At 43.1% G+C, this 144,179-nt stretch overlaps 1 protein-coding gene across 1 annotated transcript; it reads left to right on the top strand.

Moving 5' to 3' along the window:
- The first annotated feature begins 52,693 nt into the window (after window positions 1–52,693).
- mchr2b (melanin concentrating hormone receptor 2b) lies at window positions 52,694–97,371 on the top strand. Its single transcript, XM_060911243.1, has 2 exons — window positions 52,694–53,239; window positions 95,788–97,371. Exons 1-2 carry the CDS (start codon window positions 52,836–52,838, stop codon window positions 96,419–96,421), a joined length of 1,038 nt encoding a protein of 345 aa, XP_060767226.1. The 5' UTR covers window positions 52,694–52,835; the 3' UTR covers window positions 96,422–97,371.
- Window positions 97,372–144,179: the final 46,808 nt, after the last annotated feature.

The following is a 144,179-nucleotide window of genomic DNA, read 5'->3' as shown; positions in this document are numbered from 1 at the left end:
TACAATTCGTTTAATATGTGCAAAACAAAAAATACGAAATACAGGTATGAAAAATAGAAAACATTTTAGTTTGAAACATACCAAAATGGGGCGGCACGGTGGTGTAGTGGTTAGCGCTGTCGCCTCACAGCAAGAAGGTCCTGGGTTCGAGCCCCGGGGCCGGCGAGGGCCTTTCTGTGCGGAGTTTGCATGTTCTCCCCGTGTCTGCGTGGGTTTCCTCCGGGTGCTCTGGTTTCCCCCACAGTCCAAAGACATGCAGGTTAGGTTAACTGGTGACTCTAAATTGACCGTAGGTGTGAATGTGAGTGTGAATGGTTGTCTGTGTCTATGTGTTAGCCCTGTGATGACCTGGTGACTTGTCCAGGGTGTACCCCGCCTTTCGCCCGTAGTCAGCTGGGATAGGCTCCAGCTTGCCTGCGACCCTGTAGAAGGATAAAGCGGCTAGAGATAATGAATGAATGAATGAATGACATACCAAAATACAAATGTAAAACATAGCAAAATACAAAATTTAGTGACCGCTGACATCACTGGTGCTTGGCTGTGGGTCGTCTATGTCATCATCAGCTGTTGCAGCGCTCGGGCTGGCGGGAGCATTTGCTTGTTTCATAAACCAGGAGCTGGGGCAGAAACTGTATGATGGAGTGCGCAAGAGCGTGAGAGAGAGACTGCGCATGTGCCTGGAGCTGGGGCGGAAACTGTTGTACGCAGCGAAAGGTGCTGCCGGGAGCTGGGGTGGAAACTGTCGTACGCTCAGCTGGGAAACACTTGCCAGTCATAACCAGATGGTCGTAAAGTCAATCGGTCGTAAGTCGCATAGGTTGTAAGTCGATGACTACCTGTATAGTGGTGCTTGAAAGTTTGTGAACTCTTTAGAATTTTCTATATTTCTGCATAAATATGACTTAAAACATCATCAGATTTTCACACAAGTCCTAAAAGTAGATAAAGAGAACCCAGTTAAACAAATGAGACAAAAATATTATACTTGGTCACTTATTTATTGAGGAAAATGATCCAATATTACATATCTGTGAGTGGCAAAAGTATGTGAACCTTTGCTTTCAGTATCTGGTGTGACCCCCTTGTGCAGCAATAACTGCAACTAAATGTTTCCGATAACTGTTGATCAGTCCTGCACACCGGCTTGGAGGAATTTTAGCCCATTCCTCCGTACAGAACAGCTTCAACTCTGGGATGTTGGTGGGTTTCCTCACATGAACTGCTCGCTTCAGGTCCTTCCACAACATTTCGATTGGATTAAGGTCAGGACTTTGACTTGGCCATTCCAAAACATTAACTTTATTCTTCTTTAACCATTCTTTGGTAGAACGACTTGTGTGCTTAGGGTTGTTGTCTTGCTGCATGACCCAGCTTCTCTTGAGATTCAGTTCATGGACAGATGTCCTGACATTTTCCTTTAGAATTCACTGGTATAATTCAGAATTCATTATTCACTGATGGCAAGCCGTCCTGGCCCAGATGCAGCAAAACAGGCCCAAACCATGATACTACCACCACCATGTTTCACAGATGGGATAAGGTTCTTATGCTGGAATGCAGTGTTTTCCTTTCTCCAAACATAACACTTCTCATTTAAACCAAAAAGTTGTATTTTGGTCTCATCCGTCCACAAAACATTTTTCCAATAGCCTTCTAGCTTGTCCACGTGATCTTTAGCAAACTGCAGATGAGCAGCAATGTTCTTTTTGGAGAGCAGTGGCTTTCTCCTTGCAACCCTGCCATGCACACCACTGTTGTTCAGTGTTCTCCTGATGGTGGACTCATGAACATTAGCATTAGCCAATATGAGAGAGGCCTTCAGTTGCTTAGAAGTTACCCTGGGGTCCTTTGTGACCTCACCGACTATTACATGCCTTGCTCTTAGAGTGATCTTTGTTGGTCGGCCACTCCTGGGGAGGGTAACAATGGTCTTGAATTTCCTCCATTTGTACACAATCTGTCTGACTGTGGATTGGTGGAGTCCAAACTCTTTAGAGATGGTTTTGTAACCTTTTCCAGCCTGGTGAGCATCAACAACGCTTTTTCTGAGGTTCTCAGAAATCTCCTTTGTTGGTGCCATGATACACTTCCATAAACATGTGTTGTGAAGATCAGACTTTGATAGATCCCTGTTCTTTAAATAAAACAGGGTGCCCACTCACACCTGATTGTCGTCCCATTGATTGAAAACACCTGACTCTAATTTCACCTTCAGATTAACTGCTAATCCTAAAGGTTCACATACTTTGTCCACTCACAGATATGTAATATTGGATCATTTTCCTCAATCAATAAATGACCAAGTATTTTATTTTTGTCTCATTTGTTTAACTGGGTTCTCTTTATCTACTTTTAGGACTTGTGTGAAAATCTGATGATGTTTTAGGTCATATTTATGCAGAAATATAGAAAATTCTAAAGGGTTCACAAATTTTCAAGCACCACTGTAAAGTACAGACACTTAGTATATTTTACTTCTGTGATTTTTAAATTGTTCATTTTTAGATTACGCTTCATTTCTGTGGCTACTGCCTCATTGAGTAAATATATATGCTACATTTACTGTATGGACATGGGATCAGAAAAAATTTTATTTATAAGCAGTCGCCACATGGACCCATAGGGTACCTATTTTTTTTCTGCAATATCTTCGTCATAGGCGGCACGGTGGTGTAGTGGTTAGCGCTGTCGCCTCACAGCAAGAAGGTCCAGGTTCGAGCCCGGCGAGGGCCTTTCTGTGCGGAGTTTGCATGTTCTCCCCGTGTCCGCGTGGGTTTCCTCCGGGTGCTCCGGTTTCCCCCACAGTCCAAAGACATGCAGGTTAGGTTAACTGGTGACTCTAAATTGACTGTAGGTGTGAATGTGAGTGTGAATGGTTGTCTGTGTCTATGTGTCAGCCCTGTGATGACCTGGCGACTTGTCCAAGGTGTACCCTGCCTTTCGCCCGTAGTCAGCTGGGATAGGCTCCAGCTTGCCTGCGACCCTGTAGAACAGGATAAAGTGGCTACAGATAATGAGAATGAGATCTTCAAATGCTACTGGGTGAGGTCTGTTTTGCCTAGCAACACTTGTTGTTGTTATTATTATTATTAGAAGTACAGAAACGACACTAAATATATAAACTTACAGCAACTTACACTTTCATAATTAAAGCCACATCCACTTCTGGTTTGTAGATAAACAAACAAACAAATAAACAAACAAATCACACAGAAGGTAAAAATTGCAGCAAGTCTGAAGTCCCTCATGTTAAGGTTGCTGTAAAAGCATGAGCCTGCATTTCTCCCAGTGGCTGCAGCTTCAATAGCGCATAAAATTACTGATGTGAGATAGGACTGTGAAGCTCAGCAAGAGGAACAGGCTGATAATGGAGTTGTCTCTCTTTCTTTCCCTCTTGAGGCTGTAACAGCTGCTTTCAGTGAAGCACTAAAATAAAACTAAACTAGTTATATGCTGACAAATTCCTTCACTAACAGGGCCAGCTGGTTTAATGGGTGAGCAGGGCTAAGGCTTCCCTCACTTTAAAGGGAAAAAAAAATACTAAAACAAGACAAAATTTTTGGTATCTTATTTGCTCTTAGAAAATGCCTTAGATAGGAACTGAAGTCATTTTTAAACTTGCTTTATTTCTTAATTAACGTGTTATTCAATTACGTTTTCGGTTTTATTAACCTTATATCGTGACTCGTATTGGCATATTATATTACACTTATCGGCCTTTTCGGTTTTTAGCTGTGTTGAATGTAGTTCATATGGTAGGGTGACCAGACGTCCAGGTTTTACCGGGACAGTCCCGATTTGGGGTTGTGTGTCCCGAGTCCCGACAAAAGTCTGTCGGGACACGGATATGTCCCGGTTTTCGCCACTCGCGACGTTTGCGACTGAGCAGCGTGGGAATCATTAGCGGAGAAATGTCTGCATTTACTATTTTGATGAATTGACAGGAATCGCAAACTTTCCTGGTTACTGCCCCCTGGCCCTGTGGCATAGGTGCTTATTTAGCCACATTATTCCAGACAACAGAACGGGTTGCCATGCAACAATAAAATAAACATTAACTGGTGCGAATGTTCTTTGTCTAGCAGCTAGCAGCAGTAATGCCGCAGCAATTATGCCGAAAAGAAAATGTACCTTTTCCAGAGATTTACAGGGCACCTACCCCTTCCTCCGAGAGGTGCAGAACAACGCGCACGAAGCCTACTGCACACACTGCAAGTGCTTTGTTCTTGCACTGAGTTGGGTAGCCTATGCTGCAAATGCTGTGCGCTCCTGTGGGGGCTTTCCTCGGGCTGTCGCCCCTCTCCTCCTTTACTGCTGAAGCCGCGAGAGGCCCTTCATATAATCTTTTTTTATTCACCTTGTTATCCCGAGATAACGACATAATTAATTCAGGATCTCGAGAAAACAACACAACTAATTCGAGATCTCGAGAAAACAAAACCGTTATTCCGTGATCTCGAGAAAACAAAACAATTATTTCATGATCTCAGCTGGATCACTGTATCTCCGTCGGTAGAGACGAAGCCGGGCCAGTCTTCTGCGGAGGTGCCGTGGACTAATTTTGAAATTATCCCTTATTAAAAGACTTAATGCAATCTCTCCCTGTGTCAACCCCTGATCAAAATATTGCCTTATTAGGTGATCGATTATTCCAGACATTCTAATGACCAAAGTTGCGTCTATACAGAATGAGAAATAGCCCCAAAGTCAGCATATCACAAGTCTCTTGGCGCACCTGAATGAACCATTTCTCAGCTGTTTACTCGAGATCATGAAATAATTGTTTTGTTTTCTCGAGATCTCGGAATAACGGTTTTGTTTTCTCGAGATCTCGAATTAGTTGTGTTGTTTTCTCGAGATCCTGAATTAATTTTGTCGTTATCTCGGGATAACAAGGTGAATAAAAACAAAGGATTATATGAAGGGCCTCTCTCGGCTTCCATAGTATATATTCTCAAATCACTTGTCTCTTTTTTGTTTCTGTTTAACATACCATTCTGACAGTTTGGCCATATTGCTGTGTTGAACAGCTTGTTGCACCTTCCATTAAAGTGTTCACTTTTGTCCACATCTTCTTGCTTTATTCATTCAGTTGTGGGGAATGGTTAGTAAGGTTGATTCTGACCTAGGCTATGTTGAGGTCACATATCTACTTTTTAAGTTCATGCTATAGTGCATACAATTTTAGAGATATAGCCTACATGTGCATATGCATTCTTCTTGGTGTTCTCACAAACAGGTGGAATAAATCAGTGTAAATTTGGCCTATGGACATAGCCTGGCCTATTCTCAGCCATTACAAAATCTGTTGTCTGACCATAATTTAACTGATCTGTATACCACTATGCTACTAGATAACAAAATGCCTGTTTGTTTTATTTCATGTGAGATGTTGATAAATGTGAGCTTCAACAAAATGATAAGAGCACCTCTCTGAGTGTCACGTTTACGTAAAAAAAGGTGTGCGTGCACGAGCATGGTCGCGCGCAAAAGTGTCCCGGTTTCAGACTAGGGAAATCTGGTCACCCTATCGTATGGTCCACGGTAGGCATTGCTTATCCACGCGATCTTCATGAGACTTGTAGGTGCAATTAGTAATTAAGTGATCAATCTCATTAAATCAGTCTCATTAAGTCATTAAATCAGTCTCATTAAATAATATCATTAATTTTGGTGCTTAATAATAAATTACCAAACAGCTAAATTATGGTATATTCCAAATTATTATGATCACTTACCGTATTACACAACTCATATGCACCTTGGAATTCTTTGAGGTTGGGTACTTCAAAAATATTGGTACAACAATAAACACACAGTTTCAACAATAATTGAATTTATTATAACAAAGATAAAAATGAATAATGTCAGTTGAAATATATACAAACATGATATATACTTGATGAGCGCGTGTGTGTGTGTGTGTGTGTGTGTGTGTGTGTGTGTGTGTGCGCGTGTGTGTGTTTTATGTGGTGTAGGCCTTGTGACCTAAGCAAAAGGTTAGCCTAGCTTGCTAACGAGACAAAAGAATGCTAGCTAAGGTGTATTTGTGAGTGAGTGTGAGTCCACGTGGTAGAGGCCTTGTGGCCTAGGCAAAGACAAGCGTTGTGTTGCTAGCTAAGCTAGCTTATAACACTACTAAATCCACTGAAATCTTGATGAGGTCAAAATATGTGTAATAATGAAATTAAAGTGTTAGAAAGGAAAAGAGAAAGAGAGCATGCAAAACCTTATCTATTAAACAACGACTGAGAGAACATAGAGCAATTATGGAACACAAAATCAGTGTGCACATTTAAACAGTTCCTGAGTTTAAATTCACACTACTTCATAAGCTAATTCCTAAGACTAGTCTTTTTGCCCAAAAATTGCCAGTCTTACTTCAGTATCTTGCTTATAGCAAGATTATGGAGATATGTTCCGAGACTTTTGGAGCTTCACCATTGTGAAGGCCTCCGTGAGGCGCAGAGAATTTCTTGGTCCGACGCATGGTCGCTCGTGATGAAAAGAAAGTCTTTGATCAGACAATGTGCACAATGCTTTAATTAGAAGGATCTGGTCGCTTCTAATATTCAAATTAAACTGCTTGGGTGGCAGTTCGTAACGTTACTATAATACGAATAAAAAAACCGGTTGTAACTCAATCTGAGTTTAAAATTGCGCGATTCTGGAGTCTACCGTGGCCAAGGGTAAACAAAAAGGAAAACGCGCTGAAACTTTCTTCTTGCAAGAAAAAAAGTCGTGGTTTCTGATGGTCCGATGATAGAGTGCCTCTTTTTATGTCTGTTCCCGCGTGGTTACAGAAGCCCAAAGAGAAAGTATGGCAGATTTCCAGGTCCCTTATGGAGTCGTGGAGGAAGTGACATAGGTGATCCCGCCCACGCGTGACGTAGGTCAACACAGAAGTTGGCTGATGGGAAATGTAGTTCTTAAAGGGACTGTACCTACAGACTTGTGCGAGACTTCAAATGTAAAGTGTCAGTGCCGCCATTTTGAAAACTGTTTACACAGCGGCCAGATCGCCATATCATTCCAATTTAGATTAATTTTGAGATTTGCCAGCTTCTTCAGTGATGGAGTGTCAGTCCTGCACGCTGTAGGCACCTGAAGGCTCACCGAGTGGACTCCAGCACGCGCGCCGTGAACAAGGTGCACCTGAGCTCAATTAAGGAACTGTGCGTTTGCGTATGTAAGGACTGTGCTGATGCATTTGCATCACGAAGTATTATGATACGCATTACTGAGCCTTTCTACCTGTTGTCTTGATTTCCTGTTTCACGATCCTTGTGCCTATTTCTCATTCTTGTCTTCGTTTAGCCTTTGATGTACTATTTGTGCCTCGACTGACCCTTTTGCCTGTATTCTCGTTTTTGATCTAGCCTGCTGTTTTGGATTGTTTCACTGTATGTGTATTCTGCACTTTATTAAACTGTATACTTCTGCACATACATCCGCCTCCCTTGCGTACATGACATGGAGATTATTCCATACGACTTCGAACCAATGTGGAGTAGAGAAGAGTTGGAAAGACGACAGGATAAGGACGAGTCCGTCGCGCTGGTATTTACATCATTACTGTCGCACAGTTAAAACGTGCCAGATCAGGCGGCTGGTGGGTTTTCAAAATAATAAATACATGCGTTTTTGTGATAAATCCATATTATACTGAGCGCATTTCCCACATAATGCTCACTAAGGCTTCGGACAGCACTACAAAATGGCGTTCACACTATATAGTGAGTGATTTTGGACACAGGAAAAACTTCCGGCTTGATTACGTCAGCATTCGAAAGAGGGCGCGCGCGTCTTTGGACAACATTGGCAGATGTTGGTCACTTTGATTTCCGCTGTACGTTTTACTTCCGTCCTACGATGTCTCGCACAGGTCTCGACGAATCTCGTTTACGGCCATTGCTTTGACATATGGACTGATATATTACAGAGCATATTTCAAACACTCATAACTTGCTATAGCAGTGACAAAATAGCGATCAAAAATGCATTCCGATATTTAATAAAATGAGAAATCGAATTTTGATAATAAAAAAATTTGCCTTCAGTTCTACTTTAAAAAGAATTATTCTGGACTTTTGTGCAAACAAGCTCAAAAGCACCATCAACGGTGTGAGAAAATACACAGAAGAGTATGAAGAAGCAACTTTACTAGGGCTGATTTCTTTCTAGCTCAGATTGTAGATTCGTGCTGCCTTTCACAGTCAGTCTTGACAAAACATTAATTCGCTGTCTGTCATTTAATTTTGCAGCATTTTTATGAGACTTAAACATCACTGAAGCATTTCTTTGAGAAAGCCATGGCCTGGAGGTTAGAGAAGCTGTTTTAGGACCACAAGGTTGCTGGTTTAATTCCCTGAACCAGCAGGAATGGCTGAAATGCCCTTGAGCAAGGTACTGAACCCCCAGTGGCCAGCTGCCCACTACTCTCTTGTTGTATGCCACTCTGGTTAAGTGTCTACTAAATGTCTGCAAAGTAATGGGTGATTAATAATTACCAGTGGCCTAATAGTCGGCATATCAGGTGAAAATTCAATCCAGACTGCTTGAAACTACTTTCACTGAATTCAGAATTGAGTGCAGAACAACATACTTTTTACCAGCTAGTGGCCTGGTGGTAGCGTGTCCGCCTCTCAATCGGGAGATTGTGAGTTCTAGTCACGGTCGGGCCATAAATGGTGCCTACTACCATCTGGCAAGGCACGCTGCAGTACAGATGTGAGTGGGGAGTTAAACTCTCGTGGTTACCAGAGGACTAGCCCCCCACTGTAACCCTAGCTATGTAATGGCCGAGGGCTGCGGAAACGGAGATCGGCGCCACACAGCACCGGAAGGACTTTAACAACATACTTTTTACAGAATTAAAATATGTTTATCCATATAGCTTATGTCTTGAGATATTATAAATCAAAGACTGAAAAAATGGCTTAATTTTTTAGAAAACTGCCGTAATATTCTGAATGAGGATCACATGGTCCAAAATGGGACTCATTAACCAATGAGACCAAATGTTTTTTCTTAATAACTTTTTTTTATTTTTCAAGATATTTATATGGAAATTGGCAGCACATAGATGGTTGGATACTAAATACAAAGTTTGAAAAATTAGTAAAAAAAATATTCAAATTAGTATTTAATTAGTATTAATTATGCTGATTAGGTAAAAATGTTAAATCGGTACACTCTCTTCAAAGTTTCACCAAATGGCTTTATTTGTGCAATATAAAGCTGATCTTAACTTTGACAAAGAAGTAGAAATCAGTGTTGATTATAAAATATGCATCAATAAGCATTGAATGTCATTCACATCTATCATTCTGTATTAAAATAAAAAAAAGTCATACAAGATTATTTCTAATCCCCTCTATGTGCTCTGTAGGGCTTTGCATGTCTCAAAAGTAGGGCTTACTAGTGTTTAGACTGTTTGAAAGAATATAAATTATTATTTCAACTAATATTCAGAGCTTTCAAGGCGAACCTCAAAAAAACTGTGAGCCACATCCAATAAACAATTCACATTAACTGACCTGAAATTGACAGTCACGTTTCTGACTTTGGTTTATGAAAATATCATTCCGACCACTAAGATCTCAATATTTTTCATCAAAACAACTCCAGTTATATTCTAAAATAGTTATTTATTTACAGGAATCAGTTTGAGTTGAAAAAATAAGTGGGTAAAGCTATGAAAACTCACTTCAAAGTCTCCCGTGAATCATAACATCAAAACTAGCAGACGGAAAATTTTGCTGAATACTTCATCAGAAACAGTGAGAGCGAGAGAACATCCCTGTTCAAAAAAGTTATCTGATTGATATTCACAAGTAATCCAGTGGGAAACCAATCAGAAGAGAGAGCGAGAGCCTGAGCGCTTTCCCGTGACTCAAAAAGAAACGCACCATCAGTTTCCTGACGTCCCGCGAGCAGAGTTTTTACTCTGTTGTACCGACTCCAACCTGCCGTTCCTCCCAAAGTACTGAACAGATCTTAACCAGACACATTTCTTTGGACAGCAGAGATTATAAACTTTTTAATGATAGAATTCAAGAGTTAAGCAATGACAAGTTTGGAAACTTAGATGAGCGCCTCATCTCATCTCATTATGTGTAGCCGCTTTATCCTGTTCTACAGGGTCGCAGGCAAGCTGGAGCCTATCCCAGCTGACTACGGGTGAAAGGCGGGGTACACCCTGGACAAGTCGCCAGGTCATCGCAGGGCTGACACATAGACACAGACAACCATTCACACTCACATTCACACCTACAGTCAATTTAGAGTCACCAGTTAACCTAACCTGCATGTCTTTGGACTGTGGGGGAAACCGGAGCACCCGGAGGAAACCCACGCGGACACGGGGAGAACATGCAAACTCCACACAGAAAGGCCCTCGCCGGCCACGGGGCTCGAACCCGGACCTTCTTGCTGTGAGGCAACAGCGCTAACCACTACACCACCGTGCCACCCATCTCATCTCATCTCATTATCTCTAGCCGCTTTATCCTTCTACAGGGTCGCAGGCAAGCTGGAGCCTATCCCAGCTGACTACGGGCGAAAGGCGGGGTACACCCTGGACAAGTCGCCAGGTCATCACAGGGCTGACACAGACACAGACAACCATTCACACTCACATTCACACCTACGGTCAATTTAGAGTCACCAGTTAACCTAACCTGCATGTCTTTGGACTGTGGGGGAAACCGGAGCACCCGGAGGAAACCCACGCGGACATGGGGAGAACATGCAAACTCCGCACAGAAAGGCCCTCGCCGGCCACGGGGCTCGAACCCGGACCTTCTTGCTGTGAGGCAACAGCGCTAACCACTACACCACCGTGCCGCCCATGAGCGTCTGATATACCTACTAATAGGTAAAGCAGCTAATGTAGATACAACAAAGCAGATGTCAAAGACTAGCAACATTATACTGGGCCGAGAGCTTTGAAGCGTGTGCTGGGAAGGAAAGGAACTTTCAGGTGAAGCTCTGATGCCTGTGTTGTTATTTTTCCTGTAATAATGTAGATTGATGATCGATGAAGCCTCCTTTTGGGTTTGTTTTAAGAATGAAGAACATAACCCAACTATTAAAATATTAGACTCGTCATTTAAATATGTACAAAATGCTGTAGCTATTTATTAGCGCCTTAGATATTTTTATTCCTGAAATTTCAGCTAAACAAAACACATTAGGTCCAAGTTGACGTTATTTGTACTTTTTCGCCTGTTTGCTTTTGAGTTATTCAGGTTTTGGATGTGAAGATTGTCAAATAGGCTAATGAATAAATAAATACAGTAACTTATAATAATTATAATGATAGTCGTGGGTTGTGACTGCCAGCACACTACAAAGTAAGAAAAAAAAGACCACCTGACTATGCTTTACGGGCCCCACTTTGAGAGCCACTGTTATAATTAAATCTTATAAACATACAACAATATCCTAAAAAACAACACAATGTACGTATAGTACATGCCATAACTAATAGCATCAACAACAACATAATATGCTTTCAAGACACAGCATACATCAGCCATTTTCACATGAGACAAGGGCCTAAATTCTTTTGACCACTAGAGGCCTCTAGTGAGCACCTTCAAAAATTGGACCACTTCAGTATGGTTAAATGGAAAGTGTCAAAGCTATTTCCATACACTACCGTTCAAAAGTTTGGGGTCACGTTGAAATGTCCTTATTTTTGAAAGAAAAGCACTGTTCTTTTCAATGAAGATCACTTTAAACTAATCAGAAATCCACTCTATACATTGCTAATGTGCTAAATGACTATTCTAGCTGCAAATGTCTGGTTTTTGGTGCAATATCTCCATAGGTGTATAGAGGCCCATTTCCAGCAACTATCACTCCAGTGTTCTAATGGTACAATGTGTTTGCTCATTGCCTCAGAAGGCTAATGGATGATTAGAAAACCCTTGTACAATCATGTTAGCACAGCTGAAAACAGTTGAGCTCTTTAGAGAAGCTATAAAACTGACCTTCCTTTGAGCAGATTGAGTTTCTGGAGCATCACATTTGTGGGGTCGATTAAATGCTCAAAATGGCCAGAAAAATGTCTTGACTATATTTTCTATTCATTTTACAACTTATGGTGGTAAATAAAAGTGTGACTTTTCATGGAAAACACAAAATTGTCTGGGTGACCCCAAACTTTTGAACGGTAGTGTATTGCCGTCGCTATCAAAGACAAAAGCAAGGATCAAAACCAAATGAACAATACTGAGAATACTGGCTCTGTAATGCAGGATTGGCAAGCCTTTGCAAGGAGACGTGAACTTGAAAGCAGATGGCTGAAAGTGTGGAGGAGGTGAAGATCTGCAGAGCTTAAAAGACCAACAAAATGGTTTGAAATCCACAATTTGATTCTATAGGAATTTGATTTGACAGGAAGTCAGGAAGGTAGTGTGTCAAAGGGTTTTACTGATTATATTTCCACAACAGCCACCAGTGTTTGAGATATATCACTGTCATTATAGTATTACATAAAATATAAAGACCACACAATAATTTCCAATGCTAAAAAAAATGTACTGTGTGCTCGGTGTGTTTTTCTTTCTCTTTTCCTTTGTATACAAAGTACACTTAATTGCTCTGAAGTGCATCAGTTAATGATGTTTTCTTGTGATTCTTTGTGTTTTACATTTAGTCTCATTGAACATGAGACCGGATGCTGACGACCAAACGTGTAGACTGTTTATATCAGATTGTAACAATGCAGCATCTTCCAGAGACTTGATCTTCTTGTAGATCTTCGTGTAATTGGTGAACATGGCAACATCGCTTGACTCAACTGCATCTGGGAAGCCGTTTACAAACAGCAGGAACAAGGCTAGTCCCAAAATCGAGCCTTGGGGAACTCTGGAACCAACAGACAGAGGGTCTGACGTAGCACCAGCCACAGTTACACATTAGCGGCAATCCGTTAGGTACGAGCTGAACCACTGTAGGAGAGTACCACCATAATCAAACTCCTGCAGCTTGTCGTTGGCTGATTGTCAAAACATCATAATTACGACAGTTTTTTGGTGAAGTTACGACCTTTTGACAATTCGTCGACGTTGTGTAACAAACGACTGTGACTGATCTTGTCAAAGGCTTTTGACATGTCCATGTAAATCACGTCAATCTGTTCACCATTGTCTAGTAATGATCCCATGTGGTCCAAGACTTTTAGGAGGTTGGAGGTCCAGGATTTTCCACTGAGGAATCCATGCTGACATTAGATGAATTAGAGCAGAGCTGTGACAATGTTAGTCATGATGGACAATCAGTTGCATGTTACCACAGAGAATACCGTAGGTGTGATTTTAGATTTGGAGGCCATGATCAAGGTAGAATTGATATTTTTAAAAGAAATCTGTATTTTTTGGTCTGGATTAAATGGTCTATATGGCCGGTTTGTCTATATGGCACATTTACCGATGCTGTGCGTTGAAAAACTATCATGACTATTTGACTGGGATTCATTTTTCATTGATAGGTGGGGGAAATCTTATTATTAGCAAAATATCTTTATGATTTCAGTCTTATCTTGTCTTTGTTCAGGTTATGTGTTCATGTGTATGGAAAAAAAGCCATTATAAAACAACCATTGGTAGTCCTCTATTATATCAATATGTATTATATTCCAGTCAATTCTACACCATCATCAGTATTATTATTAGCTTATCCGGCCAACAGATGATGACCTTATGCCATCTTGTGTTGTGTTGTCCGTCACCTGTCCGGCGTCGTCCACATTTCACGAAAATCGCTTCTTCTCTCTCAGTTCTTCACTGATTTTTATTCTTTTTGGCAGGAAGGTAGGTCTGCCTGGAGTGCATATAGCTTCTACCTAGATTTGCATAATTGCAATTAATAATGAAGATATGGAGTAATTAATCAATCCCTAACGAGCAGTTTCCACACAAATCGCTTCTTCTCCCTCAATTCTTCACCGATTTTGATTCTTTCTGGCATGAAGGTAGGGGTACCTAGGGTACATATAACTTCAACCCAGTTTTGCTTAATAACAATTATTGATGAATTTATGGACTAATTAAGCCTTATTGAACAGTTCAACAAAAATTGCTTCTTCTCAGTCAATTCCTCGCCATTTTGGATTCTTTCTGGCAAATAGGTTGGTATTCCTAGGGTGTATATTGCTTCTATATACAGCTTGCAACATTTATTGCACAAGGTGGTCTACTTTAGATTGTTCCTTCTGAACTACACTTGGCTGGAGTGAGCTACGCCATCATCGACAATCTCGTTATTATTATTATCATTGGCATTACCCATTGTTGTCATTATTACAATGAATTGGCAGTTTGTTAGTTGCTGGATCAATAATCTGGGATTAATATATCTCTACATTTAGCTGTTATCAGCTTCATTTCATTTTCTACACCGCTTATCCATTGTGGTTTGCAGGAAAGCTGGATCCCACACCCTGGACGAGCCACCAATCGATCACAGGGCTAACACAGAGAGACACACAGCCATTCAGGCTCACATGCACACCTATGGGCAATTTAGAGTAGCCAGTTGAACTAACTGGCGCATTGTTGGACTGTGGGGGAAACTAGAGCACCTAGAGGAAACCCACACAGGCACAAGGAAGACAGGCAAACTCCACACAGAAGGTCCCTAGTCAGCCATGGGGCTTGAACCCAGAACCTTGTTGTTGTGAGACAACAAGAGTGCTAACCACTGCACCACAATGTCTTCAGCTTCACTATGCCAATTGTCATAATATTACCAAGAGCAGAGTGTAACAATCAAACAATCACTGGTTTTGTTTCTGATTGTAATTAAAGCACTGATTGCTGATTTTTATACTTTGCTGTTATAAAATCACTCGGATAAACTGGCATCCTATTCAGAGTGTAGTCCATCCTATACAGGGTGTATAATCTCATTTGAAGAGTCCCATTATTTCCTGCAGGAAACCATTTTTTGTGAAATCCAGGAAGCGTTCATTCATACTGTCTCCCAAAAACCAAGTACTGGCCAGGTTTCATACAGTAATATGAACATTGTTCATAAGACATCCATCAGTGATTGGTGATTATATGCAGTGAGACTAAAACCACTCCCTCTTTTCACAACAATGTCATTATGTTGTTGTTCTTGTTTTTTTTCCAAAAGTATTTGTGTCATTCTTGTTTTTTTTTTCTTCAGTTCAATATCTTTGGTTCATTTAATTAGGATTTTTTCTTTCAAAAACATAAATATTAAATTTGCTGGTGGCATGGTGGTGCAAGTGGTTATCACTGTCGCCTCCCAGCAAGAAGGTTCTGGGTTCAAGCCCAGTGGCTGACGGGGGCTTTTCTGTGTGAAGTTTGCATGTTGTCTGTGTAGGTTTCCTCTGGGTGTTCTGGTTTCCCCCACAATCCAAAGACATGTGGTTAGGCTAATTGGTGGCTCTAACTTGTCAGTAGGTGTGAGTGTGAATGGCTGAGAGGAGAAAACCTCTATAATAATCCAGTAGAAGGCAATGGGAAACCATGACTGTAATGTTCTCTAGACACTTTGATGGTGTGTAAATGGGCGCTGTGTGAGACGGCTGCCTCTCCAGTAGCTCTGTAGTTTTTAGCTCTTTAAACCTCTTTTTTCCACCTTTTTTACTTTTCTGCTCTTCTTACGAAGACATTGTGTGTTTTACTATATAACATGGATATATTTAACTTGAATGTGCAACCAGGAGCCAGTTTTCTCACTTATTCGAGAGAGGAGCTGCTGGCCCTGAAAACAATGGGACAAGCCGGGATACGACACCCCATCCCGGCCGAGCTGAGGAGGAAACCTAGGGGCTGCAAAGCTGGAGCTAAGCTAAAGGCTAGGCTAGCGGACAACTGGCAGTGCTACAAACCATCCATTCCCTCCGTTATCATGGGGAATGTGAACTCGCTGCTGAATAAAGTCGACGAGCTTTCCGCTCTGAACAACCAGTGGATTTACCGGGAGAGCAGCTTATTTATCTTTACAGAGACATGGCTAACACACCTTGTACCGGATGCTAACGTGGACCTGCGGGGATTCACTGCTGTGAGAGCTGACAGAGACACTAACACATGCGGGAAAAGCAAAGGTGGGGGACTCATCATTTATGTTAACAACCGCTGGTGTAACCCGGGATATATCTCCGTAAAGACAGTTTTATGTTGCCCGGACTTGGAGCTGCTAGCCGTTAGCCTGCGGCCATATTATCTGCCGAGGGAGTTCAGTCACGTGATCACCATCTGTGTTTACATCCCTCCGAGGGCAGACGCAGCCGCTGCATGTGAGAGGATTCACTCTGTCACAGCAAGGCTGCAGACACAGCACCCTGAGGCATTTAGGATCATTTCTGGGGACTTTAATCACGCTACTTTGGACTCTGCTTTGGCTGCTTTTTACCAGGCTGTGGATTGTCCAACAAGGAACAACAGGACAATTGACTTGCTGTATGCTAATGTGAGGGATGCATACAGTCACACACCTCCCCCCACTGGGGAAGTCTGACCACAACCTGGTTCGTCTACAGCCGAAATACAACCCCGATTCCAAAAAAGTTGGGACAAAGTACAAATTGGAAATAAAAACAATGCAATAATTTACAAATCTCAAAAACTGATATTGTATTCACAATAGAACATAGGCAACATATCAAATGTCAAAAGTGAGGCATTTTGAAATTTCATGCCAAATATTGGCTCATTTGAAATTTCATGACAGCAATACATCTCAAAAAAGTTGGGACAGGGGCAATAAGAGGCTGGAAAAGTTAAAGGTACAAAAAAGGAACAGCTGGAGGACCAAATTGCAACTCATTAGGTCAATTGGCAATAGGTCATTAACATGACTGGGTATAAAAAGAGCATCTTGGAGTGGCAGCGGCTCTCAGAAGTAAAGATGGGAAGAGGATCACCAATCCCCCTAATTCTGCGCCGACAAATAGTGGAGCAATATCAGAAAGGAGTTCAACAGTGTAAAATTTCAAAGAGTTTGAACATATCATCATCTACAGTGCATAATATCATCAAAAGATTCAGAGAATCTGGAAGAATCTCTGTGCGTAAGGGTCAAGGCCAGAAAACCATACTGGGTGCCCATGATCTTCGGGCCCTTAGACGGCACTGCATCACATACAGGCATGCTTCTGTATTGGAAATCACAAAATGGGCTCAGGAATATTTCCAGAGAACATTATCTGTGAACACAATTCACCGTGCCATCCGCTGTTGCCAGCTAAAACTCTATAGTTCAAAGAAGAAGCTGTATCTAAACACGATCCAGAAGCGCAGACGTCTTCTCTGGGCCAAGGCTCATTTAAAATGGACTGTGGCAAAGTGGAAAACTGTTCTGTGGTCAGACAAATCAAAATTTGAAGTTCTTTATGGAAATCAGGGACGCCGTGTCATTCGGACTAAAGAGGACAAGGACGACCCAAGTTGTTATCAGCGCTCAGTTCAGAAGCCTGCATCTCTGATGGTATGGGGTTGCATTAATGCGTGTGGCATGGGCAGCTTACACATCTGGAAAGACACCATCAATGCTGAAAGGTATATCCTGGTTCAAAGGCAGCCTGCAACAACTAGCTCCATCAGTAGGTGGTCCCCTGAAATGGAAGATGCCCTCAGGGACTGTTATGACATCACGGACTGGGATGTGCTGCTTAGCCCACACTGTCAGGACATAGAGGGGCTGACACACTGTCTGACGGATTACCTTAACTTCTGTGCAGATGTGGTCTCCCCTGCTAAAACTGTACGGTGTTACCCTAATAACAAGCCATGGATAACACAGGAAGTCAAAGCTGTCCTTAACAGGAAGAAGGCTGCCTTCAGGAGCAGGGATAGGGAGGCGATGAAAGCAGCACAGCAGGAGGTAAAACGCTGCATGAGGGAAGCTAAGGACAGCTACAGGAGGAAGGTGGAGCAGAAGCTGAAGGAGAACAGCATGAGGGAGGTCTGGGAAGGTGTGAAAACCATCACAGGCCACAATACAAAGACCAGAGTCGTTGAGGGGACAGTGGAGAGGGCGAATGAGTTGAATGACTTTTTCAATCAGTTCAACCAGCCCACGTCCCCCCCACCCTCTCCCTCACTGCAGCCATCTCTCCTTCTTCCCTCAACACACCTCCCCCCAGTCATCACAGCAGCCCCCTCCTCCCCCACCTCAATACAGACTCCTCCATGCATTACTGCAGATCAGGTCAGAGGTCAACTGAGGAAGCTTCACCCCAGGAAAGCAGCAGGCCAGGACAAGGTGTGTCCCCGACTACTGAAGACCTGTGCTGCTGAACTGGGTGAACCACTCCAACGCATCTTCAACCTTAGCCTGCAGCTGGGGAGAGTGCCCACCCTCTGGAAGACATCATGTATCGTTCCAGTTCCCAAAAAGAATCGGCCCAGCGAGCTGAACGACTTCTGACCAGTGGCACTCACTTCATATCTGATGAAGACGTTGGAGCGGCTCTTCCTCAGCCTCCTCAGACCCCAGGTACAACATGCCCAGGACTGTCTGCAGTTTGCGTACCGGGGAGGTGTCGGTGTGGAAGACGCCATCCTCTACCTGCTACACTGAGCCCACTCACATCTGGATAAGGGAAATGGCACAGTGAGGATCCTCTTCTTGGACTTCTCGAGTGCCTTCAACACCATCCAGCACCTATTGCTTCAGGACAAACTGAACTGGATGCGAGTGGAACCCTGCCTGGTCACCTGGATCTCCAGCTACCTCACTAACAGGTCGCAGTACGTCAGGCTGAAGGACATCACGTCTGACACTGTGATTAGCAGCACCGGAGCACCCCAGGGCATGGTGCTGGCCCCTCTTCTCTTCACCCTGTACACCGTGGACTTCTGCTACAACTCGGAGCTGTGTCACATTCAGAAGTTTGCCGATGACACAGCCATCGTTGGGTGTATCAGTGATGGCAGAGAGGAGGAGTATAGGAGCCTGGTGAGGGACTTTGCTGTGTGGTGCAACAGGAACCATCTGCAGCTCAACATCTTGAAGTCCAAGGAGCTGGTCATTGACTTTGGGAGGTCCAGACCAAGGTCACGACCAGTTCTGATCGAGGGAGTCTAGGTGGAGGCTGTGGATTCCAACAAGTACCTCAGGCTGTGACTGGACAGCAAGCTGGACTGGACTTGCAACACCAAACACTTATACAGGAAGGGACAGAGCAGACTATACTTCCTTAGGACGCTGCAGTCCTTTAACATCTGCAGGAAACTCCTGTGGATGTTCTATCAGTCTGTGGTCGCCAGTGTCCTGTTTTACACCGTGGTGTGCTGGGGGGCCAGCATATCCAAGAAGGACACATCCAGGCTGGACAAACTGATCAGGCGGGCCGGCTCTGTGGTCAGCATGAAGCTGGACTCTCTGGTGATGGTGTCAGAGAAGAGGTCTATGGACAAACTATTGAACATCATGGACGATGCCAGTCACCCTCTGCAGACCGTCATCAGCAACCAGAGGAGCCTGTTCAGTGACAGAATCTCCTTCCCAAGTGCAGGATGAACAGACTCAAAAACTCCTTTGTCCCTAACGCCATCAGACTGTACAACTCCTCTCTGGGGGGGAGGAGGGGTAACAGGAGGACAGAGGATGGGAAGGAGCAGTAGCCTAGCCTAACAATAAGCTATACCAGACAATGTGCAATATAAAGTGCAATATCTCTCCTACCGCCTCCCCCCTTTTCTCCCTACCCTTTCCCCCTCCTCTCTTCCCCATGTCTTTCTTTTTATATTTATATATGTAAATACTTAATTTATTTTAATTTATCTAGAAGTTTTCTCTATTTCTTTGTTTATCTGTAATGATGCTGCTGGAATCTCAATTTCCCTGAGGGAACCCGCCTAAAGGGATCAATAAAGTTTTATCTAATCTAATCTCATCTAATGTCTCTGTAGTGATATGCCAAAATGGGTGGATTAAATTTGCTAAGAAATGATAAGAGTAATAGGTATGGACTAATTGCTGCTCTTAGGACTCTAGCAGTTTGTAGGCTTTTCCAGCATTCAGAGTAATATATTCCAGCTCAGTTTAATTGTTTGAGAATTCATTAAAAAAATCTAACCCTTGGTTGAAACTCCAAATGCTGTACAAATAATTGACAGGGGCACTCCAGAATCAGAGCTGGAAAGCTGTGGAGTATGGTGTAAGTGGTTTGAAATGCCCTGCAATTGAAAGAATCATGAGTGATTGGTGGAATGTACACCAATGCAAAGTTGAGAATGTAATGCGTGTGGGTGTGGGAGTGAGAGAGAGAGAGACACTTAATGATGCCACTTTATCTACTTTGACAAATGGAGTGTGGTTAGATGTCAGGATTACAGTACCATTTTAATGTTCCTTCTACAGTACCAACCAGACAAGAGCTCGCAAGCAGACTGTCCGGTCCATAACAGGACACCAGGTACCCCCTACATCCACCAAAGATACAGATAGTAAGGCCAAGCAAAAGCATCTTGAAAGCCAAATCTCATAAAATCATGTATTCTCAATGGACTCCATTGGTATTTCCATTCACGACCCAGTGCTAGCATGAGAAAAGGGTGACCCTGCTAAAGCTTCCTATACACAAACTGGACCATGGCACATTGCTGGATCTGATCATTATCACTGGATATTATGCATCTGCCCCTTTGTACCTTGAACAGAAGTTAAGGATTAGCAGCACAAAAACTAAAAGGAACAATGCGCGAAAGCATATGGCTATAATTAGAGAGTTTCTCTTTGTGCTCCATTTTAAGATTCAGAGACCATTCTTTTCATTCCACTACAGTTCTCATGTAATTTGTTTATGTTTCACTTAAAAGGATCACTGTTTGTCATGCTGTCATGAACAACATGTCCACGACTCATCTTTAAAGCAGATAGCCCATTGCTAAAGACTCCTTAAGTGAAACCAGGTAAAAACTAGAAGGGCATGCATATCTTCGCCAAGCCACATATTATCAACATCAAAATCAACTCGAACTTGGGATAATACTAAAGCTGTCCACCAAATTTCATCCAAATCTGTTCACTATGTTTTGATTTATTTTGGGAACATACAAGAAAATCCTGGATCCACATACATATCTGGATCCTGGATCTGTATACATATCTGGATTTGCATCAAAATCTGAGTAATTATTCTTTGGACCATGATCCACCTTTCCACCAAATTTCATAAAAATCCATTCACTACTTTTTGAGTTACATTGGGAAAAGGCAAATGAACAAACAAACGTTGGCGAAAACATTACCTCCAACAAAATTGGCTTAGGTAACAATACAATCAGCATGCTGCAGAATACTCTCCTTCAAGAATTTTATTAAATTTGTGTCATAAATAATTTTCTTTCTCTTCATAACTTCAGTCGTATATTTGCTTTATAGCTACAGGACAGGTCAGCCTGTCTGCATACAGTTGTACCTCGTGATTACAAAAAAGTGATTCTGATATCAGATTAGGGGAGCTTAGGGGAAGTATTTTGGGAACCAAAAGATTGCCAGTTTGATTCCCTAGATCAGCAGGAATGGCTGAAGTGGCCTTGAGCCAGTACAACATACTCTCTCATTATCTCTAGCTGCTTTATCCTGTTCTACAGGGTTGCAGGAGCCTATCTCAGCTGACTACAGACGAAAGGCAGGGTACACCCTGGACAAGTTGCCAGGTCATCACAGGGCCGACACATAGACACAGACAACCATTCACACCTACGGTCAATTTAGAGTCACCAATTAACCTAACCTGCATGTCTTTGGGGGAAACCGAAGCACCTGGAGGAAACCCACGCAGACAACATGCAAACTCCGCACAGAAAGGCCCTCACCGGCCACGGGGCTCGAACCCAGACCTTCTTGCTGTGAGGTGACAGCGCTAACCACTACACCACCGTGCCACCCCTACAACATACTCGTCCATCCATTATACATAACCGCTTATCCTGTGCAAGGTCACAGGCAAGCTGGAGCCTATCCCAGCTGACTATGGGAGAGAGGCAGGGTACACCCTGGACAAGTCACCAGGTCATCGCAGTGCTGACACATAGAGACAAACAACCATTCACACTCATGATCAATTTAGAGCCACCAATTAGCCTAACCTGCATGTCTTTTGACTGTGGGGAAAACCAGAGCACCCAGAGGAAACCCATGCAGACACAGGAAGAACATGCAAACTCCACACAGAAAGGCCCCCATCAGTCACTGGGCTCAAACCAGAACCTTCTTGCTATGAGGCAACAGTGCTAACCACTACACCACCGTGCCACACAACATACCCACCCACTGGGAATTAATCCATGGGAACAGTGATGATCAGTAGCTAGTGACTGGGAACAACGTTGATCAGTGATTAGTCTTTAGGAAGAATGTCGATTGGTCATTGGGAATAACATTAATCAGTCACTGGGAACAGTGATTATAAATGACTGGTCACTGGAACTTGCTGTCATTAGGAACAACAGTGATCAGTGATTGGTCCTTAGGAACCCCCAACTGCTCTGGGTATGTTGTACTTTGCACTGGATAAGAGCGTCTGTTAAATATCATGTACCTTAAATGTAATGTAATAGCAGGCATCAAAATGATGTTAACAAGCCAGTTAGGTCACATGCTGCTAAAAAAAAGGTGCTATATGTTCTGTTAGCTTGTTTGATAAAGAGGGTGTAGGTCAGATGCTTCTCCAACTTTTTAAAGACTCTTCATTCCAAACATCACATAGATTTTAATGGTACTCCTGCATTTCTGTGACATTTCTGTGCACTTGTTGTATTCCACATTGCTCTCTATTAACCTTCAGCTAAACCCAGAGGTGCATCGTCATCATAAGCCCTGATTGTGTTCAGTTCAGTCAGAGCATAATGGAGATTGATTGGCTATGGCCTGGGGGTTTGTAATAGCAGGCCAGGAGAAGAGTATTGATTTAAATAAACATGTTAGACATCGTCTCTTACCTCCTCATCACCCTCATCAGGATTGTGTTAATCCTTTGTTAACCTTGGAAAGTGAGGAGAAACTCCAGAGTGTGCAGGCGAGAAACTCCAGAGTGTGCAGCTTTGTTTTAGTGTATTTATACAGTGTGGTTAAAAACGACAGCAACTTCAGCAAGTGCTTGTTCATGGAATTTATTAATTACTCAGTGAGTGATCTGTTAGTGAGTGTGTTCTTGTGCTTGTCAGGATCGGTGTTGCTAACTCTTTTCAGGGGAAACTAATTTGCATATTCATTGAATCTTTGTGATCATTTGTATATTAAAATGGGAAATATGGACAAACACAATTATTTTGAATTTAAATTGTTCTTATTACTGTATGATTCAACAATTCAAAATTATTCTGATTGTTGAAATTGTTCTTATTACTGTAAATATTGGGAACAATGTTGATCAGTGATTGGTTGTAGAGAGCAATGTTGTTCAGTGATTAGTCCATAGGAACAGTGGTGATCAGCACCTAGTGACTGGGAACAATCTTGATCAGTGATTAGTCTTTGGGAAGAATGTTGATTTGTCTTTGGGAATAACAGTAATCAGTGATTGGTTATTGGCAACAGTGACTATCAGTGACTGGTCATTGGAACTCACTGATGATCAGAGATTGTCATTAGGAGCAATATTGATCAGTGATTTGTCATTGGGAAAGTTGGTGATCACTGATTGGTCATTGGGAAGAGTGATTATACGTGATTGGCCATCAGGAACAACGGTGGTCAGTGATTCATCATTGGGAACAATGCTGATTAGTGATTGGTCATTGGAAACAATGGCAATCATTGTTTGACCATTGGAAACATTGGTGATTGGTCATTGGAACTCATTATTGATCAGTGATTCATCATTGGGAATGATGGTGATCAGTGATTGACCACTGGTAAAAATGCTGATCACTGGTGATCAGTGATTGGTCATTGGGAACAATGGTGATCTGTGATTGGTTATTGGTAACAGTGCTGATCAGTGATAGGTCATTGGGAACAACAGTGATCTGTGATTGGGCATTGGAACTCACTGATGATCAGTGATTGTCCATTGGGAACAATGATGATCAGTGATTGGTGATTGAGAACAATGGTGATCAGGGATTGGTCATTAGGATCTCAAAGGTGATCAGTGATTGGTAATTGGGAACAATGGTGATCAGTGATTGACCACTGGAAACATTGGTGATCAGTGATTGGTCACTGGAACTCATTATTGATCAGTGATTTGTCGTTGGGAACAATGGTGATCAGTGATTGACCATTGGGAATAATGCTGATCAGTGACTGGTCACTGGAACTCACCGGTGATCAGTGATTTGTCATTGGGAACAATAGTGATCAGTGATTCATCATTGGGAAGAACAATAATAAGTGATTGGTCATTGGTAATAATGCTGATCAGTGGCTGGTCACTGGAACTCACTGGTGATTAGTGATTGGTCATTGGGAACAGCGGTGATCAGTGATTGGTCATTGGGAACAGTGCTGATCAGAGATGGGTCATTGGGAACAACAGTGATCAGTAATTGGGCATTGGAACTAACTGGTGATCTGTGATTGGTCATTGGAACTCACTGGTGATCAGTGATGGGTCACTGGGAACACAAAGGTGATTAGTGATTGGTAATGGGAACAATGGTGGTCAATGATTGGTCATTGGAAACTCACTGGAGGTGAGTCAAATGAACTTTCTCTCTCATTTCGTATATACAGCAGCAGGGGTGTACAGTGCCTTGAAAAAGTATTCATACCCCTTGAACTTTTTCACATTTTTCCACCTTACAACTACGAACTTAAAAGTTTTTTATTGAGATTTTATGTAATAAATCAACACAGAGTAGCACATAATTGTGAAGTGAAACAAAAATGATAAATGGTCTTCAAAATTTTAAATAAATAAAAATCTGAAAAATGTGATGTGCATTAGTATTCAGCCCCCCTGCGTTAATACGTTGTAGAGCCACCTTTTGCTGCAATTACAGCTGCAAGTCTTTTGTGGTATGTCTCTACCAGCTTTGCACATCTAGACACTGACATTTTTGCCCATTCTTCTTTGCAAAATAGCTCAAGCTCAGCCAGATTGGATGGAGAGCATCTGTGAACAGCAATTTTCAAGTCTTGCCACAGATGCTCAATGGGATTTAGGTCTGGACTTTGACTGGGCCATTCTAACACATGAATATTCTTTGATCTAAACCATTCCATTGTAGCTCCTGCTGTATGTTTAGGGTCATTGTCTTGCTGGAAGGTGAATCTCCTTACCAGTCTCAAGTCTTTTGCAGCCTCCAACAGGTTTTCTTCCAGGATTGCCCTGTATTTAGCTCCATCCATCTTCCCATCAACTCTGACCAGCTTCCCTGTCCCTGCTGAAGAAAAGCATCCCCATAGCATGATGCTGCCACCAACATGTTTCACAGTGGGGATGGTGTGTGCAGGGTGATGAGCAGTGTTAGTTTTCCACCACACATAGCGCTTTGCATTTAGGCCAAAAAGTTCAACTGTGGTCTCATCTGACCAAAGCACCTTCTTCCACATGTTTGCTGTGTCCTGTACATGGCTTCTGGCAAGCTGCAAATGGGACTTCTTATGCCTGTCTTTCAACAATGGCTTTCTTCTTGCCACTCTTCCAAAAAGGCCAGATTTGTGGAGTGTACGGCTTATAGTTGTCCTGTGCACAGATTCTCCCACCTGAGCTGTGGATTTCTGCAGCTCCTCCAGAGTGATCATGGGCCTCTTGGCTGCTTCTCTGACCAGTGCTCTCCTTGCTTGCTCTGTCAGTTTAGGTGGACGGCCACGTCTTGGTAGGTTTGCAGTTGTGCCATACTTTTTCCATTTTTGAATGATGGATTGAACAGTGCTTCTTGAGATGTTCAGAGCTTGGGATATTTTTTTATAACCTAACCCTGCTTCAAACTTCTCCAGAACTTTATCCCTGACCTGTCTGGTGAGTTCTTTGGTCTTCATGATGCTGTTTGTTCTTCAGTGTTCTCTAACAAACCACTGAGGCCTTCACAGAACAAGTGTACGGTATTTATGCTGAGAGTAAATTACACACAGTAGGACTCTATTAACTAATTAGATGACTTCTGAAGGCAATTAATTGCACTGGATTGTATTTAGAGGTATCAGAGTACAGGGGGCTGAATACTAATGCGCACCGCATTTTTCAGATTTGTATTTGTTTAAAATTTTGAAGACCATTTATCATTTTCGTTTCACTTCACAATTATGTGCTACTCTGTGTTGGTCTATCACATACAATCTCAATAAAAAACGTTTAAGTTCGTGGTTGTAAGGTGGAAAAATGTGAAAAAGTTCAAGGGGTATGAATACTTTTTCAAGGCACTGTAACCTGGAGAGCCGTATTGCAGGCAGGACAGTGGCTAATGTCTGCTCAACAAGCTGCTAGATTTGTCATGAGGCTGATGATGTGTTATAAGTTGACAACAACCAACAATAAACACGTCTATGTATTTAAAACTCCTGGTCATTCAGATTAACTCTTTACCCCTTAAAGCAGTTGCTACAGCTGCCCTTGCATATGTATATACTGTTCACCCTTAGAACATATCTCATCTCTCATCTCATTATCTCTAGCCGCTTTATCCTTCTACAGGGTCACAGGCAAGCTGGAGCCTATCCCAGCTGACTACAGGCGAAAGGCGGGGTACACCCTGGACAAGTCGCCAGGTCATCACAGGGCTGACACATAGACACAGACAACCATTCACACTCACATTCACACCTACGGTCAATTTAGAGTCACCAGTTAACCTAACCTGCATGTCTTTGGGGGAAACCGGAGCACCCGGAGGAAACCCACACGGACACAACATGCAAACTCCACACAGAAAGGCCCTCGCCGGCCCCGGGGCTCGAACCCAGGACCTTCTTGCTGTGAGGCGACAGCGCTAACCACTACATCACCGTGCCGCCCCCCTTAGAACATATTTACAAGAAAAAAAGTCTAAAGACAAGGTTTTAGACAAGGTGTCATATGTCGTCATTATGGGATATACACGGGGTCGTCATATGTCGCCATTAAGGGGTAAAGAGTTAAAGCTTATTTTCACGTTAGGCATCTCTACAATGTAATCTGGTTTAAACTGCATTTTAACAGTGGAGCCTCTAAGAACCTCCTCATGTTTGTGAGATTCTCTTGGTCATGATGTAGCAGTATGTGGATTAGGCTGGAGTGTAAATAACAAACTGGCCTTGTTGCTCCATCATGGTGATGATCAGGTTCACTGTTTTATCGCCACCTGCTGGTGGCTTTATTTGCTTCGCCCCTTATCTGCAGTCTTTAAGGAATCTTTAAATCGGTAAATATTTCTAAATTGTGTATGAGGAATCCAGGAAAGACGAGAGAACAGGTTTTGGATGAAGGATACACAGCTGGCTTCTGATGCAGAAAACAAAACCCTAAAACATACAAAAAAAAGCAACAAAATATGGAATAAAAGTATTTGATGGTAAGAACGTATCTTTTTTTTATTTTTCGAGAATTATTATCATCGCATTTTTCACAAATTGCTCCTGTCATTTCACCGGTTTGTTTACATTCTAAGCCGATTTTGTCGGAGGTTTTGTATAAAATTTGTATTTATCGAATTTGCAAAAAATAAAAATGCTGTTTCTCAAAATCCAGTGAATGTGGATAGAATAAAACAGTTATTCCACTCAATCTCATCGTACATGGATTATAGCCAACTCGGTGCTATGCGCCTCGTCATCTATCAGCTCATGTACGACTCAATTTCGTGGAACAGCTTAAATATCTCATCTCATCTCATTATCTCTAGCCGCTTTATCCTGTTCTACAGGGTCGCAGGCGAGCTGGAGCCTATCCCAGCTGACTACGGGCGAAAGGCGGGGTACACCCTGGACAAGTCGCCAGGTCATCACAGGGCTGACACATACAACCATTCACACCTACGGTCAATTTAGAGTCACCAGTTAACCTAACCTGCATGTCTTTGGACTGTGGGGGAAACCAGAGCACCCGGAGGAAACCCACGCGGACACGGGGAGAACATGCAAACTCTGCACAGAAAGGCCCTCACCGGCCACGGGGCTCGAATCCGGACCTTCTTGCTGTGAGGCGACAGTGCTAACCACTACACCACCGTGCCGCCCCAGCTTAAATATATCAAGTGTTTACATGAGAAAGGTTCAGGACATAGTAATTACACATCACTCACATAACCACATGCGAAATGTATGTGATTTTTTTCATGGAGGTTTATGGAATTAACTAGTTTTTACTTCATCTCATGAACATAAGGAGCACCATCTGTCTGGATTTAGAAAGGACACTTCTTTTTTTAAACTAATTTTGTACTTCAATAATAGACACCAGTTAAACCAGCAGAAGTTAATTAGTTACAAATGAAGCATGGATGATCAGGAACTCACAATTAGGTACTTTGACAAGAAGAAAAATGTAAACACGTGAGATGGACATCAAAGCCAGGAGACTGAACCATTACTCGAACAGAGTTCTCCTTCTTTCTCTGTGCTGATCGGAGTCACATGCTGGATTTACTGCTCAATAATCTGCCATAACATCGATTGTGAGTGACAGGCGGAGGAGATCTGAACCTGATTAACATCTCTGCATCGTCATGTTCCTCTCGGAAAAGGCCAGAAGCTACTGTAATGAGACTGGTGCATGGTTAGTGCAGGATGGGAAAAGATTAGACAGATGATCCAGTGAGCCATTTAAAAAAATCATTTTAGATCATCAGTAGATCAGTGAAAGTACATCCAGCTATTTGGTCAGCTAATAGTTTTTTTTCTTTTGTTTGTTTGTTTTACAAATTTATTTTTACGATCACTAACCAATCCTTTCGCTAAGTGTTTATATGTTTTATTCCATCTGGTGTAATTAATTTTGTAAGTTGTTATTTTTGTAAAGTACCTGTGTTGCATATTATATGAAAAGTGCTATATAAATAAATAGAATGATTAAATTATTTTTAAAAAGAAATACTATTATTAAAGTTTGAAAAATGAAAAAGTGCACATCCCATCACTATACCATGTTCAAAGGACTGAAAGACAAAAGAAACATCATTTATTCATAAATTTTTAACTTTTTTTTGCATAAAATGTCCATTCTGTCTTTTACAAATAAAAAGACATCGATATATCGTTTGATTTTTACCATCCAAATCAGATCCTGTGTCGTTAAGGTGGATTATTTTGGACTTTTATCCTACAGCTGAGCGTGAGTTGGCCTAGTGGTTAGTGTGTCCACCTCTTGACCAGGAGATTGTGAGTTCTACTCGCGGTCAGGTCATACCAAAGACCATCATAAAAATGGTACTTACTATCGTCTGGCAAGACATGCTGCAATACAGATGCGAGTAGGGAAGTCAAACTCTTGTGGTTACTAGAGGACCTGCCCCCCACTGTAACCCTAGCTGTATAGGCGAGAGGCCGAAGGCTACGGAAACGGAGATTGGTGCCGCACCCATATGCCTTAAAGAGTTGGTTAGTTCTAGGACAGGAGACTGCCTGGGAAGACCAGATCCTGGCATGGAAGGGACTTTGTCTTGATCTATCCTACAGCTGTGGAAGAGTGATGACTCAATCACATGAACCCAGAAGATGATGGGTTCCATTTTGAGTCCAGTTCCTCTCAAGGTTTCTTACTTATGTCGTCTCTGGGAGTTTTTCCCTTGCTGCTATGAGATAACTTACTTTTGTGCTTCAACATAATCACCAGGAAATTTGGATGATGCAAAAATGTGAGATGTGAAATATTCCAAACAGATGTGAGCATGTTCAAGTAACAGTCAAGTCAAATCAAGTCAAGTCAATTTATCTGTATAGCACTTTTAACAAAACAGCTTTATAGAAAAATAAAGATTTTAAACATATGAACTAATAAATTTGTCCCTAATGAGCAAGCCTGAGGTGACGGTGGTGAGGAAAAACTCCCTTAGACAATATGAGGAAGAAACCTTGAGAGGAACCAGACTCAAAAGGGAACCCATCCTCGTCTGGGTGATAACAGATAGCGTGATTATAAATAACTCACTTCTATAACTGTGTCCTATATAGTCACGAAGTACAACTGTGTAATCAGTGTAGCGAAGCAAGAGAGCAGTCACCTTGTCCTGCCTTGAACCCATGTCTACAGGGTGCCAAACCTGCATCCTGACCACAGCATCAAAGAGCCAGGCTTGTTGGTATGGTAGTCAGAGCACACACACAACTGTAGTGACAGGCACTCGGTCACACTGCCCTTCCCTTCGGGAGACACACCCATGTGCTTCACATACGGTACACAGGCATCCCTCACACATCCCCCAGCCGTACTTCTCCCATACCAGGGTGCCCCACACACTCATGCTTCACCCATCTTTGGGGTCCCTCACACAGGGGCCACCTCATACAGCTCACACCTTGGCCTCCTGGCAAGCCATCCCACTTCTGACACCATCTGTAGCAAAGCAAGAGAGCAGTCACCTTGTCCTGCCTTGAACCCAGGCAGGACAAGGTGCCAAACCTGCACCCTAACCACAACACCAAAGAGCCAGGCTCATTGATATGGCAGTCAGAGCACATACTCAACTGTAGTGATAGGTACTCCATCACACCAGGAACTTCATTATCATTTGAGCATGAAGTCTATTTTGTTGAAGTTATCACCTGTTCATCAATTGATGGTGACTTGAGTGCAAGTCTGTTCAAGTTATCATGGCGATTGTAGTCCTCAGCCATTTTGACAAAACTGTAAGTGTCCAGAGCCAACTTCTAAATGCGTCTTTCGACTGTCCATATGGGGCCGTCCTCCACAGGATGAGAATCCAGCCAGAAGTAGGGCATCAGGATGGATCAGGCAGGTCCGAAGAGCAGGGCAGGCCAACATCACTGGGGTCTCAGGATCAACAGGTAACTTGACAGAGAAACACAGGTTGTTAGGTCTGCTTGGTATCACCAGATAGTTAAGAACAGTGTATGTTTTGCGCTGAGTGCAAGCAGGGAGTCTGGCAAGACTAACTATGACAGCATAACTAAAAGGGAGAGCCAGAAGGTAACACAGGCATGAGGGAGCCCTGGACATAAAGGAGCATCCACTACACTGTCAACAAACCTGAGTGAACGTGTGAGGGGGGGTGACAGCATCCATACATCATACACCAAAACACTCTATTCCTGAGGACCCTCCAGATCTCCTCCTTTACCTAATAAAAACCTATTGACAAAAAGCTTGACTTAACAAATATATAAATAATAATGGGGTGAGTGAATGTTGTGGAATTAAAATGCACATTTTTCATAACCTGTAATGGGCAACTCATGGGAAAAACAACTATTTCAAGTAGAAGATGCGAAATGGATTCACACGTGTATGCAAAATAATTATATTTGAAGGTAATGTGGAGTTATAGTAATCTGAAACAGGCAAAAATGATGAAATCTGAGATATTCTCATGGAAATGTAATATCAGTGGGACATGACTAGCACCTCCTTTACAGCTGGGGCAATGTACAGAAGCCAACCTGAATACCACCCAACAGCAATGCAGATCAGTGTGTTTTCTGACAGATGTTGAAATGCTTTTGTGAACTCTCAAATCAAATTCAAATGAATTTGTTACAATCATACAGAGTACGACATGCAGTGAAATGGTTATTGCAATCCCTTACAAAAAAGAAGTTTATTCAAGTGTGCTTCTAGTATACTTCTTTTAAACTAAAAATAAGAGTGTATGCTTTCAGTTTACTTTTTATTTACTTATCAGAGATATACTTAATAAAGTTATACATAAGCATACTTGGCTTATACTGAAAAGTACATAGAAAAGTCTAAGTATTAAGCTTATAATTAAACGTTTGATAAAGATGTACTTAAGAAAAGTGTAATAAACTATTAAAATATTTGTGCCTTATGTTTAAGTGTACTTGCCCTGTAGTTGTGCTTCAGCATTGTTGACTCTTAGGTATGTCTGTGGTTCCATATAAGTTTTTTTTTTCTCCTGAGTGGGATAATAATAATAATAATAATAATAATAATAATTATTATTATTATTATTATTATTATTATTATTATTATTATTATTATTATTATTTTAATGTCTTTTTCTTTAGAGCTTGGATGTCAGTTTCAGTTGTCATTGCCATGTTTTTATACTTTGACATTTAATACAATGTTGCTTTAAATTTTTATTTTTAAAGAAATTTAATATGTTCTTAATCTTGAGTATCTGTTGTTATTTTGTGAATTCTTACCTTTATAACTTCATTGTAACTTAAGGTACAAAACACTTAAGTTGTCTCCTGGTAGTGTGCATGAGGTAAGGGTTAGGGCTAGAAAACTAATAGTATACCTAGAAGGGTAATTGCAGTATACTTCAAAACTAAAAAGTGGACTAGATGTATAGATTAGATTAGATTAGATTAGATTAGATTAGATTAGATTAGATTAGATTAGATTAGATTAGATTAGATTAGATAAAACTTTATTGATCCCTTTGGGAGGGTTCCTTCAGGGAAATTAAGATTCCAGCAGCATCATTACAGATAAACAGAGAAAAGAAATGGAGAAAACTTCGAGATAAATTAAAATAAATTAAGTATTTACATATACAAAAAGAATAAGATATGGGGAAGGGGGAGGTAGGGAGAAAAGGGGGCGGCAGGAGAGATATTGCATTTTATATTGCACATTATATTGCACATTCTCTGGTATTGCTTATTGTTAGGCTAGGCTACTGCTCCTTCCCATCCTCTGTCCTCCTGTTACCCCTCCTCCCCCCAGAGAGGAGTTGTACAGTTTGATGGCGTGAGAGACAAAGGAGTTTTTAAGTCTGTTCGTCCTGCACTTGGGAAGGAGCATTCTGTCACTGAACAGGCTCCTCTGGTTGCTGATGACGGTCTGCAGAGGGTGACTGGCATCATCCATGATGTTCAATAGTTTGTCCATAGACCTCTTCTCTGACACCGTCACCAGAGAGTCCAGCTTCATGCCAACCACAGAGCCAGCCCGCCTGATCAGTTTGTCCAGCCTGGATGTGTCCTTCTTGGATGTGCTGGCCCCCCAGCACACCACGGTGTAAAACAGGACACTGGCGACCACAGACTGATAGAACATCCACAGGAGTTTCCTGCAGATGTTAAAGGACCGCAGCCTCCTAAGGAAGTATAGCCTGCTCTGTCCCTTCCTGTATAAGTGTTTGGTGTTGCAAGTCCAGTCCAGCTTGCTGTCCAGCCACAGCCCGAGGTACTTGTAGGAATCCACAGCCTCCACCTTGACTCCCTCGATCAGAACTGGTCGTGACCTTGGTCTGGACCTCCCAAAGTCAATGACCAGCTCCTTGGTCTTTGAGGTGTTGAGCTGCAGATGGTTCCTGTTGCACCACACAGCAAAGTCCCTCACCAGGCTCCTATACTCCTCCTCTCTGTCGTCACTGATACACCCAATGATGGCTGTGTCATTGGCAAACTTCTGAATGTGGCACAACTCTGAGTTGTAGCAGAAGTCCACGGTGTACAGGGTAAAGAGAAGAGGGGCCAGCACCATGCCCTGGGGTGCTCCGGTGCTGCTAATTACAGTGTCAGATGTGATGTCCTTCAGCCTGATGTACTGCGGCCTGTCAGTGAGGTAGCTGGAGATCCAGATGATCAGGCAGGGTTCCACTCGCATCCAGTTCAGTTTGTCCTGAAGCAATAGGTGCTGGATGGTGTTGAAGGCACTCGAGAAGTCCAAGAAGACAGTGTGTCAGCCCCTCTATGTCCTCACAGTGTGGGCTAAGCAGCACATCCCAGTCCGTGATGTCATAACAGTCCCTGAGGGCATCTTCCATTTCAGGGGACCACCTCCTGATGGAGCTAGTTGTTGCAGGCTGCCTTTGAACCAGGGGGGTGTACAACCCCGATACCAAAAAAGTTGGGACAAAGTACAAATTGTAAATAAAAATGGAATGCAATGATGTGGAAGTTTCAAAATTCCATATTTTATTCAGAATAGAACATAGATGACATATCAAATGTTTAAACTGAGAAAATGTATCATTTAAAGAGAAAAATGAGGTGATTTTAAATTTCATGACAACAACACATCTCAAAGTTGGGACAAGGCCATGTTTACCACTGTGAGACAGCCCCTTTTCTCTTTACAACAGTCTGTAAACGTCTGGGGACTGAGGAGACAAGTTGCTCAAGTTTAGGGATAGGAATGTTAACCCATTCTTGTCTAATGTAGGATTCTAGCTGCTCAACTGTCTTAGGTCTTTTTTGTTGTATCTTCTGTTTTATGATGCACCAATTGTTTTCTATGGGTGAAAGATCTGGACTGCAGGCTGGCCAGTTCAGTACCCGGACCCTTCTTCTACGAAGCCATGATGCTGTAATTGATACAGTATGTGGTTTGGCATTGTCATGTTGGAAAATGCAAGGTCTTCTCTGAAAGAGACGTCGTCTGGATGGGAGCATATGTTGCTCTAGAACCTGGATATACCTTTCAGCATTGATGGTGTCTTTCCAGATGTGTAAGCTGCCCATGCCACACACTAATGCCACCCCATACCATCAGAGATGCAGGCTTCTGAACTGAGCGCTGATAACAACTTGGGTCGTCCTTCTCCTCTTTAGTCCGAATGACACAGCGTCCCTGATTTCCATAAAGAACTTCAAATTTTGATTCGTCTGACCACAGAACAGTTTTCCACTTTGCCACAGTCCATTTTAAATGAGCCTTGGCCCAGAGAAGACCTCTGCGCTTCTGGATCATGTTTAGATACGGCTTCTTCTTTGAACTATAGAGTTTTAGCTGACAACGGCGGATGGCATGGTGAATTGTGTTCACAGATAATGTTCTCTGGAAATATTCCTGAGCCCATTTTGTGATTTCCAATACAGAAGCATGCCTGTATGTGATGCAGTGCTGTCTAAGGGCCCGAAGATCACGGACACCCAGTATGGTTTTCCGGCCTTGACCCTTACGCACAGAGATTCTTCCAGATTCTCTGAATCTTTTGATGATATTATGCAATGGCGATGATGATATGTTCAAACTCTTTGCAATTTTACACTGTCGAACTCCTTTCTGATATTGCTCCACTATTTGTCGGCGCAGAATTAGGGGGATTGGTGATCCTCTTCCCATCTTTACTTCTGAGAGCCGCTGCCACTCCAAGATGCTCTTTTTATACCCAGTCATGTTAATGACCTATTGCCAATTGACCTAATGAGTTGCAATTTGGTCCTCCAGCTGTTCCTTTTTTGTACCTTTAACTTTTCCAGCCTCTTATTGCCCCTGTCCCAACTTTTTTGAGATGTGTTGCTGTCATGAAATTTCAAATGAGCCAATATTTGGCATGAAATTTCAAAATGTCTCACTTTTGACATTTGATATGTTGTCTATGTTCTATTGTGAATACAATATCAGTTTTTGAGATTTGTAAATTATTGCATTCTGTTTTTATTTCCAATTTGTACTTTGCCCCAACTTTTTTGGAATCGGGGTTGTACTTCGGCTGTAGAAGAACCAGGTTGTGGTCAGACTTCCCTAGTGGGGGGAGGGATGTGACTCTGTATGCATCCCTCATATTAGCATACAGCACGCCAATTGTCCTGTTGTTCCTTGTTGGACAATCCACAGCCTGGTAAAAAGCAGCCAAAGTAGAGTCCAAAGTAGCGTGATTAAAGTCCCCAGAAATGATCATAAATGCCTCAGGGTGCTGTGTCTGCAGCCTTGCTGTGACAGAGTGAATCCTCTCACATGCAGCGGCTGCGTCTGCCTTCGGAGGGATGTAAACACAGATGATGATCACGTGACTGAACTCCCTCGGCAGATAATATGGCCGCAGGCTAACGGCTAGCAGCTCCAAGTCCGGGCAACATAAAACTGTCTTTACGGAGATATGTCCCGGGTTACACCAGCAGTTGTTAACAAGTGATGAGTCCCCCACCTTTGCTTTTCCCGCATGTGTTAGTGTCTCTGTCAGCTCTCACAGCAGTGAATCTCCGCAGGTCCACATTAGCATCCGGTACAAGGCGTGTTAGCCATGTCTCCGTAAAGATAAATAAGCTGCTCTCCCAGTAAATCCGCTGGTTGTTCAGAGCGGAAAGCTCGTCGACTTTATTCGGCAGCGAGTTCACATTCCCCATGATAACGGAGGGAATGGATGGTTTGTAGCGCCGCCGGTTGTCCGCTAGCCTAGCCTTTAGCTTAGCTCCAGCTTTGCAGCCCCTGGATTTCTTTCTCAGCTCGGCCGGGATGGGGTGTCGTATCCCTGCTCGTCCCATTGTTTTCAGGGCCAGCAGCCCCTCTCTCGAATAAGTGAGAAAACTGGCTCCTGGTTGCACGTTCAAGTTAAATATATCCATGTTATATAGTAAAACACACTATGTCTTCGTAAGAAGAGCAGAAAAGTAAAAAAGGTGGAAAAAAGAGGTTTAAAGAGCTAAAAACTACAGAGCTACTGGAGAGGCAGCCGTCTCACACAGCGCCCATTTTCATATATATAAAACCAGTAACTAATAATATATTTCCAATATGCTATAAAGTGTACTTTTTTAAACTAAAAACTGGACTAGAAGTGTGTAACGAGTAAACCAATAGTATTTTTCCAGTATACTACAAAGTATACTTTAGTAAACTAAAAAGTGGACTAGAAGTATAAAACAAGTAAACTCGTAGTATATTTCCAGTATACTATGAAGTATACTTGCTTTTGTAAACTAAAGAGTGGACAACAGGTATAGAACTAGTAAACTATTAGTATGTAAGTTTACTTGTATTATACTTGCAGTACAAAATAAAAAATACTAGTTGTATACTCAGAGTTTACTTCTCTTAGACTTAAAGTATACTTTTTATAAACTAAAACTGGGCCAATTAATCCCAAGAAGTATTAGATTAGTTTACTTACAAGTATACTGTAAGTACATTGATATCAGTATACCTGGTACACAAAAGTATACTTAAGGAAATATACTTTAACTTTATTTAAGTATACTTAATAAAATGAACTTGAAGTATAATTCTTTTTGATAAGGGTGTTTCTGTAGGTCGTGAAGATAGTTTGGGGGAAGGGGACTAGGAAAAAGGAAAGGGAGTAAAATAGAATGTAATAAATAGAATAAAAAATAAAAATAAAAATGTGATGATGAAGTGCTCTGCAATATACACAATATACACACTCTAGAATATACAATATACAGAATATCTATAATTATTCTATTCACATTCACTGGATATGAGCAATTGTGCACTCTGATTGGCTACTCTACTACTAGACTATCAGCTCATATACCGTGAATAGAGAAAAACAAAATGGTGGAGCGCATCAGATCAGATACATCACTTTGTGATCAAGAAACAGAAATAGCTAAAAGAATATAATAATTTTTTCCTCAAGACACACTCCAGCCCAGTCGGTGGCGGTAATGCACCTTTAAGTTGGTTTGCCAACCACCAAAAAAAAAAAACCTAAAGAAGAAAAGAAAATGGTGGAGCATGTTACTGAACCAATCGAGGACGAAATAAAAATTTCACTCGAAAACAACCCCCCCAAAAATACAAAAAAGCAATAAAATATGTAATGAAAGTATTTGATGGTAAGAACGTGTGTGTGTGTTTTTTTTAATTTTTCAAGAATTATATATTATTGCATTTTTCACAAATTGCACCTGTCATTTCGCAAGTCTGTTTACATTCTAAGCAGGGCTTTGAACCAGAATTTTTTTCCTATTGGTTCGTTCCGAACAGAAACGGAATTTTAACGTTTCCGGTTTTGGGTTCCACCATTAAATAGACGTTCCCGAACCGGTTAGAACAAAAAAATTTCATTCCCAGAACGGTTAATTACGTTCCCTGTCAGCTGTTTAACAAATGGCTATAAAATTATGTCTCTGTCTCATCCAGCTTAAGCCAAATGTAGGCTAATTCTATTACAACCTTCATTAAATAAGACAAGAAATAATTCAAAACTATTATTATTTCAAATGTTGGCGATTTGGATTCTCAGTATGTCTTCCCATCTACACAAACAGAAAAAGTGCCAAAAATGAAAGATAATTCGTTTAGTGTGTTACCAAAGGCTAGTCAGGCCCTATGCATTGATAGGCTAACAGAGGTTAACGTCATTTAATTTAATGTTCGCGAGCCTCTCATTAACGTGGACAAATATATTGATATCGTGTTTGAAATTGACGTTTTTGAATAACGACAGACTGCAATATTTACCTCTTATTTAAGATGTGGAGACGTGATAGTAGTCCACCCTCCCGCTCTCTACATTCAGTCAGCGAACGTCACACAGGAAGTGAACCCCAGCGGGTCATAGAAACTTGCGCAGGAGAAGAATGACTTTTTTATTTGTAGGCTACGGAAACTTTGAGGAACGAAATAAAAACCAGTATTAACCGGTTACCATTATTTTTAATAAGCGTTTCTTTTCCGGAACATAAAAAATAATAAAGTCTCTGGTTTCGTTTCTGTTCCATGTGAAATAGAAAAAGTTCCCGGTTTTCGTTTTCGTTCCTTGAACCGGTTCAAAGCCCTGATTCTATGTGGAATTGATTTTGTCGGAGGTTCTGTATAAAGTTTTTATCAAATTTGCAAAAAAATGAAAATAAAAATGCCCTGTTTCTCAAAACCCAGTGAAGGTGGATAGAATAAAACAGTTATTCCACTCAATCTCATCGTACATGGGTTATAGACAACTCGGTGCTACGTGCCTTGTCAGCTATCAGATCATGTACGACTTGATTTTGTGCAATAACCGCTAATTATATAACAGGTCATCTCTCAAACCAGTAAAAATATGCACTAATTAAAGAGATTTATTGTTTTATCAAAACCAGACAGTTCTGGCGCTCGAACCAATCCATGACAGAGATGTAAGGCATTTCAGATTCAGGAGTGTAATAGACACAGATTATAATCTTTTCATCTTGGAAAGGTAAAAGGCGAAGATTGAATCTCCAACGAGATGAAACACAGAACCAATATCACGAGATCTGATGCTCTGAGGGATGTTCTTGTTATCAAAAGGATCTGATTCGGGTTTTTGCCGACTCATAGGTAACGTTTTAGAAATAATAAGCAGTCCTTGCTCTGTGCAGTTTGAACTTTTCTCTTCGCTGCACAGTATCACTCGATGTACACTACTATAGCAAATTAACTTGAACTGAGAGAACAGAGAGATTAGCAGGCAACAGGCACAGGTGTAAATTGCACGCTAATCCATGGACTGTGAAAACTGTCTGCGAGCTTATCACATTATTAAAGAGTGTGTGAACTGCCTCTGCTAAACTGTGAATTGCCTTTTGCTAAAAGGCCAGCGAGTACTCCGGAATGCTCATTTGAATTTTACAAGGTGGTTTAAAATTCCTTCCGAGCATGCTTTGGGATTTAGGCAGTCCTTTGAGCATGTTCCCACTGGGTTATGGGCTATTTCTCTGAGAACATTTGATGTGGTATCAGGGGGTTCTGACCAACAATTTCTCCTTGCACTGGGACCTCGAGATGTGTCTCAGTGCTGTGGGAATCTGTGGAGAACAGGAAGTGCGTCAAAACCAAACAGAGAGCAATAAACCCATCTAATTTCCTGAGACTCTCATTTCTGTGTTTAATATACTAAATTTATTTTTTCTACACATTATCTCTAGCAGGCGGCACGGTGGTGTAGTGGTTAGCGCTGTCGCCTCACAGCAAGAAGGTTCGAGCCCCGTGGCCGGCGAGGGCCTTTCTGTGCGGAGTTTGCATGTTCTCCCCGTGTCCGCGTGGGTTTCCTCCGGGTGCTCCGGTTTCCCCCACAGTCCAAAGACATGCAGGTTAGGTTAACTGGTGACTCTAAATTGACCGTAGGTGTGAATGTGAGTGTGAATGGTTGTCTGTGTCTATGTGTCGGCCCTGTGATGACCTGGCGACTTGTCCAGGGTGTACCCCGCCTTTCGCCCGTAGTCAGCTGGGATAGGCTCCAGCTTGCCTGCGACCCTGTAGAACAGGATAAAGTGGCTAGAGATAATGAGATGAGATTATCTCTAGCTTATGAATCTCTTTCCTATCACTGTAGGCAGAGCTGCCATCAAAAGGGTACAAACTTGTCATATTTTTAAATGGCTTCAAATGACATGACTACAAATTCTGTTTTCTTAGTATTGCTTTGTCTTTTGTAAATTTCACTGACAGGAAATGCGGACAGAAAGAGGAAGTAAGGAGATATAATAAACGCATGAAGGTGGCGTCCAATGCCATACTCTTGTTCTTTGCCAATGAAGCCACATTTTTATAGGTTATTTCAACTGAACTGAAGGATGTCCAAGAGCTTGAAAACAACACGGCCTTTACAACAGGTTAGAGAAGCAGCTTTGGGATCAAAAGGTTGGTGGTTCAATTCCCTGGACTAGCAGGAATGGCTGAAGTGCCCTTGAGCAAGGCACCTAACCCCCAACTGCTCCCTGGGCTGCATGTCGCCCTGGATAACAGCATCTGCTAAATGCCTGTAATGTAATACTTTTAAGGTAACTGAACAACAGTTGAGGGAAAGTCTGGACTTTTTTTTTTAGAAGAAGCCTTTATTTGTCACATGCACACTCAAATTCATCCTCTGCATTTAACCCATCTGAAGCAGTGAACACACATAAGTGAGCAATGAGCACACACACCCACAGCAGTGGGCAGCCATGCTACAGCACCCAGGGAGCAGTTGGGGGTTAGGTGCCTTACTCAAGGGCACTAGAGCCCAAGGCCATTCCATGTTAACCTAACCACATGTTTTGAACTGTGGGGAAAAACCAACACAGACACTGAGCTCGAACCTAGAATCTTCTTGCTGTGAGGCACCCAAACAGTAGGTTATACGGGTAGGCATTTAACAGACACTCTTATCCAGAGCAACATACAACTTACCCAGAGCAGCCTGGGGCACATTTGGGTGTTGATTGATCTACTTTATTGATCCCAAGCTGGGAAATTGTTTTGTTCCAGCATCTTCAGCCATTCCTGCTGGTCCAGGGAATCAAACCAGCAACTTCTTGGTCACAAAGCTGCTTCTCTATCTGTTAGGCCATGGCTTCCTCCTTTTAAGTTGGAACTTTTAGGTTGGAACAATATTTATCCTGTTTGGGCAGGGCATTATCATGGGCAGCTAGTGTAAATATGCTAGCAGGGCTATGTCCATTCTGTCTTTCAGAAAGAAAAAGAGAGATTGATTGATTGACTTTATTGATCCCAAGCTGGGAAATTGTTTTGTTCCAGCAGAAAGTTATCAGACATGTGAAAAGAAAAAGACAGACTGTACAACATAAAATAGAATTAAATAAAAAAAAGAAAAAGATCCCAAGAACAAGCCGACTATACAATAAACAGATAAAAATGTAATGAAAAAAACACATAGATGTCTATATACGTGCTTTGTACACATGAATATGCATTCTATCTATCCAACCGGCATGTCACTGCAGTGACATGGCCACTCTGACAGCTTCAGCCATCAAAGTCTCTAGGGAAGAATTACAGTAGTGGTTTCCTGTTGCCTTCTACTGGATAATTATAGAGGTTTTCTCCTCTCAATCATTCACTCACTCACACACACACACACCTTTGGGCAATTTAGAGTAGCCAGTTAACCTAACCATAAGTCTTTGGACTGTGGGGGAAACCAGAGCACCCGGAGGAAACCCACGCAGACACGGGGAGAACATACAAACGCCACACAGAAACACCCCTGTTGGCCACTGGGCTCGAACCCAGAACCTCCTTGCTGTGAGGTGCCAGTGCTAATCGCTACACTACCCTGCTGCCAAATGTGCATTAATAGTACTAACAAGAATTGTGATAAATAAAGATAAAAACTGTACAAAGGTGGCAGTATTGAAAGGAAGATAAATAAATAAATAAATAAATAAATTTATTTATTAATTAATGAAAACAAATAAGCTAATGGTGCAAAAAGCATCAATATATCATTTCATGTTTGGCATCCACATCAGATCCTGTGCTGTTGGACTTTTATCCTACAGCTGTGGAAGAGGAATGACTCATGATGATGGGTTTCCTTGAGAGTCTGGTTCCTTTCAAGGTTTCTTCCTTATTTCCTTTGACATTATCATCTCTGGCTCATTCATTCAGAATATAAATCTACACTATATGGCCAAAAGTACATGAACATCTGACCATTACACGGTCCACCATATCTTGTTCTTCTGGTTCAAACTGCTACCACAGAGTTGGAAGCACACAGTTGTATAGCATGTCTTTCCCTTCACTGGAACTAACAGGCCCAAACCTGTTCCAGCATGATAATGCCCCTGTGCACCAAGCAAGCTCCAAGCAAGTTGCATGACATTACAGGCATTTAGCAGACCCTCTTATACAGAGTGATGAGGAGCAGTTGGAGGTTAGATGCCTTGCTCAAGGGCATTTCAGCCATTCCTGCTGGTCCAGGGAATTGAACTAGCGATCTTTTGGACCATTAGACCATGGCATCCCCTGTTATACGGTGTTATGGTTGGATTGGAAGATCTCAAGTGTCCTGCACAGAGCCCTGACTGAACTCAACCCCACTGAACACCTTTGGGATGAACTGGAATACCAACTGTACCCCAGACCTCCTCACTAACATCAGTAATGCCCTTGTAGCTGAATGATCACAAATCCCCACAAACACACTTTAAAGTCTAGAGAAAAGCCTTCCCAGAAGGGTAGAGTTTATTATAACAGTAATGGGTGAATAAATCTGGAAAGGGATGTTCAACAAGGACATAGGGGTGTGATTATGAGGTGTCCACATACTTTTGCATATATAGTGTATATCTGGATTTGTGTCAGTCTATTTTGTGACAATGTTTATTGTTAAAAGCATGATATATCAAACAAATGATTAATAGATGCGAGTAAAGAAGAAAGGCTTGATTAGTAAACAGGTACCAGTCAATGGTTCTTCTTGCCATTAACAAAGAACACTACAAAGCTTCATCATGGAAAGAGTAATAGGGCTGGATCTTACATTAATAATGATTCACTTGGAGGCCATCACTGTTGTTGATAAATCAACTCACTACTCATTAAAGTGTTCATGAGCAGCATGAGTCCTGCATTTGATAATGGATAAAACACATTGACTACGACTCTCCAGCAACCACAGCTTTAAAGATCACTGTCTCTCTAAAGGATTACTGTGTCCTGATGGAGTGAGTCTCCTATTCATCAACTGTGGTGCTGAATACTGATCACAGAAGACCAGGACATAGCCACACTCACCAAAATGCTTTCCACTGACACTTTCCACAAACGACACCAAGTTTTCTTGTATTTCGGTGGAAATTTCTATAAATTTAGCAACAGGATCTTGACATTTGGACCATGTTTTGGGGCAGAATGCCCAACCAAGAATTAGGGCCCGAGCCCTATGGGCGAAGGCCCTATTGTTCTTGTAAGAGTTCACTATTATTATTATTCTTCCGTCTTCTTCTTCTTCTTCTTCTTCTTCCGTCTTCTTCTTCTTCTTCTTCTTCTTTATTTTTCTCCGCTGTTGGGCCATTTTCGGGGCGCTTGCCATGGGCGAAAACGCACGAAATTTGGCACCAGTTCCGAGAATTGCCACCGCTACTCAGAACCAGAAGCCCAAACTTGGCCGGGGCTCAGGGCCTCTATAGCGCCCCCTAAGTCGTTGTTATTTTGGCCTCCCGCATTAAGGTGCCTGGGTGCCATGTAGTTTGTAGTAGTGGCATGCCATTTGGTACGCATATGTCTCTCACTAAGCCGGACAAAAATGTAATGCCAATGCATTAGCCACGCCCAACAGGAAGTGAGGTAATTTCACTTTTGTGCGAAATGCATGGCCACGAAGACGGCGCAACTCCTCCTAGACCGTTCATAGGAATGTCACCAAAATTGATACACATCATCTACAGACATGGCTGACAAAAGTTACTAAATACGTTTCACGTAGGTTTAACCGTTCAGAAGTTATACGTCAATCAATTTTCGATGCAAAATTTTACATGCTTAAAAATTCATAACAAATCTTCTGATTGCTCAAAACTGCTCATACTCCACAGGCAAATCACTCATTGGGCTTCTGACATGTTACCCTCTTTCTGTGATATTTCGCCACTGGGGGCGCTATTTTTGGGCAAAAATTCCAATCTTTCCTCAAATTTGGTCAAACTTCACGGCCACCCTCTTACTACCTCCCATGTCATGTATACCACATTTTGGAAATTTTCGTCCATGGGGGGCGCTGTTTTTGGCCGACGCATTTTCTCCAAAACGGGTTTTTCATAAATAATTCCATAATGCTTTTCCTTCACACCACTACCTTGTGGTAATGTCTCTTGCTGAAGAAGCTGTGGAAGGTATTTCGTGGGGACGCATGCCCCCGCCCCCCTTGGCCGCTGGCGCGAGGGCCCGTCGAGGCCGCTTGCGGCTTTAATTAGGGCCCGAGCCCTATGGGCGAAGGCCCTATTGTTCTTGTAAGAGTTCACTATTATTATTCTTCCGTCTTCTTCTTCTTCTTCTTCTTTATTTTTCTCCGCTGTTGGGCCATTTTCGGGGCGCTTGCCATGGGCGAAAATGCACGAAATTTGGCACCACTTCCGAGAATTGCCACCGCTACTCAGAACCAAAAGCCCACACTTGGCCGGGGCTCAGGGCCTCTATAGCGCCCCCTAAGTCGTTGTTATTTTGGCCTCCCGCATTAAGGTGCCTGGTTGCCATATAGTTTGTAGTACTGGCATGCCATTTGGTACGCATATGTATCTCACTAAGCCGGACAAAAATGTAATGCCAATGCATTAGCCACGCCCAACAGGAAGTGAGGTAATTTCACTTTTGTGCGAAATGCATGGCCACGAAGACGGCGCAACTCCTCCTAGACCGTTCATAGGAATGTCACCAAAATTGATACACATCATCTACAGACATGGCTGAGAAAAGTTACTAAATACGTTTCACGTAGGATAAACCGTTCGGAAGTTATACGTCAATCAATTTTCACTTCAAAATTTTACATGCTAAAAAATTCATAACAAATCTTCTAATTGCTCAAAACTGCTCATACTTCACACGCTAATCTCTCGTTGGGCTTCTGACATGTTACCCAATTTCTGTTGTATTTCGCCACTGGGGGCGCTATTTTTGGGCAAAAAATCCAATCTTTCCTCAAATTTGGTCAAACTTCACGGCCACCCTCTTACTACCTCCCATGTCATGTATACCACATTTTGGGAATTTTCGTCCATGGGGGGCGCTGTTTTTGGCCGACGCAATTTCTCCAAAATGGGTTTTTGGTTAATAATTCCATAATGCTTTTCCTTCACACCACTACCTTGTGACAGTACGTTGCTGTTGTAGACACTTATTTTTCCAACTCATAATCGCTCATGTACAGCATAGCGCCACCTACTGACATGGGAAAAACCAAAAAATGTATTCTTCAAAAATCTATATCTCATCTTCTATTCACTCAATTTTCATCACACTTCATACGTAAACTCTTCATAGCTCACCTGACATATACGCCAAATTTTGTGCACTTTCGCCCCTGGGGGTGCTGGTTATGGCAGAAATGATATTGCAGCTTCTGATTTGTCAACCTTGGCAAGCAAACCCTTTACAAGACCCTTATTGGGGCGCTTGCCATGGTCGACAACGCTCGAAATTTGGCTCCTTTTTCTTAGACTGCCACCGCTACTGAGAACCAGAAGCCCAGATCCAGGCGGGCCTCAGGGCCTCTATAGCGCCCCCTAACGTGTTGTGATTTTTGCCTCTCGCATTAAGGTGCCTGGTTGCCATGTAGTTTGTAGTAGTGGCATGCCCTTTGGTACGCATATGTATCTCACCAAGCCGGACAAAAATGTAATGCCAATGCATTAGCCGCGCCCAACAGGAAGTGAGGTAATTTCACTTTTGTGCGAAATGCATGGCCACGAAGGCGGCGCAACTCCTCCTAGACCGTTCATAGGAACGTCACCAAAATTGATACACATCATCTACAGACATGGCTGACAAAAGTTCCTAAATACGTTTCACATAGCGTAAACCGTTCAGAAGTTATACGTCAATCATTTTTCAATGCAGAATTTTACATGCTTAAAAATTCATAACAAATCTTCTAATTGCTCAACACTGCTCATACTTCACACACAAATCACTCATTGGGCTTCTGACATGTGACCCAATTTCTGTGATGTTTCGCCACTGGGGGCGCTATTTTTGGGCAAAAAATCCAATCTTTCCTCAAATTTGGTCAAACTTCACGGCCACCCTCTTACTACCTCCCATGTCATGTGTACCACATTTTGGGAATTTTCGTCCATGGGGGGTGCTGTTTTTGGCCCACGCAATTGCTCCAAAACGGGTTTTTGGTAAATAATTCCATAATGCTTCTCCTTCACTCCACTACCTTGTGATTGTACGTTGCTGTTGTAGACACTTATTTTTCCAACTCATAATCGCACATGTACAGCATAGCGCCACCTCCTGACATGGGAAAAACCAAAAAATTTATTCTTCAAAAATCTATATCTCATCTTCTATTTACTCAATTGTCATCAAACTTCATACACAAACTCTTCATAGCTCACCTGACATATACGCCAAATTTTGTGCACCTTCGCCCCTGGGGGTGCTGATTATGGCAAAAATGATATTGCAGCTTCTGATTTGTCAAACTTGGCAAGCAAACTCTTTTCAAGACCCTTATTGAGGAGCTTGCCATGGTCGACTACGCACGAAGTGCGAGACCCTATTGTTGCCATGTGTCCAATTCTGTGCTTTGTCGCCATTGTGGGAGTAATGTCTCTTGCCGCAGAAGCTGTGGAAGGTTTTTCGCAGGGACGCATGCCCCCGCCCCCCTTGGCCGCTGGCGCGAGGGCCCGTCGAGGCCGCTTGCGGCTTTAATTGGTTTTGCTCTTGATGGTAACTTTTTACATTACAGGCATTTAGCAGATGCTCTTATCCAAAATGACATACCACATCCCCAGAGCAGCCTGGGTGGAATTAGGTACCTTGCTCAAGGGCACTTCAACCATTCCTGGTGGTTCAGGAAAACAAACTGGCAACCTTTTGGTCCCAAAGCTGCTTCTCTAACCACTAGGATATGGTTCTGTGGTCTGAGGCCGGGACAGGGTCAGGAACAGATCCAGATCGATACAACTGATGCATGTGCACCACTTGGCATCAGTCACAGGGCATTTGTTTACTTTACCACTAACTGGCCACATGGGCTAAAGCTACACTCAACCAACACACCAATGGTTCAGGATCTAACCACCTGCGGTAAGCGGTGATGTTTACCTGACTTAATTACCTGTATTCTCATGATGCTTTGTATAGCGTGACCTGAGACAAAGAATCTAAGTCAAAATAATAAAATGCTCCACAAAGAGGTTGAAATTCAAAATTCACCACGAGTAACGGGCCGAACTGCAGTCATAGCAGGCCACTTATCCGTTAGGGTCATGGGGGAAGCTGGAGCCAATCCCAGCTGGCTTTGGGTGAGAGGCGGGGTTCACCCTGGGCAGGTTGCCAATCTATCACAAGGGTAACACAGAAACGACCAACCATGCTCGCTTCACTCACTCATGACATATTTTTCAACATGAGAAGATAAACTTCATATCTTTGCGCCGCCGTGTAATGTTCTTTATATTATATGGACACATCCACAACCCCCCCCCCCCCCCCCCCCCCCGCAAGTTAATCAAAAGAATTTTAATTTTGAACTGGTTCGCCATTTTGACAACGTGCGTCTAGTCAGCAGGAAAACACTGGACATGGCGTCATCGGAGTGAAATATCGGGAAATATTATACATACAGGTCACTTTTTTTGATGGAATAAAAACATGTGTTCTGATCCCTTCTAGCAGGTTTCATTCATTTGGTTCGATAGCATGCAATATTGTTAGCATATCGCTTATCCTACGTGTATTACGTCACTCTACCCAATGAAGAATGAGCGTTGAATATGGTTTATGATATTGCATGGTTGTCAAGACAACATAACATCACACATCGGAGCTGATGCGAATATCCAATGAGAAAGTTCTCTGTTGTACATGCCCAGAAGCATTTCTTGGTTCACCGAGAAAGAGAAAGATGCGTTGAACACCCGGAAGGCTACCAAAACTTCAGTAGATATTCTTCACGCGTATTTACAAGAGAAAAAGATACCAATGGACATTGAAAAACTGGAAAAGGGACACATCAGAGATGTAAAACTTCTGTGCTAGCGAGTGACTGTGAGGATTTGTAAAAACAAACATGGCTGTGAGGTTTGCTTCGCTAAATACGGATGATTTTGAAAGAATTTTGAAAGAGAAAGACGCGTTGAACACCTGAAAGGAATATTGTATGAATTAATAATAACAATAATAATAATTTTAAAAAATAATAATAATAATATTGGCTGGCTTTTTTTCGTGGTCTATCAGATATATTCCATTCAGCTACTCGTTTTCGACTTGTTCAGTATCATGCTAGGTGAATGGAATATATCTGATATACCACTCAACACAAGCCAATATTATTTAAATATATCACTCAGATCTGCAATGTATTTCAGATGAAAAATGCGAGTTTTTCAACATGAGAAGATAAACTTCATATCTTCAAGCCAACATGTGATTTTCTTTTTATTATATCGACACATTCACAAATTAAAAAGTCCCCAAATTTATCAGAACAATTCATCAATTTCCTCACGAGTGATATATAGAAATTTATGTCACGGTTTTGATTCTCCATGTCCCAGATGGAGGGCGGCACGGTAGTGTAGTGGTTAGCACTGTCGCCTCACAGCAAGAAGGTCCTGGGTTTAAGCCCAGCGGCCGGCGAGGGCCTTTCTGTGTGGAGTTTGCATGTTCTCCCCGTGTCCGTGTGGGTTTCCTCCGGGTGCTCCGGTTTCCCCCACAGTCCAAAGACATGCAGGTTAGGTTAACTGGTGACTCTAAATTGACCGTAGGTGTGAATGTGAGTGTGAATGGTTGTCTGTGTCTATGTGTCAGCCCTGTGATGACCTGGCGACTTGTCCAGGGTGTACCCCGCCTTTTGCCCGTAGTCAGCTGGGATAGGCTCCAGCTTGCCTGCGACCCTGTAGAACAGGATAAAGCGACTAGAGATAATGGATGGATGGATGTCCCAGATGGAGCTCGTATGAAAAATACGAGTGGCGTATTTCCCAGTAAAACACTTAGGTCCATATAATATAATCACATATTAATCACATGTGAAATGTGTTTGCTTTTCCCTTAAGAGCCTTATTTCCACCACTTGAAAAAAAAATAAGCCACATAGCTCATGTCATAAAAATAATGACTTACTATTTCACAACAATGAGAACGTTTTCTCAAAATATATCATCAGATAGTAAGTCATAAGTCATGATTAAAGTATCTCGTTATTATGAGATATTATTAGAACTCAAGTTGTAATTACACTACCATTCAAAAGTTTGGGGTCACTTTGAAATGTCCTTATTTTTGAAAGAAAAGCACTGTTCTTTTCAATGAAGATCACTTTAAACTAATCAGAAATCCACTCTATACATTGCTAATGTGGTAAATGACTATTCAAGCTGCAAATGTGTGGTTTTTGGTGCAATATCTCCATAGGTGTATAGAGGCCCATTTCCAGCAACTATCACTCCCAGGGCCGGAGTGGGCCCTGTTTTCGGTCCGGGAGTTTAATTCACATTCAGGCCACTTTGAAATGGAGGAGGAATTTGAGTACATTAAAAAATATAAAACAAATAACTGTTCTTTCACAATGCTTTTTATTTGGTTTAAATTCAGGTAGTGACAATGTATGTTGTTCGTCGTTCTCTGCATTACTTTAGGGTTAATAAAACTTCCATTACGCAGTAGTTTAATGACCACAAACGTAATGCAGAGACCGACGAACGATTTCATCTAGTATGAGACGGGGCTCCACTTAAAATTGGATGGTGTGTGGCCGCGTGTCTAATCCGCATATACATTTATCTGTGTCACCAACATGTCCCAAAGTTCCTTAGTGAAAATATTTGAAAACACATCCAAAGGACATGCATCTTCAGAAATCGGCATCTTCGGCCCGGGTGTGGGAATGAACTTTTACGTCGGGGGCGAAATCCACCTGACTGCCACTCCAAATAGCAAAGCAGCGAGTATGGCTGATTGTTTCGCGTTATTTAAGACGAATTACACAACACATTTTTAGTCACATAATCTTAAAATAACGAAAGCACCCATCTCGCGTGCATTTGAACCAATGCTTGTGCATTACATGCCGCATACGCCTCGAAAATAATGGCAAATCAACAATGCTGGGTACTCAGCAACCGGCAGATAAAGCGTGAGGGCGCATTAGGCAACTCAAAAATGGTTAAATGAAATGTAGGCTAAAGCAAGTGTTCGATTCTGCTTAGAATATTGGCATACGCATACACCTCTTCTAAGTTATATATTTAACAACAATTATTTAACATCAAATATGACTTCTAGGCCTATGTGTTCATAACCACAATGTGCGCACGCCTGTGGAAATGCATGGTGTGACAGCGAGATGAAATAGGCTGGATGAGGAAATAACGCGCAACAGCACATTTGGGACCTGTTCATCTAAAATTGTTAATAACTGGGATGTAAAGCAATGTCCGGTTCTTCTTAGAATTAAGACATACACCACATCTATACCGTGTAAATTGCGAGATTTCACATGACAATAAAAAAGCTGAATTGACATCGCAAACTATCGACACATTATAGGCCTAGCGTAGACTGATAAAATCGACAAACAGGGTTATCATACTCCATATCTTTCGTAACCTACCAGCTGGTCTTGAGAACATATCTGTCAGTTTGGCACATTTTGCTGCCACCTCCTTCCTTTTTTTAAGCTTCGCCCTTTCGGTTCCACCTGGCCTCTTTCTGCCCTCCATCACTGACGCGCGCTGTTTCGCGCCAATGTTGTTTAAGTTCCCCGCAATACAGAGGAGGAGTCTTGGACCAAACCAACTGCAATAGAGGGGAGGGGAGAATTTCCTTATTTGATAGCGCCTATTTAATCTGCTGCGATGCTGTCGGCGTCTGGGCTGCCATGTGAAAATGCAGAGTGCAGTTGAATTGATGATTAATGCAAGAATAAGATCAGTGACCAAAATTAGTGAAAATTATTTTCCCCATGCTCCAAGCAGGCCACCATTGATTGGTGATGGTTGGGGATGGTCCCGGCTAAATATAGGGCCACCCCGGCATTGATCACTCCAGTGTTCTAATGGTACAATGTGTTTGCTCATTGCCTCAGAAGGCTAATGGATGATTAGAAAACCCTTGTACAATCATGTTAGCACAGCTGAAAACAGTTTAGCTCTTTAGAGAAGCTATAAAACTGACCTTCCTTTGAGCAGATTGAGTTTCTGGAGCATCACATTTGTGGGATCGATTAAATGCTCAAAATGGCCAGAAAAATGTCTTGACTGTATTTTCTATTCATTTTACAACTTATGGTGGTAAATAAAAGTGTGACTTTTCATGGAAAACACAAAATTGTCTGAGTGACCCCAAACTTTTGAACGGTAGTGTATTGCCGTCGCTATCAAAGACAAAAGCAAGGATCAAAACCAAATGAACAATACTGAGAATACTGGCTCTGTAATGCAGGATTGGCAAGCCTTCGCAAGGAGACGTGAACTTGAAAGCAGATGGTTGAAAGTGTGGAGGAGGTGAAGATCTGCAGAGCTTAAAGGACCAACAAAATGGTTTGAAATCCACAATTTGATTCTATAGGAATTTGATTTGACAGGAAGTCAGGAAGGTAGTGTGTCAAAGGGTTTTACTGATTATATTACCACAACAGCCAACAGTGTTTGAGATATATCACTGTCATTATAGTATTACATAAAATATAAAGACCACACAATAATTTCCAATGCTAAAAAAAATGTACTGTGTTTTTCTTTCTCTTTTCCTTTGTATACAAAGTACACTTAATTGCTCTGAAGTGCATCAGTTAATCATGTTTTCTTGTGATTCTTTGCATTTTACATTTAGTCTCATTGAACATGAGACCGGATGCTGACGACCACACGTGTAGACTGTTTATATCAGATTGTAACAATGCAGCATCTTCCAGAGACTTGATCTTCCTGTAGATCTTCATGTAATTGGTGAACATGGCAACATCACTTGACTCATTGCCTCAGAAGGCTAATGGATGATTAGAAAACCCTTGTACAATCATGTTAGCACAGCTGAAAACAGTTGAGCTCTTTAGAGAAGCTATAAAACTGACCTTCCTTTGAGCAGATTGAGTTTCTGGAGCATCACATTTGTGGGGTCGATTAAATGCTCAAAATGGCCAGAAAAAGGTCTGGACTATATTTTCTATTCATTTTACAGCTTATGGTGGGAAATAAAAGTGTGACTTTTCATGGAAAACACAAGATTGTCTGGGTGACCCCAAACTTTTGAACGGTAGTGTATGAAAACTTTCTCACTGGGGCTTCCATCTGAGTGTGAGCTGAGATCAGAGGAAAACGTTTTCACACTGAAAGAGATGCATGGTTGCACAAAGATGGTTCAAGATCACACCCACGAGCACTTTTTAACCAATCAGTGATGTTTCACGGACCAGCCTTGTGCTGCTGGCAGCTCTTAATGGAAAGTCATGCAGGAGGAATAACGCACACACACACACACTTGAGCTGAAACAACAAAAGCCCCAAGCATTTGTGTTTGAAGTTATTTAAACTGGTGCATCAATGAAAGCTTAATGAATGTGTGGTGCTAGCATGCAGAGATAAAGTCGTGCAAGACCTCTCCAAATGTGTCCGGCGCGTGCGTTTGGAGACCTCGGGGCTTTTTCTCCACGTTAACGCGTTTGGTGCAGGTCGTTTCTGGGATCGGGGATTTCTCAGGAGAGATGATGAACTACTCGGCAGCCTCGTGCGAATCCACTGAGCTTTCCAACAGCTCGCTGCCGTGCGCGAACCGCTCGGTGTCCGACAGCGACTCGGCGGACGAGGCGCCCTTTACGCACGCGTTCCCCGCCGTGTACGGGCTCCTGTGCTCGGTCGGAGTCCTCGCCAACGCGCTGGTGATCTACGCCGTGGCCACGTGCAAGAAGAAGATGGTGTCGGATGTGTACGTGCTGAACCTGGCCGTGGCAGACCTGCTCTTTCTGCTCGTCATGCCCTTCAACATCCACCAGCTGGTGTGGGAGCGTCAGTGGGTCTTCGGCGCGTTCATGTGCAAAGCCGTGGTGGTGGTGGACGTGAGCAACCAGTTCACCACTGTGGGCATCGTCACAGTGCTCTGCATCGACAGGTGAGAGGCTCACAGCACATCTGGAAACACTCTGGACGTCCAGTGAGCTCATCTCTCATTAGCAAAGAAAAGCACTTCTTTCCTTTGCCATCACAAGGCAACAGGTTTTGTAACTTTCACTTTAAAAGTAATTCAGGGTAGCACTTTAAAAGCACTTTAAAAGTCGAATCTAATGGCACTACCTGCACCTGCCCAGGGATAAAACACACACACTGAAGGTACAAAACATATCCGCTGCATGGTAACAATCCAACATCAAGGACAAGTTCATACAGGAGTGCCTTTACTTACAGTACGGACCAGAACAGCAAGCAGTGCAGTCTGTTTATTTCTCCTTCAGTTAATCATCTATCTATCTATCTATCTATCTATCTATCTATCTATCTATCTATCTATCTATCTATCTATCTATCTATCTAAAATAGCTATTGATTATCTATCTATCTATCTATCTATCTATCTATCTATCTATCTATCTATCTATCTATCTATCTACAGCTATTGATATCTATCTATCTATCTATCTATCTATCTATCTATCTATCTATCTATCTATCTATCTATCTATCTATCTATCTATCTAAAATAGCTATTGATATCTATCTATCTATCTATCTATCTATCTATCTATCTATCTATCTATCTATCTACAGCTATTGACATCTATCTATCTATCTATCTATCTATCTATCTATCTATCTATCTATCTATCTAAAATAGCTATTGATTATCTATCTATCTATCTATCTATCTATCTATCTATCTATCTATCTATCTATCTATAGCTATTGACATCTATCTATCTATCTATCTATCTATCTATCTATCTATCTATCTATCTATCTATCTATCTATCTATCTACAGCTATTGGCATCTATCTATCTATCTATCTATCTATCTATCTATCTATCTATCTATCTATCTATCTATCTATCTACAGCTATTGGCATCTATCTATCTATCTATCTATCTATCTATCTATCTATCTATCTATCTATCTATCTAGCTATTGATATCTATCTATCTATCTATCTATCTATCTATCTATCTATCTATCTATCTATCTACAGCTATTGACATCTATCTATCTATCTATCTATCTATCTATCTATCTATCTATCTATCTATCTATCTATCTATCTATCTATCTATCTATCTATCTAAAATAGCTATTGATTATCTATCTATCTATCTATCTATCTATCTATCTATCTATCTATCTATCTATCTATCTATCTATCTATCTACAGCTATTGGCATCTATCTATCTATCTATCTATCTATCTATCTATCTATCTATCTATCTATCTATCTATCTATCTATCTAAAATAGCTATTGATATCTATCTATCTATCTATCTATCTATCTATCTATCTATCTATCTATCTATCTATCTATCTATCTATCTACAGCTATTGACATCTATCTATCTATCTATCTATCTATCTATCTATCTATCTATCTATCTATCTATAGTGATTGACATCTATCTATCTATCTATCTATCTATCTATCTATCTATCTATCTATCTATCTATCGCTATTGATATCTATCTATCTATCTATCTATCTATCTATCTATCTATCTATCTATCTACAGCTATTGGCATCTATCTATCTATCTATCTATCTATCTATCTATCTATCTATCTATCTATCTATCTATCTGTCTGTCTGTCTGTCTGTCTGTCTGTCTATCTATCTATCTATCTACAGCTATTGGCATCTATCTATCTATCTATCTATCTATCTATCTATCTATCTATCTATCTATCTATCTATCTATCTATAAATAGCTATTGACATCTATCTATCTATCTATCTATCTATCTATCTATCTATCTATCTATCTATCTATCTACAGTTGTGGTCAGAAGTTTACATACAGTGACATGAACATCATGGCAATATTTGGGTTTACAGTGATTTCTTTGAACTGTTCTTTTCTTGTGGCAGAATGATTGTACAGCATACAGCTTTAATAAAAAAATGCTAGAATTTGGTGCACAAGTTTTAATTTTCTTTGGGTTTTCTGAAATCAACACAGGGTCAAAATTATGCATGCAGGGTCGAAAATTTACATACGCTCACTTAGATTTTTAATTCAGAGGTGCTGAAACTTCCAAAATGTCTCTTCTCTTGCCAAGGCCGAGGTCTCTTAACTTCCTGTTCGTGATCATGATTGACTACAGCTGGTAGCTTCTCTGTGCCTTCATAAAAAGGGTTTGTTTACAGCACTCATTGGATTAAACAACACACAGTAAAATGGGATAGTCCAAGGAGCTCAGTGCAGATCTGAGAAAGAGGATCGCAGTTGTACACAACTCCAGAATGTCTCTTGGAACCATTTCTCAACAACTGCAAATTCCAAGATCAGTTCAAACAATTGTATCAAAGTTATTGTGAGATGTAGTCACTTTGCCAAGACACTTTTCTTCAAGAAAACCCAAACTGTCACCCTCAGCTGAAAGGAAATTGGTTTGGATGGTCAGGAACAACCTGGGAACCACCATGGCACAGCCCTGCCATGAACTGGAAACTGATGGATCACTGTATACAGTTCAGTGAGTTTTACATCACCGTGAACTAAGAAGCTGCTATCCAGTAAATAACCCCCTGCTCCAAAATTGACACCTTCAAGCTTAAGTAAAGTTTGAAGCTGACCACACGGACAAAGAAAAAGCCTTCTGGAGGATAGCTGTATGGTCAGATGAGACAAAGTTTGAGTTGTTTGGCCACAATGACCACCATGTACAGAGGGACACTGTACCAGCTGGTGGTGGTAGGATCATCATGCTCTGGGGCTGTTTTGCTGCCAGTGGAACTGGTTCGTTGCACAAAGTGGATGGAATAATGAAGAAGGAGGACGACTACCTCAGAATTCTTCAGCATAAACCATCAGAAACTTGAACACGACTTGGGACTTAAATAAATAAGTAAATAAATAGTTTAACAAATAAATAACTAAATTACTAACAAACTAAATACAAACTCTTAAAGTCGATCTGATTGGGTGACATGGTGGTGTAGTGGTTTGCACTGTTGCCTCACAGGGAGAAGGTTCTGGGTTTGACTCTCACAGCCGACGGGGTCCTTTCTGTGTTGGGTTTGCATGTTCTCCCCATGTCTGTGTGGGTTTCCGCTGCAGTTCAAAGACATGTAGATGAGGTACAATGGGGCCACTGTAATTGGCACAAGCTGTAGTGGTTTCTCAGCCGTAAAGTGTGAGTGTGTGTGTGTGTGTGTGTGTGTGTGTATATATATATATATATATATATATATATATATATAAAATCTCGCTATGGCAAAGCTAAATAAATAAAAAAAAAAGTTGTTTGTTTATAACAAGCATTATTAAGTATGAACTTCTTTTTTGTCTTCACACATCCCTGTGCACAATTATAGCCAGATCTAAGCACAAAGAGAAGCTAATAATAATAATAATCATCATCATCATCTCAGTATTTGGGGGCGGCACGGTGGTGTAGTGGTTAGCGCTGTCGCCTCACAGCAAGAAGGTCCTGGGTTCGAGCCCCGGGGCCGGCGAGGGCCTTTCTGTGTGGAGTTTGCATGTTGTCCGCGTGGGTTTCCTCCGGGTGCCCCGGTTTCCCCCACAGTCCAAAGACATGCAGGTTAGGTTAACTGGTGACTCTAAATTGACCATAGGTGTGAATGTGAGTGTGAATGGTTGTCTGTGTCTATGTGTCAGCCCTGTGATGACCTGGCGACTTGTCCAGGGTGTACCCCGCCTTTCGCCCGTAGTCAGCTGGGATAGGCTCCAGCTTGCCTGCGACCCTGTAGAACAGGATAAAGCGGCTAGAGATAATGAGATGAGATCAGATCTCAGTATTTGGCTAGCTATAAGGTAAAAAGCACATGAATGTTATGCAAACATGCACAATCCAATGCGTACCATTTAACACGAATAAAACATGTTCAGACAGAAGAGAAGATAATGAGTGTCTTTATCTGTCTGATTAAAATACGTTTACTTCATAAATGAGTTAAGGGGTAGTTATTATTATTATTATTATTATTATAATACCCCCGCTTCGAAGGAGAGGGGGTATACTGGTTTACCTCTGTCCGTCTGTCCATATCTCTGTCCATCCGAAACACCCTTTTTCACAGCAACCACAAATCATAGCTACTTGGTACCAAACTTCAGCTTGGTGTTCTATACTGTGTATACCGTTTTCATGTCTGTTGCACATCAACTTCCTGTTTACCGACTGAATGTATTTACGAAACATATAGCGTGGATTTACAGAATTTTCATAACACTTTTCTCAGCAACTACAAATCACAACTGCTTGATATTTGGTACTGAGCTTCAGCTTGTGGTTCTATACCGTGTTTACCGTTTTCAGGCCTGTCGCACATCAACTTCCTGTTTACTGACTGAATGTATTTACGAAACATATAGCGTGGATTTACAAAGTTTTCATAACACTTTTCTCCGTGTTGAGCTTCGCAGCTTCACCAGTGCTGAACCTGGAGAATAATCTCATGGAGGCAGTGATACTCTTTTGCCGTTATGGCATCTTTATAAACACTCATCACGATCTTACACTTTCTCTAGTCGCGGCAGGAAGAACTCCGAACTTTTCTTTTCTTTTTCTCTTTACAGACATAACAAGCCTGGGCATGTCCTAAACAAAATGTGGTGTCACAACATGAGTTTCAGGCTTGTGACTTGTGACCCACTGTGGTGAAAACAAAACACTACACCTCATTAAACTGCATTACAATAATCTCATCTCATCTCATTATCTGTAGCCGCTTTATCCTGTTCTACAGGGTCGCAGGCAAGCTGGAGCCTATCCCAGCTGACTACGGGCGAAAGGCGGGGTACACCCTGGACAAGTCGCCAGGTCATCACAGGGCTGACACATCAAAGTCAAAAGTCAAAGTCCTTCCCACACCCAGTACCTGGTATTCCTAGGCAGTCTCCCACACAAGTACTAACCAGGCCCAACTCTGATGGTGGCGCATCGGGCGGCGCCGATCTCCGTTTCCGTAGCCCTCGGCCTCTCGCCTATTACATAGCTAGGGTTACAGTGGAGGGCTAGTCCTCTGGTAACCACGAGAGTTCAACTCCCCATGCACATCTGTATTGCAGCATGCCTTGCCAGATGGTAGTAGGTACCATTTTTTATGATGGTCTTTGGTATGACCCGACTGTGAATAGAACTCACGATCTCCCGATCGAGAGGCGGACACGCTACCACTAGGCCACTAGTCGGTGGGCTGACACATAGACACAGACAACTATTCACACTCACATTCACACCTACGGTCAATTTAGAGTCACCAGTTAACCTAACCTGCATGTCTTTGGACTGTGGGGGAAACCGGAGCACCCGGAGGAAACCCACGCGGACACGGGGAGAACATGTAAAGTCCACACAGAAAGGCCCTCGCCGGCCACGGGGCTCGAACCCAAGACCTTCTTGCTGTGAGGCGACAGCACTAACCACTACACCACCGTGCCGCCGACACCAAACATAATACCTACAAACTTTTTCAGTTTTAATTTTGTGACAGGTTTGGTCATAACGTCTGCAACCATCTCCTCAGTAATACAATATACCAGGGTCACTTTCCCCTCGTTTACAACGGACCTTATAAAGCGGTATTTAATGTCCACGTATTTGCACCAGGGCTTTGAACCGGTTCAAGGAACGAAAACGAAAACCGGGAACTTTTTCTATTTCACATGGAACAGAAACGAAACCAGAAACTTTTATTATTTTTTATGTTCCGGAACAGAAACGCTTATTAAAAATAATGGTAACTGGTTAATACTGGTTTTTATTTCGTTCTTCAAAGTTTCCGTAGCCTACAAATAAAAAATTCATTCTTCTCCTGCGCAAGTTTCTATGACCCGCTGGGGTTCACTTCCTGTGTGACGTTCGCTGACTGAATGGAGAGAGCGGGAGGGTGGACTACTATCACGTCTCCACATCTTAAATAAGAGGTAAATATTGCAGTCTATCGTTATTCAAAAACGTCAATTTCAAACACGATATCAATATATTTGTCCACGTTAATGAGAGGCTCGCGAACATTAAATGACGTTAACCTCTGTTAGCCTATCAATGCATAGGGCCTGACTAGCCTTTGGTAACACACTAAACGAATTCTCTTTCATTTTTGGCACTTTTTCTGTTTGTGTAGATGGGAAGACATGCTGAGAATCCAAATCGCCAACATTTGAAATAATAATTGTTTTGAATTATTTCTTGTCTTATTTAATGAAGGTTGTAATAGAATTATCCTACATTTGGCTTAAGCTGGATGAGACAGAGACAAATTTTATAGCCATTTGTTAAACAGCTGACAGGGAACGTAATTAACCGTTCCGGGAACGAAATTTCTTTGTTCTAACCGGTTCGGGAACGTCTATTTAATGGTGGAACCCAAAACCGGAAACGTTAAAATTCCGTTTCTGTTCGGAACGAACCAATAGGAAAAAAATTCTGGTTCAAAGCCCTGGTTTGCACCTTTGTCTGCTTACAGGGTTTTTCGCTAAGGCGATTGTTCCCTGGTTGTCCTCATACACTACTGTTTGTGCGTATTTGTAATCATCGATGCTTTCCAATAACTGCTCTAGGTGTATACACTCCTGCATAATAGAGGCCAGAGCCATATATTCTGCCTCACAGGTTGAGAGCGCTACTGTAGGCTGTTTCTTAGTTTTCCATGAAACTAAAGAACTGTTCTCACTTAGGCTTACACAGTAACCTGTGGTGCTACGTCTGTCAGTGGTATCAGCTGCCCAGTCAGCATCACTGTAGGCCACTAGGCCTAACTCCTTTCTGTCATTTCTCCTGAACCACAACTCCTTGTTTGTAATGCCTCTGAGGTACCTTGGCACATGCTTCACAGTTACCCACTGTTCCTCTGTTGGTTCAGAAAAATATTGTGATAGCTTGCTTACCACAAAACTTAAGTCTGGACGTGTACACGGTGTTAAATATATTAGGCTGCCGACAGCTTCTCTATACATCTTAACATCACACATCTTAACAGCATCTTCTGTGTAGTGCAGCTTTTGATCACAGGGAGTTTCCCTGGGTTGACAGTTTTGCATATTAAACCTCTCCAATATCCTATGGACATATGCTTCCTGTGACATCTTTACACATCCATCAGACTGAGTGAAATCAATACCAAGAAAATGCTTCAGTCTACCTAGATCTTTCATCTTAAATTTTTCTGAAAGCATCTCTTCTCCATCCTTCATTACTTTTTCATTGCTGGCTGCAATGATCAAACCATCCACCCAGATTATCATAATCACCTTTCCATGTTTTGTCTCCTTGGCATAGACACAGTGATCTGCTGGGTTTTGTGTGAAATCATTTTCAGTTAGACAGTGATGTAAAATCCTATTCCAGTTTCGGCCAGATTGCTTAGACCACACAAAGATTTCTCCAGCTCACACACCAGACCTTCCCCTTCTTCATAACCTTCTGGTTGATCTGTGTAGATCTCATAATCAATGGGAGCGTGTAAATACGCTGTTTTTACATCCATTTGATGGCTACAGGAGTGTGAAAGCAAGGACTACTAGACTGACAAACAGTTTTTACCCCCAGGCCATCAGGTTTTTGAACCAAGGATTATAATCACCATCTACCTCTATATTTCCATCAGGCTTTGAGCCACGGATTATATTAGCAATTTTGCACAAGACATTGCACAGTATATCTACCTCTATGTTTGCACATTGTTTGTTTGCCTCTCCTTTTTTTTTTAAATGTTATCTTCATTTTTCACTCTACCTTTACATTTTGCATTCCATATGCACTTTATATTTTATATTTCATATTTTATATCTATATTTCTTTTTATTTTGGTAAGCGTAGTTTGGTCGGGCAGTTGCAAAATAAGAATTTCATTACTCAATAATAAACCGCTGTGTCTGTTATTGTGTATATGACAAATAAAACTGTGGGTGGTAGAAATGGGCAACTGGACTTGCTTGAAAATTCTTGAAAACGTTTCACCTCTCGTCCAAAAGGCTTCCTCAGTTCTGTCTGACTAATAGGGAGTATCAGATATTTATCCTCTCCTGGATCAGAATCAGAATTCTGATGACCAGCTCATCTAAGGTGTCATTGAGACATCATGTTGGTGTGGGTCACTGGAGGCTGGGTGTGAACGGCGAGTCATTAGGGTGATCAAAGGATCACACCCAGCCTCCAGTGACCCACACCAACATGATGCCTCAATGACACCTTAGCCCATGTTTACATTAGACCGTATCAGCGGATCATCAGATTAACGTTTTTAAAACGATTAGTGTGCACACAGCAACACCAATACACGGATACGCTCGGCTCCGCAGGCATCCTGCGCTCCAAATCACTCCGCCCTGAACAGCGAGTGCCCTCTGGAGGGTGCGCACTCCGGCCCTGTGCAGCTCACAGAGCGCGCGAGTGAAGTGCACAAGCTGTGATTCGGGACTGAGCCGCTGTGTGTGAGATCCCAGCGCATATCACTTACCACTTGCAAGTGGAAGGATGGCAAGCCTAAAGACAATCATAACTACACAATGGGCAGTATTTGCATCAGTATTTGCAGTATTTTCATACTTTTATACTCTTTAATGAAAGGTGATACAAGGCGGAAGTCCGCGCCGTTTTTCAGCAGTCGCGTCACATGACCAACGCCAGCGAATCAGTAAGGTGGATGTCACAGTGACGTTGTCCAATGACGACGCCAGCTAGAGCTCAGCACAGCGTATCCACGTATTCTCAGTGTTTACACAGCACCGGAGCTGACACGATCTGGATTGAATACGTGGACCCTGGCGGATTCCCGTTTCCCGGCGTTTCCAGGCAGTTTAATGTAAACGGACAGTGCATCCGCGAAGAAAACGAGACAGATACGGTCTAATGTAAACTTGGCCTTAGATGAGCTGGTCATCAGAATTCTGATTCTGATCCAGGAGAGGATAAATATCTGATACTCCCTATTAGTCAGACAGAACTGAGGAAGCCTTTTGGACGAGAGGTGAAACATCTCATCTCATCTCATTATCTCTAGCCGCTTTATCCTTCTACAGGGTCGCAGGCAAGCTGGAGCCTATCCCAGCTGACTACGGGCGAAAGGCGGGGTACACCCTGGACAAGTCGCCAGGTCATCACAGGGCTGACACATAGACACAGACAACCATTCACACTCACATTCACACCTATGGTCAATTTAGAGTCACCAGTTAACCTAACCTGCATGTCTTTGGACTGTGGGGGAAACCGGAGCACCCGGAGGAAACCCACGCGGACACGGGGAGAACATGCAAACTCCACACAGAAAGGCCCTCGCCGGCCCCGGGGCTCGAACCCAGGACCTTCTTGCTGTGAGGCGACAGCGCTAACCACTACACCACCGTGCCGCCCTAGAGGTGAAACGTTTTCAAGAATTTTCAAGCAAGTCCAGTTGCCCATTTCTACCACCCACAGTTTACTATGACCTGGATGATTGAGAATCTTCACAGACATGACAAATAAAAAAATCTTGAATCTTGAGTAACAGGTTCTCCTGTGCAGCTTTTTGTAGCAATACTCTTACACTTGTCAAACTGGCTGTTGGGGAGAAAGTTTCACCATAATCAATTCCCATCTCCTGACTGTAACCCTTTGCTACAAACCTTGCTTTGTACTTGTCTTTACCCTCGATGTCACTCTTAACAGAATAAACCCATTTACCCACCACTGTTTTCTTACCCTTTGGCAGAGTAGTCAGAGTAAATGTGTTGTTTTCTTTTAATGACTGGATTTCTTCATCCATAGCCTTAACCCTCTGTTTTGAGTTAGCTGACTCCATAGCTTCCTTAAATGTATGTGGGACACCACGTATTGCTCTGTAACAGTAATCAATGGTGATATGAATCCCATCACTATCATCGTTGTTGGTTACAAAATCCTTTAAATGGTTTAAAGAGAGGTTTTCTCCTCTCTCTTATAGGATACGTCCTACCGGCAGATTCACTACTTGTCTCATTTGACTCTTTTTGGTCACACTTATCAGATGTACCACCTTGTGGATTTTTGTTTCTCACCTTTGGCTCCTGAGACTTTTCAGTGCTCTCATAAACCTCCTGTGCGACTCTGTCTGCTCTTGGCTGTTTCACTCTATCATCATCATAGTTTGGTTCTGTCTCGACTGTCTGTGTTTGTTTTTCCACATTTACCTTGTTCACAAACTTAAGTCTATGTTTTTGAATCTTCTCAATGTCAGGATGATAGATCAAATAAGCAGGGCTGTTCTTGTCATAACCGATAAAAAGTCCCCGGTCACACCTGGAATCAATCTTTCCCTTGTTCTGTTTGTATGTGTAACATAAAGATCCAAACTTCTGCATTTTGGACAAATTTGGCTTTTTACCTGTCAGCATCTGGTAAGGGGTCTTCCCTGTTCGCTTATTAAAGCATCTATTCCGTACTATGGCCGCCGGTTGGACAGCATAGTTCCAGAGACATTTGGGTAGCTGACTTTCAATTAGCATACATCTGCCCATTTCAAAAAGAGTACGCCAGCCCCTCTCAACGGTACCGTTTTGGTGAGGTGAATACAGGGCTGATGTCTCGTGTTTAATTCTATTCTTCCTTAACCAGAGCTTTTTTTTTCTTTTTTCTTTTTTTATTTTCTTTCTTTTTCAATTTTCATTTTATTTATTTATTTATTTTTTGTGTGTGTTTGTGTAGTTTGATGTTTGTTTGAGTGTTTTGTCCGCCAGTTGTGGTGTAGCTCCGGACCCAGTTTTGGGCGTTGGTTCCCTCCAGGCCTTGGTTCGCTGTGGGTGATGCCTGCGCTCCCAGCTGTGGACTGCAGTGAGCTCGCTGCTCATTTAACGTTCGTGGTTGTCCAGTGCTCTGCGCTTTAATGCTTGGCGTGATGTTCCGAGCGATGTTGCTCGGTGGCGTCGCGGCGGCTGTGCAGGCGGTTTGGGACACACCAGCGCTCTGTGTGGCGGAGCTTCTGTGCTTGCTTTGTGGATCCACGGTGTGGTGTTTGAGCGATGTGGCTGACGGCGTCACGGCGGCTGTGCTGGAGATGTGGGACTCATTTTAATGCGCCTTTTGGTGGGACTGTGGCTGCTACACCACTGGAATTACATCCTGACTCCTACTTGGTGGACTTTTTATTATTTATTCATTTATTTATTTATTATTTTTTATTGTTATTATTTTTTTCTTTGTCTATAATTGTAAAGCGTCCTTGGGTTTCTTGAAAGGCGCTATATAAGTTGAACTTATTATTATTATTATTATTATTATTAACAGGGTCTGGAAATGTGTATAGTGACAATACTATATTTGTATACACTTCTCCTCCACCCGCACGTTGAGCACCGGCTCTCCACAGGGCTGTGTGCTGAGCCCCCTCCTGTACTGCCTCTACACCCACGACTGTAGTTCGACCCACAACAACAACCTCGTTGTCAAGTTTGCTGATGACACCACAGTGGTCGGACTCATCTCAAAGGGAGACGAGGCAGCCTACAGAGAGGAGGTCTTGAAGTTGGCAGCCTGGTGTTCAGAAAATAACCTCGCTCTGAACACCAAGAAAACCAAAGAGCTCATTGTTGACTTCAGGAAGCACAGCACCGACCTAGCCCCCCTCTACATCAACGTGTATGTGGTCTACAGCAGTGCAGCTGCCGTACCATACTGTAATACACTTCTGTATTTAATTCATAAATGTGTAATAACATACACATTGTTATACATGTGTAAAGTGACAATAAAGGCATTCTATTCTATTCTATTCTATTCTAAATCCCTGCACATAAACTCTGTGCCGTTATCAGATCTGATACACTTTACTTTTCCATAAGGAGCTGTATCTGCTAGGAACTTTTCAGTTGCCTGCACCGTATCACTTTTTCTCATCTCATCTCATTATCTCTAGCCGCTTTATCCTTCTACAGGGTCGCAGGCAAGCTGGAGCCTATCCCAGCTGACTACGGGCGAAAGGCGGGGTACACCCTGGACAAGTCACCAGGTCATCACAGGGCTGACACATAGACACAGACAACCATTCACACTCACATTCACACCTACGGTCAATTTAGAGTCACCAGTTAACCTAACCTGCATGTCTTTGGACTGTGGGGGAAACCGGAGCACCCGGAGGAAACCCACGCGGACACGGGGAGAACATGCAAACTCCACACAGAAAGGCCCTCGCCGGCCCCGGGGCTCGAACCCAGGACCTTCTTGCTGTGAGGCGACAGCGCTAACCACTACACCACCGTGCCGCCCCGTATCACTTTTTGTCTTAAGAAAATATACAAACACTGCATTTGAATAATCATCAGTGAATGGATACATATTTGTACCCAAAAATGGACTCATTAGTTACTGGACCTGCTAGGTCTGTGTGCACCATTTGTAAGGGTGCCTCTGCTCTTGTATCAGGGTCTCTACTTCGGGTTTGTACAAACTTTCCCTGAATACATACCTCACACTCTTGATCAGGCTGAATAGCCTTGCCCTTAATCTGCATACCATTAACCACATTTTATAATCTTAGCACATCCTCATAGTTGCAGTGGCCTAATATTTCATGCCATGCCTGCATGTCATGACAACTATTACACTTATCACTATCTTCAATCTCAGTGTGCAAATAATACAATTTGTCGTACACATGAATGTTAAACCTGGTACCGTCATTATGTGTCAACATGTCCTGTCCTTGTTTAAATGTGACTGTTGCTCCACATGCGGTGGCTGACATCACTGAGAAAATGTCTTGGGGGTAAGATGGTTTAAACAACGCGTTTCTCAGCGTGGCTCTGCGTCGTTGTCTCGTACTGTCGATCAGAAACACCTCTGCATTTCCCTTACGTTGTGCAACACCTCTGCACAGGGTGCCGTCTGCCAACTCCACATAGTGCGTCTCCGGCTTGAACGTGTCGTCAAAGCTTTTAAACTTGGCTATGTTGGTGACGATGTGGGAAGTAGCTCCAGTGTCAACCATCAAGCCCTTCTCCTTGGTGCTGCGCTCTGGTTTCTCCTGAACCCCCCCCCCAACATCTGCATCCTTGATCCTGAAGGCATAATCTGTTGCTGCTCCAGATCTGTTGCCGCTCTCATTTGCGACTTTCCTCGCCCCATCTTGTTTATCTTTACGTCTCCAAGTGGCATCGTTGTGGGTGTCACTTTTACAATAACTGCACCATGTCTTTCGCCAATATGCTTTCGCTCGGTGACCCTTCACTCCACACTTGAAACATACAATATGGATCGAAACGGGCGGTCGCCCACTCGCCAATGCGAGTTGGAAAGGGTACGGGCGACTAGTGACATGTACTCGACCGAGTGGGCGACTGGCTCGCCACGCTATATATATCAAACTACTCACTGCCTCGATGGTTTCTATCAACGATTCTCACCCATTTTAAGCAGAACTTGGTCTATTTTACCATTTACCATGATCCTGTTCTACAGGGTCGCAGGCAAGCTGGAGCCTATCCCAGCTGACTACGGGCGAAAGGCGGGGTACACCCTGGACAAGTCGCCAGGTCATCACAGGGCTGACACATAGACACAGACAACCATTCACACTCGCATTCACACCTACGGTCAATTTAGAGTCACCAGTTAACCTAACCTGCATGTCTTTGGACTGTGGGGGAAACCGGAGCACCCGGAGGAAACCCACGCGGACATGGGGAGAACATGCAAACTCTGCACAGAAAGGCTCTCGCCAGCCACGGGGCTCGAACCCAGGACCTTCTTGCTGTGAGGCAAGAGCGCTAACCACTACACCACCGTGCCGCCTAGAACTCAAGATAATGGTATTAAATAAAAATTGCACACTGTCTGGCGTATCTTTTGACCCTACAAAAGCATAGAAAAATTGGCTGTTTAACTCTGAACACAAAATCTTTTTTGAGGAAAGAAAAGTCAGTAACGGAATTACGTCAGAAAAAACTGAACTTTCATTTCATTCAAACCAAGGTTTCTCTGAAGCGACATTTAATCGGGATGATGGTTTTTAACTATGGTTTTCGGTCCATTTTGCCTTGGATTCCATACTTTAGTAACATCACTAAGCTGACAAGTTAAGGCAGTCTTCATAATTTCATCATTCTGGCCTCTCTGCTGAAGAATTGCCCTAAGACGCACTCTACAGGAGTGGAGAAAGTCAGTGTGAATGTGAGTGACCAGCTTTATTAAATACTCTACAACACAGCATGGTGTTCATTTTAAGATGAAAGGCTGTATTAAAAAACCAGACATCTATATATGGGAGAAGACGACGTTTCACTTTCCTCAAGAACACACTGAGGCCCACTTTACACGGGGACGGTCTGAAACAAAAACGCAAAAGTCCGTTTTCGTTCTCACTTTTTTCCGCGTCTACACGACCGTTTTCAAGGAGGAAATCTGCGTCTATACGGTGACGCATAAATGTGTGGAATTCAATTGGATGTGCATGCCAGGCGGCTAGGTGGTGCTGTGAAAGACCTCCGCTATGTCTGCACGCATGCGCAACGTCTTCCGTCTTGTCTGATCTGCACCACGAAAACTTTGACTACTCTGGCTATGGTAAGTAAGAAAGTAAGTAAAAAAGTAAGAGCATGCTATACCCGCCTCTGTTCATTAACGGTACATGTGCAGATTCGGTATAGATGTTCGAAGGACTCCTGGACGTTTATTAAAGCTGCCAGAGCAGCTTGAAGGTCCGTTGGATCGATGTAATCAGACATGCTGTTACTTTTTTACTTACTTTCTTACTTCCCGGGCTGGCATGTACAGTATATGACATATGTATGACGTAAACGCGTACCCGACGTGAGCAGATCCGGGCAGAGTTTGGCGTATTGGGTAGTTTAGACGGATATGCAACGGGGGCCGTTTTTAACTTATCCACTCTGGAAGGCGTTTTCAATTTTTTACGTTTTTCAGCCTCGGAAACGCCGTCCCCGTGTAGACGAAAGGCACTTCCGATAAAATATTTAGTCGTTTTTACCCGACAGCGTCCTCGTGTAAACAGGCCCTGAGTTACAGTTCATTTACATCTGGGCACGACTTTTTCCCTCCACTTTTCCTGGACGAATTTCCAACTGAAACGTTTCTGATCACATTTATACCCTGTCCACACTAGGAATTTTGTACCGATACGATACTACTTTCGTACCGCAACACCTGTCCACACTAGCAACTATACCGGTACTGTAGCGGTATAACTGTATCGGTACGAAACCCACAATTTTATGGGTTTCGTACCGGTACAGTATCGGTACTGTAGCGCTTCACTGTAGTGTAGACAGATGAAGCGGTTCTGTATCGATACAAATATAATGCGCATGTGCAAAGTCACACACTTCAATCGATGTCTTCGCTGAATAAAATAGTGAAGAACGGAGATTCGTTTTCTTTGTTTCTTTCTCAACTGCCTCGCGCGTTTTATACGATTCGATTGAATAAATGACCACCAGAAATACAGACTGTACACTGACAACAAAAAGCACACACACGTTGTTTCATCCGCCATATTCTCGGAAGGAAGTTACTCGGTAACCACGGAAACATTACGCGCACGTGCATTTCAACTACCGTGAAGGAAAACCGCAAACATTTCTCGCTAGTGTGGACAGATGCACTAAACTGTACCGCTATACTTTGTATCGATACAATTATACCACTATCGTACCAGTGTGTGTATATATATGAACACAGCTTTAGTTTTCTGTTTCTGGTGTCAGTGTTTCAGTTTACATTTGTACTGATTTGCATGGCGTTAAAATTGTTATTAATCATCGATGGATTTCTAAAAGGAGTCTCCAGTGTCAGCACTTTGTTGACAGTCAGAGGTGAAACTGTAACCTTACGTTTTCAACATCTTCAGGATAGAGGAGTTTATGGTTTCTTGGGAACAAGCTGCATTTTTTTTTTTTTTTTTGGTGTGTGTGATTAAGTGCAATAACTTTAAAGCTAGACGGCCTTTCGATTTCATAAAATCGGTGAAATTTAGTTCCCTCTGAAATTTGGTCATTGTGATATATGTTTATTTCTGTAATATATATTTTAAAAAACCAGGCCTTTCTGTGGCTGGGAAGTTATTTAATTTGAGGGGATTCCCGAGCAAATAATGTGCATGAAATCGCTCGCGTCGCAGCATCCAGTGTTGCATTACTGCCATCTACAGGTTTACCTTTGAGCGTGCACTGACAGTTCCATCATTCTATCACTAAACAAACAGCTGATCACACCGAGGTGCTCACTGACCGCCGATATTTATTAGTTTGGTCCTGCGTTTCCTTTCCTTCGTATATAACATAACGTCTTTTCTTCTCGCTTTCCGTTACTGTAGTCGGTCTTTCAAGTTTCATTCACACACTCACGTCCTCCATTTTTCTCTCCTGTTTCAAATTTGTATTCCAGAATGCCTTGCGCGGACGGAGGAAGCCCACTATGTCATGCATGATGTAGTATCTTGAATTGGGTCATGGTGAAGCAGGAAAAAATAGCGGCGAATTTAGAGCCACGTAGCCTTAAATTCATTAATTGTTCTATTTTTAAACAACAACAAAAACAATAAAATTGGTTGTCTTTGATTCGAATTCAGTAGCTTTCGGTCCACTAAACAAAAATAATTGGGTGTCGGGGAAAATTCTTTTTATGACCTAAACCTGAAAAATCTGAAAGTTAGTCTACCTTTAAGCGATAACAGGAACTAATGGGTTTCATGGATTTTCCACAATAGTAAACGTAACTATAAACTGAAAAAAGTAGAGTAATAAATAAAAAAGTGTAGTAATTGGTAAATTGTTGTGGAATAAAAAGGAATAAAACATCTCAGGTTTGTACAGTGGTGCTTGAATGTTTGTGAACCCTTTAGAATTATCCCATCTGTGAAACATGGTGGTGGTAGTATCATGGTTTGGGCCTGTTTTGTTGCATCTGGCCCAGGACGGCTTGCCATCATTGATGGAACAATGAATTCTGAATTATACCAGCGAATTCTAAAGGAAAATGTCAGGACATCTGTCCATGAACTGAATCTCAAGAGAAGGTGGGTCATGCAGCACGACAACGACCCTAAGCACACAAGTCGTTCTACCAAAGAATGGTTAAAGAAGAATAAAGTTAATGTTTTGGAATGGCCAAGTCAAAGTCCTGACCTTAATCCAATGGAAATGTTGTGGAAGGACCTGAAGCGAGCAGTTCATGTGAGGAAACCCACCAACATCCCAGAGTTGAAGCTGTTCTGTACAGAGGAATGGGCTAAAATTCCTCCAAGCCGGTGTGCAGGACTGATCAACAGTTACCGCAAACGTTTAGTTGCAGTTATTGCTGCACAAGGGGGTCACACCAGATACTGAAAGCAAAGGTTCACATACTTTTGCCACTCACAGATATGGAATATTGGATCATTTACCTCAATAAATAAATTACCAAGTATAATATTTTTGTCTCATTTGTTTAACTGGGTTCTCTTTATCTACTTTTAGGACTTGGGTGAAAATCTGATGATGTTTTAAGTCATATGTATGCAGAAATATAGAACATTCTAAAGGGTTCATAAACTTTCAAGCACCACTGTAAGAGTGAATCTGCGTCACATTGGGAACAACTGTTGATTATTTTCTGATTACAGCACAACTTAGGGCGGCACGGTGGTGTAGTGGTTAGCGCTGTCGCCTCACAGCAAGAAGGTCTGGGTTCGAGCCCCGTGGCCGGCAAGGGCCTTTCTGTGCGGAGTTTTCATGTTCTCCCCGTGTCCGTGTGGGTTTCCTCCGGGTGCTCCGGTTTCCCCCACAGTCCAAAGACATGCAGGTTAGGTTAACTGGTGACTCTAAATTGACCGTAGGTGTGAATGTGAGTGTGAATGGTTGTGTGTCTATGGCTACGTTTACATTACGTCGAATCAGCGGATCATCAGATTAACGTTCTTAAAACGATTCGCGTTGACACTAAAACCGTTAGCCGTGCACACAGCAACACCAATACGCGGATACGCTCGGCTCCGCAGGCATCCTGCGCTCCAAATCACTCCGCCCTGAACAGCGAGTGCCCTCTGGAGGGTGCGCACTCCGGCCCTGCGCAGCTCACAGAGCGCGCGAGTGAAGTGAACAAGCCACGATTCGGGACTGAGCCGCTGTGTGTGTGATCCCAGCGCATATCACTTATTACTTGCAAGTGGAAGGATGGCAAGCCTAAAGACAATCATAACTACACAATGGGCAGTATTTGCATCAGTATTTGCAGTATTTTCATACTTTTATACTCTTTAATGAAAGGTGATACAAGGCGGAAGTCTGCGCCGTTTTTCAGCAGTCGCGTCACATGACCAACGCCAGCGAATCAGGAAGGTGGATGTCACAGTGACGTTGTCCAATGAGACGCCAGCTAGAGCTCAGCACAGCGTATTCGCGTATTCTCAATGTTTACACAGCACCGGAGCTGATACGATCTAGATTGAATACGTGGACGCTGGCGGATTCCCGTTTCCCCGCTTTTTCAGGGGGGTTAATGTAAACGGACAGTGCATCCGCGAAGAAAACGAGACAGATACGGTCTAGTGTAAACGTAGCCTATGTGTCAGCCCTGTGATGACCTGGCGACTTGTCCAGGGTGTACCCCGCCTTTCACCCGTAGTCAGCTGGGATAGGCTTCAGCTTGCCTGCGACCCTGTAGAACAGGATAAAGTGGCTAGAGATAATAATGAGCACAACCTATCAATCATGTTTTATTAGTTACATCTTTAATAGGCGTCCAGGCCACAACACTTCAACTACATCACAATACTATATTTTGTCATTCAATACACAGACAGAAAAAGTGTCTATGAGACTCTATGAAAGTCCGTCTCTAGCCCTGTGGCTAATTTATTTATAAGTTACATAACTGCATGTGATTGGCCACGACAGAGGATCTGCTACAGAAGCTCTTCCAGGACAGCTTTCCACTAGATTTTTATGTGGATTTGTGGATTCATTTAACCACAAGAGCATCAATGAGCTCAGGAACTTGTGTATTCATGTTGAGAAGAAATTCATGAGTGAGAATTCAATGTGAGCAACAGTGGAAGTGTTCTTTTTTTCCAGCCTCATCATTTTGTCTGATTATTTCCCCCAAAATATGGTCATATTTATGTATAGTTTTCCTGGGAAAACATTATCTAATGATACCTTGACCAAAAAATCAGTAGTTTCCATGACAATTCGATGGGCTCAGCTTGTATCATCAAGCCAAACTCATTGAGTCTGTTTGGTTTTTGTATAATTTATTCATAATTAATATCCTGTGCTCAGAATGCATGCTATGCAGTGTTGGGCAGGATCGTCACTGCAAGTAATGAAGCTGTTCAAATTAGTTAGCTTGGATGTAGTTAAACTATTTTATGACTCAAAAGATATTGCTGAATTTAATTTTATATTATTATACATACAGGACACGTTTTCCATGGAATAAAAACATGTGTTCTATTCCCTTCTAGCGAGTTTCATTCATTTGGTTCGATAACATGCAATATTGTTAGCATATCGCTTATCCTACGTGTATTACGTCATTCTACCCAATGGAGAATGAGCGTTGAATATCGTTTACGATATTGCATGGCTGTCAAGACAACATGACGTCACACGTCGGAGATGTAAAACTTGGGTGTTGATGAGTGTGACAGTTTGTAAACAAATATGGCTGCCAGGTTTGCGTCATTAAATACGGAAGATTTTGAGAGAATTTTGGCTGCCAGGTTGCTCCGTTATGTGTGTAGCTGTTGATGTTGATTTTGAAAGTAACTAAGTAAATTACAGAGGAAAGATGATGATGATGATGATAATAATAATAATAATAATAATAATAATAATATTTGGCTTAACTGCACTAGTGTTGGCATTCGCTAACACTACACTGGTTGGAAGGTAACTGGACTGCCGCACTAACAGCACAGAGTCGCGGATAAGCTAGCGTTGGCCTTCGCTACCGCTACTGCTCAATGCTACACCAGCTGGAAGGTAATTGGACTGCCGCACTAACAACATGGAGTCGCGGGTAAACTAGTATTAGCCTTTGCTACCACTACTGCTCAATGCTACACTGGCTGGAAGGTAACTGGACTGTCGCACTAACAGCACAGAGTCACGGGTAAACTAGCGTTGGCCTTTACTACCACTACTGCTCAATGCTACACCAGCTGAAAGGTAACTGGACTGCCGCACTAACAGCACAGAGTCGCGGGTTAACTAGTATTGGCCTTTGCTACCACTACTGCTCAATGCTACACCGGCTGGAAGGTAACTGGACTGCCGCACTAACAGCACAGAGTCCTGGGTAAACTAGCATTGGCCTTCGAGATTGCTGATATAAATAGAATGTGTGTATAATAATAATAATATTGGCTGGCTTTTTTTGTGGTATATCAGATATATTCCATTCAGCTACTCATCTGCAACTTGTTCAATATTATACTAGCTGAATGAAATATATCTGATATACCACTCAATGCCAGCCAATATTATTTAAATATATGGGTGTCATGGTGGTGCAGTCTTGCAGCAATAAGGTTCTAAGTTCCATCCTTTTTTTTATTTTTTAATTTTTTTTGTATATATTGTACAATTACAAACAATAGCCAATTTAGGTATCTGTGCTCCCAAATAGGCCAATCAGATTGTTTCACTGCTGCTCAGAATTATTAAACCAAAATGTATAACTGCAAAATTATGAAAGTGTTTTGAAGAAAATAAGCCAGTACACTTTTCAAACACGACATTGGGTTTATACCCTACTCTTGACAAAAAAGTGCAGTATGTTCTTTAACGTGCATTGGGTGTTGATCTCCAATACACAGGACCTCCATTTTACATCCCATCTGAGTGACAAAAGTTGTTTATCACGTGGAACTAAATTTCATGGAGGAGGTAGCATGCCCATGTGATCAGAAAAAGAATTAAACCCTATCAAAAAAGACAGAACCAGGTCTCACTGCACTGCACTGTTCTCTGGCGGTTTAAGGAGAAAGTCCAACCAGCTCATAAATCCTCATAAATCCTCACAGTCGACTGGAGTCTTTCTGTCTGGAGTTCTCATTTTCTCCTCATGCCTGTCTGGGTGTCCTCCACGTGCTCAGGTTTCCTCACACAGTCCAAAGACATGTGAATTTGGTCAACTGGCTGCTCTAAATTGCCCGTAGGTGTGAATGTGAGTGTGATGGTTGTTCATCTCCATGTTAGGCCTGCAATAGATCAGCAATCTGCCCAGGGTGAACCCCATCTCTCGCCCGAAGTCAGCTGGGATTGGCTCCAGATTCCCCCATGACCTTGATGGATAAGCGCCATAGATAATAGATGGATAATATACAACCCCGATTCCAAAAAAGTTGGGACAAAGTACAAATTGTAAATAAAAACGGAATGCAATGATGTGGAAGTTTCAAAATTCCATATTTTATTCAGAATAGAACATAGATGGCATATCAAATGTTTAAACTGAGAAAATGTATCATTTAAAGAGAAAAATTAGGTGATTTTAAATTTCATGACAACAACACATCTCAAAAAAGTTGGGACAAGGCCATGTTTCCCACTGTGAGACATCCCCTTTTCTCTTTACAACAGTCTGTAAACGTCTGGGGACTGAGGAGACAAGTTGCTCAAGTTTAGGGATAGGAATGTTAACCCATTCTTGTCTAATGTAGGATTCTAGTTGCTCAACTGTCTTAGGTCTTTTTTGTCGTATCTTCCGTTTTATGATGCGCCAAATGTTTTCTATGGGTGAAAGATCTGGACTGCAGGCTGGCCAGTTCAGTACCCGGACCCTTCTTCTACGCAGCCATGATGCTGTAATTGATGCAGTATGTGGTTTGGCATTGTCATGTTGGAAAATGCAAGGTCTTCCCTGAAAGAGACGTCGTCTGGATGGGAGCATATGTTGCTCTAGAACCTGGATATACCTTTCAGCATTGATGGTGTCTTTCCAGATGTGTAAGCTGCCCATGCCACACGCACTAATGCAACCCCATACCATCAGAGATGCAGGCTTCTGAACTGAGCGCTGATAACAACTCGGGTCGTCCTTCTCCTCTTTAGTCCGAATGACACCGCGTCCCTGATTTCCATAAAGAACTTCAAATTTTGATTCGTCTGACCACAGAACAGTTTTCCACTTTGCCACAGTCCATTTTAAATGAGCCTTGGCCCAGAGAAGACGTCTGCGCTTCTGGATCATGTTTAGATACGGCTTCTTCTTTGAACTATAGAGTTTTAGCTGGCAACGGCGGATGGCACGGTGAATTATATTCACAGTTAATGTTCTCTGGAAATATTCCTGAGCCCATTTTGTGATTTCCAATACAGAAGCATGCCTGTATGTGATGCAGTGCCGTCTAAGGGCCCGAAGATCACGGGCACCCAGTATGGTTTTCCGGCCTTGACCCTTATGCACAGAGATTCTTCCAGATTCTCTGAATCTTTTGATGATATTATGCACTGTAGATGATGATATGTTCAAACTTTTTGCAATTTTACACTGTCGAACTCCTTTCTGATATTGCTCCACTATTTGTCGGCGCAGAATTAGGGGGATTGGTGATCCTCTTCCCATCTTTACTTCTGAGAGCCGCTGCCACTCCAAGATGCTCTTTTTATACCCAGTCATGTTAATGACCTAATGCCAATTGACCTAATGAGTTGCAATTTGATCCTCCAGCTGTTCCTTTTTTGTACCTTTAACTTTTCCAGCCTCTTATGGAGCACTTGCATGTGACGTCACAGCCGATCCAGATTGTGACAGACGCCATCTTGTCGGTCAAACGCCATATTTCCGCCTTCTACTTCTGGTTCTACTTCTACCTTTTCTTCTGGAAAAACCTACTATATACAATTCTACTACAATGGCTGCGGTTACAAGCTCTCCCTATCTGTGCACGTTTTTTATGTTTTTTGTGTGTATTTTTGCGTGTTGTTCGTCTGTACCGGACTTCAATATCCACTACAACCGTATGGACTTACTGGACATTGGTTTCCAGCAGAAAATGACCGGTTTGTAGCGATTTCCATCGCATGCACAACATTCCGGACGAGAAAAAAAAAAATTCCGGACGAGATAGCGAGACCAGCAGGGTCTCCGTGAATTGTTATTGGAAGCAAAGCGAAGGAGGCGGCGCCGGGAGTGGAAGCAAAAGCGAGGCTGCAGAGCCGGCCTGTTGACTAAGCTCAGAAAACAGCCACTCAAATCTCCACTGCTAAGCCTCTACCTCTCCAACGCCAGGTAAACAAGATGGGCGATTTGGAATTACAGCTGGAATTACCTTATTCTATTCTATAATCGGCTGGTCAGTGCTATACTCAATACTTAAGTGACTTACCCATCCAGTGAGGATCATTTTCTTGTTTACAAGATGCCACATCTGAGTCGCTGACAAATCCTGAATTTCTGTAAAGATAACTGTCCAGAGATTTATAAGCATGCAGTGCTTCACCACTGAACAGCGAGGGAAAGTTAATGAGGTAATTATACACGTCCGGGTATTCCACCTCTGGCATTTCCATATCCACTGACACGGTCGTGAAAACTCCGTCCGGACAGCCATAAGGGTCACTAATCTGTAGATCGTTTATTTTAGACATATATCTAGTTATCTGTTCATTAGAAAAATGAGCCGTGCAGTCCGTCAGTTGAAATTGATCCATTCTGTACACGAGTGCAGCAGTATTCAGCTGTGTTTTTTACCGACAAGATGGCGGCTGTGTACTTTCCGGTCACATGACTGCAAGATCTCTATTGCCCCTGTCCCAACTTTTTTGAGATGTGTTGCTGTCATGAAATTTCAAATGAGCCAATATTTGGCATGAAATTTCAAAATGTCTCACTTTCGACATTTGATATGTTGTCTATGTTCTATTGTGAATACAATCAGTTTTTGAGATTTGTAAATTATTGCATTCAGTTTTTATTTACAATTTGTACTTTGTCCCAACTTTTTGGAATCGGGGCTGTAATATAATATATATGCCACGTGTCTGTCATCGTTGATAGTGAATGAATCTGAAATAGCTGATTCCCTGATTCCAGTCATTGAAAACTAAGAATCAATCCAAAAGTTTTGGAGTCGATTCTGTCCATCTGGTATATCACTACAGTGACGTAGCCACTCTGAGAGCTTGTTCTTCCAGCCATCAGAGTTTCTAGGGAAGAATTACAGTAGTGGTTTCCTGTTGGCATCTACTGGATTATTACAGAGGTTTTCTCTTCTCAACCAGTCACACCTATGGACAATTTAGAGCAGCGTTTCTCAACCTTTTTTCAGTCACGGCACCCTTCAGAAGTATGCAAATTCTCAAGGCACCCCCATATAAAATATACTCAAAAACTACACTGCATCTCCTGACATACACACACACCCCCACCACCACCACCACACACACACACACACACACACACACACACACACACACACACACACACACCATAAGTGGTTATTGAGAGAGAGAGGAGGCGGTGTGACTTGCAATCAATGGGAGACCTGAGCCTGGGATGATGCACACAAACAATCTATTCTGGCAGGAATGGATGAGAGGCAAACACAGAGCTCCTGGTCCACAACCCTCAGTCGCTCCCTGTACTTATTCTTGATGCAAGTCAGGGTCGAAAAGCTCACTTCACACAAATGCGTTGTGGAGAATGGTAATAGAATAGCAATGGCGCTGCTTGAAGCTATTGGATACTCTTTCTGCAATGATATCCAAAATCCATCCAAAGCCATGTCTTGAAATTGTATTTTTAAAGGAACAGTCCACCGTACTTCCATAATAAAATATGCTCTTATCTGAATTGAGACGAGCTGCTCCGTACCTCTCCGAGCTTTGCGCGACCTCCCAGTCAGTCAGACGCAGTCAGACGCGCTGTCACTCCTGTTAGCAATGTAGCTAGGCTCAGCATGGCCAATGGTATTTTTTGGGGCTGTAGTTAGATGCGACCAAACTCTTCCGCGGTTTTCCTGTTTATATGACCAGTGATATGAAACAAGTTCAGTTGCACAAATTGAAACGTGGCGATTTTCTATGCTATGGAAAGTCCGCACTATAATGACAGGCGTACTAACACCTTCTGCGCGTTTCGGCAGCGCATTGATACGGAGCTCAGATATCAATGCGCTGCCGAAACGCGCAGAAGGTGTTAGTACGCCTGTCATTATAGTGCGCACTTTCCATAGCATAGAAAATCGCCACGTTTCAATTTGTGCAACTGAACTTGTTTCATATCACTGGTCATATAAACAGGAAAACCGCGGAAGAGTTTGGTCGCATCTAACTACAGCCCCAAAAAATACCATTGGCCATACTGAGCCTAGCTACATTGCTAACAGGAGTGACAGCGCGTCTGACTGCGTCTGACTGACTGGGAGGTCGCGCAAAGCTCGGAGAGGTACGGAGCAGCTCGTCTCAATTCAGATAAGAGCATATTTCATTATGGAAGTACGGTGGACTGTTCCTTTAATGTGCGATCTTCTCTGATCTCTGCCAGTTGCTCCTGTACTGGCAGTGACATGTCTTTTGAGCTTTCCAGTGCACTTGAACTCCAAGGGTCACGGACCCAGTCAAACTGTGCATAAGACTTTGATGAAAAATAGTGACTAAATCTCTCAAGAGTTTTAAGATGCTGAGTAATGAGGTCAGAAAGTGTGCTGCTGTTTGAATGCTCACTGCACAAGGGAAACATTTCAAGCCTGTCTTGTTCCACAAATGAACGCCAGAGTGTGAGCTTTGATCTGAAGCCATGCAGTTTGTCAGTTGAGGTGAGCAGGTTTTCTTTTTTGCCTTGCATTTTAGCGTTCAGTTCATTGAGATGCCTAAAGATGTCAGCCAAGTACGCGAGTTTTGCGCACCATCGCTCATCTGCAAGCTGCTCTGCGTGTGCAGATTTCTCTCCTATCAGGAAAGTTCTGAGTTCTTCTCTTAACTCGTACACTCGGACCAAAACCTTCCCACGTGAAAGCCAGCGGACGGCCGTGTATAGCAGCAAGCTATGATGCTTTGCTCCCATTTCCTCACAAAAAATGGAAAACAGGCGGCTCTTTAAGGGCCGCGCCTTGATGAAATTAATGATGTCCACCACTCTGTCCAGTACGTCTGAAAGTTCTCTGGGCAGCGTTTTTGCAACGAGTGCCTCCCTGTAAAGGAAGCAGTGGGTCGTTCGCACGTCCGGGTTTTGCGCTTTGACCCTACTGATGGAGCCCCTGGCACTGCCTGTCATGGCAGCCGCTCCATCCGTGCAGATACTGATACAGTTCTTCCAACTTAATCCTTCCTTTTCAAGATACTCGGTTGTCACACAATAAATCTCCTCTCCGGTCGTTTTGTTAGGCATTGGTTTGCAAAATAAAAAATTATCTTTAATATGGTATCCATCTCGGCGGCGCGGTGGTGTAGTGGTTAGCGCTGTCACTTCACAGCAAGAAGGTCCTGGGTTCGAGCCCCGTGGCCGGCGAGGGCCTTTCTGTGCGGAGTTTGCATGTTCTCCCCGTGTCCGCGTGGGTTTCCTCCGGGTGCTCCGGTTTCCCCCACAGTCCAAAGACATGCAGGTTAGGTTAATTAAATTGACCGTAGGTGTGAATGTGAGTGTGAATGGTTGTCTGTGTCTATGTGTCAGCCCTGTGATGACCTGGCGACTTGTCTAGGGTGTACCCCGCCTTTCGCCCGTAGTCAGCTGGGATAGGCTCCAGCTTGCCTGCGACCCTGTAGAACAGGATAAAGCGGCTAGAGATAATGAGATGAGGATGAGATGAGATGGTATCCATCTCCGAACCGAACATTTGCCAAGAGCTGCGCATGCCCACTTACGTCTGTTGATTCATTAATTTTTAAGGAAAAATGTCCACTTGCCTTGATTTTTTTCAAAAACCACGTCTTCAATCAGGGCCGCTGACAGCTTTGGCTGGGCCCGGGACAAAATGCTCTGAATGGGCCCCCCCCATTCAGGTGCGAAATGCAATGCGCCGGACTTTTGTTGTGGCAAAGTTGTCAATAAGGTCATTGAAGTCCAGCTTTTTCGCAAGTTCGTGCTCTATAGAGAGCATTGCCAGCCCATTGAGCTGAACATGGAAGAACATAGTATACTGTGCATGCGTACTGTCCAGTGTGAAAAGCAGAGAAGAACACACCGCTCGAGAAACGGCGGGATATGATTGCGGGCTAATGTGAATATTCTTAGCTTCAATCAGATATATGAAACACAATGTTATTAAGCCGTTGTGGTTATGAAATGATTCAATGCCCTGTGCGTTTGATATGGTGTTCAGTGTGACTTGCTCTCCCCTCGTTTGTAACATGAATTGCGTGCCGCGCGTGCCTTGGTTGGGGTTACTTTACGGGGCTGGAAAAAGTTGGCTGTGTCTTTAGGGTGACCACCGACATGAGTCTGTAAGTTAGGACACTTGTGTCCAAAAGTGAGGACAAAGGCCCTAAAGTTAGGACACCGTCGCGTTACGGGGGGGGGGTAAGAAAAACTTATAAAAAAACGTATGAAGTCAATATATATTTATTAACTTGGAACACCTATCAAAAAGAGAAATGTGGAAAATGATGGTCAAGACCATGTCAACAAGAAACAAAACATCACTGTAAAGTCACTGTAAAGAGTTGTGTCCATCTATAGACACTGAAAAAACAGTCTTTGCCATGCCATAGGCCAACATATTTATTCACTTGAAAATGACCATCAAAAAGAAAAAAAAAATGAAAAATCGAAAAATGAGTCAAGAAACGGGCGGCACGGTGGTGTAGTGGTTAGCGCTATTGCCTCACAGCAAGAAGGTCCTGGGTTCGAGCCCCGTGGCCGGCGAGGGCCTTTCTGTGTGGAGTTTGCATGTTCTCCCCATGTCCGCGTGGGTTTCCTCCGGGTGCTCTGGTTTCCCCCACAGTCCAAAGACATGCAGGTTAGGTTAACTGGTGACTCTAAATTGAGCGTAGGTGTGAATGTGAGTGTGAATGGTTGTCTGTGTCTATGTGTCAGCCCTGTGATGACCTGGTGACTTGTCCAGGGTGTACCCTGCCTTTCGCCCGTAGTCAGCTGGGATAGGCTCCAGCTTGCCTGCGACCCTGTAGAAGGATAAAGCGGCTAGAGATAATGAGATGAGATGAGTCAAGAAACATGTAAGCCTACTGTCATTTAGCCTACTATACTGGCCTTGGCTTATCCACAGGAACTAAACTAAAAACATCGTTGTGTTCATTTATGCTCATCCAAAAAATATCAAAAAGAAAAACATGAAAAATGACAGTCAACCATATCATTTACATTTGGCCGATAACCTTACCTGTCAACTTTTGCAGAGCAGTCTAAACTCCTGTACGAGTGATGGTGTTTAATGGTGTGGAACAATTTAGTCAGCTCAGCAGCAGTGGTTTTGTCATCGATTGGGGTTGGTAGAGCTGCTGGGGCAAAAAATGATGCTAAAGATGACTGTCCAGCACTGCTGGCATTCTCTCTGTGGCGGTCTGTGTCCACGTGTCTGTCTATCGCACCTTTACCTCTGCTCCCCACATCAATGTCAATGCGACAGAGCTTGCAGAAGGCCAAGTGTTCTCCTTTTTGTCTCTTGCCGACAAAACGATGCTCTAAGCACCAAGCATTTTTAAAGGATGTCTTTCGTTTCGGCATGAGTATTGTTCAACAGCATGCGTGCCAACATTCTTTTCTGTACAAACATTTGCACTGCGCGCGCAGCTCGGAGGAGCAAAAATCAGTGAATCGCGTGAGCGCAGCTTCTGAGTGACAGCAGCTTCCAGACAATCAGAGGCTGCAGAGGCTCCATCAGCTGCGCGCGCAGCGCCAATGTTTGTATACGAGAAATCCCTGTAGGCTATCTTTGCCTGTATGTCATTGCAGAATAGCAAGTGTAAATAATGGGCGGGGATTTGTGACGATTGATGCAACGATGGCAGCTGAGGGTCCGAAATGAGGACAAAATGTAAAAAGTGAGGACGCGTGACAGACGTCCGGACAGACAGCTCTGCATCAGCCGAATCTTTTTTAAAATATTTATGCAGTGAGCCCCTGAGTCTCTTGGTTTCTTCCTCTCTTTTCTTTTCTTTTCTGTGCTCCTGACTTGTGCATGTTGGCAAATGGCACGCACGCTGATTGTCGAAGCGCTATGATCGAACGATGTCGGTTTTTTCCCCTTAATCAAAGAGTCAGACCAAACCATTTTTGCATTAGGGGTGGTAGGGGGTTCTTGACGCCTTTTTCAAAGACAATAAAGGCAAAAGATCTAGAAATCATTTATTGAATGCAAATATAGCACATTTCTCCCCCAAATCAACACATTTTGAAATGAAATAAAATAATCGCAACTTCATGAGAGCCCAGTTCTGGGCCCCCCCCCCATTCCTGGGCCCGGGACAACATACCCGTTTGTCCCCCCCTGTCGGCGGGCCTGTCTTCAATATCCGCAGACATGCCGTTGATTCACCTTCCGATTGTACAGTCTGACAGCGGGACCTTTGCTATTTCGTTTGCTGCTTGTGGGCCCAGCATTTTGCTGATGATTGCTGTGCATGCTGGCAATATGACTGTGTCGGCAATCGTGTGTGGCTTCTTAGCCTTAGCTACGATCTCGGCCACAAGATAGCTAGCCTCCAGTGCTTTTTCCGACACTTTTGCACACCATCATTATTTGCTCTTGTCGGCTGTGTTAACATTTCATACGGACAAAATACTCCACATCCTTGCAAGCTAGTGACGGATGATTTGTTGTCAGGTGTCTTTTAAGTTAGCTCGGAGCCATCGCCTGGTTTGACAATTTCATGCCACATACTAGGCACAAAGGGAGAGGGCATGATGGATCTCCGGTGTAGATGAAACCGCATTTCAAGTAATTGTCATCGTACTGCCTTTTTTTTTTTTTTGTCTTACTGCTGGCGTCCCCTACCTTCGCTAAAGAGCTGCCACTGGATGATGAAGTTAGCTCAGAGTCAGAGTCAACGTTATCTGATTCTGGAGCCTTTCTTTTCAAAAACCAATCCATGCTTGTTCTTTACTCTTCATGACACGCAACACCCTCATAATGCTTTGCGCGGCAATGAAAAAAAAACACCTGCAGGCTAATTATTACGCAGTCACGCTGACCATACGCTGACCCCGGCAGTGACGTTGTGAAAGGGGGCCGTGAGACAAATTTTGATGATGCATGAGGCGGTGATGACCTGCATTAGTGTAACTATCGTTTTGGGGAATTTTAATTCATTTTATTTATTTCAATGTTAGAATATATAATTTTTTGGCGGCACCCCTAACGAAGCCAGACGGCACCCCGGTTGAGAAACGCTGGATGAGAGAACCGCATCAAACAGTTGCAGGTGGATGGGTGTTCCTAATAAAGTGGCCAGTGAGTGTATAAAAACAAAAGAAAAAATATATATAGCTGTAAACGGTGATCATCAGGGTCCAAGTGTTATTGCAGAAATCACAAACAATGGTGGCGGCACAGTGGTGTAGTGGTTAACGCTGTCGCCTCACAACAAGAAGGTCCGGGTTCGAGCCCCGTGTCCGGCGAGGGCCTTTCTGTGCGGAGTTTGCATGTTCTCCCCGTGTCCACGTGGGTTTCCTCCGGGTGCTCCGGTTTCCCCCACAGTCCAAAGACATGCAGGTTAGGTTAACTGGTGACTCTAAATTGACCGTAGGTGTGAATGTGAGTGTGAATGGTTGTCTGTGTCTATGTGTCAGCCCTGTGATGACCTGGCGACTTGTCCAGGGTGTACCCCGCCTTTTGCCCGTAGTCTGCTGGGATAGGCTCCAGCTTGCCTGTGACCCTGTAGAAGGATAAAGCGGCTACAGATAATGAGATGAGATGAGACAAACAATGGTGGAATTATAAGTGGTTCAGCATCTTCAGCGGCATTAGTGGCCGAATACAACCACACACAATTTTACATTTCCAGATTAAGTGATTCTTAAGATATTGCAATGTTTCGGTTATAGCTTCCCCTGTGGATAAAATGTCCCAAAATTTGGTGTGCTTCCACTGAATGTGATGCTGATGAAGTGTATTAAGTTTCCTGAAATTTTATCTTTTCCATGACATGATATTGGCCAGCGAGTCATTCAGAGCCACACCTTAAAAATTCATTGGCTCATAACTTTGAAATGGTTTGATGAATCAAAATTTTGAAATTCCTCCAGATTCCTTGAATCGTTTAATGATATTCTGCACCGTAGAGGGTGAAATATCCAAATCACTGACTATCTTTCTTTGAGGAACATTGCTTTTAAACATTTCAATAATTTTCTCATGCATTTGTTGGCAACCTGGAGATCCTTGACCCATCTTTGCTCCTCAAACCCTTGGCCTTTCCTGGATACTGATTTTGTACCAAATCCTGATTATAATCACCTGTTTCAAATCACATCATTGTTTAATTGTTTTACCTCATTACTCGGCCCGCAAGTTGACCTAGTGGTTAGCGTGTCTGCCCCTTGACCAGGAGATCGTGAGTTCTACTTGCGGTCGGGTCATACCAAAGACCATCGTAAAAATGGTACCTACTACCATCTGGCAAGGCACGCTGCAATACAGATGTGAGTAGGGAAGTCAAACTCTTGCAGTTACCAGAGTACTAACCCCCCACTGTAACCCTAGCTGTATAGGCATGAGGCCGAGGACTAGGGCTGCACGATAAATCATTAAAAAATCGCGATCTCGATTCACACATACACGTGATCTCATTTTGAAACACAACGATTCTTAAGCATTTTATTTCACGAGCGGCATCACAAACAAATGCTCCCATTTCTTCCTGGATTTTTTCAAGCGCCCCTAAAGGCAGCACTGCCGCTGACTCCTCCCTCGACCTATGGTAAAGCGTCTTTACAACACGTGATTCAGTCAGTGGAGGAAGCCCGCCTGCAGTTGAGTGTGTGGAAACAGTGAGGGAGAGAAGCAGAAGAAATGGATTGCGAAGAAACCCCAGGTGGTAATGGCGAGAGTCACCCAAAGACCCGAATCGAGTTCGTGCCCAAAAAGGGTTCGCATTCGGCGGTGTGGAAGTATTTTGGGTTTAAGCCAGATGATGACAAACAGTCTGAGGTGCATTGCAAAGTGTGTTCTGCCCTCATTGCAGCACCGCAAGGCAACACCACTAATCTCTACAATCACCTGAAACATCACCACAAAGTAGAGTATGATGAAGCCGTACAAGGCAAGAAACAAAACACAGACAACAATAACCAGGACCTTGTACAATGCAACGCCATACCCACCAAACTCCAGTAGACACAAGGAGATCACAGCAGCTATCACATATCACCTGGCAAAAGATATGGCGCCGATAAACACTGTACAACATGAGGGATTTCGGAAGATGATAAACACTCTCGACAAACGGTACTCTATCCCCTCCCGCAACTTCTTTTCAAACGTTGCGCTCCCCGATATGTACAATAAACAGCGAGCAGTGGTTGAGGCAGAATTGCGGGAAATCGATCATTTTTCCGCTATGTCTGATTTATGGTCCAGTGCAGCCCTACCGAGGACTATGGAAACGGAGATCGGTACCACACCCCTACACCTTAAAGAGCTGGTTAGTACTGGGACAGGAGACTGCCTGGGAAGACCAGATTCTGGCGTGACAGGGACTTTGACTTTTTTTTTTATTATTTTGACCTCATTACTAGTCCTAAATTTCCCCTGTCCCCACTTTTTTTGGAATGTGTTGTGGGTCTGAAATGCAGGAATGGATGTATATCTTATCTCATCATCTCTAGCTGCTTTATCCTGTTCTACAGGGTCGCAGGCAAGCTGGAGCCTATCCCAGCTGACTACGGGCGAAAGGCGGGGTACACCCTGGACAAGTCGCCAGGTCATCACAGGGCTGACACATAGACAACCATTCACACTCACGGTCAATTTAGAGTCACCAGTTAACCTAACCTGCATGTCTTTGGACTGTGGGGGAAACCGGAGCAAACCCACGTGGACAACATGCAAACTCCACACAGAAAGGCCCTCACCGGCCACGGGGCTCAAATCCGGACCTTCTTGCTGTGAGGCGACAGCGCTAACCACTACACCACCGTGCCGCCCTCGATGTATATTAACAAATGAAATGAAGTTGACCAGAAAAATAAACAAACAAAAAAAAAAACCATGAAATATCTTGGGTTCATTCTGTCTGCAATGAAATACAAGTCAAAGTAAATTTAGAAATCACTGTTGCTGTTTTTTTTGCATTTTCCATGCATGGTTTGGGGGTTGTAGTAGGTAATATACATTGGCTAAGCAGCAAGTCAGATTCTAGCTAGTGGTAATATTGCAAACTTCCAGAGATTGAATCAAGTTTTTTGGCAAAACTGTATTTTTATGCAGTTTTAGATACATAATAAAAGTAAATTTTTATATTGAAATATGATTAACTTAATTGCACCAATTCAGACATTTACCTTTTACATAATACTTGATGACTTGAGTAACTTTATACCTTCAGTCAAGTAAATATTTATTTGGATACATTACATTGCATTACATTACGGCGGCACGGTGGTGTAGTGGTTAGCGCTGCCGCCTCACAGCAAGAAGGTCCGGGTTCGAGCCCCGTGGCCGGCGAGGGCCTTTCTGTGTGGAGTTTGCATGTTCTCCCCGTGTCCACGTGGGTTTCCTCCGGGTGCTCCGGTTTCCCCCACAGTCCAAAGACATGCAGGTTAGGTTAACTGGTGACTCTAAATTGACCGTAGGTGTGAATGTGAGTGTGAATGGTTGTCTGTGTCTATGTGTCAGCCCTGTGATGACCTGGCGACTTGTCCAGGGTGTACCCCGCCTTTCGCCCGTAGTCAGCTGGGATAGGCTCCAGCTTGCCTGCGACCCTGTAGAAGGATAAAGCAGCTAGAGATAATGAGATGAGATGAGAGACATTACATTACATTACACTGTTACAGGCATTTAGCAGATGCTCTTATCCAGAGCAACATACAACAAGTGCAGAAGTCAGGTACAACAAGTGCAGAAGTCAGGTACAAGAAGTGTTGAACTTCGAGACAAGAAAGTTCTAGTGCCAAATGAACAAGCGACAGAATAACAGTGTGATATTCTGTTGAAGTACCAACACTCGGCAAACAGCCAAGGAAAACATAGTTTGAGTAATTATCTCGCCTGCAACGGAGTCAGCGGAGTGAGGTATTGTAATCAGTGCGTTTTTTTTTTTTTTTTTTTTTTTGTGAGTGTCTGCCTGTTAACAATCTAGCATGTAGACAGTTGCACTGATTGACTTCAAATTTTCAGGGTAGGTGGGTAATGGTCTGTAGATTACCTGATTAAATTTTGGGGGTAATGGGGTCAAGGTGAATGTCAAGATCACTGGAAAGGTCAACCTTTCGGTCAAAATAACATATTTTAACTCAAAAATGGTTGCCGATAGACAAATGTTTACTATTATGTGCAGATAGGAACTCCCATATGGCCTTTCATTTGGTACCATGATCTTGAAAGGTCAGGCTCAAGGTCACGGATTTTCAGAGGGCTGTAACTTGAAAATGGTTGCTGGTAGACAGATATTTACCATTATCAACTTATAGGAAGTGCCATATGGGCTTTCATTTGGCACCATGACCTTTGGCCTTGTTGAGAGACCTTGAAATGTCAAACTCAAGGTCATGGATTCTCATAGGACTGTAACCTAACAGCTGATAATTGAGAAATATTACCATTACCAACATATAGGTATAAAATAAGTGCTGCCAGGCAAAGTTTGTTTTGCCTGGCAACACTTGTTAACAGATGAATAAAGTTAAATGATTTTTCACTTGTTTGTCCGCGCCTCCTGAAGATGAAGGAACGATTCTTCTAGAAACTTTGCATTCTAAATTGATGTTGCGTTTATAAACCAGACGTTTCCTAACACCTACACGCAGTGTCTGTTTATTTGTCAATCACTCTATGAATAAAAATGTCAAGACTAGCCAACTGTACTGTAGTGAATGTAGCAGTAATTAAAAAAAATTGAACTGTCTCTAGTCATCTGTTCCATTTATCAAGCCAGCCGGCAAAAATACACCACATGGCACTCGACGCCACAAGTGAAGAGTTTTACAATGTTGCACTAACAGTCAATAGATAACCAAGAAGGCAAAAAATAAATCAGCCTAATGTCCTTGAAAGTCATTAGTGCTGTATATTAAATAACACAATGTTCCAGATAACTCAAGTGAATATGAGTCAACTTCAGACACTGTCTTTGCTCAATGAAACGTAAAGAAGGAACCATAGCAACAGATGGAATTGGAGGAGTGATGCGAAGATAAGTTTCTATGGCAGCAACGATGTAATTCACGTTTAAAAAAAAAAAAAAAGCTCATCATGAAATGAACATCATTATCTGAACATGTTGTAATCTTCTTCTTTTGGCCATTCCCGTTAGGGGTCTCCACAGCAGATAATGTCCCTCCATCTCCTCCTGTCCTTCGTATCTTCTTCTGTCCCACCAACCATCCTCATGTCCTCCTTCACCACATCCCTAAATCTCATCTTTGCTCTTCCTCTTTTCCTTCTACCTGGCAACTCAATCTCCAGCATTCCTTTTCCAATATACCCTGGATCTCTCCTCTGTACGTCTCCAAACCATCTCAATCTCACCTCTCTCACTTTGTTTCCAAGCCGTCCTACATGTCCTGTCCCTCTAATATACTCATTTCTCATCCTGTCCAACTTTGTCACTCCCAGTGAAAATATCAGCGTCTTCGACTCTGCTACCTCCAGTTCAGCCTCCTGTCTTTTTGTCAGTGCCACTGTCTCCAAACTGTACAAAAAGCAGAGCAATTTAGAAGCGTTTTATCCACAGCTAATTAAGTAGTAATAATAATAATAATAATAATAAATCAGTTTTATATAGCGCTTTTCAAGATACTCAAAGACGCTTTACAGAAGGTTCAAACATACACACACACACACAGATAACGGATAATTATAAACAAAAAAAAGAAAAACTAACTAAAAAATAAATAAATAATTAAAAGTCCACCAAGTAAGGGTCAGGATGTAATTCCTGTGGTGTAGCAGCCACAGTCCCACCAAAAGGCACACGAAAACAAGTCCCACATCTCCAGCACCGCTGCCGTGACGCCGCCAGCAACACCGCTCGAACACCACGCCATGGATCCACAAGGCGAGCAGAGAAGCTCCGCCACGCAGAGCGCTGGTGTGTCCCAAATCGCCTGCACAGCCGCCGCGACACCACCGAGCAACATCACTCGGAACATCACGCCAAGCGTTAAAGCACAGAGCGCTGGACAACCACGATGTAAAATGAGCAACGAGCTCACTGCAGTCCATAGCCGGGAGCGCAGGCATCGCCCACGGCGAACCAAGGCCTGGAGGGAACCGACGCCCAAACTGGGTCCGGAGCTACACCACAACTGGCAGACAAAACACTCAAACAAACATCAAACTACACAAACACACAGAAAAAAAAGGAGAGAAATAAAATAAAAAATAAAAAGCTCCGGTGTACAGAATAGGAAAGTGGGTTACTGTATGGAAGCTGTGTATGAGGCAACCTTACAGGATAAAGAAGGCAAACAACGAGTCACAAAATAATACTGTAGTTTGCGTTATCTGTGGCTTCGGGGTGAAAATATATATCCATATACAATGGATATAAAAAGTGTGCACACCCCATTAAAATGATAGGTTTTTCTGATGTAAAAAAATGAGACCATGATAAATAATTTCAAAACTTTTCCCACCTTTAATGTGACCTATAACCTGTACAGTTCAATTGAAAAACAAACAAATCTGTTAGGGGGAAAAACATAAAAAACATACAATAAGCTGGTTGCATAAGTGTGCACACCCTGAAACTAATACTTTGTTGAAGCACCTTTTGATTTAATTACAGCATTCAGTCTTTTTAGGTTCACACCTGCCATAAATTAATATGACTCTGATTAACCCCAAATAAAGTTCAGAAATTTACTCAGTTGCATCCTCCAGCAAAAGCCAGGGTTCACAGAGAGCTTACAAAGCATCAAAGGGATCTCATTGTTGAAAGGTATCAGTCAGGAGAAGGGTACAAAAACATTTCCACGGCATTAGATATACCATGGAGCACAGTGAAGACAGTCATCAAGAAGTGGAGAAAATATGGGACAACAATGACATTACTGAGAACTGGACGTCCCTCCAAAATTGATGAAAAGACAAGACAAAAACTGGTCAGGGAGGCTGCCAAGAGGCCTACAGCAACACTGAAGGAGCTGCAGGAATTTCTGGCAAGTACTGGTTGTGTACTACATGTGACAACAATCTCCCGTATTCTCCATATGTCTGGACTATGAGGTAGGGTCAAAGAAAAACATCCAGGCCCGGCTAAATTTTGCAAAAAAAATACAGCTCCCCCAAAAGCATGTGGGAAAATGTGTTACGGTCTGATGAAACCAAGGTTGAACTTTTTGGCCACAATTCCAAAAGGTATGTTTGGCGCAAAAACAACACTGTGCATCACCAAAAGAACCCCATACCCACGGTGAAGCATGGTGGTGGCAGCATGTTTTGGGGTTGTTTTTCTTCAGCTGGAACAGGGGCTTTAGTCAAGGTGGAGGGAATTATGAACAGTTATAAATATGTCAATTTTGGCCCAAAACCTTCAGGTGTCTGCTAGAAAGATGAAGATGAAGAGGAATTTCATCTTTCAACATGACAATGACCCCAAAAAAGTTTTGGAATGGCCCAGCCAGAACCGAGACCTAAATCCAATTGAAAATCTGTGGGGTGACCTGAAGAGGGCTGTGCACAAGAGATGCCCTCACAATCTGACAGATTTGGAGCGTTTTTGCAAGGAAGAGTGGGCAAATATTGTCAAGTCTAGACGTGGCAGGCTGATAGACTCCGACCCAAAAAGACTGAATGCTGTATTTAAATCAAAAGGTGCTTCAACAAAATGTTAGTTTAAGGGTGTGCACACTTATGCAACCAGCTTATTGTACATTTTAATTTTTTTTCTCCCAAACAGGTTTGTTTGTGGCGGCACGGTGGTGTAGTGGTTAGCGCTGTCGCCTCACAGCAAGAAGGTCCTGGGTTCGAGCCCCGGGGCCGGCGAGGGCCTTTCTGTGTGGAGTTTGCATGTTCTCCCCGTGTCCGCGTGGGTTTCCTCCGGGTGCTCCGGTTTCCCCCACAGTCCAAAGACATGCAGGTTAGGTTAACTGGTGACTCTAAATTGAGCGTAGGTGTGAATGTGAGTGTGAATGGTTGTCTGTGTCTATGTGTCAGCCCTGTGATGACCTGGCGACTTGTCCAGGGTGTACCCCGCCTTTCGCCCGTAGTCAGCTGGGATAGGCTCCAGCTTGCCTGCGACCCTGTAGAAGGATAAAGCGGCTAGAGATAATGAGATGAGATGAGGTTTGTTTGTTTTTCAACTGAATTACACGGGTTATAGGTCACATTAAAGGTGGGAAAAGTTTTGAAATTATTTATCGTGATCTCATTTTTTTTACATCAGAAAAACCGATCATTTTAACGGGGTGTGTACTCTTTTTATATCCACTGTATTTTAGAATGAAATGTAACGTTTGGGACTCCATAATGTAGAAATCACAAACTAGAAATCTAAAAGTTTGTATGGAAAAACCCCCCAAAAACATAGGGTACCTAAGACTTAAGACTTTTGCACAGTAATGCAATGGTGAACACAAAACAAATAACGAGGCTTTTTGTCCAGAAAACCAAAGTTGCAGAACATAAGAAAGATGCGCTTTAATAACTCTATGGTAGGTGAGATTAGGACAGGGCCCTACAAAGTCCCCTATGCTATAATATGATAACATTTCATGGTGGTGCTTAGCCCTAAGCTCTCTGCTCACTGTGCCTGTTATAGAAGCAGATGGGACCTGGTTGGTTTGATGGTCATGCGCCTTTCATCATGTCTTATTGAAGCATATGATCCTGCACAAGTGCACAAGATTTGCCAAGGACCCTGGCACACACTGGACCGCGTTTATTTTTTGAAGAAGAAAGGAAGCAGGCAATTAGACTTGCCGCCAGTTCTTGTTATATTTGGAAATGCGTGTGTTTTATTCTTGTTCTGTGGCTCTATTATAAACCGTAGACATCATCGTAATTAATGACTCATGAGTTGCAGCTAGAATGTCCTTGAGAATACAGTGATACGATGGTATTACCTGTGTTCACATTGAGAGATTAAAGGCATTAAAGAATTGAGGGAAATGAACAAGTGTCTGTGTAACGTATTGTGGCTCTTTTGAAGGTTTTACTTTTTCTTCCTGTTTTGAAGAAGTGTATGAGTTCAGATCAGGGCCAAATCAACCTCAGGCAGTATGAATTCACACAGCATGTGACTGAGATTTTCACATTTAGTTGGAGTAAACAAAATAAATCAAGCTTCAGAATCCATTTTAACATTCCTGACTGGCCCAATTTCACATCTGTGTGTTTGCATACACTTCCATCTGAACCTATTCAGGTTCAGAAAAAAAAAAAACACCCTATTCATGCTTTAGTTTGTTCCATTAGTGGAACATTTAGACATTCTGTATAGCATCCCATACCATACTGGTTTCCCTGTCAAGATGGATCCTTATAAGAACCCATCCAAGAAGCCAAGAACCCTTCATTGTCTAAAGAGCCCTTGAAAAATCCATTTTTTCTTAAAGTGTAGTCTAAGTGGGTTTGTAGATGTTTAAATCAGCACATCAGCAAATGGTCTGGAGGGATGTAATAAATTTAGTACTGTTTGTCTTTGGTCTAGTACTGTTTGTCACTTCAAACCTCAGAATGGGAAAAACTGTCATCTCAAAGTGTGACTTTCACTGTGGCAAGGGTGTTGGTTTGAGCCGGATGGACTGGTTTGAGTATTTCAGAAACTGCTGATCTCCTGGGGTTTTCACACAACTGTCTGTAGAGTTTACACAGAATGGTGCAGAAAACAAAAAAACATTGAGTGAGTGAGGGACAGTTCTGTGGGTGGAAACAAACGCCTTGTTGATAAGAGAGGTTGGAGGAAAATGGCCAGATTGGGTTGAGCTTTTTTTCCAGAAAGGATATCGGAACTCATATCATCACTCTTTACAACCATGGTGAGCAGAAAAGCATCTCAGCATGCAACAGCAGAAGAACACATTGGGTTCCACCCCTGCAGCCAAGAACAGGAATCTTAGAATCAAGAACAAGTTCCTATTAAAGTGGATTCTGAGTGTATAATCCCACTATCTAGTGTCATCCAGAAGAGGATGGGTTTTCTTTAGAGTATGGTTCCTCTCAAGGATCCTTCCTCATGCCATCTCAGAGAGTTTGTCTTCACCACCTGTTGTTTCTGGCTTATTCATTTGGGATCTAATCTAAGGCTTTACATCTGGAGTTCTGGAAAGCTACTTTATAAAAAGCATTGCACAAACTCAGTTGAATTGTCCATTACTAGTTCCAGGGTCAAGGCTGTGCACTAATGACTGGAGAGCCTGTGCTGGACCCAAGAGCTCAGAGCTGTAGGATTCAAGTTTGGTCTCGAGACATTTTTTGCATTAACTTGAATTTATTACCTTTTGTACACAGACTTGTCTCAGTCTTGGGTATTGGTCTCACTAAATATATCCATGCTCTTGACCTAGTATCATCGGTTTGTATGTACCCAGTAAGACTATTAGTGGTAACCCAATTGTATACCTACATCGACTGTCCAGCATGATTCTGCAGGATTATAGGTAATTCTGAAGAGTTTGCATGTTCTCCCTGTGTCTGCATGGGTTTCCTCCAGGTGCTCCGGTTTCCCCCACAGTCCAAAGACATGCAGTTAGGTTAATTGGCTACTCTAAATTGTCTATGGGTATGATTATCTGAGCTGTGTTTCATGGTTGGACATGAGTAGTATGGTGGCCACCAGCGGTGCCTTTGTATGCCTACAACTCGGCCATGTTGAGCTGCATCCTTCGTAATTCAGCTATAAGAAAGGATGATTAGCCACCTCAAACTTGAAACTTGAACTTTTTGCAAATTTGGTCTGGTATATATTAAACTACAGTAAAGGATTGGCCTCAACAAAATTTTGATGGTTTTCAGTCTTGATCTTGACTCAGTTTCACTTTCATTACATTACATTAATGGCATTTAGCAGACACTCTTATCCAGAGTGACATACAACATACCCAGAGCAGTCTGGTGAGCATCCGGGGGTTAGACGCTTTGCTCAAGGGCACTTCATCCATTCCTGCTGGTCCAGGGAATTGAACTGGTGATCTTTTGGTCCCAAAGCGGTTTCTCTAAGTATTAGGCCATGGCTTTCCCCAGTCCCCCATTGGGTAGCATGGTGGTGTAGTGGATAACACTGTCACCTCACAGCAAGAAGGTTCTGGGTTCAAGTCCAGTGGCCGACAGGGGTCTTTCTATGTGGCGTTTGCATGTCCTCCCTGTGTCTGTGTGGGTTTCCTCTGGGTGCTCTGGTTTCCCCCATAATCCAAAGACATGCAGTTAGGCTAATTGGCTACTTTAAATTGCCTGCAGGTGTGAATGGTTGCTTCCCTTTCCCAGAAATGGGAGGGTTGCAGCAGGAAGGGCACCCAGCGTAAAACCAATTAATATGACCTGTGGATCAATAGGGTCCGCATGGACCCCGACCTGGCAGCAGTGCTGGACAAAGAGGAAGAAGAGGCTTCCTCCAGTGCCCCATTCATACGTGATCTCAGTTAGTCTTGGACTTGTACTTGACAACAGCTGTCTTGAATATATAACCCTACTTGAGCCAAACCCTTACCCAGCAACCTCTCAGCTATATGGTCGGCTATCTCGCTGATAAGTGAGTTTAGATAAATATCACACTACACCTAATACTAAATCAGTAAGTGTAAATGTTAGCAAATAAACCAACAGTGCTGTGGGGTTGGTAGTAGTCAAAGCTTTGACTGATTATTTTGACACATCTGGGTTTGCAATATATGTGTTCTCCAAGGTGGAGTGAAATTTGGAGGAAGATGAAGAAATAAACAGCTGGAGTTTCTCAGAAGTATGTGTAGTGATGCCAAAATGCCTTTGATGAATCTTAATAACTGGTAAGGGAGGTGTAAATGAGTGTGTGAATGGTGCATTGCAGTGGACTGGCACCAACTTCACATGGGAATAGGCTCAGAATCCACCATAACCCTGAGCAGGATAAAGAGAAAAGTGAAAATGAATGAATGAATGGTAGAGCACACATTGAGTAAAATGTCCTCAACACTTTCCCACAAGATGACTTTTATTGGAAAACCCAGTTTTAGTGGCTCTACTCTCACCCCTTTTCTGTGAGCAGTAAATGTAAAAATGGTAATAGTGTTCTGGCTACTCTATAGAGCACATTAGTGAGGAGATATATTTGTTTTCCATTAAACAAATGGTTTATAAGATGTTAATCAATGTCCTTGTAGATAGTTTGGTATAAACATTGAATTATCAGGGTATCAATAATTTGCAAGCAAATTGTCATTCATTATAATTGGGATAAACCAGAATTATTGGTTGTAATCATAAGATTTGGATATTATCTTGATGATACAATTACATTATGGTGTCCAAATTTCTAACTCCTCCTCTGGTCATTTTCCAAAGGTACATTGCCATCGTCCATCCCATGTCAGAGAACCGCACCATCCAGTGGACCATCATCATCAACCTGCTGGTGTGGCTTGGCAGTTTCCTGCTCACAATTCCTGTCATGATTTATGCCAAGGTAATCACCAAGAAACATTCTAGCGTGTGCATGATATACCTTGATGGTCCCCAGGACATGTACTGGTATACCCTATACCAGTCAACACTGGGTTTCCTCGTGCCCCTCATAATCATCAGCACCTTCTACTCGCTAACCCTGTACCATGTATTCCAGTCGATGCGCCGGGCCAAGCGCAAGCAGTCTCTGTGGTCCAAGAGAGCCACCAGGATGGTTGTGATGGTTATTACACTCTTCCTGTTTTGCTGGACACCGTATCATGTGATTCAGGTGATCAACCTGGGTATCCAAGCTCCCACACTGGCCTTTGTTTATGCCTACAACATAAGCATCTGTCTGAGCTACTCACACAGCTGCATCAACCCGCTCATGCTGCTGATCTTTGCGCAGAACTACCGCGGGCGTCTGTGCCGTCATCGCAAAACACGTAGCAACATGTCCAAGACCACGGTGAAAACCGAGGGATGCTCCAGCATAAGTCCCGGTACCGCCCACCGTCTGACCATCATCTAACTCCTGCTATGCAAATATAAATCCTTCTTTGGTTTGTCTATTTAGAGGAGCCTGTAACATAGGAGTTTTGCTGTCAGTGATGTTGTCAAGGAGAACCCATTCATGAAACTAAGAATGCATCCTTGTCCAGAGGCCTTGAGGAAGCCTTTTTTTTTTAAACCAAGAGTGAAGTTTAAGTCGGTCTATACTACATCAACAGCGGGTACAGAGATATTGATCAAACGTAACAGTTTGTCTTCAGCTGTTCTACTTTTCCACACCTGTGTACTATAACCTGTAAAAGGGTTCCCTTCTGAAGGTTTCTTCCTTATGTCCCTTCTGGCTTGGTTTTGGATCTAAATCTACATCCGGATCTATGTAAAGCTTCTTTGTGGTGATGTAGCAATTGTTAAAAGTGCTATACAAATGAAACTGAACATGCTTCTCTGGATAATACCTGGACGAGGCCTGGATATAAAGACGTATCCACTGACTACATTCCTGAGAACCAAAATGAACCATCACTCATTAGATGGAAAGAGAAAAACATAAGATGTAATCCAAAAGTAATGGAGAGAACTATCAAAGTGGGGAAGCAATGGCAATCAAAGTCTGGCAGGATTATGACAAATTGTTTTTGGTACAAAGTCGCTGCTTGTGAGCTTCTAGTAAGTCATGGCAAATAATTGCTTGTAAAGAAAATTTTTGGATGTATTATTTTTTAATAGTTTAGTAAAGTTGCTTTTGAGCTTGAGGAGAGCAAGAGCAAGGCAGGGATAGAAGAGAGCATGACCAGGTAATGTCTTCATCTCAAAGTATTCTTATATTTCAAGGAAGTTGATAATTCAAAGACTGTCAGCAGGGATGACCCACAATTCTATACTTTGTAAATGGTAAAAGTCCACCCTGAATGACTTGCATATTAATATTTAGAATTAACATGTGATCTTCAATGGTGTCTGAGATTTATTTTGAGTTGTGTTTGAGTTGCATCTGAAAATTCTTTCATTAAAATGCTGGCCTGTTTTCAATTTGATTAACAGTTTCATTACTCACAATTCCACTTGACTACCTGCTGAAAGTGATGCCTTGGGATTTAGCCTTCACTTGATCCATACCTAAAGAGAGTGTTACAGTGGTTCTTTAGTCCTTTACTCTGTCACCTCCTCATATATACATGGTCTAATGGTTAGCATAGCAGCTTTGGGACCAAAGGGTTGCTGATTTGATTCCCTGGACCAGCAGGAATGGTTGGAGTGCCCTTGAGAAAGGCACCTAACCCCCAGCTGCTCCCCAGGCTGCTCTGGGTATGTTGTACGTCACTCTAGATAAGAGCATCAGCTAAATGCCATTAATGTAATGTAATATACACTCTACACGGGAGCAATTCCAGCGTTATGGACGTGACACTTGAATTCAAAATGGCAACAAATGACCCAGTGCATGTTTTATTGTCTCCCAGTATTTAAACAGGTGTTGCATATTTTAAGGCTGTACCATACTGGAGAAGTGATAGAGCAAGAACAATTCCCATAGTACATCTAGGGCATGCCAGAAAATGCCAATAAAAGATGCGTGATGGATGTGACAGAAAAAGTATCACTTTTCTTGGGTGACTGTACATTTTTATCAAACTCTGTGAAATTGTAAACCTAATGTCGAAATGGAGATATCCATTTGATAGAGGGGTCCAAGTGAATATTAAAAAATCTTTGTTTAAAATATTTTGTATTTCATGCAGAGTTTCGGAAGGAAAAGTCAGCGTTATGGATGTGACGAAATTCCGTTATGGATGTGACGCGTCTGAAATGGACATGGCATATGTTTAGAAAATCAGCAATTTAACCACCATAACCCTTTGAAAAACTCTCTAAATATCAGCTAAAACTATCAAAGTTCTTAAATAATATTTAGGATGGCTATTGTTTTGCTGTTTTGTGGATTTTAGCATACATTTCTGTGGCTTGTGGCAATAATATAGAATTGTACATGATCAAAGTTGATTTTAGCTTGGGTTTTACATTATAAGAAAGACTGACATATTAAGGCGAAGGGAACAATTCTTGTGACAAATTGGTTCAACTTATTCACATCTGTAAAATACAGGCCTAGGTGATATCTCTGGGAGTGGTTTTGATGTATTACATGTTGCTTTATTTTTGCATGGTGAGGTTGACATTTACATGGAATTGCCCTTAAACAGATCCGCTTCCAAAGCTTCACCTTTCTGAAACTGCTGTCAACTCCATCACGTTTGTCATTTCATAGATCTCCAACTAGCCACTGCCGAATCTCTGTTGTAACTTGGCATATTGGCTGCATGTACCTACGTTGCATTTTGGTACTTTGAAACCAGCATTTGCACCAAAGTTTCCATTGCTTCTACATTGGATTCCTCTGGAATATGGTGAGAGAAGAAAAGAAAAGAAGGAGGTGAGAAAATAAGCTCTCATTCTTTTAAAAACAGAATGCGAGAATTTGCAAATCATGGAAACCCTATATTTTACTGAAAATAGTACAAAGACAACATATCAAATGTTGAAACTGAGAAATTTTATTGTTTTTTGAAAAATATATGCTCATTTTGAATTTGATGTCAGCAACACGTTTAAAAAAATCGGGACAGGGCATGTTTACTACTGTGTTGCATCACCTCTACTTTTAACATTGTAAACGTTTGAGAACTGAGGAGATCAATTGCTGTAGTTTTTGAAAGAGAAATGCTGTCCCATTCTTGCCTGATATACAATTTCAGTTGCTCAACAGTTCGGGGTCTCTTGTCGTATTCTGCGCTTCATAATGTGCCAGATGTTTTAAAGGTCTGGACTGCAGGCAGGCCAGTTTAGCACCTGGACTCTCTTACTATGGAGCCATGCAGTTTTAATATGTGCAGAAAGCAGTTTGCCATTGTCTTGATGAAAGAAGGAAGGCCTTCCCTGAAAAAGATTTTGTCTGGATGGCAGCATATTGCTCTGAAACGTGTATATATCATTCAGCATTAATGATGCCTTCCCAGATGTACAAGCAACCCATGTCATGTGCACTAATGCACCCTCATACCATAACAGATGCTGGCTTTTGAACTGTGCACTGATAACAAGCCGGATGGTCCCTCTCCTCTTTAGCCTGGAGGACGTGGTGTCCATGATTTCTAAAAAGAATTTCTACTTTTGATTCATCAAACCTCGGGACAGTTTTCCACTTCGCCTCAGTCCATCGTAAAAGAGCTTGGGCCCAGAGAAGGTGGCGGTGTTTCTGGATATTGTTTATATCTGGTTTTAATTTGCATTTGTGGATGCAGTAATGAACTGTTTTCACAGATGATGGTTTTCTGAAGTGTTCCTGAGCCCATACAGTGATTTCCACTACAGACACGTGTCTGTTTTTAATGCAGTGTCTCCTGAGGGCCTGAAGATCACAGGCATCCAATGTCAGTTTTCAGCCTTGTCTCTTGCATGCAGAGATTTCTCCAGATTCTCTGACTCTTTTAATGATATTATGTACCATAGATGATGTGATCCACAAATTCTTTGCAGTTTTACATTGAGGAACGTTATTCTTAAATTGTTGCACTGTTTGCCCATGCAGTCTTTCACAGAGCGGTGAACCTCTCCCCATCTTTACTTCTGAGAGACTCCGCCTCTCTGGGATGCTCTTTTTATACCCAGTCATCTTAATGACCTGTTGCCAATTAACCAAATTATTATTATTATTATTATTATTTTTTTTTTTTAGGATGACACAACTTTTTCAGTCTTTTGTTGCCCTGTCCCAGCTTTTCTGAAATGTGTTGCTGGCACTAAATTCAAAATGAGCATATATTTTTCAAACAACAATAACATTTTTCAGTTTCAACATTTGATACATTGTCTTTGTACTATTTTCAATGAAATATAATGTTTCCATGATTTGCAAATCTTCACATTCTGTTTTAATTTATGTTTTACACAGTGTCCCAACTTTTTTGGAATTGGGGTGGTAGACAAACCTGACCATTATTGAGATTGTTGAAATTTTTCTAATTGTAACTGTGCAAGCAAAATCCCCCTGTGACTATAATCTATACCGCAGGCAGCCGCTAACTTCTAACAATACGCAATTTGCAATTTATCATGTTAACTAATGCCTTATTCGTTCATTCAGTACTGTTATTTTGTGTCCTCACTACAGGCTTATTGTAAATATTGGCTTTGCACTTACTGGCCCCAAGGAAGAGAATGGGCTACATGATTTGTTACTAAATTCACATAACAGTTTGATTGTTTTTTCGTATTTCAGATATGCAGCATTTAAAAAGAAAATCTTAGATACTACATAAAATACAGAACTCTGTTCACGTGACGTGATTTGCTATTAATGTTCCTGTTCACCCCAGAGGCACTGCAGAACATCTATTCCCAGTGTTAACTTATTAAGCTTCAGTCATGTGCAGCTGGTGATATTTCGGCAACCTGAATCGGCACATTGTAAAGCAGATTAGCAAATGACTGCAAAGAAATGCTGTTGTGCAAAGACAACTTCAAAAATAATGAAATTCAATGTTTCTGCTTTTAAAAAGTACTATAAAGAGCAGTAAACAGTCTCATTATCTCTAGCCGCTTTATCCTGTTCTACAGGGTCACAGGCAAGCTGGAGCCTATCCCAGCTGACTACGGGCAAAAGGCGGGGTACACCCTGGACTAATTGCCAGGTTATCACAGGGCTGACACATACAGTACGTTTACATGCACATCCAAATTGAGCTACTGTCGGTAATCGAGCTAAGGGTCCCAGCAGGGGTGCCAAAGAAATCCAATCCTACATGCACACAAGGAAATCGAGCTGTGTGAGGTACATTGTGCACCCGAGCCACAGGTGGCGCTACACGCCCCATCGTGTTGATACACTTCCGGTTGTCGTCATGAAGAAGAGCTATTCAAGAGTATAAACAAAGTTATCAGCAGTGTTGCCAGATACTGCTGACGTTTTCCAGCCCAAAACATGTTCAAATCCGCAAAAATGCACTTAAAACCTCCCAATCTGGCAACACTGGCAGTTCCGTGTTCACAAGTTCTGTGCTCAAGCTGTTAGGCTTGCTCTAACAGGCTGTATGGCTACAAACTGTCCTGCGCAGACCAGTCAGTACGTTTACATGCACGTCCAAATCGAGCTGCTGTCAGTAATCGAGCAAAGGGTCCCAGCAGGGGTGCCAGAAAAATCCAGTCCTACATGCACAAGTGAAATCGGGCTATTGTGCAAGGTGCATTGTGCACCCGAGCCACACGTGGCGCTACACGCCCCATCGTGTTGGTACACTTCCGGTTGTCGTCATGAAGAAGAGCTATAGTGTTGCCAGATACTGCTGACGTATTCCAGCCCAAAACATGTTCAAATCCGCTAAAATGCAGTTAAAACCCCCAATCTGGTAACACTGGCAGTTCCGTGTTCAAGCTGTTAGGCTTGCTCTAACAGACTGTATGGCTACAAACTGTCCTGCGCAGACCACTGTTTTGTAAGACAACTTATTTTGCACAATAATAGTTTTCTAAAGTCCATTTTTTGCTTACAAAAAAATATATTTTTTTTTTGCTTACAATTTAACTTATGTCTTAATAAACACACAAAAAGTTCAATTGTTTTGTTTTTATTGACATTCTTCAGATGTTGGACATATATATATATACACACACCGGGGTGTGTGTGGGTGTGTGTGTGTGTGTGTGTGTGTGTGTATATATATGTGTATATATACACACACACACACACACACACACACACACAAATACAATAATGACTTGTTTATGTACACAATTCACAGCTATGCAACAGCTGTACAGATGTTTTTGGTGATACAGTAAGTGAGCTAAATTTTAACAGTGCAAACAATGCCACAAAAAGAAAAGATTCATGCCGTTGTCATGATTCGTTGTCATGCCGACCGAGGCTGTTGTGTTTCCCGCTTGTGGTCTCGTCACTCGTCACTTCCAGAAGGGGCAGTGCTGAAGTAAGTAGCTCGAATACGTAGCTCAATAGGGTTTACATGCACTAAGTAGCTCGGCTAAAATCGCATAATCTAGGTCGTGTAGCTCGATTCCGAGAAATCAAGTTCGGTTCAATTTCAGCCGAATTAAGGTGTATACATGGCATTTTGAACTTCGATTTCAGTCGAGCAACGGCAGAAATTCGATTCTCTCTATGTGCATGTAAACGCACTGATAGACACAGACAACCATTCACACTCACGGTCAATTTAGAGTCACCACTTAACCTAACCTGCATGTCTTTGGGGGAAACCGGAGCACCCGGAGGAAACCCACACGGAGAACATGCAAACTCCGCACAGAAAGGCCCTCGCTGGCCACGAGGCTCAAACCCGGACCTTCTTGCTGTGAGGCGACAGCACTAACCACTACACCACCACGCCGCCCGCAGTAAACAGTAATAAATGAAATAAAGTCAGTATTTGGTGTGATGACTCTTTGCTTTGAAATAGTAGTCTCCGGTACAATGTGTTCAGTTTTATATGAAAATGAGCTGTAGGTTTTACTGAGAATCTTCCAGAACCAGCTACAGTTCTTCTGGACACTTTGTCACACTTGCTTCTTAATTTTGCACCAAAACCCAGTAGCCTTCATTATGTTTTCTTTTTTGTTGTCTGGAAACTTCTGTGACAATTAATTCTTTGCTGGAAAACTAATATTTGGAAATCTAAAAGGTTTTTCTACTGACTCGATAACGTAGAAATCATCAAATAAAAATCTATAACAAAGTAGCCTAACAACCTGAATGTTGATGCGCTACGTTCAAGCTATAAAACTGATTAGCATTTGCAGGAATGGCCACTTTTTTCTTTTTTTTTTTGTTAATCATATGAACAAAATATGAGGGCTTTTCATGAGACTTATCTATGCTGAAATAAGTTAATGTTACAATATTCGAAAAGGTTTTTTATTTCCTTTCTCTGTACGCATTCTCTGTTGAAACAGTTACTTTAATTAATTAATTATGTTGATTTATTAATTGGGGCGGCATGGTGGTGTAGTGGTTAGCGCTGTCACCTCACAGTAAGAAGGTCCTGGGTTCGAGCCCCGGGGCCGGCGAGGGCCTTTCTGTGTGGAGTTTGCATGTTGTCCGCGTGGGTTTCCTCCGGGTGCTGCGGTTTCCCCCACAGTCCAAAGACATGCAGGTTAAGTTAACTGGTGACTCTAAATTGACCGTAGGTGTGAATGTGAGTGTGAATGGTTGTCTGTGTCTATGTGTCAGCCCTGTGATGACCTGGCGACTTGTCCAGGGTGTACCCCGCCTTTCGCCCGTAGTCAGCTGGGATAGGCTCCAGCTTGCCTGCGACCCTGTAGAAGGATAAAGCGGCTAGAGATGATGAGATGAGATTTATTAATTGTTAATGAATTGTGTGAATGCGTTGATTGTTTCTTTTAATAAAATGATTAATATTTATAATTAACAGTTAGTTCATTCATCTCATCTCATTATCTCTAGCCACTTTATCCTTCTACAGGGTCGCAGGCAAGCTGGAGCCTATCCCAGCTGACTACGGGCGAAAGGCGGGGTACACCCTGGACAAGTCGCCAGGTCATCACAGGGCTGACACATAGACACAGACAACCATTCACACTCACATTCACACCTACGGTCAATTTAGAGTCACCAGTTAACCTAACCTGCATGTCTTTGGACTGTGGGGGAAACCGGAGCACCCGGAGGAAACCCGCGCGGACACGGGGAGAACATGCAAACTCCACACAGAAAGGTCCTCGCCGGCCCCGGGGCTCGAACCCGGACCTTCTTGCTGTGAGGCGACAGCGCTAACCACTACACCACCGTGCCGCCACAGTTAGTTCAATTATATTATAAGTAATTTATAAAATATTATAATTAATACTTATTATAATAATTGTGGGTTTTTACATTTCTTTTTTCTGTACACATACTCTGTTGAAACATCGCGTTAATCACTTTAATGTGTTACTATGTTGATTGGTTTTATTAATTAAGTAATTATTTGATAATAATAAAAATGAATTAATTGTGTGAATTGCTCTGGTAATTAACACAAACTTGGTGTAATATTATACGCAGGTGGCCTCAGAGGAAACCTGTCAGATGTTGCCGTGAATGAAATAGCTGGTTTTGGCCATTTTCTTTTTCACCTATAACACATTCTCACCTCAACTTCAAGAAACTAGAAATGTACAGTAATTCAACAAAATTATATATATATATATATATATATATATATATATATATATATATATATATATATATATATATATATATTAATTTCCATTGTAATCTTGCCTGGGCTATTTGTAAAGATCGTGTTTTGTAAGGAGGCAATTTAACAAACGCAAACCTTTCTAGCTAAGTGCGAATTCACTTTTTAAACGAAGCTATAGTCCCAGGTGTGGACTAAAAAGGCAATCCAGATCTCCCAGGATCGCACCCACCCTCTCCACTATTCCAGCATTTCAGCTGTTACCATCGGGCCGCAGACTTATAGTCCCAAAGGCCAAGAAGAATGGCTGCAAAAAGTCTTTTATCCCATCTTTTAGGACTTGTGTGAAAATCTGATGTTGTTTTAGGTCATATTTATGCAGAAATATAGACAATTCTAAAGGGTTCACAAACTTTCAAGCACCACTATATGTTTTCATCCTAAGTGGTTGTTACAAATTAACACTGACGTTCGTAAATACTTCGTGTGAACCAGAAGCTTATAATAACCATAATGTAATGTGTCCATGCATTAATATGCCTGAAATGCATAGATTTGAATGTTTCATTTATTTACATCAGCATAAATCATAACTTACACATTTAACTCAAATCGCACAAACTGCACAGAACTCAAGAGCTCAAGAATTTCAAAGAGAAAAAGCGCAACACAAAAGTGTTTTTCAGTGGCCTTGTTTTTATCTGGGAATCGTATTTCTCACATGGTGTAACTGGCAGTGAGGCTGTCTGTCAGAGGTTAACCACAAGATCACTGCAGAGCCCTTAAGGGTATCAGGCCTTGTTAAAGGAATTATATTGCCTAAGCCTCAAATCCACAGCACCACATTCTTTATGTTCAAATTAAGGGTTTGACTAAAAGGAATCAAATGATTTCAACATTTATAAAAGCGACACTTAATGGGTATACTCTAGGGAAAGAAAACTCATTAAAGTACACTAAACTTGATTATACTACAGGCAGCACAATGATTGTACTTGCAGCTATAGTAATGATTAATACATTAACATGTGCTCAAATGGAAGAACTACCTTATTCCTGAGTATATTCTCCAACCCAGGTTCCATAAAAGTTTGTAAAACTCTGTGTAAAACCTCAATAAAAATAGACTGCAATGATTTGCAAATCTCTTGTGACCAATATTCAAATGATTACAATATTTTTTGGAATGTGTTGTAGGCATCAAATTCAGAATGAGTTTATCTCATCTCATTATCTCTAGCCGCTTTATCGTTCTACAGGGTCGCAGGCAAGCTGGAGCCTATCCCAGCTGACTACGGGCGAAAGGCGGGGTACACCCTGGACAAGTCGCCAGGTCATCACAGGGCTGACACATAGACACAGACAACCATTCACACTCACATTCACACCTACGGTCAATTTAGAGTCACCAGTTAACCTAACCCCCATGTCTTTGGACTGTGGGGGAAACCGGAGCACCCGGAGGAAACCCACGCGGACACGGGGAGAACATGCAAACTCCACACAGAAAGGCCCTCGCCGGCCACGGGGCTCGAACCCGGACCTTCTTATTGTGAGGCGACAGCGCTAACCACTACACCACCGTGCCGCCCAGAATGAGTTTATATTTATAAATAATAAAGTTCATCAGTTTGAACATTAAATATCTTGTCTTTACATGGTATTCAACTGAATATAGGTTGAAAATGATTTGCAAATCATTGCATTCTGTTTTTATTTATGTTTTACACAGAGTCCCAAAGTTTTTGGAATCAGCCTTGTAACTCAATTTCTTCTTGAGATTATTAAAGTATTTCTGATTCTGATTTCTGATTCTGATTGTAATAGTAAAAAATTAAATCCTGACTTTAAGTATGTTAGGTGTATTAAACCAGACTTAAACAAAGAGATGAGGAAAGATAAAGTTGAGGGAATATAGTGCTAAGGAAACATAGAGCTGAGGGAATACAGGGCTGAGGGAACATAAAGCTCAGGGAGTACAGAGACGACGGAACACAAAGCTGAGGGAACATAAAGCTGAGGGAATACAGGGCTGAGGGAACATAGAGCTGAGGGAATACAGAGATGAGGGAACAGAGCAGAGGGAACGTAGAGCAGAGGGAATTACAGGGCTGAGGGAATGTAGAGCTGAGGGAATACAGGGCTCAGGAAATATAGAGCTGAGGGAATGTAGAGCTGAGGGAATACAGTGTAGAGGCAACACTGAGCTGAGGGATATACAGAATCGAGGTAATGAAGAACTGAGGGAATATTGAGCTGAGGGAATATTGAGCTGAGGGAATGTAGAGCTGAGGGAATATAGAGTTGAGGGAATGTAGAGCTGAGAGAATGTAGAGCTGAGGGAATATTTTGCTGAGGGAATACAGGGCTGAGGAGATATAGAGCTGAGGGAATACAGGGCTAAGGGAATGTAGAGCTGAGGGAATATAGAATAGAGGGAATATAGAGTAGAGGCAACACTGAGCTGAGGGTATACAGAATCGAAGTAATACAGAGCAGAGGGAACATAGAGCAGAGGGAATACAGAGCTGAGGGAATACAAGGCTGAAGATAATATAAAACTGATGGAATATAGAACTGATGGAATTCAGACCAGTCTCCTTTCTTCCATTGCTCCATGGTCCATTTCTGATGCTCACATACCCATTGTTAGCGCTTTTGGCAGTGCACAGGGAGGGGTCAGCATGGGCACCCAGACCAGTCTGCAGCTGCACAGCATCATACACAGCAAACTGTGATACCCTGTGTGTTCAGACACCCTTCTGTCATAGCCAGCATTAATGTTTTCAGCAATTAGTGCTACATGAGCTCTTCAGGCTTGCTCATTGGGGATAAATTCAGGATAAAATTAGTTCATGTTTACAGTCTTTAATTTTCTGTAAAGCTGATGGTGGTGTAGTGGTTAGCGCTGTCGCCTCACAGCAAGAAGGTCCGGGTTCGAGCCCCGTGGCCGGCGAGGACCTTTCTGTGCGGAGTTTGCATGTTCTCCCCGTGTCCGTGTGGGTTTCCTCCGGGTGCTCCGGTTTCCCCCACAGTCCAAAGACATGCAGGTTAGGTTAACTGGTGACTAAATTGACCGTAGGTGTGAATGTGAGTGTGAATGGTTGTCTGTGTCTATGTGTCAGCCCTGTGATGACCTGGTGACTTGTCCAGGGTGTACCCCGCCTTTCACCCGTAGTCAGCTGGGATAGGCTCCAGCTTGCCTGCGACCCTGTAGAACAGGATAAAGTGGCTACAGATAATGAGATGAGATGAGACAAATAAACTTGATTTTACTTCTGTGGGATCAGACCAGATGAGATAGCCTTTGCTCCCCATGTACAACAGTGAGTCTTGAGCATACATGACCCTCTCGCCAGTTCACCAGTTGTCCTTCCTTGCACCACTTTTGGCAGGTACTAACCACTGCATACTGGGAACACCCCACAAGATGTGCCATTTTGGAGATGCTCAGACCCAATCTCAGGGATGAGAATTTTCCGCGGATCTGTGGAATTCCGAGTTTTTCCTGCTGAAAATGTAATTTTTGTGAAACGTGTAAATCCATTGAGAAAATTTCGGGGGGTAGGGGTCGGCACGAGGCGAGGCTTGTGGTGGCACAAGCAGGCAGGACCGACTGACCGCCCGCCAGCATCTTTCGGCAACGCTCATCGCAAAATTAGTTGCAGCTGTGGTAACGGAAATTGTCATTGCTTTCTTCAATATTTATGCTAACGACAACTCACGATGATTTCCGGCAACGTTTTGCCGCTCGTTTCATCTCACTTCTACAATTCACAGAGAAACAAGCTATACGTACACGGTTTTGATCACTTCTTAAGTTCTAGTTATTTTGGTTAGTTTTCAAAGTTACTTCACCAATATGGCGAAAGTTTTGGACCGCAAAAATGAGGATCGTGCCAGGGAAATCCATAACTCGAACGGGATAAAGAACTGTTTCTGATGGGCATGGCTCGATAGTAGCGTTACCGTGCAGATAGGGACACAAACTGTGACGACGTGCCTGACGGAACATATCCGAAAAGTGGACGTGCCGGGAAAGGTTCTGTGTATTCTGTGCTCAGATATGATCAATTATGGAAACAGAGGAGCTAGAAACATCCAGGAGCACATCAAAACAAAAAAGCACAAAGGTACGTTTTACTTAAATTGTCAAAGATAGAGTCAGGAGGAATCTAATATATCGTTACGGTTACCTCCATTATCGCTCACGATATATAGATATATGTCACGGAGTGAGCCGTGACGCTCGCGCACACACACCTCTCATGCAAGCGCACAGCACATAGGCAGCAATCTGCCGGCAATGTTCAAACATCTTGGCTGACCTGTCGCTGTGAGTTGCACTTCATTTCCATTACTGTTTTCTGTATGGGTATTACTGGTTTTCAAGCATTTCATACTCCACCGTTTGCCATAGTTTCTAACGAGAGCAGCATTTGTTACGAGTGCAGGGAAAGGCCTACCAGCATTCTAGTAACATTTGTTTGGCTCCACTCATATGTAAAACGTATCACACATTTCTCAGCATTTTCATCTCCCATTTGTTAAGCATTGTCTATGGTCTAGGAAACACACGTACAAACTGGTTATTTCTAACATCAAGTTTATTTAGTTCTAGCATTTTTATAACACAAAACAGTTTTCAGTAACTCATCACGCGAACTCCACATACTTCCTGTTTGTTGTGAGAAACCGAGGGACTGTACCATTGGCTTGTTATGGAGGGGTTTCACGGGTGTTTGGTAGAATGGACTATTTTAACAGGGGTGTTTTACTGGTGTTGGGGAAACATGTATTTTACTATGCACTGAAGGGTTTTTGGTTAAAGAAAATTATTTTGGATGTTTGTATATTTTGTGTTTGTTTCTTTAAATTGTTATTTTGTATTTAGGATGTCATTATTTAGTTGATTGATTAATTTTGCAATTTGGGCTCAACTGTGGGTGGGGCTGCGGGTATGTAAGCTCTGCAGTAGCTCCAGAGCCTCAGTTGTGGTTGGAACGTCTTGTTTGAAGGTACTGTGGTTTGGCTGACTAATAGTTTTGTTCAGGGGCTTTTTGATTTAGTCTGGCAAACTTGAAGCCTCTTTATTCTTGTGTTTTCTTATTTTGTTTGTATAGTTTTCTTTTTGGCAATTTGAACTTTTGGTTGGCGCACTGTAAATATTTGCACTATTTTAAGAAAAGTTTTGAAAATAGAAAAAATAAAAAATATATTTTTGGAGGAAGAAGTTTTCCAGCTCTCTGTCTGCTCCACCGCTGTCCATCCTTGCAACTATATAAAAATGTGGGAAAGGGGGATTGTGAATTGGGCAAATGCCCCCTACACCGGCCAGGCATTTCAGAGTTTTTTTTAAATGTCCCATTCTCATCCCTGCAATCATCTAGCCATCACAATTTGGCTCTTGTCAAAGTCGCTCAGCTCCAACACACACATTTAAAAATTATATTCCCTAAACACTACTTTCCCACTTGCACTATTTGAAGGCCATCCAGAATGCCTCCGTGAATTAGGAACATATGTTAACATGTCAAAGCTTAGGTTCAGCTTGTCAGGATTAATAATGTTCAGATTTAGTATGAGGTCAAAGGACTTTGTGGGAGGAAAAAGAATGGCCAGAGGAATTATTTGGAAGACTGACTTGGTGGGAAAATCCATGAATAAAATTAAAATGATAGAACATGCACCAAAAGAACATATTTCATTCACCTTGAATTTCACAGCAGTCCGAACAAAGCAAGTATATTCACCATTCAGGAGAAAATTCTCAGAATCCATTAGCGGGGAAAATTAATAAAACTAATTAAATTACACCTCAAATGGAAAAGACATTTGCTGCCTGTGATGTTAGATTAGTTTCAAAAGGTCTGTGAGAAATACCAATACTTGAAAAAAAAAAGTCAAGCTCATATTCACTTAGATGATGACCTAGATGTGCCAAATGTGTGTATTCTTTGTAAAAGAGCAATGCCATTTCTCTCTCGTTCACAGTTTCAGACAAGGAGGTGAAACAAAACAAAAGGCTCTTCAATACTAAATTACTGTGCTGATTTTAAAAATATTGTTCAGTTTTACAGTAGTGCAAGGAATCATGAAAGAAAATTCTCCTCATTGACCTACAGGTCTTTTACTCTCACATCTGTGAGAAAGACTCAAATCAGGTGCTTTGCTGAGAAACAAGATCAAACAACACCATACAGTGGAAACCAAATGTTTACATACACCTTGGCTAAAGACATTCAAACTACAGTGAATATATACTACCGTTCAAAAGTTTGGGGTCACCCAGACAATTTTGTGTTTTCCATGAAAAGTCACACTTTTATTTACCACCATAAGTTGTAAAACGAATAGAAAATATAGTCAAGACATTTTTCTGGCCATTTTGAGCATTTAATCGACCCCACAAATGTAATGCTCCAGAAACTCAATCTGCTCAAAGGAAGGTCAGTTTTATAGCTTCTCTAAAGAGCTCAACTGTTTTCAGCTGTGCTAACATGATTGTACAAGGGTTTTCTAATCATCCATTAGCCTTCTGAGGCAATGAGCAAACACATTGTACCATTAGAACACTGGAGTGAGAGTTGCTGGAAATGGGCCTCTATACACCTATGGAGATATTGCACCAAAAACCAGACATTTGCAGCTAGAATAGTCATTTACCACATTAGCAATGTATAGAGTGGATTTCTGATTAGTTTAAAGTGATCTTCATTGAAAAGAACAGTGCTTTTCTTTCAAAAATAAGGACATTTCAAAGTGACCCCAAACTTTTGAACGGTAGTGTAAAAAGTGTACACACCCCGTTAAAATGATAGGTTTTTCTGATGTAAAAAAGAGACTACGATAAATAATTTCAAAACTTTTCCCACCTTTAATGTGACCTATAACCTGTACAATTCAATTGACAAACAAATCTGTTAGGGGAAAAACATAAAAAAACATACAATAAGCTGGTTGCATAAGTGTGCACACCCTGAAACTAATACTTTGTTGAAGCACCTTTTGATTTAATTACAGCATTCAGTCTTTTGGGGTTCACATCTGCCATCAATTAAAATGACTCTGATTAACCCCAAATAAAGTTCAGAAATTTACTCAGTTGCATCCTCCAGCAAAAGCCAGGGTTCACAAAGAGCCTATAAAGCATCAAAGGGATCTCATTGTTGAAAGGTATCAGTCAGGAGAAGGGGACAAAAACATTTCCACGGCATTAGATATACCATGGAGCACAGTGAAGACCGTCATCAAGAAGTGGAGAAAATATGGGACAATAGTGACGTTGAAGGAGCTGCAGGAATTTCTGGCAAGTACTGGTTGTGTACTACATGTGACAATAATCTCCCATATTCTACATGTGTCTGGACTATGGGGTTGGGTCAAAGAAAAACATCCAGGCCCGGCTAAATTTTGCAAATAAATAAATAAAACATCAACTCTCCCAAAAGCATGTGGGAAAATGTGTTCTGGTCTGATGAAACCAAGGTTGAACTTCTCATCTCATCTCATTATCTCTAGCCACTTTATCCTTCTACAGGGTCGCAGGCAAGCTGGAGCCTATCCCAGCTGACTATGGGCGAAAGGCGGGGTACACCCTGGACAAGTCGCCAGGTCATCACAGGGCTGACACATAGACACAGACAACCATTCACACTCACATTCACACCTACGGTCAATTTAGAGTCACCATTTAACCTAACCTGCATGTCTTTGGACTGTGGGGGAAACCGGAGCACCCAGAGGAAACCCACGCGGACACGGGGAGAACATGCAAACTCCACACAGAAAGGCCCTCGCCGGCCCTGGGGCTCGAACCCAGGACCTTCTTGCTGTGAGGCGACAGCACTAACCACTACACCACCGTGCCGCCAAGGTTGAACTTTTTGGCCACAATTCCAAAAGGTATGTTTGGCACAAAAACAACACTGTGCATCACCAAAAGAACACCATACCCACGGTGAAGCATGGTGGTGACGGCATCATGTTTTGGGGTTGAGTTATGAACAGTTCTAATTTTGGCCCAAAACCTTCAGGTGTCTGCTAGAAAGATGAAGATGAAGAGGAATTTCATCTTTCAGCATGACAATGACCCCAAAAAAGTTTTGGAATGGCCCAGCCAGAGCTCATACCTAAATCCAATTGAAAATCTGTGGGGTGACCTGAAGAGGGCTGTGCACAAGAGACGCCCATGCAATCTGACAGATTTGGAGCGCTTTTGCAAGGAAGAGTGGGCAAATATTGCCAAGTCTAGATGTGGCAGGCTGATAGACTCCGACCCCAAAAGACTGAATGCTGTAATTAAATAAAAAGGTGCTTCAACAAAGTATTAGTTTAAGGGTGTGCACACTTATGCAACCAGCTTATTGTGCTTTTTTTTATGTTTCTCCCCCTAACAGATTTGTTTGTTTTTCAATTGAATTGTACAGGTTATAGGTCACATTAAAGGTGGGAAAAGTTTTGAAATTATTTATCATGATCTCATTTTTTTTACATCAGAAAAACCTATCATTTTAACGGGGTGTGTACACTTTTTATATCCACTTTGAATTTTCATATTTCATGCTACCCCACATTTACTGTGTTAAGTCAATGAGGGTGCCTTTATTTCCATAAGAGGTCATTTTAAAATTATAGCTAAGAGACAGATTTATTTCAGCTTTTATTTATTACAGATTTATTTCAGCTTTTATTTACTACATCAGATTTTAGTGGCTCAAAAGTTTAAATATATTTTGTTACCATTTAGCAGCATTGCCTTTAAATTGCTTGAACTTGCCATAAACTCTTGGCAAAACCTTCCACAAATGTATCACAATAAGTCCTTGCTCATACGTGTCTTCAGTTTTCTCGTCATCATCGGCTGTCCATCACTTGTGATGATGACTGCTTCATTAGGATGCACAGAAACGGAGATGAACTGCAAGGCCCGCACCAGAGCACCTCTCCTAATGAAGCACCTTGCACAGTAAAGTACAACCCCGATTCCAAAAAAGTTGGGACAAAGTACAAATTGTAAATAAAAATGGAATGCAATGATGTGGAAGTTTCAAAATTCCATATTTTATTCAGAATAGAACATAGATGACACATCAAATGTTTAAACTGAGAAAATGTATCATTTAAAGAGAAAAATTAGGTGATTTTAAATTTCATGACAACACCACATCTCAAAAAAGTTGGGACAAGGTCATGTTTACCACTGTGAGACATCCCCTTTTCTCTTTACAACAGTCTGTAAACGTCTGGGGACTGAGGAGACAAGTTGCTCAAGTTTAGGGATAGGAATGTTAACCCATTCTTGTCTAACGTAGGATTCTAGTTGCTCAACTGTCTTAGGTCTTTTTTGTCGTATCTTCCGTTTTATGATGCGCCAAATGTTTTCTATGGGTGAAAGATCTGGACTGCAGGCTGGCCAATTCAGTACCCGGACCCCCCTTCTACACAGCCATGATGCTGTAATTGATGCAGTATGTGGTTTGGCATTGTCGTGTTGGAAAATGCAAGGTCTTCCCTGAAAGAGACGTCGTCTGGATGGGAGCATATGTTGCTCTAGAACCTGGATATACCTTTCAGCATTGATGGTGTCTTTCCAGATGTGTAAGCTGCCCATGCCACACGCACTAATGCAACCCCATACCATCAGAGATGCAGGCTTCTGAACTGAGCGCTGATGACAACTTGGGTCGTCCTTCTCCTCTTTAGTCCAAATGACACGGCGTCCCTGATTTCCATAAAGAACTTCAAATTTTGATTCGTCTGACCACAGAACAGTTTTCCACTTTGCCACAGTCCATTTTAAATGAGCCTTGGCCCAGAGAAGACGTCTGCGCTTCTGGATCATGTTTAGATACGGCTTCTTCTTTGAACGATAGAGTTTTAGCTGGCCACGGCGGATGGCACAGTGAATTGTGTTCATAGATAATGTTCTCTGGAAATATTCCTGAGCCCATTTTGTGATTTCCAATACAGAAGCATGCCTGTATGTGATGCAGTGCCGTCTAAGGGCCCGAAGATCACGGGCACCCAGTATGGTTTTCCGGCCTTGACCCTTACGCACAGAGATTCTTCCAGATTCTCTGAATCTTTTGATGATATTATGCACTGTAGATAATGGTTCAAACACTTTGCGATTTTACACTGTCGAACTCCTTTCTGATATTGCTCCACTATTTGTCGGCACAGAATTAGGGGGATTGGTGATCCTCTTCCCATCTTCTGAGAGCCGCTGCTACTCCAAGATGCTCTTTTTATACCCAGTCATGTTAATGACTGTGGCAGCGGGGGCGTGGTCAAGCGCCGGTCTGTGGCAGGAGGGCGGAGTCAGGGAAGGTAAGTGGTAGAATCACGTCACCTGAGAGCAATTAACCTGTGTTTGTGTGTCTTCCCAGTGACTGCGCCCTATATCAGGAGGGAGAGCAAGAGCAGAAGGGGCTCATCCCTGAACCAGACGCCGGTTGTGTGTGTGTCTGCACGAATAATTATTGTTAAACTGAAAAGTGTGGCAATAAAGCCGAATTATAAAACCTGATCTCTGTCCTGCCGTCCTCTGTGCTCCACCCACACGTAGGGAGTTTTACAGTGGTGCCGAAACCCGGGACAGTGGAGCACCAAACCAGCAGCCCCATGGAATCCTCGCCGTTCGCCGATCTGGTCCACGCCCTCGCCACAGCTCAGCAAAGCCAGCACCAGGCCCTCGTCACGCTCTGAAAGGAGCAGGAGCGGTGCTTCGAAGCCCTGGTGCTGGCCCAGCAGGAAGATCGCGAGGCGTTCCGGCATCTCCTCGCGTCGGCGGGGTCCACCAGCGCTCCGGCCGCGGGCCCGTCTCCCTTCATTGTCACCAAGATGGGCCCGCAGGACGACCCCGAGGCGTTCATCACGTTGTTTGAACAGGTCGCCGAAGCCTGGGGGTGGCCGATGGAGCAGCGCGCGGTGCGCCTCCTCCCGCTGCTCACGGGAGAGGCGCAGCTGGCCGCGCTACAGCTCCCCGCCGACCGCCGGCTGGCCTACGCGGACCTCCGCCGGGCCGTCCTCCAGCGCGTGGGGCGCACACCGGAGCAACAGCGCCAGCACTTCCGCGCGCTGCGACTGAAGGAAGTCGGCCGGCCGTTCGCGTTCGGCCAGCAGCTCCGGGACGCCTGCTGGCGGTGGCTGAGGGCCAACAATCGTGACGCCGAGGGAATCGTCGACCAGGTGGTACTGGAACAATTCGTCGCCCGCTTACCAGCCGGAACCGCGGAGTGGGTCCAGTGCCACCGCCCGGCGTCGCTGGATCAGGCAGTTGAGCTGGCGGAGGATCATCTGGCGGCTGTCCCGGCGGCAGGACAGCAGATGGCATCGTCTCTTCTCTTCTCTCCTCTTCTCTCTCTCTCTCCCCCTCTCCTCCTGTGTCCCGTCCTCGCCCCATTCCCCCACTGCGGAGGCGGGGGCCGGCACCACCCCAGTCGGCCCGTTTCTCCCTTCTGTGTCTGTCTCTCCCCCACCTCAGGTGAGTGAGCCCCAGATCACTGGTGCAGAGGGAAAGCCCGGGCCAGTTTGCTGGCGCTGCGGGGAGCCGGGCCACCTTCATCAGCAGTGCACAGCAATGGAAGTGGGCGCGGTGGTTCGGATCCCCGATGCGCCAGAGGCCGCCCTCGATCGGGCCGGAGCGTATCGCATACCGGTGAGTATCCAAGGGGCTACATATCAGGCGTTGGTGGATTCTGGTTGTAATCAGACCTCAATTCGCCAAAGCCTGGTTCAAAACGAGGCATTGGGGGGAGCACAGGGGGTGAAGGTATTGTGTGTGCACGGGGATGTTCACAGCTACCCTTTGGTGTCGGTCCACATTATTTTCAGAGGGGAAAAATTTATAGTGAAGGCGGCGGTTAATCCTCGCCTTACCCACTCTCTAATTTTGGAGACTGATTGTCCGGGATTTCGGGGTTTAATGACACGCCTAGTCGAGAGTGGGTCCTGCCATTTGACAGGGGGAGGTCCCGGTGTCGCTTTGGCGGGAGCAGCTGTCACAGAGCCGTCTACGTCATCTCCGCGTCAGAGTGAGGAGCCGCCAGCTCCTCCTCTCTCTATTTGGGAATCCCTCGCGGATTTCCCATTAGAGCAGTCGCAAGACGAGACTCTGCGGCATGCGTTTGACCAAGTGAGAGTAATCGATGGTCAAACGCTCCAGCCGAACGCCACCCCGTCCTTCCCCTACTTCGCGATTATGAAGGATAGATTATACCGAGTGACGCAGGACACTCAAACTAAAGAGTGCGTCACGCAGCTTTTAATTCCGAAGAGCCGCCGGGAATTGGTATTCCAGGTGGCTCACTTTAATCCCATGGCTGGACACTTGGGGCAGGATAAAACACTAGCCCGAATAATGGCCGGTTTCTATTGGCCGGGGATTCGCGGCGATGTCCGTAGGTGGTGTACGGCATGCCGCAAGTGCCAGTTAGTAAACCCAGCGACCATTCCAAAAGCGCCTTTGCGCCCTCTACCGTTAATCGAGACCCCGTTTGAGAGAATTGGGATGGATCTCATCGGGCCATTAGATCGGTCAGCACGAGGGTACCGCTTTATATTAGTTCTGGTGGACTATGCAACGCGATACCCGGAAGCAGTGCCTCTGCGCAATATCTCAGCACGCAGTATTGCCGAGGCACTCTTCCGCGTCATCTCCCGAGTTGGAATCCCGAAAGAGATTCTGACTGATCAAGGCACTACGTTTATGTCACGAACACTGCGCGAACTGTATGGATTATTGGGGATTAAGCCGATCCGCACCAGCGTGTATCACCCACAAATGGACGGTTTAGTGGAACGATTCAACCGCACCCTCAAAAATATTATTAAAAAATTCGTAAGTGAGGACGCACGTAACTGGGATAAGTGGCTCGAACCCTTGCTGTTCTCAGTGCGAGAGGTCCCCCAAGCCTCCACGGGGTTCTCCCCGTTCGAATTATTATATGGGCGTAAGCCGCGCGGCATCCTGGACGTGCTGCAGGAAAATTGGGAGGAGGGACCTTCACAAAGTAAGAACGAAATTCAGTACGTTATGGACCTGCGCGCAAAACTCCACACGCTCACCCACCTAACTCAGGAGAATTTGCGGCAGGCCCAGGAACGGCAAGCCCGCCTGTACAACAAGGGTACGCGCCTTAGAGAGTTCACTCCGGGAGATAAGGTACTCATACTGTTGCCCACGTCGAGCTCCAAATTGATCGCCAAGTGGCAAGGACCCTTTGAGGTCACACGGCGAGTCGGGGATGTCGACTATGAGGTGAGGCAAACGGACAGGGGTGGGGCGCTACAGATTTACCACCTCAACCTGCTTAAACTCTGGAACGAGGAGGTCCCCGTGGCGTTGGTGTCGGTAGTTCCGGAGAAGGCGGAGCTGGGGCCGGAGGTTCAAAAAGGGACATTGGCATCCCGTACCTCTCCGGTCCCCTGTGGAGACCACCTCTCCCCGACCCAACTCACGGAGGTCGCCCAGTTGCAGACCGAGTTTTCGGATGTGTTCTCGCCCCTGCCCGGTCGCACTAACCTCATAGAGCACCACATAGAGACGCCCCCGGGGGTGGTAGTGCGTAGCCGCCCTTACAGGCTACCCGAACACAAAAAAAAGGTGGTTCGGGAAGAACTTCAGACCATGCTCAAAATGGGCATCGTCGAGGAGTCCCACAGTGACTGGAGCAGCCCGGTGGTCTTGGTACCCAAGGCCGACGGGTCGGTCCGGTTCTGTGTGGACTATAGAAAAGTCAACGCGGTGTCTAAATTCGACGCGTACCCAATGCCTCGTATTGATGAGTTGCTCGATCGACTCGGCACTGCTCGCTTTTATTCGACACTGGATTTGACGAAGGGATATTGGCAGATCCCCTTGACTCCACTATCCCGAGAAAAAACGGCCTTTTCCACACTGTTTGGTTTACACCAATTCGTCACCCGTCCGTTTGGGCTGTTTGGGGCGCCCGCGACGTTTCAGCAGCTGATGGACAGAGTCCTCCGCCCTCACGCCACGTATGCGGCAGCATATTTAGATGACATAATCATCTATAGCAATGACTGGCAGCGGCACCTCGAACATCTGAGGGCCGTCCTTAGGTCGCTGAGGCGAGCGGGGCTCACAGCCAACCCAAAGAAGTGTGCGATTGGGCGGGTGGAAGTACGGTATCTGGGCTTCCACTTGGGCAACGGGCAGGTGCGTCCCCAAATTAATAAGACGGCAGCAATTGCGGCCTGCCCGAGGCCCAAGACCAAAAAGTGGGTGAGACAGTTCCTGGGGCTGGCTGGCTATTATCGCAGGTTTATACCTAATTATTCGGACGTCACCAGCCCGCTGACTGATCTCACTAAAAAGGGGGCACCAGATCCGGTCCAGTGGACGGAGCAGTGCCAGCGGGCTTTCTCAGAGGTAAAGGCTGCACTGTGTGGGGGGCCACTTCTACACTCCCCTGACTTTTCTCTCCCTTTTATGTTGCAGACCGATGCGTCGGACAGAGGGCTGGGGGCGGTTTTGTCCCAGGAGGTGGAGGGGGAGGACCGCCCTGTCCTGTATATCAGCAGGAAGCTGTCGGTGCGTGAGGGGCGCTACAGCACCATAGAGAAAGAGTGTCTGGCCATCAAGTGGGCGGTTCTCGCCCTCCGGTACTACCTGCTGGGGCGCCCTTTCACCCTCTGTTCGGACCACGCGCCCGTCCAGTGGCTCCACCGCATGAAAGATGCCAACGCGCGGATCACCCGTTGGTATCTGGCGCTCCAACCCTTCAATTTCAAGGTGGTCCACAGGCCGGGGGCGCAGATGGTCGTGGCGGACTTCCTCTCCCGTCAAGGGGGGGGGGGGAGTCGGCTGCAGGCCAGACGGCCGCCCGGCCTGAGTCGGGCGGTGGGGGTATGTGGCAGCGGGGGCGTGGTCAAGCGCCGGTCTGTGACAGGAGGGCGGAGTCAGGGAAGGTAAGTGGCAGAATCACGTCACCTGAGAGCAATTAACCTGTGTTTGTGTGTCTTCCCAGTGACTGCGCCCTATATCAGGAGGGAGAGCGAGAGCAGAAGGGGCTCATCCCTGAACCAGACGCCGGTTGTGTGTGTGTCTGCACGAATAATTATTGTTAAACTGAAAAGTGTGGCAATAAAGCCGAATTATAAAACCTGATCTCTGTCCTGCCGTCCTCTGTGCTCCACCCACATGTAGGGAGTTTTACAATGACCTATTGCCAATTGACGTAATGAGTTGCAATTTGGTCCTCCAGCTGTTCCTTTTTTGTACCTTTAACTTTTCCAGCCTCTTATTGCCCCTGTCCCAACTTTTTTGAGATATGTTGCTGTCATGAAATTTCAAATGAGCCAATATTTGGCATGAAATTTCAAAATGTCTCACTTTCGACATTTGATATGTTGTCTATGTTCTATTGTGAATACAATATCAGTTTTTGAGATCTGTAAATTCTTGCATTCCATTTTTATTTACAATTTGTACTTTGTCCCAACTTTTTTGGAATTGGGGTTGTAAGACAAACAATGCCGTGCTCTCATCGTGTTGTCTCTCTGGACCTCCAGACCTGATGCCAAGTGGTGCATAAAAGTGCCACAGACCTGACAGGTATGGAAGTTGCCCCGCAGTGACAACTGACTTGCTGGGTGATGCCATCCATCGGCCATTTGAGTGGCTCTTCTGCATGCCATCTGGTGGTGTACCATTGACCCTGTTGGCTTCATCTGCCTCACTGGCCCGAAAAGCGCCTTCAGTTTTCTCTGAGATTTATGTCAAGACTTTTTGATGGCCAGTCAAATAATTTCACTTTGTTGTCTTTAAGCCATTTTGGAGGTATGGTTAGGATCATTGTTCTGCTGGAAGTCCCAGTTCCAACCCAATTTTCTGGCTGATGTCTTGATTCGTTGCTTGAGTATTTCTCCATAATCTTGTTCTCTCATAATGCTATTTATTTTTTGAAGTGCACCCAGGAAAACACACCCACAACATGATGCTGCCACCCCCATGCTTCACAATTAAGATGGTGTGCTTCAGATTAAAAGCTTTACCCATTTTCCTCCTGATCTTTATGGCCAAACAGGTTAATTTTGCATCAACTGACTAGAGATGACTCCTTAAAAAGGCTGGTGATCACCTACAAACTTCAATCAGGCTTTTTCATGTTGGTCTTGGAGGGGGATTCGAACTTGGACCTCAACCCTGTTACTCATTTAAAGGCACAATGCAGCCTATCAGCAACAAAACCTTGTAAAAATTGAGATACAAAATGAACAAGGGGTACTAAAAACAAAGATGGATTAAAGACCAATAAAAATGTGTGGGACTTAAAAATGTGCACATGAAATGTCTGAGGAGAACTATTTATGTGATATACATGTCTTGTGTTTATTCAGTGTCGAGTCACACAGTGCTGTGTATATTTAAATCCATTATGCCCAAGGACAGGCAATAAAGCTATAAAAAGTACTCAGTAAGTGGGTTCAAAAGATTTAATGTGATCTTTCAGTGAACAAGAGTGTCTCATTTGGAAAATATGTTTGCTGTCAACTCCCCTTGCCCTCTTCCCCATGCATCATTTTCTGGAGTCCTCAGAGGGAGGAACTAAGAAACAAAGAAAAAAAAAAAAGAAAAGGAAACAAGGATGTATAATTAAAGAAATAAAGAAACCATACTATTTAAAGCAATAAGCAATTTTTTCCGCTCAGTTTTTTCCCAAATTTAGATATGCCCGATTCCCACCCACCACTCTACTAACTAGGGAGAGCATGTGCTTCCTCTGAGGCACATGATGCCAGCCAACTACATCTTTTCGAACTTAGGGGCAGGGTAACACGCTCGGAGGAAAGTGCTATCCGCCCACTTCCATATTGCCTAGTGTCACTGTAATTAACAGGAGAGAGACAGTATGCCACCCCTCACTCCCTGAGACCACAGGCCAATTTTGATCTCTTGGGTTCCTGGCCATGGATGACTGAGGTATCATCAGGATTCAAACTAGCAATCTTCAAATGACAGGGTGAACGCTTTCCTATCGTCAAGGTCAGGGCTTTTTTATTTGTCATTTCAACCATATACAGTTGGTACAGTACACAGTTAAAACAAAACAATGTTTCTCCTGGACCATGGTGCTACATTAACATCTCAGGACTACAGATCGACATATAACAAAGTGCAAGAGTGCAGTGAGTGCAAACATCGCAGGCAATAAACTACACACAACATAATGTGCAGACATCGACAACATAAAGTGCAAACAACAAGGACAGTGCAAAATGACAACTAGCACAAACAACAGTATATTGCCAACCAGTACCAGTATTGCCAACCTGCTACTGTTAATGTGCATAAAGTTGAGTGTGTATATTGAGGTAGGATTATGTAAAAGGGAATAAATAAATGGAAACCTTGTGTGCATGAGAAGCCTTGTGAATATTGTAAAGTAATAGTGCATTATTGTTCACTATGCAAAGTCTGCAGTGGGAGTGATGTGTTCAAGAGTCCAGGAGAATCAGTCCTATCCCTCAGAGCTGAGGAGTCTGATGGCATGTGGGAAGAAACTGTTACAGAGTCTGGCTGTGAAAGCCCGAATGCTTTGGTACCTTTTTCCAGACAGCAGGAGGGTGAAGAGATTGAGTAAGGGGTGTGTGGGGTCAGCCACAATGCTAGTAGCTTTCCGGATGCAGCGTGTGATGAAAATGTCCTTGATGGAGGGAAGAGAGACTCGAGTGATCATCTCAGCTGTCTTCACTATCCACTGTAGGGTCTTGTGATCCAAAACAGTGCAATTCCCAAACCAGACTGTGATGCAGCTGCTCAGAAAACTCTCAGTAGTCCCTCTGAAGAATATAGTGAGGGTGGGTGATGGGAGATGGGTTTTCCTCAGCCTCTGTAGGAAATAGAGACACTGCTGGGATTTCTTGACTATGGAGCTGGTGTTGAGGAACCTGGCGAGGTTCATTGCCAGATGAACACCAAGGAATTTGGTGTTCTTGACATTCTCCATGAGTGAGCTGTTGATGTACAGTGCAGAGTGGTCACTCCGTATTCTTCTGAAGTCAACAACCATCTCTTTTGTTTTGTCCATATTCAGAGACAGGTTGTTGACTCTGCACCAGTCCGATAGCCGTTGCACCGCCTCTCTGTATGCCGACTCATTGTTCCTACTGATGAGACCCACCACAGTCGTGTCATCAGTAAATTTGATGATGTGATTCAAATTGTGAGTTGCTGCACAGTCATGAGTCAGCAGAGTGAACAGCAGTGGACTGAGCACACAGCCCTGGGGGTCCCAGTGCTCAGTATGGTGGTCCCCCCCCCAAATCTGTCCCTCTGAGTTACATATCGGCCCTGGGATCGAGATGCTGACCTCTTCTGCTCCTCGGACCTGCCTGATCCATCCTGGTGCCCTGTGTCTGGTTGGAGTCTCATCGTATCGGTCCTGTGGAGGGCGGCCCCATGTGGACAGTTGGGGGTCACGCCTGGAGGATGCTCTGGACTCTTGCAGTGGTGCTTTTGTGGCTGGGGACTGCAGTTGACTTGCTGACTTTAGGACTGCAGTTGACTTGCTGACTTTGGGACTACGGTTGTCGTGAATGGTCTTGCACTCGGGTTTCCGTCGGTGGGGGGTTTATAGCATCAACGAAGTTGACTTTGTTAGGACTGTTAATGTTATAGTCATGTTGTCTGTTGTTGCCCGGATGGGGATGAGTTCCCTTTTGAGTCTGGTTCCTCTCGAGGTTTCTTCCTCATGTAGTCTGAGGGAGTTTTTCCTTGCCACCGTCGCCACAGGCGTGCTCACTGGGGATAGATTAGGGATAAAATTAGCTCATATTTTATGTCATTCAAATTCTGTAAAGCTGCTTTGTTTATGTTTATTGTTAAAAGCACTATACAAATAAACTTGACTTGACTTGACTGCTGGAAGTTCTGCTCCCAATACAGACTGACTGAGGTCTCTCAGTCAGGATGTCCAGGATCCAGTTGCAGAGGAAGGTGTTCAGGCCCAGCAGGCTCAGCTTTCCAATTAGCTGCTGATGAATGATTGTTTTGAATGCTGAACTGAAGTCTATGAACAGTATTAGAATATATGTGTCCTTCTTGTCCAGGTAGCTAAAGGCCAGATGAAAGGTGGTGGCTATGGCATCGATTTTTGACCAGTTACGGTGACACACGAACTGCAGGGGGTCCAGTGAGCGAGGCAGCAGGGTCTTTGTATGCCTCATGATGAGCCTCTCGAAGCACTTCATAATATGGGTGTGAGTGCAATGGGACAGTAGTCATTGAAGCAGGACACTGAAGACTTCAACATAGGGACTATGGTAGTGGTCTTGAAGCACTTTGGAATGATGGCATTGATCAGGGAGATGTTGAAGATGTCAGTGAGAACATCTGCCAGCTGGTCTACACATCCTCTGAACACTTTACCAGGGACGTTGTCTGGTCCAACAGCCTTCCATGGGTTGACTCTGTATAGAGTATTCCTTACATTGACTGTGGTCAGACACAGCACCCAGTCGTTGGGAGGAGGGATGGTCTTCCTCATTGCCACACCGTTCTGTGCCTCAAACCATGCAGAGAAGCTGTTCAGTTCATCTGGAAGGGAGGCATCATTGTCACAGGCAGGTGGTGCTGTCCTGTGGTTTGTGATGGTCTGGATGCCCGGTCACATGCACCGTGTGTCACCCCTGTCCTGGAAGTAGCTGTGGATTCTCTGGGTATGTGCATGCTTTGCTGCTCTGATGGCCTAAGACAGATTGGCCCTTGCTGCTCTTAGGGCCGCTCTGTCACCTGCTTTGAAGGCAGCATCCTGGGTCCTCAGTAGTGCATGCACCTCTGCAGTAATCCACAGCTTCTGGTTGGGGCGAATGGTGATGGTCTTAGAGACAGTAACATCATTAATGCACTTGTTGATGTAGCTGGACACTGATGCTGTGTACTCCTCTACCTGCTACACTGAGCCCACTCACATCTGGATAAGGGAAATGGCACAGTGAGGATCCTCTTCTTGGACTTCTTGAGTGCCTTCAACACCATCTAGCACCTATTGCTTCAGGACAAACTGAACAGGATGCGAGTGGACCCCTGCCTGGTCACCTGGATCTCCAGCTACCTCACTGACAGGCCACAGTACATCAGGCTGAAGGACATCATGTCTGACACTGTAATTAGCAGCACCGGAACACCCCAGGGCACAGTGCTGGCCCCTCTTCTCTTCACCCTGTACACCGCAGACTTCTGCTACAACTCGGAGTTGTGTCACATTCAGAAGTTTGCCGATGACACAGCCATCGTTGGGTGTATCAGTGATGACAGAGAGGAGGAGTATAGGAGCCTGGTGAGGGACTTTGCTGTGTGGTGCAACAGGAACCATCTGCAGCTCAACACCTCAAAGACCAAGGAGCTGGTCATTGACTTTGGGAGGTCCAGACCAAGGTCACGACCAGTTCTGATCGAGGGAGTCGAGGTGGAGGCTATGGATTCCTACAAGTACCTCGGGCTGTGGCTGGACAGCAAGCTGGACTGGACTTGCAACACCAATCACTTATACAGGAAGGGACAGAGCAGGCTATACTTCCTTAGGAGGCTGCGGTCCTTTAACATCTGCAGGAAACTCCTGTGGATGTTCTATCAGTCTGTGGTCACCAGTGTCCTATTTTACACCGTGGTGTGCTGGGGGGGGCAGCACATCCAAGAAGGACACATCCAGGCTGGACAAACTGATCAGGCAGGCCGCCTCTGTGGTCGGCATGAAGCTGGACTCTCTGGTGATGGTGTCAGAGAAGAGGTCTATGGACAAACTATTGAACATCATGGACAATGCCAGTCACCCTCTGCACACCGTTATCAGCAACCAGAGGAGCCTATTCAGTGACAGAATGCTTCTTCCCAAGTGCAGGACGAACAGACTCAAAAACTCCTTTGTCCCTCACGCCATCAGACTGCACAACTCCTCTCTGGGGGGGAGGAGGGGTAACAGGAGGACAGAGGACGGGAAGGAGCAGGAGCAGCCTAACAATAAGCAATACCGGACAATGTGCAATATAATGTGCAATATAAAGTGCAATATCTTTCCTGCTTCCCCCCCCACACACACACACTTACCCTAACCCCACTTCTCCCCCTTCCCCCCTCCCCTTCCTCTCTTCCCCATATCTTATTCTTTTATATTTGTATATGACATAACAGAGATGTGGTCTAAGTCGCCGAAGTGGGGGCAGGGCTCTGTATGGTACACACTGAGAATGTTTGTGTGAACAAGATCCAGCGTGTTTGCCCCTCTCGTTGCAAAGTCCACATACTGATAAAATTTAGGGAGCACTGACCTGAGATTCGCATGGTTGAAATCTCCAGCGACAATAAACAGCCCATCTGGGTATGCATTCTGCAGTTTGCTGATAGCACCGTACAGTACACAGAGAACTTCCTTAGCATTAGCGCCAGGGGAAATGTAAAGTCCAGTTATGAATGCAGAAGTGAATTCCCATTGTAAATAAAATGGTCTATGTCCAACAGTCACAAACTCCACTAGCGACGAGCAATAACCAGAGACTGTCATCGAATTCCTGCACCATTCTGTGTTGATGTAAATACTCTTCCGCTTCCGTGAGTCTTACCACAAAGAGCTGCATTTCTGTCAGCTTGGAACAAAGCTAGCCCATTCAGCTGAATGTCAGTGTCCGGAACTTGGTCGCTGAGCCATGTCTCAGTGAAAACAAAGACGCAGCAGTCTCTAAACTCATGCTGGGTAGTCCGCTGGAGTCGGATATAGTCTAGTTTGTCGTACCACTCAGGAGCCCCAAAACAATTATTTTTAATTACATAATGTATCAGGCACTGGTGGCAAAAACATAAACTGTTCCCCAATTGTCGTATATTACATTACAGGCATTTAGCAGACACTCTCATCCAAAGCAACATATGATGAGTACACACACATACCCACCACCTGGGGACTGCCTCACTCAAATTTTGTAAAGCTTCTTTGCGACAATGTTTATTGTTAAAAGCGCTATACAAATAAACTTGACTTGACTTGAATGCCTTGCTTTCCTGCCAATCCAGAGAATCAAAGCAGGGACCCTTTGGTCCACACATACAATAACCCGAGCTCAGGATTGAACCAGGACCCTGGAACTGCATACAGTCTTTATAAACATTTCAAATATTTCCAAAAATAAAATTGATATGCTCATAAATTTATTAATTCATATGTTTAATATCGGGGCAGCACGGTGGTTAGCACTGTCGCCTCACAGCAAGAAGATCCTGGGTTCGAGCCCAATGGCTGACGAGGGCCTTTCTGTGTGGAGTTTGCATGTTCTCTCCATGTCCATGTGGGTTTCCTCTGGGTGCTCCATTTTCCCCCAAAGGCATGCAGGTTAGGCTAACTATTGGCTCTAAATTGAATGTGAATGTTTGTTTGTGTCTATGTGTCGGCCCTGCAATGACCTGGTGACTTGTCCAGGGTGTAGCCCACCTCTCGCCCATAGTCAGCTGGGATAGGCTCCAGCTTGCCTGCGACCTTGTAGAACAGGATAAGTGGCTACAGATAATGGATGTTTAATATCTATATTTTTTGCAAAGCTGCTTTGCAACAGTGTCTATTGTTAAAAGCACTATACAAATAAATTGACTTGACTTGACATTCAAAATATAATGCATACATGATTATATTACACATCCATTATGAGTATTTGAGGAGCCTCTGTTACCCCTTTTCCACCAAATCAGTTCCAGGGCTGGTTTGGGGCCAGTGCTGGTGCTGGTTCACAACTCGTTCAACTTGCGAGCCAGCTGAAAACCAGTTTGCTTTTCCATAGCTCGGGGTGCTAAGGGGAGCCACGTCATTACGTCATTGTATACGTCAGTTACGTCACTGCGTTTGCATAAACCTTGGTGCGAACATCGAAGCAACAACAACACGGAGAAGAAGAAGCAGCAGCAACAACAACAATAATAATGGATGACTTCGCGTTTGTACAGCTGCTGCTTCTGGCTTTACGGTGCTTCATTGGGATCAGAAAACGGCAGATCCAATATGTCTGTGTTGATCGACAGGTTTTGAGTGGACGGCGATTACGTTCTAGGAGACAGGTAATAACCTAATAACGTTTTGACTCTTACTTACACTGAATGTGAGATGGTTATGTTAGCCTTTGTTATGAGCTAACGTTAGCCAGTGTTATGTCAGCTTTGGCGGTCTTGCTATTGTTGTTGGTCTTAACAACTCCGCCCCCCCCCCGCTGACGTAAGCGGTTCTTTCCTCTGGCCCAGCAAAGAGCTGGTGCTAACCTGGAACCAGTTTTTCTGGCCCCAGAGCCAGTTCTTTGTCAGTGGAAACAGAAAATCCGGTTCCAAACTAAGCACTAGCCCCGAACCAGCCCTGGAACTGATTTGGTGGAAAAGGGGCATGTGATACACAGAAAGCAGACTTATCTGAGGCTATTGGCTAATCTTGTTTTTTTTTCCTTACAAATTCACCAACCAAAAAATTTTCAGCTGTTTAACAAATGGCCTGCAATGACTGCACATTGAATCTTCTTTGGCCCGGTTTAGCTCAGAGTTCATTTATAATCTGACCCATTTGGGAAAATGAGTGTTCAATGGCTTCTCTATCCTTTATCACTGGGCAGTAGCCCATTAGTGGGCCGCGAAGGGCCATCTAGTGGGCCGTGAATTTTTTTCAAGCTGAAGCTAATTTTTATTCATAGTAGGGTACAAGTGCTGGGTTGCAGCTGACGTCACATCCACCTCATTAAGCTACGGTCACACTACAGCTCATGATGCTTTGTGATTGATTATCGATGAAAATGAGGCATTTTGGTGGTGATATACACGTGAGCTAAAAGTTGTGGTCACAGAGCAGGTGAACACTTGACTGTCACGCATTTGCGCACTTGAGCCTGGCGCAGATTGAGCGGCTGCACTCACTCATGGAGCGTGTTGTGCACATGCTTGGGACCTGGTCATAATGGGAAACACCTGATACTGATTTGAGCACAATCAGCACGCACAGGTAAGGACACTGTTTTCACAGAGGCTTTGCAAAGTATTATCATTATCACAGTCATGTTTGTTTCAAGCCACGTTTATAATACTGTTTAAATACTCTGCTTTATGATTCTGCTTTGCTTTTGCTTGTGTTTTGTTTTTGTAAATGTCACGCCTGCGAATAAACACTCTTCCTGCACTGAGATCTGTCTACCGATGTCTATTTTGTCGTGTCCTGATCCCCAGATCTTTAACCAGCCACATATAAAAAGTTGTTCTCCTCCATGCTCTTCCAGGTTTTTATCTGTTTGTCCATGTAGAACAATGTCTACCAGCAGCACCAGGTAGTTTGAGATGTCGGGGAACTCAACGGATGGATAATTTTCCAACTCGTAGGAAAAATCCTTCTTTGTTAGCATGTAAGGATGTAATCCCATTGAGTGGTTTCTACTGTATATCCACTTCTTTTGAGTGTACTTCTTGGTTTTAATAACCTGCTTGTTTGCTGTACACAAACATGGCAATAAGTTCTTGTGTTAATGGACCAGACTCCACTTTGGGATCATTAATCTCTATTGACTGAGAATGACCCACATGCATGGTTTTATCTTGGCTTCTGGGACATCCATACAGTTTTAAATACAATACTTACAATTAAAAACAGTTTGTTTTTATTGCAATTATTTAATTCCTGGGCTCCCATCTGTAACAGGGAGTGATGTCGCATCCCATTAATACATTTCACAGTAGATTATTAGATTCTAATAGAATAGATGAACCAAAATAATTGGGGATCTTTTTTAATGGGCCCAATTCGTTACAAGTATGAATAGGTGGGCCTTAAAGTAGAAAAGGTTGAGAACCCCTGCTTTAGAAGTTTTCTTCTTATCAACAAAATTAGCATAGGTTAACTATTGTCAGTGCGTTTACATGCACATCCAAATCGAGCTGCCGTCGGTAATCGAGCTAAGGGTCCCAGTAGGGTGCCAGAGAAATCCAATCCTACATGCACACAAGGCAATCAAGCTATTGTGTGAAGTACATTGTGCACCCGAGCCACAGGTGGCGCTACACGCCCCATCGTGTTGGTACACTTCCGGTTGTCGTCATGAAGAAGAGCTATTCAAGAGTGTAAACAAAGTTGTTCCGTGCTCAAGCTGTTAGGCTTGGTCTAACAGACTGTATGGCTACAAACTGTCCTGCGCAGACCACTGTTTTGTAAGACAACTTATTTTGCACAATTGTATATTTTTCTAAAGTCCATTTTTTGCTTACAAAAATTATTTTTTTTTTGCTTACAATTTAACTTATGTCTTAATAAACACACAAAAAAGTTCAATTGTTTTGTTTTTATTGACATTCTTCAGATGTTGGACATTATATATATATATATATATTATATACACACACACACACACAAATACAGTGACTTGTTTATGTACACAATTCACAGCTATGCAACAGCTGTACAGATGTATTTGGTGATACAGTAAGTGAGCTAAATTTTAACAGTGCAAACAATGCCACAAAAAGAAAAGATTCATGCCGTTGTCATGATTCGTTGTCATGCCGACCGAGGCTATTGCGTTTCCCGCTTGTGGTCTCGTCACTCGTCACTTCCGGAAGGGGCAGTGCTGAAGTAAGTAGCTCGACTGCGTAGCTCGATAGGGTTTATATGCACTAAGTAGCTCGGCTACAATCGCATAATCTAGGTCGTGTAGCTCGATTACGAGAAATCAAGTTCGGTTCGATTTCAGCCGAGCTAAGGTGTTTCCACGGCATTTAGAACTTCGATTTCAGTCGAGCAACGGCAGAAATTCGATTTTCTCTATGTGCATGTAAACGCACTGAATGTGTTTTTACATCTGCTTAACTTAGCTCTGGTTAAAAACAGTTTGGACCATTCACTGGTTGCAAATTCAGGCCCTGTCCACACGGCAATGGATTCAGGTGAATCTGATAAAATTGTTTATCGTTTCGGCCTGGCGTCCACATGGCACCGGCATTTTGGGTGCCCCAAAACGATATTTTTTGAGAACGGGTTCCAGAGTGGAAAAATCTGGCAACGGCGCCGTTGCGAAGTCGTCTGGATGAGTAGAACGGATTTGTTTACGATGATGTCACAACCACATGACGAGAACAAGCAGCACTCTCGCGCGTATCATTCGTAACAACAACAGCTTTTCTTTTAAATAAACAAGTAACTGAACCATTTCTTGAATTTCTTTTTTTTTATTGGATAAGACTGCTTTTCAAAATGTTCACACACAATATAAAAAGTTATATAAATTAGATAAAAATGCTTTTCAAAATGTTCACACACAATAAGAAAATTAAGTTATATAAAACTATGCACACTAATAAAACTAATTTGTACACACAGAAGGCACGATTTCCTCGCGTAGTCGCAGCCATCTTCTTCTTCTTGTTGTTGTGTGTTTGTTCCTGTCAGTGCTTCACGCCGGGTAGAAGAAGGGGTTTATGTGCATGCGTCCTACTTCTTCTATTGTTCTGGTGTCTCCGATGGGACCGTCTTACAGCGCAAGTAGAGGTGTGGCATGTGTATTGCATTGTTTTCAGCAAGCATTTTGTTGCCATATGTACCTGATATTTTACTGATCCGTTGCCCATGTGGACGCGATATTTTTTTTACCCGCTAAAAAAAAAAATCTCGTTGCCATTGTCGTGTGGATGTAGCTTCAGACTCACTCACCAATAACATTTTAAAATTTATTTCAGATTCTGTGGTTTTCCTTTCCATTCAATTATTCTATGCATCATGCTGTGTGTGACAGCGTAAAGGCCTAATTCACTTGTCAAGGGCATGTGTCCAGTAGACCTGTAATATGTCCCTGCCAGAATGTACTGTTATGCCTTTTGAGGTGTCTCTTCTATAATTATAGATGATATTGATAATTAGTATTGCTAATACAATCGCCTAGAAGGACTGAAGGCAACTCTAAAAAAAAATTTCCATTCCCTCCCCCCTCGGCCCATTCACAAGTAATTTAGTGCACAATAATGGTTCTGCATTGTCCTTAATTACCACTTAGGACTTCTCTGTGTCTTCCATTTGCTGCGACTCATGATGCTCGTTTACAAGCTCATGCAGTTTGCGATCACTTTGCATGGTGACATTATCTAGTTTAACCTCTTGCTTCTGTTCTCTGTGTGTATTGTTCAGTAAAATACAGTCAAAGTAGAATAATTAGCTGTGAGTGTGTAGTTTTGTTAAGTTTTGGCCATCAATACCTTTTGATATACAGGCACAATTCCGTTACTGAACCAAGAGCAGCACGCAGTCCATTTGAGAATCATAGACCAGGGACTGGGTCAAGTGAAATTAATGCTTGGGGTGAAAAAAGCTTGATGTTAGATAAGCCAATGTTAGTTATGTCACTAATCGGCTTAGAAATCACCAAACATATGCCAATGTTGGTTGTAAATAATAAGAACATTCCTGAATGTCCGTACTGATTGATATCTTTTAATGTTCAAGATTTAAACCCCTCAGAGCACTGAAAATAGAAATCAAAACAACAGTGATGCAGTGTTGGAGTCAGTGTCATATGAAAGGCCTTTAGCAAAATGAGAGGGAAAAAATGAGTGATACTCAGTGGTATGAAACAAAAACTGTAAATTATTTGCCTCATCATTGAGACAATTGTGTGAAAGGACAGGAAAGGATTTCATTCTCTGCTCTGTCGATTAAAGTGGAAGTAATGTGGGGTTCCCGAGTGGCCCAAAAGAACAGAACTGAGTTCAAATCCCAACAACACCACAGCCATTTTGACAGTCTGTGTCATTCAACACTAATTAGTAAATTGCAAATCTTGGGCACCTCTGACAGGGCTCTTCACTGGTTCGACAGCTATCTAAGGGACAGAGGACAACGTACTTGAGTAGGGACATCCTTATCAGAACCTTTTACAATAACACATGGGGTACCTCAGGATTCAATTTTAGGACCCATGCTGTTTGGCGTGTATCTGAATGATCTACATAAAGTCATCAAGTTTAGTAACATTGAGTTGTATGTTGATGACACCAAGATCTATTTGTCCTTTTCAACTAAGGACCTCGACACATACCTCGGCCACGTAGCTGAAGACCTTCTTCTTGTGGCAGGTTGGTGCTGTGCAAACCATCTTCTGATTAATCCTGACAAGACCAAGCTCGTGTTGTTTGGAGTGAGCCAACTTATATCCTGGCTATCTGACATCACACTACCTTTCCTGGGCAAACAGCTAACACCTGTACCATCCACAAGAGATCTGGGCGTTATACTGGACTCTAGCCTGACTTTTACTGATCATATTTCTACACTGTTTTCATCACTGTTGTCTAGTCTATATCAAATAAGTCGGGTCCATCATTTATTCTCCAAGAAAGTTTTGTATGTAATTTTGAACTCTTTTGTTTTTAGCAAATTAATGTACAGGCGGTGTAGTGGTTAGTGCTGTTGCCTCACAGCGAGAAGGTCTGGGTTCGAGCCCCATGGCCGGCGAGGGCCTTTCTGTGCAGAGTTTGCATGTTCTCCCCGTGTCCGCGTGGGTTTCCTCCGGGTGCTCCGGTTTCCCCCACAGTCCAAAGACATGCAGGTTAGGTTAACTGGTGACTCTAAATTGACCGTAGGTGTGAATGGTTGTCTATGTGTCAGCCCTGTGATGACCTGGCGACTTGTCCAGGGTGTACCCCGCCTTTCGCCCATAGTCAGCTGGGATAGGCTCCAGCTTGCCTGCGACCCTGTAGAACAGGATAAAGCGGCTACAGATAATGAGATGAGATGAAATTAATGTACTGCTCTACTGTCTGGTTTGGAACTTTCAAACAAAGCATCCACAAGTTGCATGAATACTTACTAATACCAGAAAATACAACCACATTTCTCCTATACTAAATGAGCTTGGTTGGCTGACTGTAGATAATATGTTACGTCTGCGCGATGTTACTATGGTTTATAAATGTTTAAACAACTTAGCACCTAACTATTTACATATAAGGCTTACCAAACGTTCTGACGTTCATAGGTATAATACCAGATGCAAGGATCTGTTAAATGTACCTAAGTGTCGCACTGCAACAGCGCAGCGTGCCTTTTTTTCAGAGACGTAAATTCTTTCAACAAATTACCAACAGAAGTAAGGAACACGACAACACTCGTTTCCTTCAAGAGGCAAGCAAGACAAGAACTGAAAAGATGCTGATTTTAATTTTGTACATACGCATATATTTTATTTTACATCATTTATTCTAGCATTATATAATTTTTAGATACAACCCCGATTCCAAAAAAGTTGGGACAAAGTACAAATTGTAAATAAAAACGGAATGCAATAATTTACAAATCTCAAAAACTTATATTGTATTCACAATAGAACATAGACAACATATCAAATGTCAAAAGTGAGACATTTTGAAATTTCATGCCAAATATTGGCTCATTTGAAATTTCATGACAGCAACACATCTCAAAAAAGTTGGGACAGGGGCAATAAGAGGCTGGAAAAGTTAAAGGTACAAAAAAGGAACAGCTGGAGGACCAAATTGCAACTCATTAGGTCAATTGGAAATAGGTCATTAACATGACTGGGTATAAAAAGAGCATCTTGGAGTGGCAGCGGCTCTCAGAAGTAAAGATGGGAAGAGGATCACCAATCCCCCTAATTCTGCCCCGACAAATAGTGGGGCAATATCAGAAAGGAGTTCGACAGTGTAAAATTGCAAAGAGTTTGAACATATCATCATCTACAGTGCATAATATCATCAAAAGATTCAGAGAATCTGGAAGAATCTCTGTGCGTAAGGGTCAAGGCCGGAAAACCATACTGGGTGCCCGTGATCTTCGGGCCCTTAGATGGCACTGCATCACATACAGGCATGCTTCTGTATTGGAAATCACAAAATGGGCTCAGGAATATTTCCAGAGAACATTATCTGTGAACACAATTCACCGTGCCATCCGCCGTTGCCAGCTAAAACTCTATAGTTCAAAGAAGAAGCCGTATCTAAACATGATCCAGAAGCGCAGACGTCTTCTCTGGGCCAAGGCTCATTTAAAATGGACTGTGGCAAAGTGGAAAACTGTTCTGTGGTCAGATGAATCAAAATTTGAAGTTCTTTATGGAAATCAGGGACGCTGTGTCATTCGGACTAAAGAGGAGAAGGACAACCCAAGTTGTTATCAGCGCTCAGTTCAGAAACCTGCATCTCTGATGGTATGGGGTTGCATTAGTGCGTGTGGCATGGGCAGCTTACACATCTGGAAAGACACCATCAATGCTGAAAGGTATATCCAGGTTCTAGAGCAACATATGCTCCCATCCAGACGACGTCTCTTTCAGGGAAGACCTTGCATTTTCCAACATGACAATGCCAAACCACATACTGCATCAATTACAGCATCATGGCTGCATAGAAGAAGGGTCCGGGTACGGAACTGGCCAGCCTTCAGTCCAGATCTTTCACCCATAGAAAACATTTGGCGCATCATAAAACGGAAGATACGACAAAAAAGACCTAAGACAGTTGAGCAACTAGAATCCTACATTAGACAAGAATGGGTTAACATTCCTCTCCCTAAACTTGAGCAACTTGTCTCCTCAGTCCCCAGACGTTTACAGACTGTTGTAAAGAGAAAAGGGGATGTCTCACAGTGGTAAACATGGCCTTGTCCCAACTTTTTTGAGATGTGTTGTCTTCATGAAATTTAAAATCACCTAATTTTTCTCTTTAAATGATACATTTTCTCAGTTTAAACATTTGATATGTCATCTATGTTCTATTCTGAATAAAATATGGAAATTTGAAACTTCCACATCATTGCATTCCGTTTTATTTACAATTTGTAGTTTGTCCCAACTTTTTTGGAATCGGGGTTGTATTATTATTGTCATTAAGGATGTAGTTTTCTTTATTTATATTTTAGTTTTAAGCTTCATGTAAATTAATTCTGAAAAACCCATTTGGGAGAATTAATAAAGGTGTACTGAAGGATTGAAATACAGTACTAAAGCCGTCATGGCAGGGAGTCCAAAATAGTGTGACTGGTTGGGGTCTCTGGGTGACAGAGATGGCATTGCTCTGTCCCTGTCAACCAGAGTGGCACTAACCAATCATGGCAAGCAATTAAGGCCAAGTTTACATTAGACCGTATCTGTCTCATTTTCTTTGCGGATGCACTGTCCGTTTACATTAAACCGCCTGGAAACGCCAGGAAACGGGAATCCGCCAGCGTCCACGTATTCAATCCAGATCGTGTCAGCTCCGGTGCTGTGTAAACATTGAGAATACGCGGATACGCTGTGCTGAGCTCTAGCTGGCGTCGTCATTGGACAATGTCACTGTGACATCCACCTTCCTGATTCGCTGGCGTTGGTCATGTGACGCGACTGCTGAAAAACGGCGCGGACTTCCGCCTTGTATCACCTTTCATTAAAGAGTATAAAAGTATGAAAATACTGCAAATACTGATGCAAATACTGCCCATTGTGTAGTTATGATTGTCTTTAGGCTTGCCATCCTTCCACTTGCAAGTGGTAAGTGATATGCGCTGGGATCACACACACAGCGGCTCAGTCCCGAATCACAGCTCGTGCGCTCCACTCGCGCGCTCTGTGAGCTGCGCAGGGCCGGAGTGCGCACCCTCCAGAGGGCACTCGCTGTTCAGGGCGGAGTGATTTGGAGCCCGCGGAGCCGAGCGTATCCGTGTATTGGTGTTGCTGTGTGCACGCTAATCGTGTACTGGTGTTGCTGTGTGCACACTAATCGTTTTAAAAACGTTAATCTGATGATCCGCTGATACGGTCTAATGTAAACCCCACCTAAGTATGCAGAAGGGAGTAGAGAGCGACAGTGGTGCTTGAAAGTTTGTGAACCCTTTAGAATTTTCTATATTTCTGCATACATATGACCTAAAACATCATCAGATTTTCACACAAGTCCTAAAAGTAGATAAAGAGAACCCAGTTAAACAAATCAGGCAAAAATATTATACTTGGTCATTTATTTATTAAGGAAAATGATCCAATATTCCATATCTGTGAGTGGCAAAAGTATGTGAACCTTTGCTTTCAGTATCTGGTGTGACCCCCTTGTGCAGCAATAACTGCAACTCAACGTTTCTGGTAACTGTTGATCAGTCCTGCACACCGGCTTGGAGGAATTTTAGCCCATTCCTCTGTACAGAACAGCTTCAACTCTGGGATGTTGGTGGGTTTCCTCACATGAACTGCTCGCTTCAGGTCCTTCCACAACATTTCCATTGGATTAAGGTCAGGACTTTGACTTGGCCATTCCAAAACATTAACTTTATTCTTTTTTAGCCATTCATTGGTAGAACGACTTGTGTGCTTAGGGTCATTGTCTTGCTGCATGACCCACATTCTCTTGAGATTCAGTTCATGGACAGATGTCCTGACATTTTCCGTTAGAATTCGCTGGTATAATTCAGAATTCATTGTTCCATCAATGATGGCAAGCCGTCCTGGCCCAGATGCAGCAAAACAGGCCCAAACCATGATACTACCACCACCATGTTTCACAGATGGGATAAGGTTCTTATGCTAGAATGCAGGGTTTTCCTTTCTCCAAACATAATGCTTCTCATTTAAACCAAAGTCATTTTTTGGTCTCATCCGTCCACAAAACATTTTTCCAATAGCCTTCTGGCTTGTCCACATGATCTTCAGCAAACAGCAGATGAGCAGCAATGTTCTTTTTGGAGAGCAGTAGCTTTCTCCTTGCAACCCTGCCATGCACACCATTGTTGTTCAGTGTTCTCCTGATGGTGGACTCATGAACATTAACATTAGCCAATGTGAGAGAGGCCTTCAGTTGCTTAGAAGTTACCCAGGGGTCCTTTGTGACCTCGCTGACTATTACACGCCTTGCTCTTGGAGTGATCTTTGTTGGTCAAACACTCCTGGGGAGGGTAACAGTGGTCTTGAATTTCCTCAATTTGTACACAATCTGTCTGACTGTGGCTTGGTGGAGTTCAAACTTTTTAAAGATGGTTTTGTAACCTTTTCCAGCCTGATGAGCATCAACAATGCTTTTTCTGAGGTCCTCAGAAATCTCCTTTGTTCGTGTCATGATAATAATATCTCCACAAATATTTGTTGTGAAGATCAGACTTTGATAGATCCCTGTTCTTTAAATAAAACAGGGTGCCCACTCACACCTGATTGTCATCCTGTTGATTGCAAACACCTGACTCTAATTTCACCTTCAAATTAACTGCTAATCCTAGAGGTTCGCATACTTTTGCCACTCACATATGCAATATGGGATCATTTTCCTCAATAAATAAATGACCAAGTATAATATTTGTGTCTCATTTGTTTAACTGGGTTCTCTTTATCTACTTTTAGGACTTGGGTGAAAATCTGATGTTGTTTTAGGTCATATTTATACAGAAATATAGAAAATTCTAAAGGGTGGATAGATAGGGGATAGGATGTGTTCAGAAGCGCTATGACATAACATGAGCAGCAGCTTAAAAATATACAGTGGCTTCAATGTCTCAGAAGAAGTGCATGCTTGTGATAGAGCAGAACTGGCTGATGGATAGGAATTGGCAAATAACCAAAATGGAAAAATGTGAAAAAATTATAACAAAGATAATTTCTAGACATGATCTCTAATATCTGGACAGTCTGTCAAAAAACTCTCAAGTGAAAACATGCCGTGGGGTCATGACATCTCAGGATTGGTAGCTGTCATATGATATGTGTGTACAATGTGTCATCGTTTTTTTCTCACTGGTATTATTCACTGAACACATTCTAGAACTCTAAAAATTTCAAAAGTGAGAAAATAATCAGTACAGGATTCAAAGGACCTCAAAAGTGACAAAACACTCTAGAATTCTAACTTTAAAGGGAAAAAATTATAGAAGTCTAATAACTACAATCATTCTAGAATTCTGATGTCTTAAAATCAAGAACAAATATTCTAGAATTCTAATGACTTCAATAACTCTAGAATGTGAATGACTTCAAAGACTTGAGCAATAATTCTAAAATTCTGACTTCAAAGGCAAGAAGAATCACTCTAGAATTCTAATGACTACAGTAACTCTTGAATTTTAATGATGTCAAACGCAAGAACAATCATTCTAAAATTCTGAATTCAACGGCAAGAACAATCACTCTAGAATTTTAATGACTTAAAAGGCAAGAACAATCACTCTAGAATTCTAACAACTTCAAAGACAAGAACAATCACTCTAGAATTCTAATGAATTTAAAGGCAAGAACAATCACTCTAGAATTCTAACGTCTTCAAAGACAAGAACAATCACTCTAGAATTCTAATGACTTCAAAGGCAAGAGCAATCACTCTAGAATTCTAATGAATTTAAAGGCAAGAACAATCACTCTAGAATTCTAACGTCTTCAAAGACAAGAACAATCACTCTAGAATTCTAATGAATTTAAAGGCAAGAACAATCACTCTAGAATTCTAATGAATTCAAAGGCAAGAACAATCACTCTAGAATTCTAATGACTTCAAAGGCAAGAGCAATCACTCTAGAATTCTAATGAATTTAAAGGCAAGAACAATCACTCTAGAATTCTAACGTCTTCAAAGACAAGAACAATCACTCTAGAATTATAATGAATTTAAAGGCAAGAACAATCACTCTAGAATTCTAACGTCTTCAAAGACAAGAACAATCACTCTAGAAGTTGAATGACTTCAAAGGCAAGGACAATCACTCTAGAATTCTTATGACTTCAAAGGCAAGGACAATCACTCTAGAATTCTAACGAGTTCAAATGCAAGAACAATCACTCTAGAATTCTAATGAATTCAAAGGCAAGAACAATCACTCTAGAATTCTAACGACTTCAAAGACAAGAACAATCACTCTAGAATTCTAATGAATTCAAAGGCAAGAACAATCACTGTTCGGTTTTCTGTGGTTTTGTCCCCACCGAAGAGGGCGCTAGAAGAGCGAGACTTGGGTATAACTCAGTGTCCAAAATGTTTTGTTTATTTTTCTCTCTTTACTTGTGACACGGCAGCAGGTTATAAACCTGTGGAAAACACCGAAGTTGTGCTATGCATTAGATGCCATAATTATATAAATAACAAATAGAAAGTCATTGTAATATAAATGAGCAATCCATATAAATACACACAAATGCATCCTTAAAGCATCAGCAAATTACTGTATAAATATCTGCAGCTTGTATAAATAATTAATCTTTAAAGCATTACCAACAAGATCCATAAACATCAACATTAGAATGCACAACAGCTAATTTGTATAACAAACAACAGACATTACACTTAATCCATTTCGTTACATACACAACACCAGAGCCATTACTACAATTATCACGTTCAAAGTAGCAGAGACAAGAACCCATTTACAAAGCCGAGTAAGTGAACCACATCTCCCATCATGCACTACTGGAAATAACTACGACTACAGCCCCCAGAATGCAACGCGAATCAGGAAGCAAAGTGCAATAGCGCTTCCATTCAAAAGTTTGTCCCGTCATCTCAGACAAGTAAACTTAAGCATTAATCGGAGGATTAAAACAACGCACTAGCCAAGCGACCATAGTGACAAAGTCATTAACTTCTGACCAGTTGAAAAACAGCAGCTGACGATCAAGCAGTTAACAACAAACCAGCGAGAGAATATTAAACCCAGCACCTTACCGGTGATGTGCGTCGCTCTTCCAGCATGCAATTGGATTTTGTCTCTGTGCGTGCTCGCTCCCGTTTATCAACACATTTCACGGAATATTACCAGCCAACGGCAAGCCAAAACACCAAACCAGGTGAGTGTCCCCACCCACCTAATCAGCTGAGCAACATTACTTGTGATCACCCATGTGTTGACGTTTTCTACCCTCCACCAAAATGACAGTGCGCAAAACACCTCCCACTTGACTGAATGATCGCAAGATCCAATGAAGTCACAATTTCTACTAATTTCTCCCTTTCAGAGTCCTTTTTTTTTTTTTTTTTTTCCAGTGCATGATGCAGATTTGCAGTTCTTCATAATGTGCATGAGTATGTACGTGCATGTATGCATGTGTGTGCATGTGCTGAACATAGTGGCAGCGTTCGGCGTACACCACTATGTCAGATTAAGGCAGAGGACCTTGATCCTCCACCGGAAGAAGGACCACGAGCCTTCTTACATCCCTCTTTATCACAGTGGTAGACAAAGGAGAGCTGCTCTTCTTGCAGCTGCTCGACTGTGATGCGGGAATGCCAGTGCAAATTATGATGTCGGCATCTCGGACGATCCCCTTGTTGTCAGGGAAGACGGAGAGAATTCTGCCCAGGCGGAACTGACCTCTCAGGGCATTTGGGTCAGCTACCCAGACAAGGTCGCCGACTCTAACGTTTCTCTCTGACTGATGCCATTTCTGCCGAACGAAGAGATTTGGGCCAGCAAGCTCCCTCCATTTTGCCCAGAAGCGATCCACCCCAATTTGGATAGCCCGCAACCGGCGCCAGGAATGGGTCTCCAGGTCAAGGCCAGTCGTGTCTCCAACCATCGTTGCCCGACCCAAGATGAGGGAGTTTGGTGTCAGGTACTCGATGGAGTTCTCCTGCTCTTGAGCCCTGGCATCGATTGGCCGTTCGTTGGTTAAGTTGGCAGCCTGGTAAAGGAGTGTCTGTAGCTCTCCCCATGTGAAGGACCCTGTGGTCCCACCGAGGTTCGTGAGAGCCCTTTTCAGAAGCTTCACAGCAGCCTCTGCAGCTCCATTCCTATGGGGTGCATCTGCCGGGTGAAACTCCCACTTCCACTCGGTTCCATGTCTTGCAGCCACATTTTCCATGGATAAGGTCTGCAGGCAATCCAGATGCTTGTAGAACTGCTGTAGAGCTGGTTTGGTGCCGATGAAGTTCGTCCCCCGGTCGGACCACAGTTTCTTTGGATGCCCCCTCAGGGCGACAAAACGGGTGTAAGCCAGGAGGAAGCTTTCTGCTGACTGGTCATCGGTGAGGTCCGCATGGACTGCTCTGGAGGCCATACAGCAGAATATGATCCCCCACACCTTCTTTGACGTCCTTTTTTTCACACTATCCTTGACCTCAAAGGGGCCAAAGAGGTCAAGGGTGGTGAATTCGAAAGGGCAAGCTCTTTGGGTGCGTTCAGGGGGCAGGTCGCTCATGACTTGCTGGCACATTTTTGCTCTACGCTTTGTGCAGGTGATGCATTTGCTCTGCACCTTTTTGACGAGTCTTCGTCCCTGCACTATCCAAGCCTTTTTCCGTGCTCGCAGAAGAGTTGCAGCGATGCCCTCATGATTTTCTTCATGAGCTTCGTTGACCAGAAGAGCTGCGAGCCATGACTGGTATGGGATCAGTGGTACAGTCACTTTATCCTCATCCAACGACTGGACTCTTCCTCCACAGACAAGTAGACCCGTGGTGGGATGTTTTTGAACGACCAGGCGATCAAGTGTTGAGTCTTGGAACTTGACGTTGTGTTGGGCCTCGAGGGCCAAGAAGTTGAAGGCGGTAGCTCTTTCATCAGTTGAGAGGCATGTTTTTGCCTCCCACTTTAGGGCTCCTGAGGTCTGGGTGCGTTTGCTCAGCCAGATGTCAACTGCTCTCTTCAGCCAGCCAAGAGCTCCACACAGACGTGTCAGAGAGCTGAATCTTTTTGGTTCAACTAGTTTCACGAGAGCGATGATGTTTTGGGCGGGCCATTTCAAGGGCTGAGCTGTGGCGGACAAGACTGTTGCTGAAAATGCCTTCCTTTGAAGCGCTGAAACATCTCCAGTGACTGAGGAGATAACTTCTCCAGCTGTTTTCACAGGCCATTCTTCAAAGGGGAGTTTTAGGAATCCAGGGCCTTCCTGCCATGCAGATCCTTCTGCAAGGTCCTCAGGGGTTGCACCCCTTGTGATGAGGTCAGCAATATTTGCCTTCCCTTCAACCCATCTCCAGCTGTCGACGGGCCCGGCTTTTTGGATTTCCCCTACTCGATTTGCAAAGAAGGATTGATAGCCATAGCTATCCTTCTGGATGGCTCCAAGAATGGTCTGGCTATCGACTATGTGGACCCACTTGTCGACTTGGATGTAGCAGTGCTTTTCGAAGTAGGACCTCAGGCGAGTTGCGAAGACAGCCCCACACAGCTCTGCTTTGATGGCATCACCCTTTTGGTCTAGAGGAGTTAGTTTGGCCTTTGACTCGACTAACCTGACAATGATTCCATCAGCGGTCTCCCAGCGGAGGTATAGAACGGCTCCATATGAAGCTTCACTGCCGTCAGAGAAAGTGATGCCCATGGGGCGGCCCATGGCTCCAGGGGGAGTGAGGCTTCTAGTGAACCTCACCTTGCCGAGTCTTACGCACTGCTCGAAGAGGGTTATTGCAGCCTCCCTGAGATGCGGTGAGAGGGGTTCATCCCAGGTGTCTTTGACAGGACGGTCTTTCCCGGCCTCCTGAAAGGACTCCCTCACCAGCATCACACCCCTTTGCTTGATGGGTGAGGCTAAGCCAATAGGGTCGTAAAACCCAGCGACTTGGCTTAGCAGTACTCGGCGGGTGAGGGGGTCAGGGGTGTTAGCACGAACCTCTTCCTCTTGTAAGTCCAGCCCTGTTCTCATTTTTCCTCTTCGTTTTGAAAAATTTACAGAGGTGAACAGGCGGAGCTTGTCGGAGTCTGGCTCGTAACCTAGACCGAGTGCCTTACTTTCCTCATCTCGCATCTGATTGGGGAGTACCAGGGTCTTGGGCTCTGTTGCTCTGGGACAGTCAGGTTCTTCCCCCCTCCCACTTCGGCCAGTGAGGACCCACGGCTTGAGTGAGAAGCCACCCGCTTTGAGTATCTCCTCGACTCCCTCAGTCATCTTGGTAAGAGCTTGGAGGTCATTATAAGACGTCAAGATATCATCAACGTAGCAGTCCTCTGTCAGAATGCGGCGCTCTGGGATCATGGATTCAAACTGGGGCAGGTTGGCGGTCTCTCTCATGGCTACCTGGGCGATACAACCAGCAGGTTTGTCACCAATATTAACTCTTACCACTGCAAAATCGCCAATCTCTTCCTTGGGGTCATCTCTCCAGAGGAATCGGTGGAGGTGTACCTCCTGATCTTTCAGCCACACCGAGTTGTACATTTTTCTGACGTCGCCGAGGGCTGCGTAGAGACCACTCCTAAATCTCAACAGGACTCCTCGGATGGGATTAAGAACATCAGGGCCTTTATGGAGTAGGTTGTTCAAACTCATCCCTTTGAACTCCTGGCTGCTGTTCCAGACTATCCTCACTGGCGTGGAGCTGGAGTGGGGATTGGGCGCGACCAGGTGGCTGATGTACCACACTGGCCCGTTCCAAGCTTTGATCTGTTCCGTGGTGAGTTTGACAGCGGCTCCTCTTGCCACCATGTCATTGATTTGGTCTCCATATGCAGCTTTCCACAGTGGTTCTTTAGCTAGCCGGGCCTCAGCGTTTCTGAACGTTGCTTCCACAGCTTGGCGGTTATTTGGCAGACTTGCAGGGTTGACCTTCCACGGGTAAGCTGCGTCCCAGTGAGGAGTATCACTGTGCTTATCAGTCAATACATACGAGAGACAGCCTTTGATCTTCTCAAGTTCCCTTTCTTCTCCAAGGGT

The sequence above is a fragment of the Neoarius graeffei genome, chromosome 2 (genome assembly GCF_027579695.1).
Source record: "Neoarius graeffei isolate fNeoGra1 chromosome 2, fNeoGra1.pri, whole genome shotgun sequence".
Taxonomy (NCBI): domain Eukaryota; kingdom Metazoa; phylum Chordata; class Actinopteri; order Siluriformes; family Ariidae; genus Neoarius; species Neoarius graeffei.
This window is presented reverse-complemented; position numbering and strand designations above follow the sequence as displayed.

Bases quoted from the DNA above. Each gene is read 5' to 3' on its own strand.
- mchr2b (XM_060911243.1), top strand. From the start codon at position 52,836: ATGATGAACTACTCGGCAGCCTCGTGCGAATCCACTGAGCTTTCCAAC. The intron at 53,240-95,787 runs GTGAGAGGCTCA...CATTTTCCAAAG, and splicing joins ACAGTGCTCTGCATCGACAG to GTACATTGCCATCGTCCATC.